General features: G+C 37.0%; 2 protein-coding genes and 1 pseudogene across 2 annotated transcripts; all 3 read left to right on the top strand.

Annotated features, from left to right (window-relative positions):
- The first annotated feature begins 31,523 nt into the window (after window positions 1-31,523).
- Window positions 31,524-61,380, top strand: Slc6a14 (solute carrier family 6 member 14). Its single transcript, XM_038317026.1, has 14 exons — window positions 31,524-31,571; window positions 32,632-32,797; window positions 35,229-35,360; window positions 38,024-38,185; window positions 38,963-39,098; window positions 40,290-40,422; window positions 41,937-42,077; window positions 46,027-46,255; window positions 49,010-49,135; window positions 51,949-52,067; window positions 52,565-52,664; window positions 53,052-53,161; window positions 58,066-58,233; window positions 61,234-61,380. The coding sequence occupies exons 1-14, from the start codon at window positions 31,524-31,526 to the stop codon at window positions 61,378-61,380; spliced, it is 1,917 nt and encodes a 638-aa protein (XP_038172954.1).
- Window positions 61,381-80,964: 19,584 nt separating this feature from the next.
- Window positions 80,965-81,842, top strand: LOC119804450 (annotated as a pseudogene).
- Window positions 81,843-131,996: 50,154 nt separating this feature from the next.
- Window positions 131,997-132,846, top strand: LOC119805180 (high mobility group protein B1-like). The gene has a single exon (XM_038317070.1). The coding sequence runs from the start codon at window positions 131,997-131,999 to the stop codon at window positions 132,642-132,644; it is 648 nt and encodes a 215-aa protein (XP_038172998.1). The 3' UTR covers window positions 132,645-132,846.
- The last annotated feature ends 11,333 nt before the right edge of the window (window positions 132,847-144,179 follow it).

Here is a 144,179-nt window from a genome sequence, read left to right as displayed (position 1 = left end):
GATCTCTGAGTTGGTACTGGGCTCTGTAGTAACAAAAGCTCCTCCAGGTGACAGGAATGTGCAGCCAGTTATTTGAGAACTTCTGTGACCCAAACTGCACTACTTTTGTCTTCTAAAGTGCATCTTGATTCTTTGCTCTTGCTTATGTTTTTGCCTAGGCAGATGCTCTCTATTAGCATATTATTTGGGAGATTAATTAACAGAGTATATAAAATGTATGATGAAGTAAATGAAGAGGCAGATATAGATTAATAAAGGGAAAGACTATTCATATGACTTTTAGGGATAATCATCTCTCTTTCTCTAACCATAGAAAAATTTAGAAACACCTAATTTCCTTCCAAGGGCATATATCAATAGAACATATTCAGTCCAAGGACATGTGATATCTTAAGCATGTCTTAAATTGGCATTTAAGTCTTTTCTCTGCTTAGAAATTTGGTAATATCTCTTTTTACCAATTTTCTTTTTCTTTTCCCAATAAGAATTTATTTAATTAACACACACTCGCATGTGCGTGCACACACACACACACACACACACACACACACATTTATTGTTCCTTCCAGGTATTGTCAGATCAATTGTTAACCTTTATGGCTCTAGATAGCATTATAATGAAGTTAAAGGTTGTTAGATGATCAGTGTGGCAGCCATTTTGGATCCAAAAAAGTTTGACTTTCTCATATGGAGAGGAACTTTTGGATTGAAGATATCTTCTCTAAAAGGTAGGATTAAGATAGGGTAGAAATCCAGTAATATCACCTAGAAAGTCCTCAGCACAACCTCCCTCTTTCTTATCTGCATTGCCCCTTTATGTTTTCTTTTTGCAATTGCATTACTTTTGGCAGGCTATGGAGAAGAATTCATTCTGTGGCCTTTCTATCCTCTAGAGCCTGTCTATCTCTCTTGTCAAGTCCACAAACATCTCATGTCTGTCTACACATCTGGTAATGGAAGGCTGAACACCTTTCTCTGCAGGATGACTTTGAACTCTTTATTTCCTTTCTTAACTTCCTAAGGGCTGTGTTTTTAGTCATGAGCCACATGTGGTTGCTTTGGTTCTTACTACTGTTTTTCAGTAAATGTACAAAACAATTAGTTCCGTTGTGACATTTTTATTCATGTATATACTATACTTTGTTTATATTTACCTCCTTTTTTTTTGGTTTTTCGAGACAGGGTTTCTCTGTGGCTTTGGAGCCTGTCCTGGAACTAGCTCTTGTAGACCAGGCTGTTCTCGAACTCACAGAGATCTGCCTGCCTCTGCCTCCCGAGTGCTGGGATTAAAGGCGTGCGCCACCACCGCCTGGTACCTCCTTATTTTTTTCTTGGCCATTCTCTCCTCTCCTACTAGTCTCCTTCCTGTTCCCAAATAGTCACCTTTAGCCGGGCGGTGGTGGCGCACGCCTTTAATCCCAGCACTCGGGAGGCAGAGGCAGGCGGATCTCTGTGAGTTCGAGAACAGCCTGGTCTACAAGAGCTAGTTCCAGGACAGGCTCTAGAAACTACAGGGAAACCCTGTCTCGAAAAAACAAAAAACAAAAACAAAAACAAAAAACAAAACCAAATAGTCACCTTTCTGTTTTCATGTCATATCTATCAGTCTGTCTGTCTACGTATCTATATCCATCTACCTGTTGAGAGGGATAGATAATTTAGATCATCAGACATGGTGGCAAGTACCTTTACCTACTGAGTCATCTCACAGCCTGACTTCTCTCCATATATACAAATGCATACACATTTCAGTCTGTTTTCTGCCTATGAGACAGAAAGTGTATTTTAAAGGATTTTTCTTACATTTATTTATTTTGTGTATGTGCCTGTGCCACTGTGTGTGTGTGTGTGTGTGTGTGTGTGTGTGTACAAATTGCAGGTGTTAGTTCTCTTCTACTCTATGGGTTCCTGGAACTAAACTCAGGTCATCAATCTTGGTGCCAAACACATTAACCTACTAAGCCATCTCATCTTTCTGAAACTTTGTATCCTTTGACTAATAGCTGTTGTTTCCATGCATATTTATGAAAAATATTGTTATTATGATTATTGTGTGTGTGATATGTGTACATGAGTGCAAGTGTGCATGTGCCATAGCACATCTGTGGAAGTCAGAAGAGAATTTTAGGAGTTGCTTCTATTTATTTACTGGATTCTTAGGTATCTGACTCAGGTTTCAGGCCTGTGTTGCAAGGACTTTTGCCTGCTGAACAACCTTATGGGTTCCAATGTATTTTCTCTTCCTTCTTTCTTTCTTTTTTTAAAATCTTTACATGGTTTATTTTTTTAATCTTTTTAATCTGACTGTCTATTTCTTTTTTATTATTATTATTTTTATTAAAAATTTCTGCCTCCTCCCTGCCTTCCCCCTCCTCCCATTTCCCTCCCCCTCCCCCCATCCCCCTCCCCTTCCCTCTAAAAAGAGGGAAGAGCAAAGAGCAGTCAGGGTTCCCTGCCCTGTGGGAAGTCCACAGTTCTCCCCGCTCCATCCAGGTCTAGGAAGGTGAGCATCCAAACAGGCTAGGCCCCCCCAAAGCCAGTACATGCAGTAGGATCAACACCCAGTGCCATTGTCCTTGGCTTCTCAGTCAACCCTCATTGTCCACCATGTTCACAGAGTCCGGTTTTATCCCATGCTTTTTCAGTCCCAGTCCAGCTGGCCTTGGTGAGCTCCCATTAGATCAGCCCCCACCATCTCAGTGGGTGGATGCACCCCTCGCGGTCCTGACTTCCTTGTTCATGTTCTCCCTCCTCATTTGGACCTTTGAAGCTCAGTCCAGTGCTCCAATGTGGGGCTCTGTCTCTAACTCCATCTGTCGCCAGATGAAGGTTCTATGGTGATATGCAAGATATTCATCATTATGGCTATAGGATCGGGCCAAAGTGTGGAATATATACATATTAGAGTACTACTCAGTGGTAAAAAATGACATCTTGAATTTTGCATGCAAATGGATGGAAATAGAAAACACTATCCTGAGTGAGGTACCCCAGACCCAAAAAGATGAACATGGGATGTACTCACTCATAGTTGTTTTCTAGCCATAACTAAAGGACATTGAGCCTACAATTTGTGATTCTAGAGAAGCTAAATAAGAAGGTGAACCCAAAGAAAAACATATAGTTATCCTCCTGGATATTGGAAGTAGACAAGATTGCTGGGCAAAAATTGGGAAATTGAAGGTGGGCTGAGATGGGGCTAAGGGGAGATGGGAAGAGAAAAGTATGAAGGGGAGGTTGGGGAGAGCTTGGGTGAATGGGATGGTTGGGATAAAGGAAGGGTGGATATGGGAGCAGGGAAGTATATATCTTAATTAAGGGAGCCATTTTAGGGTTGGCAAGAGACTTGACTCTAAAGGGGTTCCCAGGTGTCCAGGGAGATGTCCCCAGCTAGTTACTTGGGCAGCTGAGGAGAGGGAGTCTTCTTATTTCTTAATAATTCTTGAGATCAAACCCAGAACATTGCACATGCTAGGCAAGTGTTCTTCTGAGTCACACTCCAGTTATTCCTTCAACTCTTGTTCTTTTTTTTGTGTGTGATAGACTTTCTCTATAGCTTTGGATGTAACCCTTCACTCAACTCTTTTGTCCACCACCTCTACCACCATTTCACTCTCTGATTTTGTTTTTTTAGCATAACTTTCTTTTATTTGATATTCCCTATAATATACTTTTTTTGCATATGACTTTTGTCCTTTTTTCCTCTTTCCTTTCCTTTCCTTTCCTTTCCTTTCCTTTCCTTTCCTTTCCTTTCCTTTCCTTTCCTTTCCTTTCCTTTTCTTTTCTTTCTATTCCTTTCAACAGGTACTCACTATGCTATGCTGGCTAGCCTTAAATTCAAACATCCTCCTGCCACTGCCTCTCAAATGCTGGCATTAAAGTTTTGTACCACCATAACCAGTGATATTACTTTTTTTTTCACTTAGCACAAGGTTCATCAATTTTGGTACAACTGGATATTTTTTTTTAATCTTCTTCCTTTTCTTTTCTCCAGTCCCGAGGATTGAATCTAGGGCATTGAATGTACAAGGCAAACATTCTGCCACTCGGCTACAGCCTTAGCTCCTTTTTTAAATAAATGCTTGATAGGATTCTGTTGTGTATATGTAGCACATTTCTTTCAAATCTATTCATGTGGTGTTTGGTTGCTCAGTATAGTGATTATAGATAATGATAATGTACTGAATTTTTTTAGCCGAAAGAACGGATCCAGGGTGATTTTTTAATCATAAAGAAGTTATCAATATATTCAGATAGATTTTCCTCTGTTTTGAATATTAAACAATGTATATCTGTATTGAAATATTGTATGGTACCCCATAAATACCTACAATTTTATTCATCATTGAAAAAATAAAATGATAAAAAGATCCTTTTGTTACAATGAACAGAACTGCTATTATTTTTAAAATATCTCATATCTATTTTTGTTTCATTTCTTTTATTTATTTATGTGTTTGAGTGTGTGTGTGCATTCACATGTACATATGACATATGTTGTATGGCTTGTATGTGGACATCAGAGGCACACTTGTGAAAGTTGGTCCTCTCCTTCCACCATGTGGTGTTTGGGGATGTAACATAGGTCATCAGGCAAGGCAGTAATCACCTTTTACCAGCTGAGCCATCTCACAGCCTTGCTTCTTTCTCTTTCTACAAAGCAAATATTTGATGTTTATTCTTGTGAACCCCAGTCTACTTGAGGTAGTGGTATGCAAACTGTGATAACTGGTGCATTCCAAAGCCTCAAGAGGCTAACTCTGTGTGGAGCACAGTAGACCTAGTTTAATCTTCTGAAGAATTTAACACATCTCAATTTCACCCAAGATATTGAATGGGAAGAAATGTAGTGAGATTTATGTCAGCACAATTCTACCAAGAAATGGAAAACATATTCACCTTGGACTTTTGGGTAAAATTTAGTGAAGAAACTACTTATCCAAGTATGGGCAAGGATAAGAAAACCCAGAAGAGACTTGGTCTTAGCATAGAGTGGGGAACCCTGATGGCTCCTTGGCCTTGAGAGGGAGGGAGGGGAGGTATGGGTGGAGGGAAGGGGAGGGAAGGGGGAGAAGGAGGGGAGGAGGGAGGAGGAAGGGGAGGAAGGGGGGAGGAGGAGGGAAGGAGATGGAAATTTTTTAAATATAAAAAAAAATAAACCATGAGAAAAAAAAAAGAAAAAGAAAACCCAGAAGGCTTGGTGAAATAAACAGGGACTAACTAGGGACTGCAGGACACCCTGACACTTAGGCCTGGGAGAGCTGACTCTTTAGAAGAAAAGGGAACACTTGGCAGGGGGCCAGGGGATTATCTTTACAGAAAAACATTCCAACTGCTGGTGCACTTCCCTTCCAACCAAGGAGCAAAGAGGAGAGTCTAATGTATTTGGGAAGGAACTGCCAGAGGATAAGCAATGTGTTTGTAAATTGATTCTTGGAAAATCTTTTTTTTTCAATTATCTAGGCAAATTCAAGAAGGTAAGCATGTGTAATTTAACCTTGCAGCCTGGTTTGTCAGTTTGGGAGTTCAAAAACTCTACCCTTCCATATAGGAAATGAACTCCAGGGCACTTTGATGGAGAGTGGTAAAGATTAAGTTTCTTAGGAAGCATGTCTACTGTTTATCTGCCAACAAAACCCCTAAGCCTTGTCATGTCAGGTACATAAAGCTGTTGTAGTCCTCTATTTCAGTGGTTCTCAACCTTCTGTAATTTAACAGTAATTTTGCAACTGTTGTGAATTGTGATGTAAATATCTGTGCTTCTGATAGTCTCCGGGGACCCCTGTGAATGGGTCATTTGACACCCTGCCCTCAAAAGGTGTTGTGACCCACAGGTTGAGAGCTACTTCTCTATGGAGACACTAAACAGGTGGCCTTCTTTTCCAAGACCTGGATTTGTCTAGCCCAGTCTGGCTTTGTATACAGAAAAAAAAAATCTTGAGGTCCTGGTCTTTCTGCTTCTACTTCCAAAGTTCTGGGATTATAGGTCTATGCCACAGTACATGGATTTTCTCCCGTGTAAGGCAGTTGGACCTAGGGCCTGACCCATGCTAAGTGAATACTGTTACTGAATTAGATTCCCAGGCCTCTCTCTTAAATTATTATTATTACTATTATTATTATTTACATGAAGAAAGTTTTCAGAAACCCATGTGTACCCTCCCATATATGTTAGGTCATCTTTAGTTGTAAACTTTTTTTTAAGGAATTGTTACACTGAATTGTTTGGGAAATGATGGCAAAAAACATAAAGTGTGTAATGTTCCATACAGATAGAATGCTGTTTGTGCTGTCTTTGATTCATAAATGTGAAGCTAGAGCATACAGATATCTCTACTCCAACACCAATGGCTTCTTTAGAATTTTACTATAGTCTTAAACTGTTCATTTCTTTATAGAGAAGATTTTTAAAACACACAAAACTTCAAAGATGAGGTACCATGCTTTCTTTTTTTCCTAAACTGTTAGCTCAATACTTTGATGAGTCAAATATTTAGTAAAGCATCTCAAAATTTTATTAATATTTAAATGCTAATACCATACCAAAAGATATTAACAAATGGTCAATTTCATCCATTTTTGAAATTAAGATGGGTGTCATGGTTTGTGCCTATGATCTCAACATTGGGGAGACTGAAACAGAAAGATTGCAGTGAGTTTGAACCCAGCCTATGCTTCATAGTGATATCCAGGGCAGCCTGGGCAACAGAGTGCCTTTGTTGCTATAAGAAACAACAAACAGTGAGGGCACTAAGAGAGACTTACATAGATCTAATCTATATGGGAAGTAGAAAGTAGAAAAAGACAAGATCTCCTGAGTAAATTGGGAGCATGGGTACCTTGGGGGAAGATTGAAGGGGAAGGGGAGAGGCAGGGAGGGGAGCAGAAAAAATGTAGAGCTCAATAAAAAGCAAAAAAAGAAACAAAAAACAAAAACATCAAATTGAGCATTTGTTTCACAGTATTAACTTGGATTGTTTAATAAGCATGTGAGTGACCTTATACTTTAGGATCAGATATCATGAATTATTTCCTGAAAATATCCTACTCCTGAGGTTTGCAATAACCTTTTTTAAAATTAAGCACTTAGAAAACATTCATTTTCAGTAGTTGAAGGGTTGTCACATAAAGCTTTATACTAAGTCTTGTACCACTGTAGGATAGAACTAAAACCAGGCATACAGACCACAGAGATAGCACATTTGATTTTGTCACACAGACTCAGGGTTGCCCTGAAGCATAAGGCATCTCTGACCTAAGAGCCGGTAACTTTGAACAGCAAGGCAGTACACTATTTCCAAAGTGTTTTCTGCTCATTTCATGTTATAACTCCTATAAAAGTTGTAGCCTGAACACATGACTCAGTTATCTCCTAAGGGACACCTAGTCTGATCCCAATTAGTCACCTCTACCTGATGTGACTAAGTTCTACATGCTTTGTACCATGAGTGGAAAAGTCACACAGGGAACATATTTGCATAGACCTTCTGATGACAACGGAAAAGGAATGTCTCCTCTGTGTTATATATTCTACTGTGCCAGCAGTTTTCAGCATTGGAAGTCTATTTATTACTACCAGGGTCGATCCTGAGAGAGGACAAAATGGCTCAGCTTTTCTCTTTCTTCCTCCCCCTTCCCTCCCCTCCCCTCTCCTTTTCTCCTTTCTCCTCCCTTCCAACTTCTGTCAGACTCAACTAGAGAGAAATGAAAGAAGTTGCCATTTATTAGCTAACTCTGATTTATCCTGTCCTTCTAACAAGCCATGTAATAGTGATAGATTTCGATTTTGTTTATTTACTTTCCCCATTTTATTGGTGAAGAAACACGTGGTTACAGCAGGAAAGAACCTTATATTTCAACCATCGGCTGGTTTTGAAATCAGGTGCTTGTTATTACACTTGCCTTTTTCTTGTCATCTGAATTTGTCTGAGACAATCATTTATTTCAGGAACTCGGGAAGGATATTCTTAGGTTATTTTCTAGTTTAACATTCGTGTGTGTGTGTGTGTGTGTGTGTGTGTGTGTGTGTGTGTGTAACTTCTCACAGTCTATATTGTTTTTAATAGGTAGCACTCCTCAATCAGAACCATACTAACAAGCTCAAACTTATTTGGAGACCTTTGTGACATGGTGAAATAACCAGGACATCTGAGTTTCTATGCCTTGTCAGTTGATACTTAAATTACAGTTGGGTTGAAAGGACATGAAGAACACAATGATGACTAGTGCTCTGCCTAACATATACATGTGAGATAATTATGCAACTGAGAGTCAAACTTTTGAAAGGAACTTAAATATTCAATAATGAGCATAAATTGTGACACAACATTATGTAAAAAATTCTATCATTAACCTAGATAATGCAGATCCATGATTTATTGCCACAGTTAAGTTTTCACGTATTAAACATAAAACTTTTCAAAGGGATCAATAATGGGCAATCTGCACATGTTATCAAGTAAGCTCTTAGGTTATATTAAAAAGGGCAACATATACCATAAAAGGTTAGGAAAGGTTCATTTCAGAAATATAATTATAATTTATAATTTTGATTTTAAAAATCAATGGATCTAATTAATAGGGTGAAGGCAACATTAGTATCACTAGATGCCGAAAAATATTTGTGAAAATCTGATTTTCATTCAAAATTTAAAAAGATGTAGCATTTCACAAACTAGAAAGTTATTGTGACAATCAGATTCTTTAATCCAAAAGTTTACATGCTTAATGATAACTCTTTAAAGACCTTTCCCCTCAATACACGACAATAGAGGAAGAGCTAAAGGTTCTTCTTTTGTCATTGTGCCAGAGGTCCTAAGTAGTGCAATGAAGAAAGAAAAAATGCATGAGCTTGCAAAAACAGAAAACTGTTACTTGCATATGAGATTGTGTATAGAGAAAATCTAACAGAATCAACAGGCTACTGAAATAAAACAATTTAACTTTAAGGTTACATAAGACAAAACATATAATTTAATTTATGTATGGCAGAATCAGTCATAGAAGTCTGCGAGTGAGAGTATACCACTTCTTTTTATATCTGTTTTGCTTTTATGTATGTCTGTGTGTATATGTATGCTCAATGCCTGTGACAGTCAGAAGAGGGTTGTGGATTCCCTGGAACTGGAGTTATTACAGATAGTTGTAACCTGATATGTGGATGCTAGGAATCAAACGTGGGTTCACTGTCAAGTGTTCTTAACTACTGAGTCTTCTTTCTAGACTAGTACACATATTTAATCCCAACATTCAGGAGGCATAGTAGGTAGATCAAGGCCAAACTGGTTTACATAGAGAGTTGAGACCCTTTTCCCAACAACATATTAGCAGCAACACCTAACATTTATAATACCATAAAAATCAAATACCAACCAGGCAGTAGGAGGGCGCACACCTTTAATCCAGGCACTCAGGAGGCAGAGGCAGTCGGATCTCTGTGAGACCAGCCTTGTCTGTGAGACAAGAGCTAGTTCCCGAACAGCTAGGGCTGTTACACAGAGAAACACTACCTCAAAAAATAAAAAAATCAAATAACTAGAGAAAATTAAATATATGGCATTAATAGTAATATACATAATTATCTAAATAGAGCAATGAGGAAGAATAGAGAATTCAGAACAGATGGGCACATGTAGATACTTGACTTAAAAAAAATGTGGCACTTTAGTTCATGAGGAAGGAAAAGATGAGGTTTTCAATATGTTTCAAAATTTGCAGCAGATTGTTTAAAATTCAGAAAAAAGAAATCTTACTTCTAGACCATAATATATTAATAATTACAAATGGAGCAAAGATCTAAATGTGCAAGGTAAAAAATATTAAGACATAGGGTGTTGTTTTTTGAGCAATGTTTTAGAAATAAAATACAAAATCATTATTTTAAATGGTTTGTTTGTTTATTTATTTTATATTTTGCACATGTGTGGAGGTCAGAGGTCTTCTTGAAGGAATCAGTTCTTTCCTTGTACCATGTGGGCTCTGGGGATCAAACTCAGGTCACCACGCTTGGACACAAACACCTTTCATCCACTGAGCCACTTCACTGGCCAGCAAAGTCATTACTAATAAAAACTGATGATGTAAAACTGAGAGTTAAGAATTTGTTTTAATCAAACTATCATAGAGAGTAAAACAATAAGCTTCAAATGTTTACAAAAAGTGATGAGACTAGAATATCTAAAGAATCACAGATCAACAAAGACAGACAAATGACTAAATTACTTGATCAGGAACTCTTTGAGAGAAACTCTTGCTATGTAGTCCAGGATATTGGCAAATTCATGGACATCCTCTTGTTTTAGTCTTTTTAATTCTGGGATTACAGGTATGACTCACCCCAGCTAGCTGGATCAGATGCTCTCTTACAAATATTAAAATTATCAGTATAATTCCACATTGTTTTTAGTGGTGCTGAAGATTGGACCTGGAGTGTTGCAATCCAAGGGTCTGAACACTTTCAAACATTGGGCTGTATCCAATACTGGTCAGATCGTTTTGAGTCGCAAATAGTCAAATGGACATTGAAAGCATAAAACCCTTCTCAACATCACCAATTGGCAGGGAATTGCAAATTAAAGCACCTAGAGGGCCTGAAGAGGTGGCACAGTGGTTAAGAGTACTTGCTGCTCTTGCAGTGGACCAGAGTTTGACTCCCAGAACTATGTCACTTGGTTTATAACTGCCTTTAACTTCAGTTCTAGGGTATCCAATGCCCTCTTCTGGATTTTGTAGGTATCTCCTCTCACAATGCATACCAGCACACACATGCACATAATCAAACAAATTATTCAGAAAGCTATTGTGGGCATCTGTCATCATAACACATACCAACATATACATACACATAATTAAACAAATTATCCAATTATCCAGAAAGCTATTGTCAAAAGGCAGATAACAACTAGTGTTCGTGAGTATGCAAAGCAACAGGGACCTCCATGACCTCCTAGGAGGACAGGTATACATTTATATAATCACTCGGGCAAACTGCTGAATGTTATACTTAACCTAACATAGCTTAGCCACCCACTAATTTCTCTCTTGATTAGATGCAAGAGAAAATGAGAACATGAATGTACCAAAGGTACATAAAGGAATGCTCCTAACCTTGCTTCTAATAGCCAAGAATTGGAAGCAACACAAATACTCATCAAGCTTTTAATGAATAAATAATTTGTACATTCACACAATGGACTGCTATGCAATCACTCGGAAGAATCTTATAAATGCAATGACACATAAAAGGAGATTGGATAGAAAAACAAATGGGGATATTCTATAGTTCCATTTACTCAGAGTTTGGAAATGTAAGAGAAGTGGACAGTGAAAGAAGGAGAGGGAGCCGGAAAAGGCCAGTTCCTATAGCCATACTGATGAATTTCTTGCATATCACCATAGAACCTTCATCTGGCGATGGATGGAGATAGAGACAGAGCCCCACATTGGAGCACCGGACTGAGCTCCCAAGGTCCTGATGAGGAGCAGAAGGAGGGAGAACATGAGAAAGAAAGTCAGGACCATGAGGGGTGCGTTCACCCATGGAGACGGTGGGACAGAACTAACTGGAGATCACCAACTCCAGTTGGAATGGGACTGATGGAACATGCGACCAAACCGGACTCTCTGAATGTGGCCGACGGTGGAGGCTGACGGAGAAGCCAAGGACAAAGGCGCTGATCTTTGACTATTCTGCATGGACAGGCTCTGTGGGAGCCTTCTCAGCTTGGTTGCTCACCTTCCTGGACCTGGGGGGAGTTGGGAGGACCTTGGTCTTAACATAGAGTAGGGAACCCCGATGGCTCCTTGGCCTGGAGAGGGAGGGAGGGGTGGTATGGGTGGAGGGGAGGGGAGGGAAGGGGAAGGAGGAGGGGAGGAGATGGAAATTTTTAAATATAAAAATAAACCATGAAAAAAAAAGAAAAAAAAGAAGCCATGGTAGTGTTTTGCTCTGTGGGTAGAGAGCTGTGGAGAGAAGTACAAAGCACTAGGGTGCCATGGTGATTTATTTCATGATATTCTATTTCTTGATCTTAATGATAAGTACATGGGTGTGTGTTTACTTTGAGAAAATTCAGTGAGCAGTGTACTTAATCTGTGTTTCCCTGTAAATATCCTGAATTCCAAATCATATATATATATATATATATATATCATAAAGAAAATAATAACAATGCACACACATATATGAAAATATATGAAATGGTGGGAACTGGGGTTGAAACAGGGATGTTTTCTACAGTTCTGCCCGGCCTAGTACTTACTCTGTATTTTATACTGGCCTTAAACTCAGTTCAGTTTGCCTTGCCTTGGCCTCCTAAGTGATAACAAGAGGCATGTGTCGTTACTTCCAGTACAGATTATTTTGTATTAAACTTTACGGATTGAAAAATATTTTTATTGCCTTTATTTATTCTCTCTCTCATGTGTGTCATAGTATGAGTATGGAGGTCAGAGTACAACTTTTGGGAGTTGGTTCTTTCCTTCCACAGTGTGGGTGGCAGAGATCGAACTCAGGTCATTGGGCTTGTCAGCAGACACTACCTGATGGCCCCAGAGAGATATGTTTTAAAGATAGTTTCTGTTTATTTAAAATGGATGCCTACCCAGAAAATTCTTAAAATATTCACTTAATAAATCATTGTTTTGGTAGGTGAGATTCTTGGTAATTTTGATTTTCTGCTTTTACTTGTTGAGTGTAAGAGTAATGTGAAAAGTAATGCTTGAAAATTCTGAACTAATAGTATAGATTCCTGCAGGAAGCCTAGAACCTGGACTGATTGCAATCAGACCAGCAAGCTAGGCTAATAGCAGGGAAATAGCTCAGGTTTCCCTTGGGTTGTCATTGTTTAATCCATCATAAGGAATTTCTGGGTATATTTGATCTGTCCAGGGGCCAAAGGTACAGTATATGGTTTGTCCTCTGCCAGTACAGCATGTTTTTTTTTTTTTTCTGTAGCACTGTTGAGAAGAAATGGAGGCTTAGGGAAGCTGGGTCAGGAACAGAAAGTCCTCATTTTATTTTTAAAGTCCTGAAGAGTTTTTAGATGTAGGGCCATTATACAAGAGAATAAAAACAGGAGGGCCAAATAATATAGTGGATATTTATAACAAGGCTTGCCACTTCCAAAATAGTATACTGCTGAATCTGATGTTGTTCTCTCCTTTCCTTCAGATTTGTAACTGCCCACTTTGTAGTTGAACTTTGGATGGTAAATACATTGTAATTTGAAGAGGAGAGACATTAGCTTCAACTTTGATAGTTAAATTCATTTGGATTTTTCTCAGTGGTCCCCAAAAGGTCAACATAATTGTATGTTTTGTCACAAGCCAATTCAACCACACATGAATCAAACAGGTCGAACATGATTTTGCTGGCCAAAGGCCAGGTAGACTCAGCTATGCTGTATTTTACCTCACAAGATTTGAATAATCCTTGTAGTGGTTCCAAAGTGGTTGAGGCTTTCTACTTCCGGGTACACCAGAGTTTATGAAGTACTGGTTCTCAGGGCTGTATCTTCGGTGACTTATGCTGTCGACCTAACCTCAGTTGTTGATGTGCAAATTAATAATTCAGGTAACCCTTTCCCTGATGCAAACTTGAAAGTTAATTCCATCTGGACAGGGGGTGATTGTTAAAAAGGATATCAAAGAAAGCTCTTATTTCTGTGCCTTGCCTCATATAAATAGTCTTTGTGTCATGATTAATTTTTTCAAATCAAAACATCGAGTTGGGAAAAGATAGGTAAACAGACATTTTCTTTATTGTTGACATGACTTAAGGTATCTGACCTGATTTGTACTTTAGAAAGAGTTTTGTATGGAATCCTCCGAACAATCTGGTAAAACAAGTACCATGTCCTTGTTCTCACTTTACATACGAGAAAGCTGAGAGGCTTTATCATATGCAATTGGTCTGCACTAAATGTGCTGAGATTCCCACAAAGACTCACACTATTACAGAAAGTGAATTTGTGACTATTCCAATATAGTTCAGATATATTTATTATCTAATAACAGATATATTATGTATGTATGTATGTATGTATGCACGTTTTCATAAGAAAAGGTCTGTCTATTTGGCCCAAACTTCCCTTAAACTTTTGATCTTCCTGCCTCAGCCTATAGATTTCTGGGATTACAGGCATGTGTAACCACACAAGGAGAAATAGAATCTTTTTAAGAAAGTAATTTCATATCTATTTACAGAAGAAGAAATTGAGGACTAGAAAATTGTCCTAAATTGTTAACTTGAATATTCTTACACAAAGGAATACAGACAAAGGAAATAGCAACTAATCTGTTCATTGATATAGTATGAGGAACTTCCAATTGATTTAACTTGAAGGCAAGTCAGTCATATCAGTGTGCACTAGAGTTAAATATCTCATTTTAGTTTGTAAGACGTAATCCCTCTTTACCCTACCCACTTGAACCCTTCTTCCTGAATTATGGATTTCATTCTTTGCTGTCATTTTTCTCCTCATATTATATTCTCCTTTTTTTGACAGGGTCTCACTATAGAATTCTGGCTGTCCTTGAACTCACTGTGTAGACTAGGTGGACCTTGAACTCACAGAGATCTGCCTGCTTTTGCTTCTCCAGCGCTGGGATTAAAAGTATATGCCATCATGACAGGCTATTTTCTCTCTCTTTAACCCCAGTCTCAAACTTTAAATGAAGAGCAGATGCTGTTCCACCCTATCCTCTTAACCTTTTCTTCTCAAGTCATTAATTTTCTTCTTTGCCCTTACTTCTGTCTGTAGGTGTGTCTTCTATATATCTGATGATTTCATTGGTTAATTAATAAAGAAAATGCTTGGCATGATAGGTTAGAACATAGGTGGTAATGTTGTATGGTTGTATGGTTAATGGTGGAGTAGACAGAACAGGATGCTGGGAGTGAGGCAGATGCCTCAGACAATCGTCATGTCTCTCCTCTCTGCGACAGTCGCCATGAAGCCAGCCACCAGGTCATGCTGAATCTTTCCCGGTAAGACACCACTTTGTGGTACTACACAGATTATTAGAAATGGGTTAATCAAGATGTGAGAATTAGACAATAAGAGGCTGGAAATAAAGGGCCAGACAGCGTTTAAATGAATACACTTTGTGTGTTGTTATTTCTGGGCACAAGCTAGCCAGGCAGCCAGGAGCCAGGCGGCACGAAAAGCAGGCCTGCCTGCAGCCCCTCACTACATCTGTCCTCATGCCCAGTTTCAAGGAAATCCAGGGCAATACCTCATCATAAACACTGAAGACTCTGGGAAATTTTAAAGTTCATTGTTTCCTTCCTCCGGACATGTTTACAAATGTATAGAAAAAATTCCAATGCTCACAACTTGATAGTAATGTTGTATTATTGGTATCTTTTGAGAAGGAACCAGAAATGTAGCTGAATATCCTATGAATCACTTCCATAGAATAACCAGGGATGGTGTTAAAACCTTCTGAGAGACTAAAATACAACACCATTAATAAGGTTATATATTGCATACTGGAACTTTGCTGAAAGTGAATCTGAAGTATCCTTACTAAACACACACACACACACACACACACACACATACACACGCACAGAGAGAGAGAGAGAGAGAGAGAGAGAGAGAGAGAGAGAGAGAGAGCTATATGTGTTAGTTGTACTGTGGTATAATAAAATACTACAGATGGAGTAATTTTGCTTTATTTAAATTTTATTATAATTATTTGGATCAGATATTCTATAATGAACAGAAATCTGTAATTTATTCGTTCACTGCTATGGAGGTTGTAACATCCAAGATTAAGAGGAGTCAAAATCTTTTTTTTTTTTTCAAAATTTGAGATATGATTTTATTTTTAGAATGGGAGTCAAAATCTTGTGAGGGTCTTATTGATGGATCAGATGTATTGGAAGAAGAGGACAGAGGACTAAATTAATCTTTTGAAGAATTTAGTCCCACAAGAATGTCATTAATTAATTTATGAAGGCTGAGACTTCCTGATTCAACCTCTTAAAGGTCTGACTTAATTGCGTTAAAGATTATGTTCCCTACATGTACACTTTGGAAGCCATATTGAAACCATTGTATTCAACCATGACATTCTACTGCTGGATCTCTGTTACCTGCAGTTCTTGTCCAAAGGTCAATTCACTGAAAATAAAAATTCTGAGAGAATTTTTTGAATGGAATTATCCTGACTTGATGACCGCTTTAATTTTAATCTGTTAACATTGATAGTAAGGGGATTAAGTTTCCAAAGCATGAATTTTGAAGGGAATATTAAAAGTAGCATTATATAAGGTGCTGAATTTGTTAACTTGTGAAGTAATCATTTTACAGTGTTGTACACTTCAAATTGTGTGCCTATTTTCATCATATCTCAATAAAACTGAAAATTATTTTAAGCAATTAATGAAAAGAAAATGACCCAAATATCAAAAATGTCAGTATTGAAATAGTCTCTTGGAAGGATAATATGAATTACATGACAATAGTTTTATATGAACTTCTCTGAGACAACATCAGTTCTGTAACTACGCTGCTAACTTGTAAATTCCAAAAGCTTTAGTGCACCTAAGATGGCTCCTGTGAACAAAAAGAGCTGTCTCAAAGACTGTTTCACAAGCATTTATAGGGTTCTCAGACAAGTAGTTAGTAATTTATTCAAATAAACAAGAAGCAAACAGCTGAAGAGCAAACCACTCCTTACAAGGAAGGGGGAGGAGGAATGGAGATACTCTGTAGTGAGGTGATTCATGTATTACATTAGTTGTGACATCAACTTTACTACACTGTGCCATGACATACAGATAGACAAATTCTTCCTTCAGATACTTATGAGTGTAGATGGAAGTTTCTGTCCCACCCAGTCCTGTAGCCATTCAGTTCCAAAGAACACAGAGGCTTATATTAATTATAAACTATTTGGCCTATTAGCTTATTATTAACTAGCCCTTATAGCTTAAATTAACCCATAATTCTTGTCTATGTTTAGCCATATGGCTTGGTACCCTTTCTCAGCAAGATATTCTCATCTTGCTTCCTCTGCATCTGGCTGGTGACTCACTCTGCCTTTCCTCTTCCCAGAATTCTCTTAGTCTGGTAGCCCTGCCTGTACTTCCTAGCTGGCTACTGGCCAATCAGCGTTTTATTAAACCAATACAGATGACAAACCTTTACAGTGTACAAGAGCATTATCCCACAACATACAAGAACTCTTTAGACATCAGTGAATTGCAGCAAAGGTATCTGGAGAAATATTCTTACTTAATGCTATAAAATAAGAAAGTGTACATATAAAGATAGATCTAATATAAAACATGGATGTTAGAGCCACTGGATATAATTCATCCCATCCTTTCTAGAACAGCTTTAACATGCTTTGAATACGTGGACTGGGTCATTAGGTGTCTAGACTGCCAATGTGCTTAGTTCATCTTTAGACTATTTTTAGAGTATTACTGATTCAGGGAGGACAGGCTTTGACTGAATATCAAAAAAAAACATACTATGATATGTTAGAAGAGAAGTACAAATTTTCAATCATAGGATATAATATCTGTTTTACTTCTTTTATTATAAAATAGGTCTGACTGTCCTGAAACTCACTGTGTACAGCAGGCTGGCCTTGAACTCACAAAGATCCACCTGCCTCTGACTTCTGAGTGCTAGGATTAAAGGGGTCTGTCACCATGCCCTTCTTTCTGCTTTAACTTAGCTTTTCTATACAGAAGTCAAAAGAGTTTTTTGGTTTTTGTTTTTGGTATGGCTTGTCTTACCTGAATCTTAGCAGGGGCTCTGCACTTTTTATTGGAGTAGAGTTATTTGGCTTCGGTAAGAATTGGTTGCCCCATCAACTAATGAGTATACTGAGAATCCTTGGGGAGATTAAATAGGATTATGTAGGTGAATTGAGAAGCCCTGCTCGTTAGTATTTGTTACCACTCAAGCAAATTCACTTAATTTGCCAAACCTAATGCACAGAACTTAGGCCATTAACCTTTTCATATTTTTTGGCAGTCTGTCTCTCATTCTTAGGATCACAATAGCCATTTGTAAAGATTTAAATAGGAAAATTTTGCCTGTAATTGTTATTACATTTTCCTAGAATTTACTGCGTGGGTGGAGTTTTCCAATATGGTAACTAAGAGGCCTTAGGTAGAAATCTACTAATTAGAGTTTATGACCACAGCAAAAGCTTATTTTCCATAAACATATAGAGAGAGCTGCAGAAATGTTTATGGTCCTGACTAGTAAATTGCATTAAGTGTAGGATATCAACAAATTGATATAATACTTATAAATTTGAGATATGATCAAGATTTAGTCAAACTCTACTGAAAATATTGTTCCATAGCTTTGGCCCATATGCGACGAATAGACAATATTTGCTTTTCTGGTAGTGGGAATTTCCACAACTTGGGATGGTAATTGACCTTCATGTTTAAAATCTTAAAATAATCGTATACTTTGATAATTAGTTATATTTCTAAGAATGCATTGAAAAAATAATCAATGCTAATTTATAGAAAAGATACTGATCTATATATCAATGAGAAAATGAAAGAATTCTAGATTAGTAAAAATAAGTCAGATGAATTATGTTATACACATCTAATTAAATTCTTCAAACCCACTTTAAATAAATTAACATATCAAAATCTTCAAACTAGGACTCTCAGTCAGTCTAGATCTGTAATCTAAGCTACTAAAAAAGCTGAAGCAGGAGGATAACAAGTTCGAGGTTAGCCTGGGCAATTTAGAGAGATCTTTTTCTAAAGAAAAGGTAAAATGAAATTTTGGGGGCTATAGAACAGTGGTAGAGTTCTTGTCTAACATATACAAGGTTATAAATTATATTCTTACAACTACAAAAAAGCTCAAAGAATGATACTAAGTACAAAATGATTACTAAGATATTTTTGCAATAAAAATTTTGTTATAAGTATGCATATATATATATATATATATATATATATATATATATATATATACTAAACACTAGAAGGTATATATGGGTAAATAAGTTACAAAAGGTTTTGTTTTATTCTGAATTTTTACTTTATTTAAAATATAAAAAGACAACTACAAGAACTAGTTCCAGAACAGGCTCTAAAACTACAGCAAAACCCTATCTCAAAAAACCAATATATATATATATATACATATATATGTATATATATGTATATATTGTATATATATACATATATACATATATATGTATATATAACTTTAATAGTAGTAACTAATATGCATACTAATCCTATAAAGTTTTGGAGCACTTTTGAGAACAGCGTCTCAGTTTTTAGACTAAATTGTCCAACTGTGGCGTCAGACTCATAGCAATCTTCTGCCTTATCTAGGATTCCAGGCATGAGCTATCATGTCTGCCTTGAAGTATTTAGTAAAACCAAGATTTTCTTTAGTACTGAGGGATAGAATTGTTAGTCAATAGGAAAAGAAGAAGATAAAGGTGTGTCTAGCCTTGGAGAAAAATCTAAAGAACAGCTTCTTGAAAGGACAAATTAACAAGCAAGCTCTGTCTCACTTAATTAAATAATAAGTGTGTATACTATCAATTCACCTAATCAACATATAGTTTATATCCTGAACTTGCCACACTATAGTAGTTTCATGCTCCACCTAGCTGACACTATGTGTGAGCATAGAACAGGAGATGGAAGCAAGGGTAAAAGAAGGGGTACAGGCCATAGTGCCCACGGTTCACTAAAGAACCACTCTCCCTTCAACTTTCCAGTCATTATCAGGCATGATGTCCACAGAAAGTTAGCCAGCAGAGAAGTGATCCCTTGAGAATGATTCCCCCATCTCCTAATGATACTAATCACCAAGTTGAGAGAAGTACAGCAAATACTCAATACCCCTAAATACCAGTTCCCTGGATATGGAACCTCAAGTAGACAAAGCATAGAGTGTACAAGAGACTTTAGAGGACTCAGTCCAAAATGGGCTGTCTTCCTCAAGCCTCTCCCTTCAAGACTTAGTACTCTATGGGGAAGAGAAAGAACAGCAGAGGTGGTGGATGACTCCAAGGAAACAGTGTCCTCTAGACACAACATATGACCTGAAGAAGAGACTGAGACACTCTGCATAAGTCCTGCATATGTTCAAAATAGGAAAAAATCCAAGCACTAAGAAGAGAAAGTAGATATAAAGCCCCTCCCCTCAACCAAGAAGTTATTTGCAATTGATATTTGCAGTGAAAGGGAAAATCGGTTTTCTTTTTTCCATTGGAGTGTCACTGTGTGATTATCCACACTTCAAAGCAGGCTCTAAGCTCAGGAGTAGCCGACCAACACAAAATAGACTTTGTTCTTTGGGTCTTGGGCATGCATGTGTGTGTGAGCATGTGTGTGTGTGTGTAATTTTTGTTTTGCTTTGCTATTTTTTCATTATTGGTTTTTGTTTGTTTTGGTTTTTGGTTCTGAGAGAGGGAAAGATTATAAGTTGGGTGGTTAGGGATGTAAGGGAGACCTGGGAGGAGCTGGGATAGCAGCTATATGATCAAAATATATTATATGAAATCAAGTTTTAATACAACAATAATAAGTTTCCAGTCAACGTTATAGTGAGGAAACAGAAGAATAGACTAGGTAGATTTTAGGGTATTCTGTTGCTTAGAACATATCACCCTCATTCTTCATAGGGACATCAGAGAATTTGAATTTTTGTTTCTAATTGTTGCCCTCCCCCCCCCCCCGTGTTTACTTGCATAGATAGCTTTACAGGGACAAAAACATTAAATATATTAAGAACTACAAGATTATCCCAGGAATAGGCTCAAGAATATCCATGCCTAGATCATAGGTACCTACTCGTATATCCTTCCACTGCACACCATTAGTGATCATTTCTATGTTCCCTTTCACATTGTGCTTTTCCAGAACAAGCAAGAATGTAGGATAAAATACAGGTTCAAAATTAAATTATACAGTAAAGTTTTACATTTCAGATATATGTAAAATTGATAATCTAATCACCTGGAGAAAATTCATTCTCTACTATTTTGGCATAATAGCTTCTAGGTTTTTTTGTAGTGTATCTCTTGTACATGTTCCTAATTTTCTTTTCCTTTATTTAATGTCATTTTTGACATAATCTTTTGTATCCATATAGGCCTGTAACTTGGTATATAGCTGAGGCTTACCCCGAACTTCTGATCCTAATGTTTCCACCTCTATGTATGTTTCAAAACATAAAGGGGGATGGAAATATAGCCCAGTAGTTTATAAAGTTTCTCTTCTTTAATTTTTAAATAGTATTTAATTTTATATGTTTAATTTTTATATGTGTTTGTCTGCATGTATGTCTAAACAACAAGCTAAACAAGTGTGTGGTGCAAAAGGAAGCCAGAAGTGGGTGTTGGATCCCTTGGAACTGCAGTTACAGATGGCAATGAACTGCCACGTGGGTGTTGGGAATCTAACCCAGATCCTTCAGCTGAGCAACAAGTGCTTAACTGCTGAGCCATCTCTCCAGTCCTACAGTTTCTCTTTACTTTGAGATATTCTCAGACAGAGTAAGGTATAGAATGAACACTGCATACAAAATTGAATTTGCAATAGTGCTTGATGGTTAGGGTTAAGGTTTTGATGTCCCTTTCAAAATTCATGTTGAAATTTCCTTGCCATTGTAATGTTATTGGGGGGGGGGGGGACTAGCTCTGGAGTGTTCCGCTCTCATGAATAGATTAATGCTGTTATTATTGGGAGCATAGTACTGATTAAAAAGATTAGTTCTGCCTGATTTCTTCTCTGTCTTGTATAGCATTTCTTGTCTTTCAGCCATGTTAGGATGCAGCAAATTCCAGGGCAGTACTTCTGAACTTCTCAACTTCACCAGAACTCACAAGCTAAACAAAATACTATTTGGACTACAATTGATCTAGTTTGTGATATTCTGTTTTAGTTGAAGAAAATGAACAGAAATGGGTAACTTAGAAAATTTTCAGCAGATTCTTTTTCTAGATAAGAATTTTAAAGGTTACTTTTTAGCCACAGGGTAAAATATGAATTTAATCATCTATTCTCAAGTTCAGCAAAGTACAAGTTTTCTGAGATTTTCTTCAAGGCAATGGAGGGTATATCAGCCAATAAAACAAAATCCCTCATCAAACTAACTCTATGACAGTATCAGAACAATTTTTTTTATCTCTAACCCTATCCAAAAAATTTTAAGTATCTTTTGACTGACATTGTGCTATTTTATAAAAATTCTTGCCTGATTACAGTGATGTCTCCTAACTCCAGTGTTTTCTGTCCAAGCTTTTACTAAGTCTCCTGTGAAGTTCTTTATTCATTTGAACATTTAAATATGTATTACATTTTACAGCTTGATTATCCAGTGTCTTACTTGATATCTTCATCTTTCCCTAGAAAGACTACAAGTTCCTTGTAGATATAGCACCTAATATAATGAGTCTCTCAGAACTTTGCATTAGTACATGATGAAATTCTGCATGAAGTTTTTTTCTTCCTGTTTTGAATAAATCCTGTCCAAGGAGACTTTACCACAAAGGTTCAGAAAGTCTTCATGCTAGTCCATTTACAAGAGGAAGACAGAATTCCTGGAGGCAAAAGGCCCACAGAGACAAGAAATCTGTGTTTATTTTTGGCATTGCTACTCGGTATAAAGGACTTAAAATATTTATTTTATTTTAAATGACGTGTATATGTGTGTCTGGGTATAGGTATGTGTACGTGTGAGTGAAGGTGTCCTAGGAATGCAAAAGAGACTGCTGGATTCCCCTGAAGCTGAAGTTGTGCAACCTGACTTGGGGGCTAGGGACAAAACTCTGGTCCTCAGAAAAAACAGCAAGTAATCTCAATTATTGAGTAATCCATGTAGCACTTGAGGAGAGGACTTTTGAAATCACTATACCTCGTAGAATGCTAGACTCTTCGGGCTTTAGGTTCTCCCTATGCTGAAAGGAGACACTGACCACATTACTATTTCATGGTGTTATTAGGAAGAGAATGTGAGAATTTATATGGTAAAACACGTGTTATAGTCCCCCCCTTTCTTCTTAAAGAATTTCAAGCCAAGCTAGGGTAAAGGGGGCTGCAAGCTAACTGTTTCCTGGATAAAAGGAGATATTAATGTGGTTTTGTTTTAACTACTGCTTATCTTAAAGGACCTTTTTGTTCTCCCCTATGGCTAAAAAAAAACCCAAAGGAAAATATTAGATGGCAGAATATAGAATGGAGGTGTTGGTAGAACAGCCAGAAACTCGAGTTTGGCATCAAAAGCATACACATGGACTGCTAAAGGAGCCAGAATTCTGAGTCTTCTAACAAATATGTAACCCAAGAGGGATGCCAATCGATGAAAGTGTTCTCAGCAGCCAGAGGGTCTTTGGAAGACTATAAGAAGAGGGAACTGAAAGAAACGTCAAAGAGTTCACAGTATTTTCAAACACAAGTTTGTTTTGAGGTGTATCTCTAGTCCAATAGGTTGAAATTTGATGTCCTAGTACAATGCAGCAGAAGTTACATGCTTACAAAGCTCCAAAAACTTGCCTGCAACAATGGTTTAAATATTTGTCATGTAGTAGACATTGATGACCAGCCATTTGTAGCCACTGATTTGGTGACAGTTGAGCGCAGGTTGTACCAATAACTCTTCCCACCTCCGATCCTACAAAGGAGAAAGGAACTCTCAAAAGACAAGCAAGAAATCAAGGCATAATTTCTATTCCTTAACTTTGCTGAGCTACTTGAAGTGACGTGTGGCAGTACCAGTAGCATAGGAAGACACACAATGAACCACATCCATTTAAAATTTTAGCTTTGGATTTGACTATTTTGCATTAAAAATTAACATCACCACCATCATCATCATCATCATTATTATGTGTGTGTAATGTTAGTGTATGTGTTTAGATGAGACGACAGTCTCTGGGAGTTAGTTCTCTACTTCCACCATTGACCCAGGGATTGAACTTGAGTCCCCTCAAACTTGAGTAGCAGGTGCCTCTATCCTATGGCCTGAATATACATTTTAAAATAAGACAGTTTAAAATAAATATTTTAGAAATAATAGGCTAAACTTTTTCTGTTTTCTTTTTTCTTACACCTTTTTGTTGTTATTGTTGACATACTGTCTCAGCTACTAAGGAAAGTGGAAAGGTTGCAAGTGCAAGGCCAGCTTGGACTACATAACAAACTTGAGGCCATCCTGGGCAACATAGTGAGACCTTGTCTTAAACTAAAGTAATAAAAAGAGTTGAGGGTTTAGCTCAGCAGTGCATTCCCTGTATGTCTAAGCCTCTGCTTGGTTTCAAACCCTATGAACTCAAGTAATTGTACACAATCCATATGCATGCATATTGAAGACAGTAGTTACCTTATTCTGTTGTTGATAGCCAGACCTGGCAATCTCATGAAGCAGAGTAGAATAGTGGTCAATAGAGACTGGGATAAGTGGGAAGGAGCGGAGACAAAAAAAGGCTAGAAAGGTTGGGCTGGACTTTTCAATATATAAAGGGGAGAAGATGAGAAAGTTTTTAGATATTAGAGATGAGGTTTGATGCTGATGATGCAGCTCAATTCAGAGTGTGATTGCCTCGTATGCACAAAACTGTAGCACTGAATAAATAAGGCTTAATAGTTGTAATCCTGCACTGTGGAAGTGGGATCAGAAACTCAAGGTCGTCATCGCCTACCTGGTCAGTTGGGTTACATAAAACCTTGTCTCATGGGAAAAATGGAAATTGAATATACTCTGGTCAAGGAAGTCCTTAGAATAAAAGCACACATTTGTGCTGTTTCCTAGAGGCTATCTAGTTAGAATAAGCTATGTGTCAGAAAATTTACATTTTACCAATCTCTAGCTTTCTCTTCATAAGGAAGTTATATACTAGCAATATGAGTGGTTATTTCTTAACAATTTAGACAGATAGACCTAGTACACATGCTACCTATTTCACTCAGTACACATCATTGGAACGAGTGACTACAGTTGGTTAGCGAAGTATTAAGAAGGTGGCTGTCACTTAATTTTCTGTATTTTCAAGTAATATTTTCCTGTAAGTTTTAATCACACAGCTTCCTTCATTTCTAGACACAAAAGCACTAAACAAGTGAGTCACGCTGTAACCCACACCGAGGCATTAGCTGGTGTTGTGTAATTACAGGGCAGGTGTATCACAGCTCTTAGGCCTAAAAACAACAATATTCAAGTAACACAGGGTCATGGGCACCCAGAGCACTAGTAAATGATTGGTGCACTTGACTGTTACTAAGAACTGCACAAATGCCAGTTACAGAGCTTCCCTTCATTTGTAACATCTCTCATGGGTATCGGTATAGTTCCTGGTGGTACTTTAATAAACTTATCTCTGACTGTAGGCATCAAAACCTAGGAAATGGACCCAAAGGGCTTATACGTGGGATCATCCTTGTGCCCTTCAGCAGTTTCCCATGAAGGATGCCCTGACTTTAGCAGTGAGGCATCGGCAGCTGTTCAGGGGTTATCTACTGAGTCTGGTGGCGCATGCTAATTGCCATTTGTGTTTTAAGGGGAGACTGAAAGGGGAGGTGTAGAAGAGGAAAGCCTACCTGGAAAGGGAAAATAGTTTGAAACAAGGACTGGGTAGGCAAGTCTCGGTAGGACATGAAGAAGTAAACAGGAGGGAAGAATGTTGAGCAGCAGGAAAGAAGCCAGAGAATAATTTAAAAATGCCAAAATGGGAAGGAAACACATTCACACACCACAGTATAATTATTTGGGAACAGGTAAGGGTTTGCTACCTGATCAGGATGACAGCCTAACATTTTCCAGCTTTCACTATTTTAGACAGTTACCTCACTTCTCTGTGACGGTTTTGTTCATCTGTAAAAATAGGAACTATGTTGGGGGAGGTAAATTGGTCCGATGATTGAAAATAACACTTATATAGGGTGTGGTATATGGTAAGTATTCAAAAAAGGCTCATATTATGGTAGTGGTTATTGCTAGTTATTATTGTTACGGACTGTCACATTATTACTGTCAGGTGCAATGTTGTCTGACTGTGATAATGCACAAACAAATCAATTGCCATAACTTTAATTAAGAACATAAGGCACATTAATGAAGAATGCCTCAGATAGACTTCTGGGTGTCAATTTTAGCAAAAGAAGTTTGGATGTTTTGGGGCCATGGCAAACAAGGAATAAAGCCACGTTATTTTGCTCACACATTCACATTCTACTGCATGTCATTCTCACATTAGAGAGCTTCAGCGAAGCGAGAAAAATTAAAGCTCCACATGATTGCCTTGTAGCACTTCCTTTTACAATGCTTTAGAATATGTAGTGATACAGTTTAGCCCTACACGGAAAGGAAGATATTGAAAACAATTATGCATGAATGCAGTATTAGCAATTCATATTCTTCGGTTTATTTTCATCTCTTCATATTAATCTAGTAGTAGAAAGATTACAATTGAGTTCCATACTGAAATTTTCATATTTATTTTTTAAGTAGATCACAAGAGCCATCATTTTTTTCGAACATATGAAGTGAATGATTTTCTTAGGTGGGAAATCAAGAATGTCAGTCTCCTTCTTTCTTAGGGGCCTAGATTTAAAGTCACAGCACAATTTCTGCCAGAGTTAACTACTGTGTATGCAAACCCAAAACAAGCATCTCTTACAGCAACACATTTAAAAAGGGAAACACCCATGTTTCTGGGGTGCATTAAATGAATCATTACAATATTAAGAAACAACCAGGTCAAGACAAAATATTCCCTGGTACTAACAAGTTAAAGAGTGAGTCCAGTGTTTACTGATATTCAGTTTCAGTGTGAATGAAAGAATGAATATTGCTGTGTTGACAAAGGAGTTTTCTGAAGATTACTCCCAAAGCTGTGTCATCTCCATTGTCCAATTAATTTGAATATGCCACATTAAGGATTTAGTTTGTTGAAAGAGATTTAGGAAAATGGTGCTTTATGCCTAATTGTTATCTGCACATCTATGTGTTCCTTTAGGTACCAGACTCTGTGTGTCTGCAATACTTTAGAGAAAATTTGTCTGTATTTGAAACTAGGCTATAGTTGGTGAAATCTAGCTGTCTCAGGGCACTCAGCACTGCCTGTCCTCATATGCCTCAGCTGAATCTCAATTTCTCACAGTTGGTTCCTGTAAATTCTCAAAGTGACACACACATTGGATGGAGGCATAAGTGTGGACTAAGCTCTATCTTCTTCAATGACTACACACAGAGAAGAATATTAAGTCTTACTGAGAAAGAAGCTTAATATAATTTCACTCCTGTATAATTTTTGATATGGAAAATCAAATGATGCTTGATTATTTCGTGTTATCAATAACACCAATAAAATAGCAAGGTCAATGCCTCAGGGATGCCCAGAAAACTAAGATTTTGTAACACCAATAAAATAACAAGGTCAATGCCTCAGGGATGCCCAGAAAACTAAGATTTTGTTGCCTTTAGCTGCTTATTTAAGTAGAACATTTACTATGCTAACTGATCTGAAACTCTAGCTCGAGGGGGATTGAATGTCTATAGATACTGTATGTACCTGCACACACATGCACATACCTCCCTCTGTGCACAAACATATAATAAAGAGGACTGGAGAGATAGCTCAGTGGTTAAGAGCACTGTTCCTCTTTTAGAGGACCCAGGTTTATTTTCCAGCACCCACATGGCATCTCACAACTGTCTGTAACTCCTGTTTCAGGGGATCTGATGCTCTCATACAAACATACCTGCAGGCAAAACACCAATGTACATACATAATAAATCAAATAAAATATGTTTTAATAAAACAAAAATAAAAGATAAATCTTTCAAGAAGTCTATATATTATCATTTTTCATTTATAAGGCTCACAATTTGTCAAGAGCAATTTATAGTTTTAAAAGTCAAGATAGTGATTAAACTTGCACAGGTAATGTAGATTCTTATAATGTGTAGGTATTACTGCTTCGTGAACATGTTGCCAGTTGGGTGATATGATAGTGTAAGATTTGTGAAAATTCATCAAGCTGTAATCATAACTTGTGTACTTTTTCTATGTATGTCCATTTCAATCGAAAGTTAGTTTGAACTTTAAGAAAGGATTGTGGTATGCTATAGCCAAAGTAAAAATAAACATCGTGATCATTTATAGATTTACCTTATGAATTTAAAAAGAACAATTATGGAATTAGACATCACTAGCTACTGTTTTGTTTCAAGCTTTCTCTGGCATGCTAGCTTTCATATTCTGTGGGAGAGCATTGGGTGAATTCTCTGTCCTTGCTCCCTGAATTAGAAACTGATCTTTACTTGATTATGGTTACTTACTTCTAAATCAGTATTCCTATTTCTGACAATAAGACTTTTAGAAAGCCAATTATATTCTTGTCTGTGGTACATAGGTGTTAAGAAAGAGAAAGCCACTAGTTGAAAGTTCAACACTGCATAACCCATTGAATAGGGGCCATTACTTTTCATTTAGGGTTTTTATTCACAGCTAAAGCAGAGTTTGTCATGTGCTATTCCTACTTTATTATTGCCTATTAGACCATAGCTTATGCTTTCATTGCACACACCACACACATCTATTCTTTCCTCTACCTTATTCCTTGTTACTCCAACTGTCAACATAATACTGTTAAGAGCTCCTGCAACTGCTCGTTCAGATTCCTGTGAATGAGTTTCTATGGTTCTATGACTTTTGTTCACTCATTTTGTATACTTAACATATATTTGTGTGTGTGTTTATATATATGTGTGTGTGTGAGAGAGAGATCATATGCACATACGGAAGTTAGAAAACAGCTTTCAGGAGAATGTTCTTTCCTTACCATGATGCAGGTCCTGGGGATTGAGTTCAGGATGTCAGGTTGGTTAACGATCACCTTTGCCCTCTAATACATTTCATCAGTTCTTCTTTTATCTTTCTTCTAATTTTAAAAATGTGATTTGTTCATCAATTGATATGATAGACCCAAAAGGAGACAAAATATTCCCCTGCCATTACATGGTGTCTTGGAAGTGAACTCTTTAAATTATTTTTATTTTATGTGTGTGTATTGTCTGCCTGTCTGAATGTGTACCTTGTATGTGCATGTGCCCTAGGAGATGAGAATAAAGCATTGGATCTTCTGGAGTTGAAGTTACAGGGAGTTGTGAGCTGCCTAGTGTGGGTGTGGAGACCTGAACCTGTGTCATCTGTCAGATGCCGAGCTATCTTTCTAGTCCTGGAGAGTGAAGTCTTAACACCAGTTTTGCTTTCCTTTGCTTTGGTAGTAAAGTCATTAAACAGCATGCCTGAGTCACATTTTTGTTTGTTTTTAAATAGAGTGCCCTGTAACCCAGACAGGTCTTGAACTCATTGTAAAGCCAAGGATGACATTAAACTCCTGCTCCTCCTGCCTCAATTTCTCAAGTACTAGGATTACAGGCCCCATACTATCACACACAGCTCTTAGGCAAATGATATGCATTTGTTGCACTGCACTAGGCACTAGTGCTTAAAATACAAGGAGGTTTAAGACATGCTTCTTGCACTCAAAGGACACAATTTCCCATGAATGTAGAGTAGCATAAGAATACAGAGAGAAACATGCAAATATAGTGTGTTGTAATACAGAGGGAAACTCTGTGGAAATGTCCAGAGAAGATGACAGATAAGTACGAGTTTAAAGGATGACTGAGTAGTAGTTCACCAAGTATGGAGGAGGGTGGGAATTTCCAGAAGGAAAAAAAAAAAGCATGAGTAAATTCACATAGGTGAGAAACACCATGTAGAGAATAGGACATCCAAGCTTAAGAGTTAGTGACAAAGAATGGCCAGAGATGATATCATGCAAATATGTAGACATTAGCTGGGTCATGAAGTGCCATGTCTACTAATGGGGAAACTGTTCCTTCCCAATAAACCACAAAATGTATATATTCACTAGCATATCTTTTGCCACAAAGTTTTTGTCTTAGTTGCTTTAATCTCAGGAGTGACTAAAACTTCTCTACTGTGTATTGTTGCCTGTTCTATATACATTTTGCTCCCCACAATTTGCCTGTTAGTAGGGTCTTTCTTCTTCTTCTTCTCTTTCCTTAGTTAGTAGCTGTTTACACTGGTCTATGCTGGGTTACTTTCCTTCCTAAAAGACGTTGCTAGTTCCTTGAACACTGTTTGATTTGCTTTTCAGCTCTTTTATAAAGACCTTTTCTTCTATGGTTAAGATAGTCTAATATCTCCTGTATTAGGTCATATCAGTAGTCTAGAATACTGTCATTCTCTTTTTCTATTTCTCCACACACACTTATGTGTATGTGATGTAAGTATGTGTGTATGCAAAATCCCAAAGCAGTCTGTGTGATAGACACCACTAAGGTCAAGGCATTCATACATTCTGTTCACAACCTCTGGACATCCCACTCCACTTTACTCTATCCACCTGGACTCCTGAGGGCATATTTCTACTGCAAATGGAAAATTCTTGTCAGCCAGGGTAGAACAAAGAAACTATACATAAATGAAAATTTGAGTACCTGCTGGTTCCTCAGATTGCATGAATTTTTGCAATTAGGTGGAACTGCCACCCTCTCGGAATGGACAGGTTGAGTCCAGATTCTTTGAGTTTTTGATGAAGAGATGCTGGACCCGTGATCAGAATTGCAGTAAGGCTTTTCTCTGTGGTAAGCGGGGAAGTTTCCTTATAGTTTACTTTCTAGGCCTCACCTTTCTCGGCTGAGTGAAGTCCTTTGTTAAGGTTCAAATTTCCCATAAACCTGCTCAATAATTTGTTTGTGTTTGGCTTCTTTGCAATACCACACAAAGCAATCCTTGTAAAAGGCAAAACTGTCCCGAAGACAGAAAGGAGCTCAAGACATAGATTCTAAGTCGCTCTTTTCAGGTAGAGGCAGCTGGGTAATCTTATCTTAACTGGCCACATTTCAAGGTGCCCAATTAAGGGGCTCCCCCACCCCGGAGCAGTGTTTGCCCCACGTGATGAAGAGCTTTCTAGTGAGGGGCAAAACTTGGAGAAATCGGAAGCCCAGAAAAGTCTTCTGTTCACAAAATAAATCATAGCAAACAAAATGAGCCCCACGGGTTGGGTCTCTCCCACCTCCAGCACCAGGGGCGATCAGCACTTGGCCCCAGGACAGAAGCCTGACTGAGAAGGAAGGTTAGTAGGAAGCCAGGTATCCAGGAAAGCAAGCAAGATTGCTAAGGCACCTGCACTGCTCTGAGTCAAAAGTTGTCAGTCTTCTTTGACTCTGGCTGCGCAGCTCACTCGCTCACAGCCCAGCCCTTTCCTAGGGCTGGGACAGGGAATTGCTACATGCAGGATTACCTGGGGGAAACACCAGAGGCTCCCTTTGGTCCCTTCCAGTAATTGAAAGGACTGAGCGTCAGAAAGGGGGAGGAGAAAGCTTCCCTCCATAAATGGTCCCACCCCTGGGCAAGGTGGCTCACTTTGGCAGGTAGCAACGGGGGAGTGTGCACCTGCCACCAGTCGAGCTCAGCCAGACTGGGAGAAGAGGCGAGGCGGAGCAAACCAAGGGAGTGAGTGAACCATGGACAGATTGAAGTGCCCGAGCTTCTTCAAGTGCAGAGAGAAGCAGGTAGGGGTCTGGAAGCCTCTGGAGGTGTAGAGGTACAGAGAGGGAAAACAAGGGGCGGGGGAGTCTCAGGTTTTGCTTTCTGTAGCTGTTCCTTTTCGTATATTTCTTTCTCTTCAACTCTTTTCAAGTATGCCTGCTATGTTCCAACAAACTTTCCACGTCCCACAAACAATGTGAAAAACAACTTTTATGCTGGTAGTTAGACTTAGGAGCACCTCACCCTGTACCTTGGGAACCCTACAGAATGCTGTTCTTTGTCTTTCTCTACACTGTGCTCATATGCTGCAGGGGAATGCAAAAATGGACTGTCCTTATCTGACCCTAGGAGCATTCCATAATCAAGCAGCTAACAGGTTGGAAGAGAACCCCTCCCTAAAAGGAGAGAGAGAGAGAGAGAGAGAGAGAGAGAGAGAGAGAGAGAGAGAGAGAGAGAGAGAGAGAGAGAGAGAGAGAGAGAGAGAGAGAGATTCTCCACCTGGTGGGACAGGAAAATTTGTCTCTGCATATACTTTCGTGATTTTGAGAAAACACTGACTACGTGCTCTAATCAGAGCATAGAAAGTGTATGGACTGATTTTTATTTAATTAGAAGCTACATTTGATACTTCTGAATAACTTGCTATAATCTTAGGAATGTTGACTCGTCCTAATTTATACTGAAAATTTTTGTATTTGACACTTGACTTGTCTGCTTTCATTTGCACTTCATGTTGGTGTGACAATAAACTTCAGACGATGTTAGCTGAAAGGACAGTAAAAACATCTTATAAACTTCTTTCTTTAATTTGGAGAAGCAATTGCTAAATAAACATAGCTACCAGTAGAAATCTCCTTAGTTTTGTCTACTGCTGTACCACTCTGAGTGTTCCAAATCTGACCTTAGAGATTAAGCAGTGTTAGGCCTGGTTAATACTTGGATGGAGAAAATCTTCTTGATTTTGAGAAGAATTCCCTATGAGTTTTCACCCTTCTTTTCTATAACACTGTGAATTTATGAAATTATGCTTCTGTGGAATTCGTAACGGAAAGGGAAGATACTGATAAATTTTTCCTTTTTTAGAAAGTGACAGCTTCATCTGAGAACTTCCATATTGGTGAAAATGATGAAAATACAGACCGTGGTAACTGGTCCAAAAAATCGGATTATCTTCTGTCTATGGTTGGATATGCAGTGGGATTGGGAAATGTGTGGCGATTCCCATATCTAACTTATACCAATGGTGGAGGTAGGCTTTTTCTTCCATTCTTTTTCCTCTAGTGGGTTGCTGTATAACTTCTTTATGTATGTATGTTTGTATCCACATATAGAAAATTCTGGATACTTACGTAATGCAACACATATAAGTATATATAATATACACATATATAATACTTATATATATATAATGAAATATGAATTAAAGAGAGGTATATGATACTTTCAGTTAGTAAAGAGGATGAGAAACAAGCAAAACATTTACTAATGAACTGTAAGCTACTAGCTCACATTTGAAAACTGCTTCAGAAAACTCTGATATAAACTTGATAAGAGTGTTACATGCAGTACTTCTGAGTTGATTTAAGAGGCCATATGATCTTCAACTAGGACTTTTAAAAGAATAGTCATACTCAAGTTGAACTTAAAGTATGTAAAAGGAGAGACATCTAAATCTTTTTAAAAGCTCAAGGAAACTGCTTAGCTAGAGTAAGATGTTTTTATAATTTAAGTGTGAACAGAAATGGTTATTAATTAATATTTTGTTATACTATTAATTTACATATATTTAAATGCCACCAATCATATAGAATATAAATAAAATACAATAGAATTTAGTTCAAGGCTATGTAGTTTTATTGTTGCAAAATAATACTTTTTATAACTTGTAAATCAATATGTAGACCTAATAAGAACACAAAAATAACTAAGATAACACACAAAGGGAAAGAAAATGAGTTGTGCAATATTCTAGTAATGTGGAAATAACTTTTCAATCACAGCATTTTAACTTACTTGTGCTTATAGGCTCTGTTAGAAGTATAGAGGTGACATGTGCCTGTATTTCATAATTGGACACCTTTGGAATTTTGCCAGTATAATTATTTTTCTCTTGGCACAATAGGATTGTGTGTGGTGATGCGTCAACCACATTTCTTGTTAATTGAGTATTTAAAACATTCACACTGGCCACCAGAGACTCAAAAAAAAGGGAGCTCTGAGCTCTGTTTATTAAACACTTTAAGGGTGGGTAGCATAAATTCCCTCATCTAGGACTTAGGTCATCCAATAGTGGTTTTGATGTAAGTATTAGCAGGAAAACGAGTCAATAATCACAAACCTTTTGGTGTCTATGTCCTAAGGCTCTTTTGAGATTCTTACAATTGTGTTTACCATAAGATAGACCCTGTAACTTGACATCATAATTCACCTAATAATCAGCATAATTTTCCAGGAAATGAATAAAACTAATTTTAATAGAAAAATTTAAAAGATAATGCAAATGAAATAATTTTATTTTTTCCTATGCTATTGCCTCTTTTTTATGTATTTTCTAAAAGTTAATATGACACATTGGTACTCAACTTTTAAAGGTCACATCATTTGGGTAATAGATAATCTACATTCTCTAAGAGCTTTTTGAATTCGTGAGTAGCAAGGAAAATAATTAAGGATAATTGTGACAGAATAAATGAGGTATACATATCAGAAATCCTGTTTTCATTTGTCAAAATCTATCTTGCTTTTAATAACTATTGCCAAGACTTCTAGATTGTTTGGCTGGGATATTTAACATTATGTCTCTGTTTCAACTTGTAGTCAGGTAAATATTCTAGTGAGAAGTATCATAAACCAAATATGGGCAGAAAAAGTAAAACAAAAAGTTTAAAAGGAGGGGAGGAGTTGGATATTCTTATATGGGAGATTAGTTCCTGTGATAGTGGAAGTTAACTGAGTCTCAGATGGTCAGTCTTTAACAAAACCATTTCATATTAACATTGACTAAAGAGCCTTGTGACTATTCAAAGAATTATGAGCTTAATTGCAGTAATTTGCATTCTTAACTCTATTTACCATCTACATTCTAAGTTTTAAAAGTAATCCATGTATTGTTGAGAGAGAGAGGAGGAAGGGAGGGAGGAAGGAAAGAAAGAAGGAACAGAGGGAAGTGAACTAACATTGAATACATGTCATATGCTTGCAGTGTTGCCACTGTTTGATCAGTAAATTAGTAAATTTGATAATTTCTAGAGGCCCAGCATTTGAACTCGAGACAGGAAGTGTATGAGTTAGTACTATATCCCCCTTTTATAAGAAGGAAAAGTTCACAGGCTAGTAAAACATTCTAGGTTAAATAGTTGATAGATGATAGAGCCAGCATTTTAAGGTATATCTATTTGGCTCTATAGTCTGTGATCTCTCAACTTCACTGACTGACTTTTTATAAGCTATTATTTTTAGTAATTATAGTAACTTCACTAGGAAACATTCCCATTCCAGTTTGATTAATGGGAAACTCAGTTAATGCATTTAAGTTACTTTCTCACAAAAAGTAATAAATCTTGGACCTCAAGCCAAATCCCTCCAATTTCCACTGTATTATTACTCTTTAAAATGCTATGTTCCTTGTCAAAGTGCCACCAAGACTTTCAAATGTAATAATAAATTTATTTGCTTTTCAGGTGCTTTCTTGATACCATATGCAATTATGCTAGCATTGGCTGGTTTACCTTTGTTCTTCCTGGAATGTTCACTGGGACAATTTGCTAGCTTAGGTCCAGTTTCAGTTTGGAGGATTCTGCCATTGTTTCAAGGTTGGTATTTAAGACTTTTCAGCATTATGATTGTTGGTCTATATACACTGTTTTCACTTGGTGGAAGAAAAGAGAATTTAAAGCCTGATACATTTGATAACATAGAAGTTGAGCAGAAAATGCTCACAGAGGCCGAAGTGGACAGGAAGGAAGAAGCCAGTTTGTCAAAAAAAGATATAGTTGTAGTTAGAGAAATAAATTTGCTGGGCGTGATGGTTTATGCCTTTAATTCCAGCACTCAGGAGTCAGAGGCAGAGGCAGATCTTTGAGTTGGAGGCTATCCTAATCTACAGAGTAACTTCTAGGGCAGCCAGGGCTACACAGAGAAGCTGTGTCTCAGAAAAAGAAACAAATCTAAGAAAGCTACAATCTATAGGTCTATAAATTAGAGAATTGAAAAAAATAAAAATCACAGTATGGTTTCTATAGTTGAGAATAGACAATATATTATATTCATATATTATAATCTCATAAATAAAGACAGCGGTCATCAAGTATTCTTACCAATGAAGTGATAGTCACCTGGGGGTAATATGCTTGCCAATCAGAAGATTAATTCATTTCACAATATATATGCAATTCACGCATCACACAGTACATGAAAAATGTGGTTTTCTCTTTCAACTAAAAGTACAGAAAAAGGACATGCTAGGGCAAAGATGGCATTGCTTCATATATATATATATATATATATATAGTGCATACACATACATATATATATATTGTGCATACACATACACATATATATATATTGTGCATACACATACACATACACATACACATACATATACACATACACATACACACACACACACACACACACACACACACACACATATATATATATATATATTGTGCATACACATACACATACACATACACATGAGTGTGCACCTGGATATAGAGCATGAAAGTCAATGTCATACATCTTTCTTAATTCCTTTGAAATGGACTCTCAATAAACCTGGAGCTCATTCTTAGGCTGGACAGAATGGACTGCAAGCACTGGAGAGATGCTATCTCTACTTCCTCAGTGGTGGGATTTAAGTGCACTCTATTACAACAAGCTTTTTTTTAAAACACAGGTGCTAAGTTCAGGTACTTATTCCTCTATATCTATAGCAAACTGTTTACCTACAGAGCCATCTTTCCAGTCTTCAAATGTTAACTTTTACTTTTACCTGGATGCACATATAGGAAGGACACTAAAAGATGATTGTCATGGTGTAATTATTTGACAGTTTTCACCTTTTGAATTATTTTGTCATAGTCTTGTTGTGCATTAGCTTCAAGACAACAGCTTTAACAATGTACCATTTTTATTTTAATTTATGTATATGTGCACATGGGTATACGCCACATGTGTGTGATTGCCTGTAGAAGCCAGAAGAGGGCTTTGATCACCTGGAAGTTGGAGTTACAGGAAGTTGTGACACACCCAATATGGATGCTGAACTATTGTCCTCTGGTCCTCTGGATGAGCACCAAGTGATCTTAACCACACCGAGTAATCTCTCCACCCTCAAGGCTCTCTCTTTTAAGTTATTCCTTCAACAGATTTGTTTTACTGTCTTTGCATATCTTTTATAAAACATCACTGAGAAAAGTTGGATGGCAGACCACTATTTCCTCTTGGATATTCCTAAGAGGAGAAGAGTCTAGATGAAAAAAATGCCTTGATTTTATCTTTAAAGACTAAATATAATTTTAGCATTTACTAGTTACTGCAAACCATTTGTAAAAGCCTCAATGCAACACTAGAAATATATAATAAGGAGGTAAATAGAATGCTTTACTGGATGATTGGAGAAGCTATTTCAAATACTAGTCTTACTAATAGGAGTTATAATCATTATGCTAAACTGCCTTGTGAACCTACTGAGTAACAGAACTTTGGGGGTTTAAATTCAGTTTGTTTCTGAATTTGTACTCTTTCTGCGTACTTTTGTGTAGAAATACTGGATTGTGTTCTTTAAGGATGTTACATCAGAATATTCCTTTACTATCTGACAATTGTTTTACAGATAAAGATTTGAATTTTGGTGGATTTGTCCATAGGCTATGAGCATTGGAGCTTTTTAATACCGCATTTCCTGCTCTCAGAGGGATTTGAAGAATTAATAAGGAATAATTGAATAGGATTTTGTGAATTTTGTGGCTAAATCTAAGCCTTTCCCCTTTAGCCTCAATAGCCTTTTCTTAAGAATTGAAAAATTCTCCAAAATTCAGTCATCAAAATTGGTTTGCATTTGGGAAGAGGGAGCTGAAGAGATTGCTCAGCAGTTAAGAGCACTCACTGCTTTTCCAGAGAGCCCAAGTTTGATTACCAGCACCTACACTGGGCATTTCAGAGTCTCCTGTAACTCCAGTTTCTGGGCATCCAATGCCTCTGTCATCTGCAGGCACCTGCACTCAAGTGTGCACACTCACAGGTGTGCAGTGCACAGACACAGTTAAAATAATAACAATTGAGCCTTTTAAATTTTGGAAAAAACATATTGACAGGGTAACGCCTTTCCATCTCAGACACACGTTTTCTGAATTGCAACATAGACTTACGTGAAAGAGTCTTTTCATTTATTGTAGCTTTTGTGAAAATTGAACTCAGCTCTTCTTATGGATCAGCAAAATAAATTTCATATTTTAATGGTCTTGTTTTCCAGGTGTTGGAATAACGATGGTCCTGATATCCATTTTTGTGACAATCTATTACAACGTTATAATTGCCTACAGCCTTTATTACTTGTTTGCTTCTTTTCAAAGTGTACTACCATGGGCCAATTGTTCTTCTTGGGCAGATGATAACTGTAGCAGATCACCAATAGGTAAACTCCATTATATTAACTTTTAAAATATTACTAGCTTTATAATTCTGTCATATTGGCTAAATAAGTTCAAATGATTAAATAATTTTCTAACCAATTTAAGCACACTTTTATGGAAAGCCAAGCCACACCTAGAAGTAATGCTTGCAAGTCCATGTTCTAAGCAGGAGATAGTAAGAAAAAGAGAGTGGTTTTTTAAGTGCCATTGTTAACAGCCTTAAATGGTAGTAGTAAAGACTGGGTGCTGCCAATGGCAATATGAGATACTTATAATTAACACTGGAGGATATACAGTTGGGATTATCCACACCCATCAGATGAAGCTTTAATGTTTTGGAAGGGTTTAAAGGGGTAGAATATCTATACAGGCTAGCTGAAACTCCCTACTGGAAATTCTGCTAAACACAGTGTCAACTGCAATACCTCTTATTCTGTAGCAGTTATTCCTGTAAAAATGACCACAGTTTAAATGGATAGTTAGAATTATGGGCTTTTCCGATTGGTGGTGGAGAAGATTTGATATACTGAATGTTACATGCTCTATTCTATTTGTAATTTATTTATTCTACTTTTAACAATTTAAGTAGTAACTTAAGTATTTCCCATTAAAATCCCTTTTCCCCATGAAAATATTTTTCTACAATTAAGTCTATCTATCTATCTATCTGTCTGTCTGTCTGTCTGTCTGTCTGTCTGTCTGTCTGTCTATCTGTCTATCTGTCTGTCTGTCTGTCTGTCTGTCTGTTGATTTATTTATGTATCTATCATTTTTTTTAGTAACCGGCTGTAATGTGAGTATAGTGACAGGAGAGATGTTTATGAATATAAGCTGGGTAACTCTCAACAACCTGACCTGCTTGAATGGTAGTGAAGTTTTTCAGCCAGGACAACTTCCCAGTGAACAGTATTGGGAGTAAGTATTGACTGACTTTTTAAACAGGTGTTGTTGAAAGGCTTTTTGAACCACAGTGAAATATTGGTCAGCTTCTTTTATTTCCCATTTTATTTTGTAATTTTACTATAAGTATATGTCGTGAGTTGAGCACCATGTTGGGCACCTCTCTGTAGTAAAAGGAGCAGTGGGCCACTTCCTGCCGCTTAGCTCCCGGCCACCTGGTGAGCTTTACAACCAAAATAACAACACACAAATGGCATTCATTTAAACACTGCCTGGCCCATTAGCTCTAGCCTCTTACTGGCTAACTCTCACATCTTGGTTAACCCATTTCTATTAATGTGTATCACCACTTGACTGTGGCTTACCAACATGAGTCTAACCACAGTCCGTCTTGGGTAGGAGAAGCATGGCGTCTGCCTGACTCTGCTTACTTTCTCCCAGCATTCTGTTCTGTCTACTCCACCTATCTCAGCTGAGACAGTTTCTTTATTTAACCAATGAAATCAACACAAAACAGAAAACACTCCTACATCATGAGTGTGTGGATGCCTGAAAAGACCAGAGGAATCAGATCTCCCAGGATCTGGAGTTATAGGTAGTTGTGACCCACCTGATGTGAGTGCTGGGAAGCAAATTCAGGTCCACTGGAGGAGTGCAAAGTACTCTTAACTTTGCTTCATCTCTCTAGTTACAGAACTTGGATTATAGGTCCATGCATGTTACTGTGGGAAATAATGAAATTTTACAGAAACTCTTTGAAGATATGAAGAATCAGACTATTTCAGTATGACTATATATACAGGTTTTGAATAAGTCATTACATAATGCAAAGTTAAATGTCTTATTTATGTCATTTATTTTGAGAAAACACCAATAATGCGTCATAAGAAGGTATGAGATAGAAGTTTGCTTTCTTTATATATATATATATATAGGAAATTAAAACATTGAGAGAAAATCATGAGTAATGATATTTTTTTCTAGGTGCTTGAAATTAGGACTGCCTTGGGGACACTTGAAGTTCAAAGATTGACTTTCTAAGGAATAATATTTGTCCCTTCACACATTATCTATCAATAAAAATGTTACAAAACTAAGCTACAATACTGAAGTTTCCCTTTGGATGAAACCCATTACAAAGTCCATTAATTTTTTTAAAACAAAAACAATTAATTCTGTGCTTATAAAAGGTCTTCTGTATTTCAGCAAAGTGGCTCTTCAGCGGTCAAGTGGAATGGAAGAAACTGGAGTAATTGTGTGGTATTTAGCACTTTGTCTTCTTCTAGCTTGGCTCATAGTTGGAGCAGCATTGTTTAAAGGAATAAAGTCTTCTGGTAAGGTAAGTTGGAAGTCACATTAGTGAAGCAACTTCATTGTTGTTCCATCAGATATAAAATTATTAACAGTGTTTTGTATAATAGGAACATTTGAATCCTTGAAAGTCTTTCTACATAAGACATTCTTGTTTTATGCATAAACTTAGGGTAAGTGCTATTGTTAAAAACAAAGCAAAATGAATGCAATCCTTGTGCAACTGTTTAAAACTCAGACTCTACTAGCAAATACAGCATTCTGGGGCTTGAAAGTATGCTTTAAACGCTTTTGTCCCACAATAAGCAGCTTGAATTGGAGAACTGTAGAATGTTTTCTAGGATAACAGCACCAGTTGAAGATACAGAGAAAATAATATGCAACCATTCCTTTAAATTAATTAGTTCCAATGGAGTAAGACTTCTTTGTTTTTGAATGGGCCTCATCTGCAAAACATTTGTGTTTTCTCCCTTCATGCTTAAAAACAAACAAACAAACAAAAAAACTTCGGAAAGCTTAGGTGCAACTTAAAAGAAACGATTTTTTTGTGAAGAATTACATACTACCCAGAAAAGTGTATTTTTACATGTTTTTGGCCGATCAGAGTGATGCTTCTTAAAATTTCAAGGGTAGGAATAATTGTATGCACTTATTGTCATCTTCCTAGTACAATAGCCAGCATGTTGAATTCATGTGAATACAATGACACGTGATTTCTTGAAAAAAAATGCTACAAATATTTTGTAAAAATTCAGTGGCAACTTTCCTATATGCTTCATTTGCACATTTTAAACCCTTGGTTCCTTTATGATGCAGTAGTTTTCTTGCAAAAAGTCCATTAAAGGCAATTTAATTAAGCAATTGGAATTTATTAGTGTCTTGGGTGAGTTATTTAAGTCAACTCATTGGGAATATTATCAAACATAGGATATCTAAGGATAAAAAATTACATGTTATTATAGCCAGCCTCAAGGACAATCTATTAATCTGAAACCCTGTGGTATCTAAGAGTCATGGGCCTATGTGTATCTTATCAGCCTCTCTTAACGGTAGCTTTAAGTAGCAAGTATACAGTGTGCTCTGTATTTACTCTAGTGAAGCTTTTATGAGCTCTGGACATGTACTAGAAGATATTTTCCTTGTCCTTGGGGACTGAATGTACTCACCATTACCAGTTTTACATTTCTCATCCAAATTTACTGAAAAGAGACATTCAGTCCCCTCAGACATTTATAAGGATCCACATAGAATAGCATTTCATTTAGATCTCAAGTGATCACTGCTGTGTTTGTTTACAGTAGGAACCTTAGAAATTCTGCTCCCTACATCAAAGTACTTTCAAACTTGGATCTATTTTTGGAGTCGTGAGAATATAGAAAGGAAATTATCCTAAATTTGGTATTGGTATTATTGGACTTACTTACATTTTGAAACCTGAAGTAAATTATTTGACGAATTGCAACTGGTTGTTAATTTTGCTCATAGAAAATTATATGCCATAATTTTAAAGTGGCATTAACTTTTAGTTGTTCTGTTTGTTAGGTGGTATATTTTACAGCTCTTTTCCCATATGTGGTTCTCCTAATTCTGTTAATACGAGGTGCAACTTTGGAGGGTGCATCAAAAGGCATTTCATATTACATTGGAGCACAGTCAAATTTTACAAAGCTCAGAGAAGCTGAGGTAAGACTTAAGAACATTTAAAATTACCTGAGAAGTTAAAACTTAAAGTTAAATATAAGAAATTTTGTTACATATGTGTGTGTGTGTGTGTGTGTGTATGTGTGTTATTGTGTCAAAGATAAGGTTAAATTTTGTTCAGTTGATTATAGAATTAGAACACAGGCTTGACATGGGTTAAGTATTTCAGAAAAAAACCTATTCTACTAGAAATAGAAACACATATATTAAAAATAAATTTTAAAAAACTTTAAATTATTTATTTTGTGTGTTGGGGTATGCACATGACATGGTACACATATGACATGGTGTACACATGAAAGTCAGAGGGGAGTTTTTGGGAAATCATTTCCGTCCTTCCATTAGGTCAGTTCCAAAGAACTTGGGTGATCAGGCTTAGCCCCAAGTGTTTTTATTCACAGAGTTATGTCTAGAGCCCTTAATAATTCTCTTCTAAATGTAGTCTATTTCCAGATAAGGGCTGTGTATTGTGGACACATAAGATGTTTTACAATTTTAACTGTGCAAGAGCATTAATGATAAGCTTATATACAGCTACCATACTTCTGTTGATATTGCCCAAGGAGGCTTACACATTTTTAGAAGTTACATAAAATTCTTGTCATATATTAAGCTTACTCTTAATCTTATATTAAAATCAAGGGGGGAAACCTATGCTAATATTATCTGCCACATTAGTAGTGCTATTCAAAATGGATAGTTTTAGGTTTCTATTGTCTATTACATTAAAAACATGCTGACTTCCAGTCATTGACATTTTCTTTTTTAAATACTTAAAAACCAGATATGTATTTAATTGTAGAGTTTTTCTGTAACTAAGGTCAAGTTGATCAGTTTCTGTCATGGAAATCTATCACTTAACTTGAAAAGTTGAAATGCAAATTTCTGATCTTTGGTTTCTTTTGCGGTGCCCAATAATTTTCCCTCAATGATTAACCACAGCAGTTCTAATTATTTTAGAGCCATGGCACTTTATTAGTATAGTCTTGGAGATTAAAGCTCTTTGATGTGTCCTCAGGGCACCTTAAGGCATTTCTTAATTAGTCTTAGTCCTTACTCTTTTTAACCTTGTTTACTAATTCATTCCCAACTAGGTGAACATTTTTCATTAGGTTATTAAACATGATAAGTTAATAAACTGTGGAATTAGAAAACTCATGCAAATGTGAACTAGAGTACAATTATTTAACAATTGATGGTGCATTATAGTCTTGTTACTTCATTTTCCCTAAGAAGTGTGCATTTTACTTAAACTTCAAAGCTTTGGTCACAGACGAAAAGCCGCTTTGATACATTTATGTGGCTTTTTATATGTCTCAGACCCTTGAGTTTTATACTCCCTTGAAACTATCTTGTAGTTTTCATATGGATTTTGTCTCTGTTTCTGTGTCTCTGTTATTAAAAAAGAATCAGACCTGCATTTAAAGTTCCTTGTGAAACATGCAATTTAGTCCTCCACTCCCTACAGCAAATGACCACATTCCACATGTTTTGGGTTTGCTAGTGATAATAGCTTCCCTCAGATTAGCATTCTTTCTCAACACTGATCTGACTCATCCAGCTCAGGTCCTCTTAAATCATATATGCATGCATAACATATCAAGTACAGAGACTCAGAGATCAACATAAGCATGAAGTTCATCCCCTAAGATGGACAGCAACCAAATAAATAAGGATATTTTATTTCTATCTTTATTTATTAATATCTAAATGAAAATATCTTAGTCTATGTGTATCTCTCTGTATGTATCTATGTATTTACCCACCTATCTATCTTCCTTCTTACAGATTTGCTATAATCTAGCATGAAAAGTATATTCTATAGACCCAGTGAAATTTTATTCTCTAGGAAACTTGCTTCTATTGAATTATTTTCAAGTGAAAAAATTAATGTTTTTACGATCATTACAATATATTAAAATTACATTATGATTGTTTCTCATAATAACAACTATAATTACCATGGAGTATCTTTTAATCATCATTATTATTGCTTGTACCTACCAATGAGTTGAAGAGGTTAAATTAAAATGACACGCATGAATGGTTTGGGTGTAAATTTATTCCTTTTAATTCTAGAACCAGAATTGTTAGTCGCATATGGTCACATTATTCAGTCTACCTTCCACTGACCTCTGTGAGGCTATGAGGACTGAAAAGACACTTTTGGCCAAATATAAATTTGTCCTGTTGTTTGAAATCTACACAAGTCATTTTTTTCTCTTTTGGTTGATATTATATCCAAAGAATTCCAATTTTAAAATAAATGAACCTGAATAAATCTCTGAGTTAACTGTTGGCCTTTCACAAAGAGGAAGGAGGGGCAAATTCTGATGTCAGTAATGATAAAGGACTGGAATTAGACAAAGACACAGAGCCAGGTTGGGTTGTCTAGTAACATCCTTGCTAAGAATTAATGTGGTTTTAATATCACATTGACATATAGAATTAATAAAATCCCGATCTAATTCCCAGCACAGATAAGTATGGATAAATTCTCATGTCAGACAAAAGACAGCATTACAAAAAAACCCACAAATCATGAGGTTTTAGCATAGGAACAGGTATACAGAGATGGTACAGAATAGTAATCTCAAAAAATATATTTACCAAGAAACAAAGTTTGGTATTTAGCAGAGGTAACAATTCGTTTCAATCTGAAAAGGATGGATGATCCAATAGATGTTATTGATGTAATTTGTAGCATCAGGTATCCTTAAAAATTAAAAATAATGTGAAGTGGAAATATGTGTAGCATAAATTATGTATAACAGATGTATAATTAATATGTGTAAAATAAATTGGAGGGAAATTGAAAATTTGATATTGTAAACAAAAGGGTTTCATGTAGAGAATACAGAATAACATCCTTATAACCTTGAGCTAAGCTTTGTTTGCAGACAACACAGATTAAGAAACATACAGGTAAACACATCTGAATAATTTCAGCTATATTAAGTAGCAATAGCAAAAATACTTGAAAGTATTTTTCAATACTCATTGAAAGACACAAAGTAAAGAGGACAAAAAACAAGCAACACATTGGGAGGGGAAAAAGCCCTCTAGAAATACAACACACAAAAGACTAGAATTCAGTTTCAAAAATGAATTCCTGGGTGTGGTGTGGTATGTGTAACTTAAACTCCACCACATACTTTTAGAAGCAGAAGCAGACAGATCTCTGTGAGCTCTATGTATGGTGTTTCAGATCAGCGTGGTCTACATAAACACCAGAGAGAGAGAGAGAGAGAGAGAGAGAGAGAGAGAGAGAGAGGAGGGAGGGAGGGAGGGAGGGAGGGAGGGAGGGAGGGAGGGAGGGAGGGAGGGAGGGAGGGAGGGAGGAGAGATTGAAGCTGCCTCTCTGAGAGAGAGAAGGAAAGGAGAGAGAACTCAGGCTGGAAGCTGCAGATCAGCCTGTCTCAGCAGATGGGGAAGGGAGTGGGCATGGCTTGTCTCTTAAAGAGACAGAACAATCATTACACTGTGGAAAATGCTAATTTTGGTAAGTAATGAGTCTAATCAGAACTCTTGATTTAAAGCCTTTAGATTAGATCAAACAAGAAAAAAGTTGACAAAATGTTGCCAATGCTATAGAGCAATGGTTCTCAACTTTCCCTTTAATACAGTTCCTTATGTTGTGGTGATCATAAAATTATTTTTATTGCTACTTCACATCTGTAGTTTTGCTACTGTTATGAATCATAATGTAAATATCTGTTATGCAAGGGTTGCAGCCCACAGTTACTACTGAAGTATAAAAAACACACAAAAAATTAAAAAGCTCATACCATTATTTTCTTCCTCTTGATGGTTGACATTTAGGCATTCATTTTATTATTTTTAATGGGCATTTATATTTACTTATATACTCTTTTCTATGAGTTAAATTTTAAGAGTACATGTTTAAAAGTTTTTAAAATTTCTCTTACAGGTTTGGAAAGATGCTGCTACCCAGATATTTTATTCCCTTTCTGTCGCTTGGGGTGGCCTAGTCGCTTTATCATCTTACAACAAGTTTAACAACAACTGTTACTCTGATGCCATTGTAGTTTGCTTGACAAACTGCCTCACTAGTGTGTTTGCTGGGTTTGCGATTTTTTCTATATTGGGGCACATGGCTCATATATCTGGAAAGGAAGTCTCTCAAGTTGTGAAATCAGGTATACAATTCTGGATGCTCCTGAGGATTAATTGAATATAGCTCACTTGTGAAATTCTGGTCTAATTTACAGGCATCTATACTTATAATTAGAGTTATTGTATTTATTGGTCCATCTGACATAATGCATTTTAATGTAATAGTTCCTAAAAGATCTGGAAACACAAAAGCATTTTAGGGAGCAGTTATTCCAGAAGACATAATGTTGGGAACACAGTTCAATTGGGAGAGTTCTCATCAAGCAAGTACCATGCCCTGGGTTTTTTTACCTAGTACCTCAGAAACCCTGTGTTGTGTCATATGCATATAACCACAGCACTTAGGAAGTCGAGGTAGGAGGAATAGAAGTTGAAGACTAACCTCATCTACTAAGAGAAATCAAGGCCAGCTGAGGCTGCATGAGAGTACCTAAAAAATGAAATAAAGACACTTTTTCTTTATTTTTATTTATCCTTAATACAACCACTCAGCACAATTCTATGCTTTATGAGAGAAACAATTACGACAAAAATTTCCCATGTGAAAATACAGTATTAGGTTTGAACTTTTAACCTTATCAATGTAATAGGAATATTAAAGTGACTTGATGCATAATTAAGTCCAGCTTTCAAGGAATCTGATTGATGAGTTTTCTAACCTTGCAGACAATAGTTAAGGAATGCTTACTATCCAGCTAAAGTCTGGTGGAAAACGAGTCCTAGGATTCTTAAGCAGGAACCGCTCTGAAACTTTTATTATGTTTAGTTTAATATAACAGGAACACCAATGGATGGTAGTAGAAGCCCTGTATTAGAAGAGATTTTGGAGATCATTTTGTGTCCATTTCCTTATAGTTCAGTGGTACACATAAACACTATGTCTTGTACAAGTGCAAATATTTAGAAAGTGGTAGAGCCTACTTTAAAAGCCAATGCTATGAATTCTATTTCTGTCCTCTGGGAAGTCAGAGAAACTGAAATACATAAAACTGAGGGTCACATAGAAAAAAATGAACAAACTACAGTGTTTTTTAAAAGTAATATCAACTTGAAGATGAGATTCCATCTAGGACTTTATTATATTCAATTTTGTAGGTATCTGTAAACTGAAATGCTATTACTCATAATAATTAAACTGAAATTGTATTACTCATAATAATTCTGGGTAAACATTTGATAAGATGGCAGAAGACTTAGATTCATTCCAGCTAGACATGATGGTGCATATTTTTAATACTAGCACCAGGAAGGTAGAGGATGGCAGATTTCTGTTAATTTGAGGCCAGTTTGGTCTACATAATAAATTCCAGAACAACCAGGGTTACTTAGCCCCTGTCTCAAAAAGCAACAACAACCAAAAAATTTATTCTATATATTTATTTTTCTAGGTAGTTCAACTTCATTTTACTTTTTATAAATTTTAGAATAAGGTGAATTTAAGATTTTGTCATTTAAGAAATATGTTCTTCTCCTTCACCGATATCTTTGGTACTGTTTGAGATGTGGTCTCATGCAGCCAAGCCTGGTGTCAAACTCTGCCTCGGGTGGAGAATGACCTTGAACTCCTGATCCTCCTTTACCCCACACCCCAAGTCCTGGGATAACAGGTGTGTACTATCACACCTTTAATCAATCAGTTGATTAGGGACTGGATAAAATCAGTTGCTATCTAAGAATGGGGGTCTGAGTTCAAATCTCCCAAATCCATGTATGTGTAGTGTGCCTCTGTATAGTGTGGAAATCTGCAATACCAGAAATCCATAGGAGAGAAAAGAGGCAAAGATAAGAGAATCCTTGCTCACAGTTCAGCACCTAGGAATATCCAGCAGAAAAAAAAGAGACCACATTTTTACTAGACAGAAAGCAAAGATCAACATCCAAGGTTGGTCTTTGCACATATAAGCTATGGCACTTGAATTCATGAACTCATGTATGAGTGAACACACACACACAAACAGAGAGAGAGAGAGAGAGAGAGAGAGAGAGAGAGAGAGAGAGAGAGAGAGAGAGATTAAAACATTGAAATATTAAAAGATTTAAAATTTTTAAATGATTTTTATTGATCTCTACATTTTTGTTTGCTCCCCTCCCTGCCTCTCCCCTTCCCTTCAACCCTCTCCCATAATCCCCATGCTCCCAATTTATTCAGGAGATCTTGTCTTTTTCTACATCCCATGTAGATTAGATCTATGTCTGCCTCTCTTAGGGTCCTCATTGTGGCCTAGGTTCTCTGGGATTGTGATTTGTGGGCTGGTTTTCTTTGCTTTATGTTTAAAAGCCACTTATGAGTGAATACATGTGATAATATTCTAAAACAACTTTCATGAACAAAATTGTATTAGCTTAATTCATGTCACACATTCACATTAGCTTAACAATTCAAACATTTTGTATATTTATTATTACTGTGCATTAGAGAAAGGGAGGGATGGGTGAAGGGAGGGATAGTGAGGGGGGAGAGAAAGGAAGGGAGTAAGGGTATGGGCAGGTCACAGTGATTGTGTGGACAAAAGAGGACAAGTTTCAGAAATTTGCTTTCTTTTTCTACTGTGTATTTTAGAGATCGATCTCAGGTCAAGTTTTAATGACAAGTGTTTTTACTCAATAAGCCATCTCATCCAAATAAAACATTTTAAGAATTTAATTTGGTAAAGAGCATACGTTTATAAATTGTATTGCCAAATTATGATGGGATTTTAAAAGTATATTACTTTGAAAATGTTCAAATGTGTAAATTTACTTGGCAATTAATTTAAAATATTTCACATTTTTCTTAGGTTTTGATTTGGCATTCATTGCCTATCCAGAAGCTCTAGCCCAACTCCCAGCTGGTCCATTTTGGTCCATATTATTTTTTTTCATGCTTTTAACACTGGGTCTGGATTCTCAATTTGCTTCTATTGGTAAGTAATATTTTTGTGTTAAATAACTCTGATATTTTATTCCTGATTCCTTTATTTGAAAACATCCTGTTTTTTTTTTTAATTCTAGTATCTCTTTCAGTGCTATTAAGATCATCAAGGCACAAGCGAGGTTCAGTAATGCATTTTCAGAGTGCCACCTCCCCCAAAGGGTCTAAAGCCATATTTTAACTCGATTTTGCTTAGTGGCTAAGCAGGATGCTGAATTATTTTAATTTAAAATAAATTCATAGTGACGTAAAAAGATAAGAATGTTTATGAGTTATTTCAATTTAAAAATTAAATGCACAAAACATAGTATATTTACATACTTGACATTAAAAACCTCAAATATTAATGCTTTATTATATTTTCTCTAGATAAATATTTTAGAGGGAGTCAATTTTTGATCCCTTTAGACAGAATTTTGTATTTGTTTCTTAATTCAATGTATACTTTACAAAACAATGAAAAAATGGCTACCATTTTCTCGTTCCTGCCCTCTGTACCTGGGGACAGTTCCCTTGACAACTTTATTTCTCCCTGAAAACTGGGTTCTTGCTTGGAAGAGTTTTAACAAAACTCTCATTAACAATTTCTCCCTTTTGGATAGGCAATAAATTGGTTCATTTGTGTCTGCATGCACATGTGTATACACATATACATGAATGCCTCTCTCTCCATATATATATATATATACACACACACATATATATAATATGCTCATAAGTGACATAAATTATTTAAGCATTTCATTTGAGTATGGCATTTTATGGTATATATACTACTTTAAGAAGACATATGGATCTATTTAATTGATAACATACCCTATTGATGGATATTTTGATTCCTCTTTTTTGTTGTTTTTCGTTTTTGCTTTTTTCGAGACAGAGTTTCTCTGTGTAACATCCCTAGCTGTCTTGAAACTCGCTCTTGTAGACCAGGAGGTCCTGGAACTCACAGACATCTGCCTGCCTCTGCCTCCCAAATTTTATTTGTGATTAAAGGAGTGTGCCACCACCTGGCTTGATTCCTCTTTTAAAAACTCTGCACACTGCAGCTAGGGAGTTGTCCTAGTTGGAAAAGCAATTGCTATTCAGTTATCATGACCTTAGTGTGAGCTCCTGTATCCTTATAAAATATGGGCAATGTGGTTGCCTATATTCCTATAATCCTAATACTGGAAGGATGGGGTGAGTCATGGGATAGTCAGTAGAGTCCATTTGTGAGCTACGGGTTCAGTGACAAACTCTGTCTCAAAAAAAATGATGGAAAGCACTTGAGAAACAATAAACGAGATTGATCTCTGCTCACTTACATGGAACACACGTTTGTACATGCACCCCTACACACATGCACCCCTTGCATATGTTCACACACACAAATATCACAGATTTCACACAGTGAAGGCACTCTTCTTATGTATGGCTCTGTATATACAAAAGAAATTTCTTTAAGGTATACAACTAGAAAATTTGAAATAAATTTGAAAACTACTTTATTTTTATTAGTTCTCTGAGAATTTCATACAATGTATTTAGATCAAATTCACCCTGACTTTTTCCAGATCCACCCTCACCTCTATATCCTTCCAGACTGCATGTCTTCTTCTTTTTTCTTTAATAAGCCACTGAGTCCAGTTTTCCTGCCCATATACATAGTGGGTATGGGGCCATCTCCTAGAGCTTGTGTGATCTACCAACTGCCACACCTTTACAGAAAACTGACTCTCATTCTCAACTAAAAGTTCTCAACTGTCACTAACTTTCCAGTTAAGGGTGTGAACACATGACCCCTCCCACTCTAGTCTGGGTTATTGATTGACTTGATGTTTTGCAGACAGCCACAGCCGCTGTAGTTCAGGAGGGCATTGGTTCTGTCATGACCCGAAGAAAACACTTGCATCAGTCTTATTCTATGACCTCTGACTCTTCAAATCTTTTTGCCCTCTCTTCTTTGATGCTTCCTAAGCCTGGGGGTCTTGGTGCATGCCTGTGTGTGTGTGTGTGTGTGTGTGTGTGTGTGTGTCCCATTTGAGGCACACACTAATGGGATAACACTTCACAATATGATTCTATATACACAGACGAAATTTCTCTAAAGCATACAACTAAAAATTTTGAAACAATTTTTATATCATTGTCTTACATAACACATTTTCTTAGTTTATTATAGGACAAACTCAAGGTTCGTCTGGTTGATTTCCAAAGCCTTCAAAAATGTTAAATATATCTCTTGTGATCTTTTGGCTTATATATTTTTCTACTTTTAAAGAAGTTCCTGTTTAGAAGATATTATTCTTCCCTTCTTTCCTCCTTTTCCCACACATTTTTCTTCCTATCTCTATCTCTGCCCTTCTATCTCCCTGGCCTGCCTTCCTAACTCCCATAGTCCATTTCCTCCTCTTCTCTCCCCTGCCTCCTCCTCCTCTTCCATGTGCTGCACTCACTTCTCTCTCTTCCTTCCTTCCTTCTGTCTGCTGGGAACTAAATCCAGGCAGTAAGAGAAAAGACCTTGCCTGGCAGTGGTGGCACAGAGCTATTAAAACCTAGCACTCAGGAAGCAGAGGCAGGTGAATCTCTGAGTTCAAGGTCAGCCTGGTCTGCAGAGTCAGTTACAGGACAGCCAAAGATACACAGAGAAGCCCTGTCTTGAAAAACAAACAACAAAACAATGTGAGAACCTTCTTGACTTAGAAAAGAGCAGTGTCTAGAGAATACTCCCAGTTTATATGTATGAATTTGATTAATAGATATTGAATTCTGTATTAGTCTTACTCAGTTGAAATGTAATAACTCATTTTTCCCTTCCTCTAGAGACAATTACAACAACAATTCAAGATTTGTTTCCCAAAGCAATGAAACGCATGAGAGTTCCTATAACGATGGGTTGCTGCTTGGTTCTGTTTCTCCTTGGTCTTGTCTGTGTGACTCAGGTACAGTTTAGCTTTTAACTTCTATAGACAAGTATTAGTTGGACTATACTTTTAAATCTAAACAAATATGCTAAGATTCAAGTGGGTGTTTCATGCCAGGTCCAATTTCTATTTATGATGCCTTCTGCATTTCGACCATTTTCTTCTTTGTAACTTTGCTAGTACATATTTTTCAGAGGAGGAGGCCCAATAATGACAATTTCCTATGTAACAAGATTGTATTTTTCTTGGCTATTACAGAGCCCATAGATACTATATGCCATGTATATAATCATGTGTTTTAAATGCTTGCATTTTACCAGTGTCATAGTATATTATAAAAAATACCTGTTTGGCATTTTAAGCAATTAAACACATATTTGAGGTTATACACGAAACATACTTTAATATATTGTTTTAAAATGTATTCTATTTGAATACTTTACAAAAATAGTGAAAATATAGTTGTAAATAACTGGTGTGAGTTTGTTTTTCTGTTTTTGTTTTGTTTTCTGTAGGCTGGAATTTACTGGGTTCATTTGATTGATCACTTCTGTGCTGGATGGGGCATTTTGATTGCAGCTATCTTGGAAATTTTAGGAATCATCTGGATTTATGGTAAATGGTGATCACGGATTTGCTTATAAGTCTTATACAGTATCATTTGATTCCTTTTCATTAGGGACATTGGGGGAGGGTTGAAGGGAAGGGGAGGGGCAGGGAGGGGACCAGAGGAAAAATGTAGAGCTCAATAAAATCAATAAAATAAAAATAAAACAAAACATTAAAATACAAAAAAGAATATATAATCATCCCATTTTAATAGCACATATAATAGTAAAATGTTATCTGTTGAGCAAAATACATTATGAATAAGATGGGATTCCAGGTGTGTGTTTCACTGATGATTTTAGGAACATGCTTTAATGAATAAAGATAATATGTATGTCAATCTCCAAGGAACCGTGTAAGAAAGGGCTCATCATGTGGAATTGTTTTCTCTAGGAGGGAATAGATTCATTGAAGACATAGAAATGATGATTGGAGCAAAGAGATGGATATTTTGGCTCTGGTGGAGAGCTTGCTGGTTTGTCATCACACCTATCCTGTTGTCTGTAAGTAACAATATACAATGAATTTGGTGTCAATAAAATGACTCATACCTTTGAATGTTAGTAAGGAACTTGATGAACAATTCCCATTAGGGAAAATAAGTAAATAATTTGGGGGATGAATAGTTTTCAAGTTTGTAGTTTTTACTACCGGTGCCTTCACATTGTCTGAATTAAAATGCTCTTTGCAATATTATTTTTGATGCCATGGGTTTGAACATTGCATGTTTGAGACAAAAATAACTCTCTATAGAATTAAAGGTATCAACAACTTAAAATGACCAATAGGATGAAATCATCAGTAGGATAAAAAAGCAAATCATAAATTTACTCATTCTCTGAAAGATATGGTAAGCCATTTCTTAACTTAGATGCCAGAAAATACAAAGCCTGATGAGAAATAGATGATATCTTCATTTTCTTATTTTTTTTATTGGTTTGGGTTTTTGAGACATGTCTGTATTGTCCTGACTGTCCTGAAACTTATTCTGTAGAAAAGGTTGGCTTCAAACTGATACATATCTTCCTGTCTCTGCCTCCTGAGTGCTGAGATTAAAGGCATACTCCACCACTGTACAGCTAGATGATGCCTTTAAATAATTTTTTTAAAAAATAAAATTAAGATATTAATAACATTCAGTATACATTTTTAGTTGATGTATGAGGTATTTATTATCTTAAATTGCTAAAAGAAACTCACTTGCGTCAATATATGCAATGGTTTATATGATAAATTTAATGATAGACAATACTTAGGAGCTGAGGAAAAGTAAATGATGGTTTCTTTGATATATAGATACAAGATCATCAAAGAATGGTCCAGTAGATTAGGTTCCTGAGTGCTAAAATTGAACAGTTTTCAAGATGGAGAATTTTTGCTGCCCAGAGTTAATCACACAAGTGGAGAGTAGCATGGTTTTAATGATGTATTGTTGCTCTCACAACATTCAAAGAATTTCCTAGAGAACATCGTGGAATAGTTACATTTGATTCACTTCCATGGCATAATATTTCATTGTTGATACATGTATTAGATTTTGTGTTTTAATATTTGATATCACTTTTAAATAGTGAATAGGACTGTATTTGAAAAATCTAAACATTTGTATATATCTAGCCTTGCTAGATGTCTTTAAAGCTGTTGCTAAATATCATTGTCCTTATTTGAAAAGTCTTTTCAATAATATAAGAATCGTGTAAACTTAGACTTCTTAACCCTTTCTTTTCTAGTCCTACTGGTGATTGCAACTAGACTGTTTGTTATCTCAGGAAACAGTCTACCACTGAGTGGTATTCCCTCTGCATAATGGAAAATATATGATGATTTTTACCTGAGTCCAGCTTATTTTGCTTAGCATAATAATCTTCAATTCTACTTACTTTCTGCAAATATTGTATTTTCAATCTTCGTTATGATTTAATAAATTTCCATTGTTTATATTTTCCAAAAAAGATTACAATGTATTAGAACACCCTTTCTTTCCAGTTTTCTTTCATCTATAATCTGCTATCTAGAGGTGTGGATTCAATGGAGCCTCCTGTCTTTCTTACCTTGTAGACTTATCCTGAGTCATTTCAGCATCAAACATCCAGTAGTACTTATTTCTTTTCAGGAGTTTCCCTTTTGTGTATGCCAGGAACCTCTTTTAGCTACACTTAGCTTTGAAACCCATGGGCAGATTCAGCCATGGATCAAAATCTCTAGTTTTTATATGCAAGGTGGCTAATGTTCAAAACATAAGCTTGTCACTGAGTAATGTACTGAAGACTAACCTCAGTGTTTTGAAATCCTGCTAGATTTCAAACACCTTATGGGATTACCAGAAAGGGGTAGAAGATGAAAATTCAGCTTGGGCAGAGTCTCAGGAAGCTTTCAGCCTTGCCTGCAGTGACACATGAGACCTACAGACATTGGGTTGTCCACTGAACTTGGCTTGGGGCTGCAAGTGTCAGCAATTATTAAGTGGATGGGGTCTATTGCATGACACTGGAGGGGGCTATTGAATCTAGTTGGGCCTCAGTCATGCTCACTATAAGACTTGGGGAATAACAAAATGGATTTCCTCTCCAATGATGACACAGGATGAGTCTATGTTTCACCAAATGCTATAAACTGATTCAAGATTTGTGAGAACTCTTGGCTTGTGATATGATTAGGACTGTCAGGCTCTTTTATCAGGGGTTTGTGATTTGTCACCTACATTGGGCTTCTCTTTCTCTTCCCCACACTGGGTAGCTATGCATGGGCCATTCCATTTCACCATGTTGTCCTCTGCCTTTATATATTGTCAGCTGTTCTATCACTTCTTTTTTGACCTACAGAGAGAGGGTGGAGGGAAGGAGTGCTCTTTGTCAGAGGACAACCTGTGGGAGTCAGGTCTCTTTTTTCACCATGTAGTTTCCAGGGATTGAACTCCAGTCCTCCATCTTGTTGGCAGTCTGGTTTGCACACTAAGACACCTTGGTTGGAGTCATTTCTTTCTTTTTAAATTTTCTGATAACACTCCAATATCCCTCTCTTTGGAACAGAGTACACTCATTTATAATCTACTCTTTAATTACTATTCTAATCCACCACCTTATAGGATATTAAAAAGGCTTGCAATAGAGATTTCGCTCAGCTTCCCAAGTGATCTCCAAAAGCTGCACATATACTTCAAACTCATAAAAGTTAGACTTCAATCTCTTGGGGAGTATTCACAATGGAGGTGTCTCTGAAAGTTCAAGAACTGAGTCTTTACAGCATTGAGCACTTTTGGCAGACTGTGTCTCCTTGGATGAGACTTGAAATAGATTAAAGCAAAGAAAGAAAATATATTCCTAGTATCCCTTGAGTGCTGGTTGGTAACAGGCTTCTTTTTTTGGAGACAGGGTGTTACTATGTAGCCCTAACTAGTCTGTCATCCATTATGTAGACAGGCTGACCTTGAACTACCAAGGATCTACCTGCCATTGCCTCCTGAAGACAGGGATTAAAGACTTTTCCCCATGTAAGGCCTGATTGGTAGCTTTTGAAAATTTAAGTTTAAGTTAGTAAATACATGAACCTTCATATGTGGGTATAGATGTATGATTTTACTTTGTTCTCAATAATTCCCTCACTGACTCCACCTGGTTCTCTTCTTTTCACATACGTAAGTGTGTGTTACACATGTGTGTGTATGTGTATCAGTTAAACAATAAAATATATCTTTATTTTTGCAAAAGAATAATTTAAGTCAGAGATTAGCTTCCAGAACTTTCCCAAAATGTCTTATTTATTACTAGTTAATTTTGAAAAATATCTAAAAGTCATTTTAAAAAGTGGTTTTCAACTTTCCTAATGCTTTGACTATTTAATACTGTTCCTCATGCTGTGGTAACCAGCTAACTATAAAATTATTTTCATTATTACTTCATAACTGTAATTTTGCTACTGTTCAGAACTGTAATATAAATAATTGTGTTTTCCAATGGTCTTAGGTGACCACTGTGAAAGGGTTCTTGGACTCCTAAGGGTCGAGACCCACAGGTAGAGAAGTGATTATTGAATTTTATCCCCCTTTTGTGAGGGAGGGTCTTCTGTATTTCAGGGTGGCCTTGAAATCAGCACGTAGCTGAGCATTACCTTGAACTCCTAATCCTCCTTTTTACATCCTTTGAATGCTGAGATTTCAGATGAGTCTTACTTTTTTTGCCACATTACTTGAACTTACATCAAAATTCTGTTTTCCAGAGCCTAGGAGGGAATCATGCTTTTCTAAACATGTGCCAGTACCATGTGTTTAAATTTGAGTTATGGAGTGGGGGTAGAGAACTCTATTAAGCCAGATAATGAACAAATCTTTACAATTTTGACATGAATGGAAACGAAGAATGTTAAGTAGAATAAGCCAGGGAGAGTAAAAGAAATGCAGCAGAAACTTACACAGATGAGCAACCTAAATAAATATATAGCTGAAGTGAGACTAAAATGGCAATAGTCAGAGGTCATGAACAGTAGAGGGTGGGGCTGATGAGTAGACACTAAGTTGCAGTTCAGTTGGAGCAAGGAATTCTGCTATAAAATTGCATAGGAGGAAGAAAATGGAGAGTAGTATTCTATGTAATTATAAAATTTATTATAAGAGAAAGAATTATGTAAACAATTGCCATAAAGGGAAATGTTTTAGGCGGTAAGTATTTAGACTGGTATAGACATTACACAGTATACTCATATATGAAAACATAATTTGGCACTCAACTTATGTCAATTTTTATACTTTTGTTTACCTCTTAAAAAGGAAATGGTTGGGCACAGTGATAGACATGTTTAATCCCAGCACTCAAGTGCCAGAAAGCAGGAATATGATTCTGAATTCAAGGCCAACCTGTTCTACACCCAGGCCAGCCAGGAATATGTAGGCTGGAAAAATAGGCTAGAGAGACGACTCACTGGGTAAGAGAATTGGTCGCTCTCCCAAATGAACTAGGTTTCATTCCTAGCGTCTGCATAGCACCTTACAACTATAACTTAATCTTGAAGGCATCTGTTGTCTTCTTCTGGCATCCATTGGCACCAGGCAGGCACATGATCCACAGACAGACATGCAGGCAAAACATCCACACACACAAGAAATAATGTAAAAGAAAAGGCATCAAAGGCTTTATTTAGTAAAATAAATTTCAGATTTATTTTATGTATGATTAAGGGTCTTGATATTGAGTAAAAAGATCTTCTGTCGATAAGTGGTAGCTTTAAATTTTCAAAATTTCTCTAAGTAAAACTAAAAATTTGGTTCATGTTATTATCTTCTGATTTGTTATCCATTTATCTTAGTTCCTTAATTATAGCTTCATCTTATTGTTTGATAAACATCAAATTGTGACTCATTAATAGCACCAAGTCTAGTCTTTAACTTTGTCTTTTTAATGCTTTACTTTCTTAGGCCATTCTAGTCTGGTCACTGGTAAAATTTCACAGACCCGATTATGGTGATATTCCGTATCCTGACTGGGGAGTTGCCCTAGGCTGGTGTATGATTATTTTCTGCATTATTTGGATACCAATTATGGCAATCATAAAAATAATCCAGGCTGAAGGAAACGTTATTCAAGTAAGCACATTGAATTCTTATTTTATATAAGCACTTGTGATAAAAGGCAGATTAATTATATAGAAGAGATAACAGAGTACATGGGTTGAAAATAATCATTCTTCCATCCCTCTGATTATTTCTACATCCAGTATTATCATGCTTGAGATTATATTATATATATGTTATTAAAATATATGGTAATAAATAATACATATGGTAATATAATTTGTATAACTACTTGTATTATATTCTCAGTTTTTTGTAGACATTTGTTACTGTTTCCTCAGGCCCTATTGCACACCCCAGCATGTAACAATTGTGATCTCTTTATTTGTCCAATCATCCTGTAGATGTCAAAAAGCACGTGACTCGGTTGTTTCTTCTATATATAATCTCTTTTGAATCTTCATCTGGCTATACTATGAATACTAATAGTGTATTTAAACTGAAGGAGCTTAAATTGTATTGCATCTTTTATAACCCTTGAATCATCTTTCTTCCACAGAGGCCTAGAGTGAAAGAGTTAAGTCTCATACTAGAATAATGACAAGATAAGCTTAGGAGACTTAATTTCAATAAATTCCTATGCATGTCAAAGAACAGATTCCAATAAATAGACCTTATCTCAGTTTTTGAAACATATTCCAGTGCACATCTGACCCTCTGTGACAAGGACTGAAATGAATTTAGGAAAGCTGCCTAGAATGATAATGGGCTCATATACCTTTCTTCTTAAATCATTGTATTTTGGTTTAATAGAATAATTCTATTAAAAATTAGGAACAATATTTTTTCCTCATTTTTTTATTAAAGATTTCCATCTCCTTCCCTCCTTCTCTCCCTTCCCTCCCCTCCCTTCCACCCATACCCCCTCTCCACCCCTCTCCAAGACAAAGAGCCATCAGGGTTCCCTTCACTATGTTAAGTCCAAGGTCCTCCCAGCTCCCCCTATGTCCAGGAAGGTGAGCAACCAAACTGACAAGGCTCACAGTGAGCCCATCCATGCTGTAGAGTTCATGTTCATTGCCGTTGTCCTTGGTTTCTCAGTCCTCCTCCACCATCAGCCACATTCAGAGAGTCCGGTTTGGTCCCCTGTTCCATCAGTCCCATTCCAACTGGACTTGGTGGTCTCCCGTTAGATCTGTCCCACCGTCTCAATGGGTAAACACACTCCTCACGGTCCTGACTTCCTTGTTCATGATCTCCCTCCTTTTGCTCCTCATCGGGACCTTGGGAGCTCAGTCCGGTGCTCCTATGTGGGGCTCTGTCATTTTCTCCATCCAATGCCAGGTGAAGGTTCTATGGTGATATGCAAGATATTCATGAGTATGGCAATAGGATCTATACATTTCTGGCACCCTCTCCTCAGCTGCCCAAGGACCTAGCTGGGGGCGTCTTCCTGGACACCTGGGAACCCCTCTAGAGTCAAGTCTCTGCCAACCCTAGAATGGCTCCCTTAACTAAGATATATAATTCCTTGTTCCCATATCCGCCCTTCCTATATCCCAACCATCCTATTCCCCCAAGCTCTTCCCATCCTCGACTTAACACTTTTCTCTCCCCATCCCCCCCTCCCCCCATTCCACCCCACCCCTATGTTCCCATTTTTTGTCCTGCAATCTTGTCTACTTCCAGTATCCAGGAGGATAACTATATGTTTTTCTTTGGGTTCACCTTCTTATATAGCTTCTCTAGGGTTTTTTTTTTTTTTTTTTTTTTCGAATTATAGGCTCGATGTCCTTTATTTATGGCTAGAACCCAATTATGAGTGAGTACATCCCATGTTCATCTTTTTGGGCCTGGGTTACCTCACTCAGGATGGTGTTTTCTATTTCCCTCCATTTGCCTGCAAAATTCAAGATGCCATTGTTTTTTACCGCCGAGTAGTACTCTAATATGTATATATTCCACACTTTCTTCATCCATTCTTCCACTGAAGGGCATCTAGGTTGTTTCCAGGTTCTGGCTATTACAAATAATGCTGCTATAAACATAGTTGAACAGATGCTTTTGTAATATGATTGGGCATCTCTTGGGTAAATTCCCAAGAGAGGGATTGCTGGGTCCTGGGGTAGGTTGATCCCAAATTTTCTGAGAAACCTCCACACTGCTTTCCAAAGCAGTTGCACAAGTTTGCATTCCCACCAGCAATGGATGAGTGTACCCCTTACTCCACATCCTCTCCAGCAAAGGCTATCATTGGTGTTTTTGATTTTAGCCATTCTGACAGGTGTAAGATGGTATCTCAATGTTGTTTTGATTTGCATTTCCCTGATTGCTAAGGAGGTTGAGCATGCCCTTAAGTGTCTTTTGGCCATTCGAACTTCTTCTGTTGAGAATTCTCTCTTCAGTTCGGTGCCCCATTTTTTAATTGGGTTCATTAGCATTTTAAAGTCTAGTCTCTTGAGTTCCTTATATATTTTGGAGATCAGACCTTTGTCTGTTGCGGGGTTCCTGATTTTTGATAAAGGAGCTAAAAGCACAAAATGGAAGAAAGAAAGCATCTTCAACAAATGGTGCTGGCATAACTGGATGCCAACCTGTAGAAGAATGAAAGTAGATCTGTGTCTATCACCATGCACAAAACTCAAGTCCAAATGGATTAAAGACCTCAATATCAATCTGAACACACTGAACCTGTTAGAGGAGAAAGTGGGAAGTACTCTACAACATTTGGGCACAGGAGACCGCTTCCTACGTATAGCCCCAGCAGCACAGACATTAAGGGCAACATTGAATAAATGGGACCTCCTAAAGCTGAGCAGCTTCTGTAAAGCAAAGGACACTGTCACTAAGACAAAAAGGCAGCCTACTGACTGGGAAAAGATAGGAATAATATTTTTGTCTACAATTTCTTGTTCGGTGGTGTTTTAAGAATCTAGGCTGTCGCATTACTTTTCTTTGATTGCTATATCATTGGTGGTAGTAAAGGTACTTACAATAAAAGTGGTTTAATATTTGCTTTTTAAAACAGATGATAGCACTTAAATTCTAATAGATTTTGTTATTGTTTTTCAGCGTATCATAAGCTGCTGTAGACCAGCTTCTAACTGGGGCCCATACCTGGAAAAACATCGTGGGGAGAGATATAAAGATATGGCTGAACCTTCAAAGGAGACTGACCATGAAATCCCTACTATTAGTGGCAGTAGAAAACCAGAATAAGATGTCCCTTTTGAAAAATATCTGATTGTTATATAATGTGATTTTCTAGGGAAATGTTTTAATTTATTTGTGCATCAATCAAGCAGAGAAATGTACATGTCATGCTCAGTACAGAGTTGTAAGTACATTTTTCACCTAATCAATAATGAAATATAAAATGTGAATCTATGAATGTTGACTAATGTGCTTGTTTCACTTTAGAATTAGGTATTTGTTAACACATATAACCAGGTCTATTTTATAATGACATTTTGTAAACCCAGTTGTTTTACAATGACATTTTATAAATATTATTGTAATATTTCTTTCTTTTTTGTATACTGAAAGTTTCCTGTGAGATGATTACTTAGGAAGTAATCACACTTTGTATTTGGTGATTTTAAAGACTTTATTTGTATCTGCAGTCTTAATATGCACTTTTATTATTCATAGAATGGGGAAACAATAAGTCAGTGTAGTTAAAAGCAAGTGTTACACAAAGTCATCTCATGTACAAGTCACAATTGGGGCCTGGAGAGATCACTCAGTGGTTAAGAGCAATGGCTATGGCAGAGGACGTAGGTTCAAATCTCAGCATCCACATGATGACTAATACTGTCTGTAACTCCAGTCCCAGGAGATCCAGTGTCTTCTTCTGACTTCTATAACACTGCATACATATGGTGTGCATACATGCAGGCAAAACACCCATACACAAAAATACAAGCAAATAAATCTCTTTTAAAATGGAATGTCACAAGTATGTAGGGAGTGAACTATATATGATATGCACTATTTAATAACTATGATCCAAATATGTCCAAGCATGTCATCCATTTATTATGGTTCACATTCTCTATGTAAACTTTAAAGTTATTCTTAGAGTGAAATGAGACAAAAATGAGGAAGAGGTAGTTAGAAAAGGATAAGTCTAAAAAATGTAATATTGAAGTTTTGAGTTTATCTTACTATTCATAGTATCTTTCTTCTTCAGGTTGTATTTGGAATAAAACCATGGCTCATTTAATTTCTTTCTTTATATTTTATTTTTTATTCATTTCACATACCAACCACAGTTACCCCTCCTTCTCCTCCTTCCTCTCCCCTTCCCTACCAATGCCCACTCTGATCCACTCCACAGAAAAGGTAAAGCTTCCCATGGAGAGTCAACAAAGCCTGGCACATTCAGTTGAGGCAGGACCAAGCCTCTTCGTCCCCTGCTTCAAGGCTTAGCAAGGCATCCCACCAAAGGGAATGGGCTTCAAAAAGCCAGCTCATGACTCATAATAATGTAATACATAGTTAATTACATTCTCTGAATTCTGGATTTAACTACAGATAGAATTTGCATTAAATTGTTACTGATCTGGCATTTTTTATAATGATATATATCTAACAGATGAAGGGCAATATTCTTGTCTTTTATGTTTTTCTTTTGTCTAAGAGTAATAAAGTATTCATATATTAATTGATGCTAATTGTTAACCAGTTGTCATAATAAAATTTTAAATAAAGTATTCATATATTAATTGATAATTTCTAATTAGTTGTCACTAATAAAAATTTTGTACTCTAGTTTCCTCACAAATGATACCTTGTGCTTTATTATGTATTTTTGACATATGGTTTAAAATTCACAGCTCAGGATATTAAAATCTACTCTAAATAGATAGGGAACATTTCAAGAGTCATGCTAAGCTTTAGGATAATAGGACCAAATTTTTTTTTTTTAAATAGGACCAAAATTTTAAGCATTATTTTCTGGGGATGTGGATTTGCATTTGGTGAGAGAGTGAGTCCACTGCTTTCAAAATAAAGGCAAAGGAAACTGAGACCAAAAAAAAAAAGCAAGCAAACGAACAAACTTTTAAGAACCATATACTGCTAGGTAATTTGTACTTGGCAACTGAGTACCAAGAGGGAACAATTTTCTCATTCATCTTATCTCCTCCTTTCTTCTTTTGATTAAAGATCAAAGCACTAAAATGATTAAGGTGTCTCTTAATAAGTACAAATAAAAGATTCTGAAAAGAGGTGGCATGCAGGCATAGCAATAGACCTATAAATAATTAATCTCAATAATTCACATATAAGTTCAACTTGCCTTGATACTTGGAAGACTTTCTTTGTGGACAACCCAATTTCGTGAACACGCATAAAGAGATTTAGTCCCAGTTACACTTTAATTTATAGAATATTATGTGAGATAGATGACAAACCAAAGCTTAGAAATTTTTTTATCCATGCTGCTCAAATTGTATTAAAATATTCTCCCATTGTATTTTGGTGCTATTTGAAGGTGGTGTTTGCAGTAATTAAATATGTGCATGCAAACTTTAGGGGTGACATTTGGAATCTGTAGAGAAAATTTGGGCAGAGAGAGAATGTAATGGAATCAAATGTTTTATAAATCATAACCAAAAGGAGTAGTTAAAGCCTTGTATTGCTACCTTCAAGTATGAAGAAGTAGATTTTAATCATCATCTTAATTTATGCCAAGCATATATTCCATCTCTTCTTTTCATTATAAAAATTTGATGATAATAGCAAGTGGTCATGTGCATAATGGACAAAATAGTTCCATGTAATTTTTCTCACTCTAATTAAACCTTTGGACAAGTGAAGTAATAGACTACAATCCATTAAATAAAGACATTCAGGCTTAAATGAAGTTATCATTGTTTTTTGTCGGCTATGAAGATTTTTTGATTTGTTTATTTTTAATTTATTTTTAATTAAAAATTTCCCCCTTCTCCCATTCCCTCCCTCTCCCCCCTCCCCTACCCCCTCCCTCTCCACTCCAAAGAGCAGTCAAGGTTCCCTGCCCTGTGGGAAGTCCAAGGTCCTCCCCCCTCCATCCAGGTCTAGGAAGGTGAGCATCCAAACAGACTAGGCTCCCACAAAGCCAGTACATGCAGTACTGGATCAAAACCTAGTGTCATTGTCCTTGGCTTCTCAGTCAGCCCTCCTTGTCAGGAGGATGGGGAGAGCTTGGGGGAATGGGATGGCTGGGATGGAGGAAGGGTGGATGTGGGAGCAAGGAAGTATATATCTTAATTAAGGGAGCCATTTTAGGGTTGGCAAGAGTCTTGACTCTAGAGGTGTTCCCAGGTGTCCATGGAGATGTTCCCAGCTAGATCCTTGGGCAGCTGAGGAGAGGGAGCCTGAAATGGCCCTATCCTATAGCCATACTGATGAATATCTTGCATATCACCATAGAACCTTCATCTGGCGATGGATGAAGCTAGAGACAGAGACCCACATTGAAGCACTGGACTGAGCTCCCAAGGTCCAAATGAGGAACAGAGGAGGGAGAACATGAGCAAGGAAGTCAGGACCTCGAGGGGTGCACCCACCCACTGAGACGATGGGGCTGTTCTACTGGGAACTCATCAAGGCCAGCTAAACTGGGACTGATATAGCATGTGATCAATCCGGACTCTCTGAATGTGGCTGACAAGGAGGGCTATGAAGTTTTGAACTGTCTTTCCTTTTCTGTACTGTGTGCTTCTACACCCTTCCCCTATAATATAACAATCTATATTAGTCAATGCATGAAACTGATTCTTAAAACAAAATGCAAACAAACAGTAAGTGTCTGGAATTTGTATTGGACACGCCACTCCTTTAAGAAACACAATCAATTGAATCCCTTCCTGTCACATTTTAGATGCTGTTGTCACTATAATCATTTTCCACTGGCAAAGGGGGATTCTTGATTTTTATATAGCCATATAAGCCCTTGAAATGCATGAACTTCTCTGGTTTATCAATCTTGCATTGCAATGTCCTCATATTGAATGATGTTCTCGGGTAATTGGAAAATCTGTAAGTGGTGGCAGTTAACATTTTATAATTCAAACAATGAACCTGAATGTTTGCTTTTTTACAAGAAGACCGTTTTTTGCCTCGTCTTCGTTTGGATGGCCTTTTATATGAGATCATCTGCAAAAGAAATTATACCATTATGGTTTATCACAACCTGGTAATTTCTGGACTTCACCTCATACCAATTTAATTATAAAAGCCAACTGAGTCATCCTAAGAACTAGAGAATAGTTTTGAAGGGTGACCCTGATTCACAAGTATGTTTTGCTTACGTATAAACTGAGAGAAAAAAGCCACAGAAGTTGTTTTAGAATACTGAAATGCTGTATTTATCAATTTTCTGGAAAGCCCATTAGTAGCCTCTACCCATGACCTTGATTTTTATGTTGAAGTACTTCATTTGAAATTTGAAACACCGAAAGATTCACATTCAAATCTGAAATAACTGAAAGTGCCCACTTAGCATGCTAATAAAAATAAAATAAAATTGATCGTGATAGCCATTCATGCAGTTGTCTGAAAAGGTAATTACACTTATGCAGTTTAATGGAGCCCTGGCAGAAGAAAAACAAAACAGGACAAATAGGAACTTGGCTATGGATGGGTGGCTTAGAGTGCAATGGGAAAAATGAGATAAGAAGAGGAATGAGGAATTGATTCCTAAAATGAATTGTGGTTTTAAATTAAGATGCTTGGTCCACTTTGGATTGATTTTTGTGCATGGTAAAAGATATGGAATACACTTCAAGATATAGGTAGAGGCAGCAAACATCTGAAACGAGACTGCTATAGCACAGGGAAGAGCTCCAAACATTAACAAGTAGAACTATATTGTTTTTGCACAGAAAGTAAATTATCAGTGGAGTAAATAGCTTCAGACTGGGAGAAAATCTTTGCCAGCTGTATGTCAAAGAGGGAACTAATACCCAGATTTTGCAAAGAACTACAAAATTTAAACTGCTAAAGTCTTCTGTGAATGAATAAATGTGCTACTGAAATGAATAGTTTTCAAAAGAAGGAATACAAATGACTAGGAAACACTTTTAAAAGGTAGTTCATTTCCCTAACCGCTAGGGAATTGCAAGTTAAAACAACTTTGAGATTCCATCTCCTGTCAGTTAAAATGATGGCCATCAAGAAAACAAATGAGAACAGAATTACCAAAGATGTAAGGAAAGAGTAACCCATGTTCACTGCTGGTGGACATGCAACTTAGTAAATTAATTACATTAATCAATATTAAGAGTTCTCTAAAAATTAAAGTGCCATGTGACCTAGGTGTGCCATTCTTTAGCATACTTCCAAAGGAACTCTGTATCTTACCAAGATCACTGTACATCCATGAGTTTTGCTACTCTATCTACAATAGCTAAGAAATGCAACCAGCATAAATGTCTACAAAGAAATATAGTGAAAATTTAATGAATATATACAATGAAATTTCACTCAGATGTAAGGAAAAATAAAATTTCCATGGAAATATATATATTTAGAAGGCTTAATATTTAATACAAATAAAAAGAAGGTTTAATAATAACTAATGTGACCTAAATTCTGAAAGACAAAAATGGAATGTTCTTTCTTACAAGCAGACTTTAGTACGAATCTGTACATGTATACCTATAAATGGGTATAAACAGAGATAAAGTCAAAACATCTATTAAGAAGAACCAATAGGAAGAAAAAGTTTCTGCATGAAAGTAGAGGGGAGTAAAGAGAATACATATGACAGAAAAGCTAAAAGGGGGCAGGGAATACAAGGAGGTAGGCAGGCAAAGGAGGGAGATGGGGGTGATGAAGAGAGGAGAAACAAGGAGAACCAACTAACTGTAACATGTTTTGTTGGAAAATGCCATAATGATATCCAAATTTTGTGTGCTGATATAAAAAATAAAGTAAATGGGTTTGTGGTAGCTTGTATATGGTTATCTATTACAGATAAATCATTCATTTATTATACCTAAGTAGTTTACTGCAGTCAGGCAAGTTCCAAATCCTACCTCATGACAATCTAGTTAGACAAATTCACTGATTTCCATTAACACCAAGAGATTAGAAATCAGTTAGGATGACTACAGCTAACACTCTTAGCAATAGTAGAGAGGGTGCCTGAACTGGTCATCACCTGTTATTAGATTGGTGAGTACCCCAAACTGTCATCAAAGAGCCTTCCCCCAGTAACTGAGATGGAAACAGATGCAGAGACCCATAGCCAAACATTAGGCCAGCTCAGGGAATCCTGCTAAGAGATGGAGAAAAGACTGTATAGGAGCCAGATTTGTCAAGGAAACCAACAGAAACAAACAACCTAACTCAAAGGAACTCAAAGAGTCTGAACCAACAACCAGGGTATCTGCTTGGGAATGTACATGCTTGTCTCCTCATTCTTGTTTTGGGCCTCTAGGGGGCTACTTGTCTGTCTGACAGTGATTGACAGGTGCCCATGGCTTCCAGCCACCTGCACAGGCTCCACTCAGGCTGTGGCCACAGCAGATGAATGCCACAGGCATGTGACCCTAGACCTACCTAGGTCCTTTGCATATATGTGCCATTGTGACATCTGGTCTATGTGTGGGACTCCTGGCAATGGGAGCAGGGGCTGTGCCTGGTGCTTTAGTTGGATCTTGGGAACCTATTCCTCATGCTAGATTTCCTATCCCGGTCTGAATACAAGTGGAGGTGCTTAGTCTTACCACAACTTGATATGGTATGCTTTACTGATACCCATGAGAGGCCTGTCCCTTTTGGAACAGAAACAGAATAGTGGACTGAGGGGGGTGGGGGCAGAGGGGAGGTGGAGGGAGAGAATGAGAGCAGAGGAAGTAGGAGAAACTGTGGTCAGGTGTAAAATAAATAAATTAGATTAAAAATGTTGAAAGAAAACTGATTCACAAGTGTCTTGTGCAGGTATGGATTCAAGGAAAAATACAGAGGTCCCCTTGGAAAGCCAAAGTGCCTTGCTTTTTGCCTTGGGAAGTGTGGTAGCCTCTATACCTGTCACAAATCCTATGTAAAAATGCTTATGACTTTAAACACCAGAACACTAAAGTTTAAAGAAAAAATAATTGTCAGTACCCATAAAGCTCCCAAAGGGATAGCGTAGGGTTAAATGGGAGAAGTTATAGAAGAAAAGGGGCTACTTTTTAAAATGAGACATTGATGGTGGGGAACTGGTGCTTACAACTTTCCTGTTCTCTCGCAGTTAGAGGATCTCTGGGATCCCTGGAAAGTTGACCAAGTCGCTAGCAAGCTGAGTCCATCTCCTAACTCACCACAACTATTAAATACAGAAGTAAAAGCTTGGGAAGCTCATGTGGGAGAGACAACAAACGCCGGGGCTCTGTAGAGACGGCAAGTGGCAGCTGATGCCCTTCCCTTGGTTCCTTTCCTTTTACCGTGATCTTGCAGTCATATGCCCACTCACATATTCAGCTAGTTTAATCGTAGGACAGTCTAATCTTAGATGGCTTACCTTATGTAGTAATTTCAATAGGGAAAGAACAAAAGCGATGAAAACACTGACCACAAGAATGCTTATGATAGTCATTGTTGCTCCCTGGTGCCTGCCACCAGGCAGGGTGCAGTGGCAGCTGAATTAGGCAGGCAAGGTAGTGGGTAGTGTTGAGAGCTTTCTTTTATGTCCTGGTGATAACTGACCTGAGGAGCCTGCTGCCCCATTTTATATAGTGCAGATGAGGTCAGCACTCCTCATTGTGACCTCATAATCCGGCCCCCAGCAGAACCATCAAGGACAGCAGGAAGAGGGTAGTCCCTGAGCACTGCCTGACTGGGTGTAGGACCAGGTCATTAGAAAGAGAGAATGGGGGTGGGATTTCATGAGAACGATGCTGAGAAAAGCACAGATTATAGACAGACCCATCAAATGTGTGAAACCAAAAACATTCATTCCTCCTTTGTTCTTTAAAGATGTTTGCTGTTGCTGCAACTGCAACCTCCATCATTCACTTGAACAAGTTTTTTTTTTTTTTTTTTTTTTTTTGGCAGATACACTCCATGTTCAATGAGATGTATGGGTGTTGCCCTCGGCAATGGGGCCCCTACTGTCAATTTGTAGAGAGCAAGACACCGATTTAGCAACAGCCCGGGTTATGTTGGCAATTTTCATAGGATCCCCTCAGCCAACAACTCAATTGAACACAATCCAGACTGGCCACTGAAAGCCTTGCCTAGCTACAAGAGAAGGCCCATTGATACTCTATATCCCCCATTACTACGAGTCCTCATTAGGACCACCTTCACAGATTCAAGGAAGTTTCCACTGTGTGAGGTTTCCACACACCCCCAAGTGCTCCACCAATTCCAGTCCTCTCTCCCTGCACTCTCTCACTCTACCTACCTCCAATCTGATCCCCCATCCTGTCTCCATCTTGTCCTAGTCTGCTAGTAAAATTTATTCTATTTACCACTCCCAGGCAGATCAATGGGTGGGTCCCAATGGTGACTGAGAGCTTGTGGAAGTGTCGAACCAATGTTTTGTCCCACTTGAGGTCCCTGTCATGAGAGGGAGGTCATGTCCAACTCTGCCTGGATGGCCAGGAACCAGAAGCTGGATGTCCCAGAGACCTGGGATAGAAGAACCAAACATGACTGGCCAAAAAAAAAATCAACAAAATGATTCTTAATAATGTTGCTCTATACTCTTAGCTCAGGGCCTATTCCAGTCATCATCAGAGAGGCTTCTCCAGCAGCAGATGGAACCAGATGCAAATTCTCACACCCAAATATTAGGTGGACCTCAGAGAACCCCACAGAAGAGGGGGAGGAAGGATTGTAGGAGCCAGAGGGGCAGAGAACAGCAGGAGAACACTGCCCCCAGAACCAGCTTAGTAGGACTCATAGGAATGTACAGAGACTAAAGCAGCAGTCACAGGGCCTGCATGAGTCTGTGCACATATGGGTCCTCTGTACACATGCTGTGAATATTTAGCTTGGAGGTTTTGTGGGACTCCTGACAGTGGGAGTGGGGTGTCTCTGACACGTTTGCCTGCTCTTAGGACCCTTTACCTCTTGCTGGGTTGCCTTACCCAGCCTTAATGTGAGCGTTTATGCCTAGTCTTATTTATGTTGTTATGATGAACTTGGTTGGCATCAATGGGAGACCTGATCTTTTCTGAAGGGAAATGGAGAAGCAGTGGATCTGGGGGAGAGGGATATTTGAAGGAGTGGGGGATGTGATGTGGGAGTCCCCTCTGTGTGTTGCTTGTATTGGTTAATGAATAAAGAAACTGCCTTGGCCTGATAGGGCAGAACTTAGGTAGGCAGAGAACTGAATTTTGGGAGGAAGAAATCAGAGTCAGAAGACTCCATGGAGCTGACACCGGAGACAGACATGCTTTGCAGGTAAGCCACTACCACGTGAATATAGTTTCTGTGTCATTATTTTGGGGCTAAGGAGGCCGGGACAAGCAAGCAGGCCCTTCTCTTACAGGGATGGAGGGAGAGTAGCCAGTGGTCAAATTGTATGAGAGAAGAATAAAAAGAAAAAGCAGGATTTTTTTACTTTGTTAATTTTGTTAAACATTAGTCATAAGTTTCCTTCTTGGGACTAAGACCTTCCCAGATTTGGATTATTACCAGGGCTCACAGTACCGGATATGTGCTGCCTGTCCTGCTGTCCTACAGAGTAGGTCTCAAAGCCAGAGAGCAGTTAGTTACACCCACCACAGTCAAGCCTTTCACGCAGGTGGGCATATTTTGCCTAGCAGGTTGGAATTCTGGTTCAAAGGGTTCACGACTCAGCAAACCCTATGGTGTCTTTTTCCTCCACCTGCCCACTCAGTACCCTTAGGTGGTTTGACTGCTAGCCAACCTGGAGAAAGTTTACAGCTCAATGCCAGTGTGTTTTCTCTGTATCTTACAACCAAGATATGTGGTCTCTTCCATAACGTGATCTTATCCTTTAGTTCTGGTGGGCAGCCAAGAGGATTGACAAAAGCTTTATTGTTTGAGGGAATTTCTGTGGCTTCCTTGACAGTCCTGTGGAGGTATCTGATATCTGGGACTGGGAACTATGTTCAATAATCTGTATTATCTAGGAGCATTGCCATCAAGTCATGCTGGATAACTATCTTCAATTCCTTTTTTATATTTTTTTATTTGGGTTACAAGACAGTAGGCTTCCTCTTGGCTTCTTTATACTCCCTTCATCTATATTAATCGTCCCTCCCATTGCATACACTTTTCTTCTCAACCATATTTCATCTTTCTGCTTAAACCATACTGCCCACACTATTCTACCTCCTTTCTTTCTTTTTCCTTTTATTCTATTATAACCCTTTTTAAGGCAATCTCCTCATATGACTTTCCTATTTTTGTAACATATACTTTGTATTAAACAACCAGAATCTAAGGGTCAAAACTAGGATTGACATCTGAGATAGAACGTACAGCATTTGTCTTTAGGCATGTGTTACTTTGCTCAGCATTTTTTCTCTCAGTTTCACCCATTTCATAATTTTACTTTTAATTACAGCTGAATAAAATCTGATTATGTATAGTAAACATTTTTTGTTATCCATTCATGAACATGAAAATATGAATATGAAAATCTCTCATGCTTTCACTGCTTTTTAATTATTTTATACATAATATATATGCACACACACACATGACTGATTGTCTACACATATGTATGTGTAACATGTGCATGCTTAGTCCTTCAAGAATCATCAAGGGCCAGAACCCTGGAACTCTAGTATAGCCTGTTTTTAGTTTCCACATGGGTGCTGAGAATTGATATTAGACCCTTTATAAGTGAAATCAACGCTCCTAACTCACAAGCCATATTTCCAACTTCTAGATCTCTCTCCCCCAAATCTCTTTCTCTCTCTCTCTCTCTCTCTCTCTCTCTCTCTCTCTCTCTCTCTCTCTCTCTCTCTCTCTCTCTCTCTCTCTCTCTCTGTGTGTGTGTGTGTGTGTGTGTGCCCACAGAGGTGAGAGGAGGACACTGGATCTCTGGAGTTCAAGGTGATAGTGAACTGCCAAATGTGTTTGCTAGGAACCAAACTCCATTTTCCAAGATGAGGAATGAGCAAACACTGAGCAATATCTCCAACTTCATTATCTTACAACATAAATTGATTAATTTAGAAATCCTTTGACCTTATTTTATGTTGTTAATACTTTTAATACATACATATATAATATGCACACACACACATACACACACACACACACACACACACACACACACACATATATATATATATATATATATATATATATATATTCTTAATTATATATAGTCTTAATTAGGGTTTTCATTGCTGTGGAAAGACACCGTGACCATGCAAGCTATTATAAAGGAAGAATTTAATTGGGGTAACTTGCTTACAGTTTCAGAGGTTCAGTCCACTATCATCATGGCATGGAGCATGGTGGCATGAGGGCAGATATGGTGCTGGAGTAGTAGTTGAGAGTCCTGCGATTTGCAGGCATCAGGAAGTTGACTGAGACACTGTATGGTCTCCTGAGCACAGGAATCCTCAAAGCCTACCCACAGAGTAAAACACTTCCTCCAACAAGGCCATGCCTACTCAAACAAAGCCACACCTACTAATAGTGCACTCCCTATGAGATTATGGGGGTCAATTGCATTCAAACTAATATTTAACAAAAATATCATTTGTACTTGTTCTTTAAAAATATTGTGGTACAAGTTTGCATTCCCACCAGCAATGGATGAGGGTTCCCCTTACTCCACGTCCTATCTAGCATAAGCTATCATTAGTGTTTTGATCTTAGCCATTCTGACAGGTATAAGATGGTATCTCAGAGTTATTTTGATTTGCATTTCCCTGATAGCTAAGGAAATTGAATGTTTCCTTAAGTATCTTTGGCCATTTGAAATTTTTCTGTTGAAAATTCTGTTTAGTTCAGTACTCCATTTTTTTTAATTGGGTTATTTAGAATTTTAACATCTAATTTCTTGAGTTCTTTATATATTTTGGAGATCAGTCCTTTGTCTAATGTGGGGATGGTGAAAATCTTTTCCCATTCATTAGGCTGCCTTGTTGTCTGATTGACTGTATCCTTTGTTTTACTGAACCTTCTCAGTTTCAGGAGGTTCCGTGTATTTATTGTTGTTCTCAGTGTTTATGCTACTGGGGTTATATTTAGGAAGTGGTCTCCTGTGCCCATGCATTGAAGACTACTTCCCACTTTCTCTACTATCTGGTTCAGTATAGTAAGGTTTTTAGTGCATTTGGACTTGAGTTTTGTGTGTGGGGATAGATATGGATCTATTTTCATTCTTCTACATGTCAACATGCAGTTATGTTGCACCATTTGCTGAAGATACTTTCTTTTTTCCATTGTATAATTTTAGCTTCTTTGTCAAAATTCAGGTGTTCACAGGGTGTGTGTATTAATATCTGAATCTTTAATTCAATTCCATTTGTCAACCTCTCTGTTTTTATACCAGTGCCAAGCCATTTTCATTACTGTAGCTCTCTAATGGAGCTTGATGTCAGGGATGGTGATGCCTTCAGAAGTTCCTTTATTGTACAGGATTGTTTTGGCTATCCTGTTTTTTTTGTTTTTTTTTTTTCATACAAAGTTGATTATTATTCTTTAAAGGTCTGTGAAGAATTGTGTTGGGATTTTGATGGGGATTGAATTGAATCTATAGATTGCTTTTGGTAGGATTTCCATTTTTACTATGTTATTTGTCAATTTCGTTTTTCAAAGACTTAGAGTTCTTGTCAAATAGGTCTTTCACTTCATTGGTTAGTGTTACCCCAAAATATTTTATGTTATTTGTGGCTATTGTGAAAGGTGTTGTTTCTCTGGGATTTAATCTCTACTGCATGTACTGGTTTTTTGGATCCTATTCTCTTTGTATGTATACCTTGCTCAGCCTAGATGTAGAAGGAATGGCCTTGGACTTTCCATAAAGCAAAGTGTCTTACCCTGTCCTAGGATTTGAGGGGTATGGGGTAGAAGGGTGTGGAGGGAATGGGAAAAGGGGAGGGAGTGGGAATTTGGATTGGTATTTTTTTTTAAAAAAATCTAATAAAAAATAAAAATACTGTGGTACTAAGAAAATAAAAGAGTACAAACAAAATTTGTATATTTTTTACACTTGTTCATCAATTTACCTCTATCAAAGTACTTTATTGTTTTCATGCTGTAAATTGCTAATGGCCTTTCCTTTCAACTCAGAGTAGATCATGTGGGACAAGTCTGTTGGTAATAAAATTTTTGCCTTTTTTTAAACAAAAGTCTGAAAATGTTTTATTTTCTTTTTAAATTTTTTAAATTTCATTTTATTTTTGAGATTAAGTCTTACTATGTATCTCTAGTTAGTTTGGAACTTACTATGTAGACCAGACTGGCCTTGAACCCACAGAAAACTAGTCTGCCTCTGTTTCCCAAGTGCTGGGATTAAAGGCATGTGCCACCAGGTTTGGTACTCCTTAATCATAATACTATTTTTTTTCTGAGTGCCCAATTTTCAGTGGATATTGTCTTTTGCCACTTTAAATATAATACCTCAGTATCTTCTAGTCTTGAGGTACAACCTCAGAAGTCCACTAAAACTTACTGGGGAATTTTCATGTGATGCTTGCTACTTATACAATTCTCTGTATTTTGTTTTCAGAAATGTTTTATAATATATTTGGGTGTGTGTATTTTAGTTTTGTTCTACTTGATAGCCATTCAAGTTTGGGACTTGTTAATTTGTATATTTTCTTAGATCTGGGAAGTTTGCTGTCATCATTTCTTCAAATCATCTTCTTTCTGCTTGTGTTCCTGTCTTATTTTAACTCCCTTGAGGGTGTATCACAAATATATTAGGTTCTGTGTGTGGTTTTTGAAAAAAAAATTACTTCTCAGGCTTGATAATTTCAAGGACTGTCAACTTTACTAAAATATTTTTCCTTTGCCTGATAGTGACTTTTCCCATTTCTATGCACAGATAATTATCTTGCATGACCAAAAAGAAATAATGGTGCATTTCACTGTTCTTCTTTGGTGACCCTTCTCTGAGTTTCTAACAATGTGAGTTCAACTTGATAACTCCATGGAATGTGTGGTTTCCCAAATACCTATTCTTTAAGAAAGAATTTAGTGATGATCTCATTTTTCTCTCATGTTAAGATGATCTGCAAATGTTAGTAAGCTTGACAAATGTGAGATAGTTTTCATAGGTTGTATCGCATAAAACATAAAAGTATTACAGAGAATTTCATTAATCAAAAAAAACCCCTCAGTTGGGCAGTGCTGGCCTTTAATCCCAGCACTCAGGAGGCAGAGCCAGGTGGATCTCTCTAAGTTTGAGGTCAGCCTGGTCTACAAGAGCTAGTTCCAGGACAGGCCACAAAGCTACAGAGAAATCCTGTCTTGAAAAAACAAAAACAGAAAAAAAACAAAAAAAAAACAAAAACAAAACTAAAAAATACCTTAAAGGGCTGGCGGGATGGCTCAGTGGTTAAGAGCATTTGCTCCTCTTCTAGAGGTGGCAAATGCTAGAGGACTTAAGTCCCAGCATTCACACGGTGGTTCACAACCATCTGTAGCTCCATTTCTAGGGAATATGATTGCTTCTTCTGGCCTCTGTGAGTATGTAGCATGCAAATGGTGTACAAACATAGAAGCAGGCAAAACATCAATACATATAAATAATACAACATCTCAGAAAGAATGTGTTTGTCTTCTTCCCTGATGCCTAGATTTTACATTTCCAGAAAGTGCTATGAAGGCTACTGGGGAAGAAAAGATGTCAATGACCTTACCCAGTGCTGGAGTCTGTATACTACAACACATGACTATTATGGGTAACTAATTTCTGGTAGAATCTGAGGCTTGAAATACAGGAGGGAATTATTTGTGCTCAGTACTCTAATCCTGGTGAAGTGCCCATGGCTGTGGACGTCATTGGCCCTAGCATAGAAGCTGCTATCCTGTTTTGCTACCTGGTCATATTGTCTTCAAAAATATTCATGTTTATATCCATAGACCAACTCTCTCCCTTAGCCAGTGAAGCTCTTTGTAATGGGTAGCAGTCAGTGCTGAAATGCAAAACTGCTCAAGTGTAGAGAATAAGAGATTAAATGTTCAGTTTAAAACTTGACATATTCTTCACTCACACACCTGCATATTCCTATAGCAACGCCACATTGTTTTCAAACATGTTTCTTTGATACATTTTTCTGTAAGTAAGGATCTTTTCTTTTTCCCATCAAAAGCAAAAAAAAAAAAAAAAAAAAAAAAAAAAAAAAAAAAAAAAAAAAAAAAAAGAAAACGTTCTTGGCATTCTCACTTTTAAAAACTTCCAGATGAATGTTAAAATTTTTTTCTCGACTTTCAGAAATCCTGTAGGGATTTCAATCTGAATAATAATAAACTTGCCTCTGAGTTTGGGGAAATTTGGCATGTTTATTATTCTTAGTCTTCCAATCCAGAAACATTTTATTCTTCTACATAAATTGACATAAACCTTATCTCTGTACATCACCATTTATAATTATGTGCAGCTTGCTTTTATTGCTTGATTTTGAGTATTTTGTATATTATGTTGTCGTTGAAAGTAGGCCTTTTGTTTCCTTCCATATTTGCCAATTAAAGATTACCAATATGTAAGATTTTTATTTTTGTACTTGTAAGTTTATTAAAACTTTTCTCATTAACTCTAAGATAGTAATATTTGATCTTTCATGGTTTCTATGTGAATATTTTTACTGCATTCACAGTAATATTTGCAAATAGTATTAAACTAAGTACTGAAAGAAAATGAATTTTGATTTCTGATTATAGTATCTCTAGTATGTCATCATTAAAAATATTGGCTATTATTTTTATATGAATGTTATAATTTTAAGGATATAAGACTTTATTCTCAGGATTTTAAAAGCGCCGGGCGGTGGTGGCGCACGCCTTTAATCCCAGCACTCGGGAGGCAGAGGCAGGCGGATCTCTGTGATTTCGAGGCCAGCCTGGTCTACAAGAGCTAGTTCCAGGACAGGCTCCAAAAAAGCTGCAGAGAAACCCTGTCTCGAAAAACCAAAAAAAGAAAAAAGAAAAAAAAAAAGCATGTGCTGGGGCTGGAAAGATGGTGCAGCCAGCAGTTAAGAACATCTGTTTGTCTTGCTGAGGACCCTGGTTTGGTTCCTAACACGTATACCCATATAGTAGCTCACAACCAACCCTTAAATATCTAGCAGTTCTGATGTCTTCTTCTGACCTTAACAGGCAATAGGACCATATGTTATGTGCATACATTCATGGAAACAAAACACAGATACACACAAAATAAGATAAATCAATGTCAAATTTGTTTAATTTTTTTTAAAAAAATATGCTTTATGTCGTTAATCAAAAATATTGTTGAAATTCAAAAAATTATCTTGTGAAAATTGGCATAGTATAATAATACAAATTTCATTTGATCAGATTTTCATGTTAATAGTGTCTTTTAAGAGATTTCCACTGATATTTTATTTTGAAATGTCATTCTCATTTTAAACACACTTGTTTTTTATCTCTTTGTGTCATATTTGACAAGATTTATAACAAAAATTTTCTTTTTTATTTAATTTATTTTTAATAAAGAAAACAAACTATCCTTATTTTTCATTTTACATACAAATCCCAGTTTCCTCTCTCTCTCCTCCTCTCATTCCCTCTACCTATCCTTCCCACCCCCCATTAATTACTCAGAGAGAGGAAGGCACATTGCTTTGAGGAAGGTCCAAAAATGTTGCTATTAAAGACAATCTCATATTTCTTGAAATTACCAGATATTTATATATTCCACATGAATATAAAAATAGAATAAACAATACCAGTTTGGAATTTATATTTTTTTCTTTAGAATACTACTACTAGTGGGATAATTTTTGCATATTTTATTTACTGCTATAAGCATATTATCTCACATAGTACTTGGACAAAGTAGAAATTTAGTAAATGCTCATTAAGAGCATGTGGAATAACGAGAGTCTACCCAGAACATTTATTTTGGGGTGTGTTTGGAAGTGTTTTTCAATTTATATCTCATGTATCTTTATAGAAATCTTTTTTTTTTTTTTTTTTGGTTTTTCGAGACAGGGTTTCTCTGTAGCTTTAGAGCCTGTCCTGGAACTAGCTCTTGTAGACCAGGCTGGTCTCGAACTCACAGAGATTCGCCTGCCTCTGCCTCCCGAGTGCTGGGATTAAAGGCGTGCGCCACCGCCGCCCGGCTTATAGAAATCTTTTAGAGCAACACACAGACAAGTAAATATCAAATAATTTTTTAAATTAAAATTGGGTTGTAACATGTTGCTTATTTCCTTAGTGAACACTATAAAAACAACTCCTTCTTCAAGTGCCTTAATACGCCCAGGATCAAAAGGTCACTAACAGTGAATTTTAAATGTCACTCATAATAAAACAACAAAACTTAAAATGAAACATTCATTGTATTAGGCCTCCTCCTTAGCTCATATAAACTTTTCACGTTAATCCTATAGTTAACTATATTACAACATCAAGATCAAGGTGCAGGTAGAGACTCAAAAAATTTGCGTTGTGTTTAACTTGTTCACATCATACATATATTTACCCATTTTTAAATAGAAAACAAAATGACACTAATAATTTTTACTTATAAATGACTAATTTGAATTATTCATCTTGTTTATTTGTGTATATATGCACATGCCTTTGTGAGTTTATTTGCACCACAAGCATGCAGTTGCCACAGAAGTCAGAAAAAGACACTAAATAACCAGAACTGGAGTTAAAGATGGCTTTAAACTACATGATTGTGGAATTTGGGAAGTGAACCCAGATTCATTACAAGAGCAGCAAGGGCTTTAAACCACTGAGCCATCTCTCCGGCTCCATATGACTAATTTTAAGCATCTCTAACACACACTACTATTGTAATTTATATACGGGGATTTATGATTATGGTGTTGGAGATTAGTAGAATATTTACTATTATTCTACTTGTTTACTTGACTGAATAATATGATGCACCTCCAACTATAAAAGATTGCATAGATTAAATAAATAGAGCAACAGAAAAGAATCTAAAAATGAAATATATCTTCAATGCCCTCTCTTGATAGAATGAGTGATGAGAGAATAAGTAATCAGAAAGAAATGCTTGTCAACATGAACATTTCCTAGTTTATTTTTATTTTAATTAAGATCAACTTCTAAAAGAAAAAAGAAAGAAATCAGTTTTTTGTGTAGTTCAGAATTTAGTTTTGCTGGATGCACTTGGTAGGCCTTGCTTTTCTCAGTCAGCATAAAGTTATGCTAGTTAATAAAAACATGTCAAATTATAAAGTGTCAATGTAGGACATTCCAGTGGATGGCCATGAGCAATCATGATCTAGCTTGGTTCCAGGAGAATAAAAGAGGAAAAGAAGAACTAGCTTTTGACAATTTTAATTAAGTTACGGTTGAAGGGGTAAATTGGTGATATTCTAAAAAAACTAAGAGAACAGTGCTCCTTTTCTCTAAACTTCAAATGTCGATGGAAAACTTCGCCAATGGGTGGCCTCATTTGTGGTTAATTAGCACAAGATTAGCTTGTATCTGAGAAAAAATCTACATCTCCTCCTGCAAAAGGCATTACATTTTGATAGCTAGCCTAGGGATAATTCTTTACTATTCTACCTTTAGTAACATAATCATAAATTTTCCATGGTTGTACTGGTCAAACATTTCTTAGCTTCATTTGCAGCAAGCTTTACCTACAAACGTACATCTGACTAATGAAATGAAGGCGGCACCATACACAACTTCAGAAAAATATCCATACAAGATAGCAAGCATGCCATTCCTTAGCTTTTAAATGAGAGCAATTCAGAAACCATCTTGGACTGTGAAATAAATATATGAGAACAAGGTCAAGGATTCAGGATCCCAGATAGTTTTGTAAATCAATCCTCTTTATGTCAGATTTATGCCTACTAATCAACTGTTATTGTTTATTAGATTTATTTATTGTATTTTAAGTTCGAGGGTAAAGCTTAGTTAGTAGAGTGTTTGTCTAGCATGCATGAGAGCCAATACTACATAACCAGGCATGGTGAGCACACATAAGTAATCTTAACATTCAGGAGATGAAGATAGGAGGATAAAAACTTCAAGGTCATCCACAGCTTGGTAACAAGTTCGAGGCCAATCTTAGATACTTGAACCCTTGTAACAAGAATATAGATAAAGATAGATAGATATAGTATTTGAGAGAGATCTCTACTACAGCTAAATCTAAACCTAAATGAAGGAAAAGAACAATTTTCTTTTCTTGTGGGCTCAATGCTTTACCGTTTTATAATAGAACTCCCCAGCAATTTTAAAACATATATATATATATATATATATATAAGAGAAATATATATATATATATATATTTCTCTTCTTATCTTTATACATTATAAGACAAATATACACAGTGATTTTTGGCAGACCCAGAAGTCATTATGTAGCTGAGGATGGCTCCAAATTTGCAGCAAATCTTCCTGCCTCATCCTCTGGAGTTGCGGAATTACAGATGTGAGCTACCATGGCCTCTGTATACACAGTCACTTTAAACAACTCTCTATGCCAAGATTTAAGCAGTGGCATCCAAGGAGACAACACTTGGCCACAAGGTAACTTCTGGAGACCGTCTCTTTCTTGTTAATTTCTCTGATTTCTTTAGCATACATAGTAGTGGCTTCTCACATTTTCTTACTGAGCCAAGTATCATGAAGGACCAAATCCACTTTCATTTTCTCCACTGGGCAAACTTAAGGATCTGCTCTACCACTGCAGCCAATGGTGCATGGACACTCTCGTCGCTCAGACTCTGCATATAATGCACAACCTCCTCATCTGAAAGGTCCATTGCCATTAGAGACACAGGAGAAAATGAGAGGAATCCTCCCAGAGACAGCCACACTGTTTAAGAGTGGTCTTATGCCTGCACAACTATTCTTTAAGACAGAAGACAGAGGCAAATACCCAGTTATCTTCAAGCATGGCTACGACTTGCTTCAAGACCAGCTGATTCTGCAGATCATTTCCCTGATGGACAAGCTGCCATGGAAGGAGAATCTGGATCTGAAGTTGACACCTTATAAGGTGTTAACCAAACATGTACAAAACATGGTTTCATGAAGTTCATCCAGTCAGTTCCTATTGCTGAAGTACTTGACACATAGGGAAGCATTCAGAACTATTTTAGGAAGTATGCCCCAAGTGAGACTGGACCAAATGGCATCATTAGTGCCAAGGTCATGGACACTTACATCAAAAGCTGTGCTGGCTAATGTGTGATTATGTACATTCTTGGAGTTGGAGATTGGCACCTGGATAACCTTCTGTTAACAAAAACAGGCAAACTCTCCCACATAGATTTTGAGTATATCTTGAACCAAGATTCAAAGCCTCTTCCCCCTCCAATGAAGCTGAATAAAGAGATGGTGGGAGGAATGGGTGGCATGCAGAGTGAGCAGTACCAAGGGTTCCAAAAGCAATGTTGCACGGCCTTTCTCCACCTGCGAAGGTATTCAAATCTGATTTTGAACTTGTTATCCTTGCTGGTTGATGCAAACATTCCAGATATTGTTTTTGAACCAGATAAAATTGCAAAAAAGTTTCAGTATAAGTTCTGTTTCAATCTTTCAGAAGAACAATTTTCAAAGAAAACATGATCATGTTACTTTTAATATTCATCATATAAGGACCAAGTAAAGCATCTAACCAAGAACTTTTATCTGTTTCAATACCTGAAAAATTCAGAAGCACACAAAAAGTAAACAATGATACCACTATAGATTGGTATCTTCTGAAGTAGCCACATGTGTGTTAAAGACCTTTTGAATGATTGACTACAGCTTCTTGTTTGTTATTTTTGGTTTTTCGAGACTGAGTTTCTCTGTAGCTTTGGGGCCTCTCCTGGAACTAGCTCTTGTATACCAGGCTTTCCTTAAACTCACAGAGATCCACCTACCTCTGTCTCTCGAGTGCTGGGATTAAAGGTGTGCAACAACACCACCCGGCTCATATTTATATTTCTTAATAACTTTTATTGATCAACTCTATATCATGTCTAATACCTTTGTGACTAGTAAGTGTTTTGAAATGTACTGTTTGACAAAATACCACTAATCTATGCTAATCCTAAAGCTAAAATTTCTTGTAATATATTATCTGAAAAGTATTGAAAATATTCTCCTGCTCTGCTGTAGGCCATCTACCTGGTACCTCACCAATGTGTGTATGAATTTTATTATTTAAATTTCTGTTTTGTTTTGTGACATTGAGTTCATGTAACCTCTTCCTGTATGTACTATGACAGAGTATGTTCCATTGGTTAAGATGCCTATTTACCTCACCTAGCAACTCTTCCTTTAGGCTATGTTTTGACCATTCTAATTTACTTTGAGGTTTAATACTACAACTCTATGTCATATATAAATGTCATATAGGATACAGAGGGAGAAAAATACAGTCCTGGAGCTTGTTGGTTAACAATACCAATATAATACAGATCAAGGGATATCGTCTTTAAGGGCTTTAGTTATTATTTCTCCCCAGAGGACCACTTTCCTGAAAATGCAGTCTCCTCTTTATGAGATCATATGAATGATCCTTCCATATACACCACTTGGCTCCCACAAGCACAAAACATGATGCTCAGAGATGGAGAGTTGGCTCTGTGATTTAGAGTTCTTGTTGCTCTTTCAGAGAATCTGGGATCACTTCCCAGCATCCACATGGTGGCTCATATGCATCCTGTATCTACAGCTCAAAGGAATTTGATAAAGCATAAGTTATTCTGAACAATGGAAAAGTAACTAAGATACGCATGAAAGCTATAAAAGGTATTTCTTCTCTCCACTGCAGCCAACCTACCTGAATCCTCACAATGTATTTGGTAAATGCATTGATTTGTGATTTTTTTCTTGTTCTGTGGCAAAGTTTTCCAGAGTGAAACATGATTGGTTTCTCTGTTGGGCCACACTCACTCATATTTGACTCAGAAGAAACTATCTCTTATTATCTCTGGAGCAAGACCTGTGTTCTACATTGAAAATTCTAAAGATTAAAATTTGATATTCTTAAATTATTTCTTTTGCGCACTAAGTTAGAGATCCTCGGCAATAACCCAGAAAAAGACTAAAATAAAGTATACTTCAGTTGAAATTTGAGAGCATCTAAGAAAATGAATAGAAATGTTAACTAATACAAACTGAGAGTTTTGAAGATTATTAAAATTTTATAAAAATGTTAAAACTAGAAAATTGCTTTTAAAAATTGAGAGGCTGCATTCAAGCTAAAGTTAAATACTAATTTTTCTCAAATCCTTGCTCCTCTCTATCCTCTGTGCTTTCTTCTCCACCAAAACAATTAGAGTTTCCTCCTCCATCACAATCCCAACCCACTCTCCTCTCAAAGATTCACCAAAGGCAAAGTTTCATATAAAAGAAAAATTTTGTTATGACCTTACTTAAAATAAAACCTAAAGGGCTGAATGATTATTATACTAGCTATGTTCTCTAAACAAAAGAGTAGCCTAGAAATGTTGTTTATGGGGATTTCTGATCTGTACAGGGTGCTCTTAAGTTCTGTTTGTGTGTGTGTGTGTGTGTGTGTGTGTGTGTGTGTGTGTGTATGTATGTGTGTGTGTATGTTTGTGTGTATGTGAAAATGGTACAGATACATCCCTTTTGAGTTCCTCCTACCTTGTTCTTTCTAATATCAACAATATCAGAGATAGCATATTATTTATTTTTAAAAGATATATTTTATGTGTATGAGTATTTGCTTGCATGTATATATGTGCACCAACTGGGTACCTGGTGATCACGGAGGCCAGAAGAAAATGTGAAAGCCTCTGGAATTGGAGTTAAAAGTAGTTGTAGCCACCACGTGGGTGATAAGAACTGTATCCAGGCTATGCAGCATAGCCAGTACTCTTTACCACTGAGCCATCTCTCCAATTTTTTGGAATTTCATGCATGCATACGATGAAACACATTCTCACCCCAATTTCTCCCTCCAACTCCCTAGTTCCTCCAAGACAGGCCCCTGCCAACTTCATGCCCTCTCTTTATAATCCATTAAGTACAATTAGCGCCCATATGTTCTCATCCGTATATGCAGTGGTGTGTAACCACCCACTAGAGCAGTGGTTCTCAACTTTCTTAATGCTGAGTCCATTTAATATAATTCCTTGTGTTGTGGTAACCCACAACCATAAACTTATTTTCATTGCTACTTCATAACTGTAATTTTGCTATTGTTATAAATGGTAATGTAAATATCTGATATGCAGGTTATCTGTTGGGTGACCTCTGTCAAAGAATCATTCAACTGCTAAAGGGTCATGGCCCACTGTTGAGAACCACTGCAGTAGAGCATGAGAAAGCTATCAGTAGTCATATGTTTTGTTTTGGTTTTAAGAATGATTTTCCCACACCTACCACCTTCAACTGTCAACAGTTCCTTAGTAAGGGAGAGGTTCCACAGAGCTCCTCCCTCATAGCAGCTTTAACAGCCAACAGCTTTTCAGTAAGTAATAGAGCCCAGAGAACTCCTTCTCCATTGGCAGTTTCCACTGCCAGTAGTAACTTGGTAAAGAATAGAGCCCAGAGAACTCTTCCGCCATATTTTCTGGAATTTTGGCTAGACTAATGTGCATAGTTCTTAAGAGTTCATGAATGCAACATCCATGTCATGTGCAGCAATTTACATTTGATAGTACTCCTCAGTTTCCAGCTCCTGCATTCTTTGTCTTCTCTTCCTTTATACCCCCTTTATACTATATCCTAGTAGAAAACCATTAAGCACATGAAAGAAGAAATATACTTGAGAAAACACTATAGTAACGTACCTAATCAGCAATAAAAGGTAAATTGAAGTATATATACAAACATATATTTGCCCTTAAGATTCCTAATACAAGCTTACTTAGTAATATTTATCTGCCCCCTTCATTCCTAATACAAGCTTACTTAGTAATATTTATCTGCCGCCTTTTTACTTTGTTGTCTAAGAACCTGAAATAAGAAAAAGATACTTTTAAATGAAACTGTTATTGACTGTTAGCACACACAAAACCAAGCACATTTATGATCTTTATCCTAACTTGAGTCTCCTTAATAAAACTAAAATTATTCTGTCATTTAATGTTTTGGAATGTTTCATGTATGATACTCTGTCATCTGTGGCGAAGACTTGCTAACTTCTCACTAGATTGCAGCAGGAAAGAAATATGTATATAATATCTCTATCTATCTATCTATCTATCTATCTATCTATCTATCTATCTATCTATCTATCTATCTATCGTCTGTCATCTATCTATTCCCCAATCAGTTACTCAGACAGGGTATCTCTATGCAGTCCTAACTGTCCTGGAACTTGTTATAGATAAGGCTAGTCTCAAACTCACAGAGACATGCCTTCATTTGCCTCCCAAATACTAGGATTAAAGGCATGTGTAATCACATGTGATCCTCATTACCTTTTTTTCCTGAAACTCAGGAAAAAACGAGGATTTCATATATGCTAAGAAATTGCTCTACCAATGAACCATATCCCAGTCCTTTCTGTCTTAAAAAATTACATTCTACATTTAAGATAAGATAATTCATCTGTCTGAGTTTGACATAATTCACTTAACAATTTCTAGTTTCATGTATTTTTTTAGCATTTCACACAGTGATCTGGGCATTACCACACAAATCTTCAATTTAAAAATGCACCTAGGAGTTGGCTTCAAGCCATTCTTTAGAAGGCATTTTCTGAAATGAGTTTTCTTCATCTCAAATGACTAGCTTGTGTCAAGTGGACAGAAAACAAAAGCTAAGCAGAACAACAGGCACAAACTCTATCCCTCATTGTAGCACTGTAGGCAGTTGAAGCTGGCATGAAGGATGTGTTCTCAACCCTATCGCTCACTGAGCAGCTACTGACAGTTGAAGCTGCCATAGAGGAGGAGCAGTCCAGCCAATATGCTTTACTGAGGAGCTACCAACAGTTAACGCAGCCAAGGAGGAGGTGCTGTCTAGTCACTTTCTGTGATGTCTGTTCTTGCTTGTCAACTTACCTGCACCGGAATTAACTAAAAGCCAAATGTCTGGGCACACCTGTGAGGGATTTTTTCTTGATTAAATCATTTGAGGTAGGAAGATCCACTTTTAATCCAGATCTTTGGAGTTTGGAAGATTCACCTTTAATATGGGCCACACCTTCAGTCTATATAGAGGACAAGGAAGAAGGAAGCTTGCTTTCTCTACCTGCTTGCACTCACCCTCACTGACAAATCCATTCCTTCACTGGCATTAAACCCTACTATTTTGGGATTCTGATATATACTGAAACCAGCTGAGACATTCAGTCTCATAGACTGAACAACTACTGGATTCCTGGACCTTCCATTGGTAGACAGCCATTGTAGAACTAGCTGGGCTACAGCCTGTAAGCCATTCTAATAAATCCCCTTACTATAGATAAAGACCCATTCTGTAAGTTATATTCCTCTAGAAAAAAAATATTAATAAACTATCGCTTACTGAGAAGTTTGTTACTGGTAGTAGACTCTACTGCAGGAAAGTGCTCTCCAGGATCTATTATCCTTACTTATATGTTATTGGCAGTTGAAGTGAGCATGGAGAATGTGCTTTCCTGAAGATACACTCTACTAAGTAGCTCCTAATAGGTGAAGCTCTCATGAGACAGGCGTACTGGTGGGCTCTCATCTCCTTGGGGGACTGTGGCAGTTGAGGCTGCCAGGAAGAAAGTTATCTTTGGTCCCTCTCCCGTAATGGGAAACATCACAGGTGACACTGTCATGGGAGGTGTTTAATTTGCCTTGGTTGGGGTGCTCTCCAGGCCCAGGAACTTGCTGAGGAGCTACTGACAGTTGAAGCAGCCTTGGAAGAGGTGCTCTTCAGGCCTCATCACTTACTGAGGAGTTAGAGCTGGTTGAAGATGTCCTGGGGGGAGGTGCATATCCCTTACTGAGGAGATGTTACTAGTAGAATCGGCTAGGGGAAATGCTCTCCAAATTCCATCCCTGACAGAGGAGCTACTAGTATATGAATCTTCCATGGGGAAAGGTGACCTTCACACCCTGTCTTAGAAGTTGAATTTCTTGGATAAACACCAAGAGCAAAATCAACTTGTAGAAGAAGGGATTTATTTTTTTTCTTATAGCCTGTATGCATCATCCGTTGAAGTCCCAATAGGAATTCAAGACTAGAACCTAGGCAAAAAATGAGGCAGGGATTGTGGAAGAATAATGTTCTCATGCTTGTGATTGGCTTGCTTAGCTTGCTTTGTTAATCCACGCAGGATAAAATGCACAAAGTGACACCTTCATAATGATCTGGACTGAGACTCTCGCATTAATTTACATTCAAGAAATGGCCCCATGGGTTGCCTACAGACCAATCATATAGAGGTATTTTCTGAATCGCGTTTCCTTGTTCTCAGACAAATCACACTAGCACTACAGGCCTGATCCTTTCCTGTGGATAGTTTTACAGTTGAAGTTGCTATGGGTAATGTGTCATCCAGGCACTACCCCTTATTGGAGAACCATTAGCAATAGAAATTGCCATCAAATGTGCTCTCTGGGCCCTATGCCTTACTGAGATGCTTTGATAATTGACGCTGTCATAGGTGAGGTGCTTTACGAGCATGTTCCCTTACTGAGTTGCTACTGGCAACTGAAGCTATGATAGGGTGCTCTCTCTCCACAGGCCTTACCCCTTACTGAATTATAGGCAGTTAAAGCTGTTATGGGAGTGGTACTCAACAGGTATTTTTCCTTACTGAGAAGTTATAGGCAGTTAAAACTGCCATGGGGGAGGTACTCAACAGGGTTTACTGTTTACTGAAGTGTTACAGATAGTTGATGACAGCATGGGGCAGGGGTCTACAATGCAAGTTGATGCTGCTATAGGGAGATGTTCTCTAATTCCAGCTCTGAATAAGGAGCTACTAGCAAATAAAGCTTTCCTCAGAGGACTACAGCTTGTAGTCTGTTATCCATGGAAGTCAGTGCAGGAACTCAAGACAGGTATCTGGGGGCAAGAACTGGTGCAGAGTCAGTGGACAGACATTGCTTATGACTTTCTGCCCAATGCTTGTTCAGCTTTCTTTCATCTTTTTAAAAATGTTTTTTTTCAATTCATTATCTTAACCATTATTTTGCTTTATAAATAATACCATTCAAAATTTCCACCTCTTCTCCCCCTCCCATTTCCCTCCAACTCCCCCACTCACCCCACCCCCTCCCTCTCCAGTCCTAAGAGAGGGCAGGGTACCCTGCCCTGTGGGAAATACAAGGCCCTCCCCTCTCCATCCAGGCCTACGAAGGTGTGCATCCAAACAGACTAGGATCCCAAAAAGCCAGTACATGCAATAGAATCAAAACCCAGTGCCATTGTCCTTGGCTTTTCAGTCAGCCCCCATTGTCAGCCACATTCAGAGAGTCCAGTCTGATCACATTCTCTTTCAGTCCCAGTCCAGCTGGCCTTGGTGAGCTCCCCTTAGATCAGTCCCATTGTCTCAGTGGGTGGACGCACCCCTCGCAGTCCTGACTTCCTTGCTCATCTTCTCCCTCTTTCTGCTCTTCAACTGGACCTTGGGAGCTCAGTCCAGTGCTCCGATATGGGAATCTGTCTCTATCTTTATCTGTTGCCAGATGAAGGTTCTATGGTGATATTCAAGATATTCATCAGTGTGGCTATGGGACAAGGCCAGTTCAAGCACCCTCTCCTCTGCTGCCCAAGGACCTAGCTGGGGACATCCCCTTGGACACCTGTGAACCCTTCTAGAGCCAAGTCTCTTGCCAACCCTAAAATGTCTCCCTTAATTAAGATATCTTCTTCCCTGCTCCCATATCTGCCCTTCCTCCATCTCAAGCTTCCCACTCACCCAAGCTCTCCCCAATCCGCCCCTTCTCCCTTCTCTCTCCCCCTCTCCCCTTCTCCCTACTCCCCCATCCCCATGCTCCCAATTTTTGCCCTGTGATTTTGTGTGTTTCCAATTTCCAGGAGGATCTATATATGTTTTTCTTGGGTTCACCTTATTGTTTAGCTTCTCTAGGATCACGAACTATATGCTCAATGTATAATGAATTGAAAAAAAATTTAAAAATTAAAACAAAATTATAGAAGAAAACCAAAATACCGCTTATAAGTTCAAAATTCTTATTATCTTTTGTCTTATATATAATTAATCTTTCCTCCCCTACAGCATAGCGTAATGCTTTTTCCTCTGCTGTGATACTGAATAAAGTTTTCTTTCTTTCAAAAAAATTGTGGTTTACACATTTCTTTCCTTTCATTGAAAATAGATTTTTTTAATAGAATATATCTCAATTATGGATTCCCTTCCTTCTACTCCTCCCAGCTCCTCTCCATTTTCCTATGTAGTTCTCTCTCCTTTCTGTCTTTCATTAGGGAGCAAACATGCTTCCAAAGGAAAAAATAATAAAATAAAATAAAGACAAACACATCAAAATTGGTCTAAAGAAATAAACAGAAGGAACAGAGCTCAATAAAAGGCATAAGAAAGAGATATAGTTTCAGAGACCCACTTATTCACACACTCTGGAATCCCATAAAAACAAAATGCATAATATATATGCAAGGGACCTATTGAGTAAAGATAGAGAAAAGTACATAATAAAAATAATAAAAAGCTAAAAGAACAAAGAAAAAGAAACAAGCAAAAAGGGGAATAAATGCCATAACATGACACTATGAGGCAGGGAACTTTCAAAGAAGTCATGAAGTTTGTTTTCTGTTGCCCCTCTACTGCTGCATATGCAGTCTACAATTAGGAGAAGTTTGTTTCCCTAGTATGTCTCCCTTGGAAAACATTAAAGTTTCATTTGCAAGTGGTTATCAACTGGAGATTGCTTCTGGGCTAGGGATCAGGCATTGAGTTCACTTCTTTCAGCTCTAGGACCCCATCAGATGCAGACCCCTGTAGGCTTCCTCAGTCTCTCTGATTTCATATCTGCTTTGATCCTATTGATTTAAAGTGCCTTGTTTTCTTAGTATTCTCCATCCCCTCCAGCTCCTACACCATTTTTGTCTCTTCTTTAACAGGGTTCCCTGTGCATTGAGGAAAGGAATTTGATGGAAACATCCCAGTTAAAATCGAGTGCTCCCAGGTCTCTCACTCTCTGTATGTATATCATCTGGTTGTGGATGTTTGTATTTGTTCCTATATGCGGCGGCAGGAAATTTTCGTGATGATGGCTGAGGCACTGACCTATAACTATATCAGAATTTCATTACGAGTCATTTTATTTTTATGCTCTATAATAGGACAGTAGTATTTGGTTTACCCCTAGGTCCTTGGGCTATATAGTTTCAAGTTCATGATCACCCAAGAAGTGTCTAGTATGGATTCCATGTTATGGAGTGGGTCTTACATTAAATCAGTTATTGGTTAGTTACTCCAAGTTTTAGGCCACCATTGCACTAGCATATTTTGCAGGCAGAAAAGGATGTGTGACTTGGATGACATTTATATTTTTCATTTGGTATCATGCAAAGTAGTTTCTTGTACAAGATTACCAGCCCATAGGAGTGAAGGCTGTATGTAGTCAGCAGCTTGAATTTTTATGTTCAATTAGTTTTCAAATATTGTCTTCAGCAGCAGGGCCTTGATGTCAGTTTGTGGAGAGGAACTTGGGCATAGCCTGGGTTGTTTAGGGGATTCCAATGGGACTCCCTTGACCAACAATGTGATTAGATGTGATCCATTCCTGATACTCGAAGATTCATTGGTGACAAGAGATGTCTAGTTGTGGCTCTGTCTTCCCAATTACTTGAAGATTTCATTTATATTGCCTTCATACATGTAGATATTTTGGAAGATTCTAATGCATTGCTACCCTTTAAACTACCCTTAAATTCAGGTAACTCTTCTCGTATTTCCTCTCTTATCCCTCTTTACCTTGCCTATTACTGCTTGATACTCTCATTCTAGTCCTCTTTCTTTATCCATCTACAATTATCTATTCCATTTTCCTTTCCTAAAAATATCTATCTGATCTCCCCTTCCCCAGTCCCTCACTCTATACCATGCCTCTGTGATTCTATGGATTGATTGTAGCTTGGTTATCATCACCTTAACAGCTAATATCTGCATATAAAAATACATAACATATTTCTCTCTCTGGATCTGGGATACCTCACTCAGGATGATATTTTTTTCTAGTTCTATCCATTTGCCTGAAAACTTCATAGTTTCATTTTATAAATGACTGAGTAATATTATGTTGTGTGGATGTACCTCAGCTTCTTTATCCATTCTTTGGTTGAGGGGCATCAAGGTTGTTTCCAATTTCTGGCTATTATAAACAGAGCAGAAATGAACATGTTTGAGCAAGTGTCTCTGTGGTAAGATGAAGCATTGCTTGCGTATATACCAAACAGTGATTTAGCTGGATCTTGAGGTATGTCAATTTCCATATTCTTTTGAAACCACCATGATGATTCTCATAGTAGTTATATAAGTTTGTAAATGGATAAGTGGTCCCCTCACTCCACATTTTTGCCAAAATGAGCTGTCATTTTTTGAATTGACCTTTTTTGAATTGGCATTTTAAAATTGGCTATTCTGTCCGGTGTAAGATGAAATCTCAAAGTAGTTTTTACTTGCATTTCCTTGATGGCTAAGGATATAGAACATCTCTTTAATCATCCTATTGCTCCAGCTAAGACTTCAAGTACTGTATTGAATAGGTATGAAGAGAAACTTAAATTCCACTAATGTTAGGAACAAGATAAAGTTTTCCAGTTGCTTCATAACTACCCAACGTAGTACTTGAGGAATTTTCTTAATTGGTGTAAATGAGATAGGAAGATACACCCTGAATATGGTCAGCATCATTTTGTGGACTGTTAGCTTGGACTAAATGAAAGTGAGATCAAGCTGATCAGTACCTTGATTATATTTATTTATTGCTTAGGGATGCTGTTTCAATTTTTTGCCACTTTGATGCTGTCTTAGTTATATTCTATTGCCATGATAAGATAATGTGCCCAAGGCAGCTTATAGAAGACAGAGCTTGTTTAGGCTTATGGTTCAGAGTAGTAGAGTCCATGACCATCATGGAAGGAATCACAACAGCAGGTGGGCAGGCCTGGTGCTGGAGCAGTAACTGGGAGCTCGCATTTGATTCACAATCACCAGACAGAGTAAGAAAATTAACTGAGAATGGTGTGGGCTTTTGAGGTGATACACCTTTTCCAACAGGGCCACACCCGTTAATCCTTCCAAATCAGTTGTACCAACTGGGGACCTAACACTCAATTATATAAGCCTGTAGGGCCATTATCATTTAAATAATTACAGGTGCCTTCTCATCCCCATAATGATGAATTGTAACCTGGAATTGTGAGTCAAATGAACCCTTCGTATGCTAACTTGCTTGCTACAGCAGCAAGAAATGAACCTAAGATAGTATTATTCTGATAAATTGTTTTATAGCTTTTCTTTCTATTGTACTAATATCTGGTTTTGCTACCAGACTAATATTGGCTTTATAGCATGAGTGTACTAGCATTAGTTACTTCCCTAACTATTTTTGAAATACTTTATGAATTATTGACACAGTTCTATAAAAGTCAACATTGAATACATTATGTCCTGGACAATTTAGTTGGGATATTATTGCTATTTCAATTTCTTTATATGTTCTTAATTTTAGTAAGTCATACACATAGAGAAATTTACTCACTTCTTCTAAGTTTTCTAATTTATTGCAATATAAATTTTCAAATTATTATTGTATTAAAATTCTTTTGATGTTTTATGTATAATGATTTAAAAAATAAAATAGGGTGCTCCAATTATGTGCACATAGACTAATACTTGTTATATATCTTTTATTAATTGATATCTTTATCATTATATAGTGACCTTCATCAACCGTTATAACTTTTTGTTTTGATTTTTGTTTTGTCAGGTATACCTGTAGCTACTCCTGCTTGCTTTAGGTGTCCATTTGTTTGAAAATCTTTTGTTTATCTTTTCATTTTCAGTCTGTGTGTGTCTTTGCTGATGAGGTGAATTTCTGTAGCTAGCATATGTAATTAGATAACTAAATCCATTTACATTTAGAATTGTTATTGAAAGATACAGATGTATTATTTTCAGCTAATTTGATTTATTTAAAAGTTAAAATATTTTTTATTTGGTATTTCATCCGAAATTTGTGGTTTAACAGTTTCATATTGATAATATTTGATTCACTTCTGTTTATGATTTTGTTTGGGTAAACCCTCTAGTGAGATTTTTTATTCTACTAAATACAATGCTATAATAATGGTGCTCATATTTCTTTCACTTATGGATACAGGGCTCTTTGAGTAGCCTTTTAAAAGATAGTTTGCTCATACTTTTCTTCAGTTTCTGGTTATCTGAGGCTTTAATTTCTCATTAATTTCTGAACACCAGTTTTGCTGAGCATGGCGCTCTTGAGTGGGATTTACCTGCTTTCAGGGTTTGGAGGATGACATTCAGCCACTTTCTGGACTATAGTATTGCTCCTGAGAAATCTGTTGTTAAGAATTATAAGATTGCTTTTAAATGTAATAGCACTTTTCTATTAAAGATTCAAAATAATTTCTTTTTCTTGTGTTTCTGACAGTTTGATTATAGTATGCCATTGTAAAATCTTTTCTGATCGTTACTATTCAGAATTTTAAAAGTCTCCATTAAATATATATATACACGATTTCCCCAAGATTAGGGAAGCTTGATTTTTCTAATTATGAATTATAATTATAAATAGTAATGGGGTTCATTATGACATGTTCATACACGTAATATATTTTGATCATATTGACCTCCCATTATCTTTGTCCCCTTCCTACTCCAACTGATCCACTTTCTCTTTCTAGCCCCATCTACTTTCATTTATTTTCTTTTTGGTGAGTCAGTGAGTTTACTTAAGGTTTCCTATAGGAAGTTGGGAGAGGGACTATTGATGGGAGCATAAGCAACTTCTCACTATCCCTTAGCAAACATTAACTATATGAATCCTTAGGGAAGTGCTGTACCTCATTGACCTCTCTAACTCCCCATAATAGAATGCTGACAGGCCAAATCATGCCCATATCTTGTGTAGGTAATCACAGATGCTCTTTAAGTTCCTGGGTGTAAGGGCCACATTGTACATCCCACAGTCCAATAACTTACTCCTTCCTGTCTCGTATATTCTTTCATCCTCATCTTTTGTAATATTCACTAGGCCTTGGAGGGGGGTGAGATTGATGCGCTATTCATGGCTTAGCTTTCAACTGTCATTTGTACTCAGCACTTAAATCACTTGTGATTTAAATCTGCTGTAACTACCACCAACTATGAAAATAGTTTTTCTAACCAAACTGACAACTGTAGCAATCTTATGGTATTAAACATCAATATGTAGAAGGCAGTTTTAAGTGTAGAACATGTCCATTAGAAAAACAAAATTAGTAACTACTATTAGTAATAACAGGTAGAGTTGACTGAAATTTTTGTTCTGCCCGGTCCTGCAGCTGTTCCAAAGAAACACACAGCGGTCTACATTAATTATAAACTGATTGGCTTACTATTCCAGGCTTCTTATTAACTCTTACATCTTAAATTAGTCATAATTCTTGCTTAAATTAGTTCATAATTCTTGTCTATGTTAGCCACATGGCTAGGTACCTTCATCATCTTGCTTCCTCTGTGTCTGGATGACAACTGCAGACTGAGCCTTTGCTCTTCCTAGAATTCTCCTATTCTGGTTGCCCTGTCTATACTTCCTGCCTGGCTACTCATCAATCAGCATTTTATTAAACCAATACAAATGACAAATCTTTACAGGGTACAAGACCATTGTCCCACAGCACCTCCCCCCTTTTCTGAAACAAAATCTCTGAATCTAATCTCCTTTGTTTAGCTTTATTCCTTACCATTATCCATAACAACTTATAGCCAACACTGAAAACAAAGACAAGCATTCATAATTAATTTTGTGGGATATATGGGCATAGTTTTCTAGGCTACTTCCTGCTCATTGTGGGTACTGATAATCTTATGGGGAACTAAAGAAAATTTATAATTATGGTCAAGTCCTGGCTGGAATATTCTGTGAGGCTTGATCATCTCAGCCAGCAGTTTTGAGGCTGTTCTGGAATGCAGAACTCAGAGGAAACTCCAACAGAGGTCCTCTGAAATGTTGGATCACCTTGACCATCTGTTCCTATTGAAGATTTTTCAGGAGGTCTTCCTTGATCAAACCTGATTTTTCTTAACCCAGAATGAATCCACAGCCTCCCATTTCCTGTGGAAACAAAAGCAAAACTTCTTCTCCAAAGTTACATATATTTTGACTTAAATTTTGAAGTCAAGGCATTTTCAAAATACATATTTTGGATTAATCAAGCAGCAATTATAATCAAATGTCTTTTGGCAGCTGTTGTTCCTTCCTCAGTCATTAAACAATTCAAAAGCAACCCATAACATTCAGTATCCAGATTCTTTGTGTATATTTATGTGGCTTTATTTTAAACTCTATTTCTTTTAATTTTATTTTTTACTGTTTTTGAAACAGGGTTTCCCTGTGTAACTTTGGCTGTCCTGGACATCACTCTGTAGACCAGACAGTCCTCTAATTCACAGAGATATGCCTGCCTCTGCATCCCCAAGTGCTGGGTTTAAAGTTGTGCACCACCACTGCCTGGCTACTCTCCTTTTCTTTCTTTCTTTCTTTCTTTCTTTCTTTCTTTCTTTCTTTCTTTCTTTCTTTCTTCCTTCCTTCCTTCCTTCCTTCCTTCCTTCCTTTCTTTCTTTCTTAAAGGACTTTATCCTTTTTCTTTTCTTTCTCAAGCCTACATATATTTTAAACACAATGTAAACTGTTTAGAATTTTTATCTGAATCTCTCTTTATTGTATATCTCAGTTTTTCTGATCACATGAGTCTTTAATTTGCTAAGTGATATGGCTGATATTAAAGCCCTGGCTTTGATGGAAGGATCTGCCCCATTCCTTAGCTTTCTGGGAGTCTAGATTCATGCCAAAGGTACTATCAGGAACTATGTTTATTACCACAACTCTATGGGGTTCTAAGGTTCCTGCCACCACCAAGAAGCATACTATTGGCTCTTCATAAACACCATTTAAGTGCTTTGTAGGATAGACTCTTAAAAGGGCTACAAGGTATTTGCAGCTAAAGCTGGGTCAGGAAGCCTCTCTTAAATGAGATGCTCTTGCTTCTAGCAAACAGAGCCCACCTGAGAAAATGCTGCTATCATGAAGCCATGTTCTTTTCTGTTTAGAATGTCTTCCCAAACTCTCTCAGATTTAATGTGGATGTAGTTGTTCACATTGGCACCATTTGTTGGCTGACCTTTCTTTCCAGCCCAGTCCTGCAGCCATCAGTTTCAAAGAAACACACAAAGGTCTACATTAATTATACACTTGTTGGCCTATTAGCTCAGGCTTCTTGTTTACTCTGACATCTTAAATTAGCACATAATTCTTGTCTATGTTAGTCACATTGCTTGGTACCTTTTATCAGTGAGGCATTCTCATCTTGCTTCCTCTGTGTCTGGATGACAACTGCAGACTGATCCTTTCCTCTTTCCATAATTCTCTTGTTCTGGTAGCCTGCTTATACTTCCAGCCTGGCTACTGGCCAATCAACATGTAATTAAACCAGTACAACTAACAAATATTTACAGGGTACAAGACTATTTTCTCACAGCAAGGTAGTGGTGATAGTTGTATTAGAAATTGTTGTTCTTCACTACTAGAGACTATGGCTTTACAAACCATGAGATTTTCACCAGTTTCATAGTACCAGGTATGAATTCTTTCCCATACAGCAGGTCACAATTCTAATTAAAATGTGGTTCATTACTCCATAGCACTTATGCCACTAGTACTCCAATGGTTACATCTTGTGTGGCAGGTCAAAAAGAATGTTGATAACTTTTCTTTCTCACAATATTTCAAAGCATCTTCTGGCCCTATGAAAGATTACCATCTGGGCACCCAGGTCAGTTCCAGTTTCAATTCTTGATGTCCTGCAACCAAACTTCAGTATTTTTTTAAATAGGGTGTTACCATCTAGTTCTGGTGGAGCACCAAAAACAGTGGCAATAGTTTGCATCCTTTTGGAAGCCTCAGGGGCCTTCCTAACAACTTATAAGGAGGTTTTTCAATGCCTTCATTAGAATTTCATTTATTAACCTATAACTTCTGGGATCAATTTTATTCAGCTATTCTTGGTGTAATAAATATGACTTTATCACTCATCTTTATATTCAAGTGACCCTCTTTCAGTCCCCTCCCCCTTTATCTCCCTGCCAACTATCTTTGCTTAAACCTTTCCTTCTATCCACAGCATTTGCCCTTTGGCTTTCATATCACATTTGTTCCCAAGTTCTCCTGCCACTTAAAGTCTCCTTTTATCACGTCAGAGGATCCTTTCTAGTTCTTTGGCTTCTAAACACATTTAGTCCCATATAAACACACAAATAGAAAATTTAGAAGCCAGAATGTAAATATGAGAAACAAGTGGTTTTGTCTTTCTGCACTTCAGTTATCTCACATAATAAAATACTTTCTTGTTCCATTTATTTCTTATATATTTATTTTTAAGTTATTCTTTGACAAATTCATACATGCATAGAATGTATTGTGATAAAATCCCCTACCATTTCTTAGGTTTCCTCACAATCATGCCGACCCCACTCTTCCTTAACACTTCCATTTCTTTATTAAATTAAATTCATTTATTCATTCTACATCCCATCACAGTTTCCCATTCTTCCTCTTTTCTCATTCCATCCTTCCCCTTCCTTCTACACATTCCTCAATCCATTCCTCATGTGCTTCTGTTTAGGACAGACCTCCTGTGGCTATGAACAATGCATGACATATCAAGTTGAGGTAGGACCAAGCACCTCTCCCTTTCTTTAGACTGGGTAAGGCAACCCAATATGAAAAATAGGTTCCTACTCCCATATCCACCCTTTCTTTATCCCAACCATCTCATTCCTCCAAGCTCTCTCCATCCTCCCCTTCTCACTTTTCTCTCCCCATCTCCCCTTACTCCCATCCCACTCCACCCCCAAGTTCCCAATTTTTGCCTGGCAATCTTGTCTACTTCCAATATCCAGAAGGATAACTATATATTTTTCTTTGGGTTCATCTTCTTAATTAGCCTCTCTAGGATCATGAATTATAGGCTCAATGCTCTTTATTTATAGCTAGAAACCAATTATGAGTAAGTACATCCCATACTCATCTTTTTGGGTCTGGGTTACCTCACTCAGGATAATGTTTTCTATTTCCATCCATTTGCATGCAAAATTTAAGATGTCATTGTTTTTTTTTTTCCGCTGAGTAGTACTCTAATATGTATATATTCCACATTTTCTTCATCCATTCTTCAATTGAAGGGCAACTAGGTTGTTTCCAGAATCTGGCTATTACAAATGATGCTGCTATGAACATCGTTGAACAAATGCTTTTGTAATATGATAGGGCGTCTCTTGGGTATATTCCCCAAAGTGGTATTGCTGGATCCTGGGGTAGGTTGATCCCCAATTTACGGAGAAACCACCACACTGCTTTCCAAAGTGGTTGCACAAGTTTACATTCCCACCAGCAATGGATAAGTGTACCCCTTACTCCACAATCTCTCCAGCAAATGCTATCTATCATTGGTGTTTTTGATTTTAGCCATTCTAAAAGGTGTAAGATGGTATCTCAAAGTTGTTTTGATTTGCATTTCCATGATTGCTAAGGAGGTTGAGCATGACCTTAAGTGTCCTTTGGCCATTTGAACTTCTTCTGTTGAGAATTCTCTGTTCAGTTCAGTGCCCCATTTTTTTAATTGGGTTAATTAGCATTTTATAGTCTAGTTTATTGAGTTCTTTATATATTTTAGAGATCAGACCTTTGTCTGTTGCGGGGTTGGTGAAGATCTTCTCCCAGTTAGTAGGTTGCCTTTTTGTCTTAGTGACAGTGTCCTTTGCTTTACAGAAGCTTCTCAGTTTCAGGAGGTCCCATTTATTCAATGTTGCCCTTAATGTATGGCTGCTGGGGTTATACGTAGGAAGTGGTCTCCTATGCCCATATGCTGTAGAGTACTTCCCACTTTCTCTTCTATAAGGTTCAGTGTGTTCAGATTGATATTGCGGCCTTTAATCCATTTGGACTTGAGTATTGTGCATGGTAATAGATATGGGAGCAGGGAAGTTTATATCTTAATTAAGGGAGCCATTTGAGGGTTGGCAAGAAACTTGAACTTAGAGGGATTCCCAGGTGTCCAGGGAGATGTCCACAGCTAGTTCCTTGGACAGCTGAGGAGAGGGAATCTGAAATGGCCTGATCCAATAGTCATATTGATGAATATCTTGCACATCACCATAGAACCTTCATCTGGCGATGGATGGAGATAAGAGACAGTGACCCACATTGGAGCACTGGACTGAGCTCCCAAGGTCCTAATGAGGAGTAGAAGGAGGGAGAATATGAACAAGGAAGTCAGGACCGGGAGTGGTGCACCCACCCACTGAGACGATGGGGCTGATCTAATGGGAGCTCACCAAGGCCTGCTGGACTGGGTCTGAAAAAGCATGGGATAAAACCGGACTCTCTGAACAAGGCAGACAATGAGGGCTGCTGAGAAGCCAAGGACAATGGCACTGGGTTTTGATTCTACTGCCTGTACTGGCTTTGTGGGAGCCTAGCCTGTTTGGATGCTCATCTTCCTAGACCTGGATGGAGGGGGGAGGACCCTGGAATCCCAACAGGGCAGGGAACCCTGACTGCTCTTTGGACTGGAGAGGGAGGGGGAGGGGTGTGGGGGGAGGGTGAAGGAAATGGGAGGCGAGGAGGTGGAAATTTTTTAATAAAAAATAAAATAAAATAAAATAAATTAATATTAAGCGAAAAAAGAAAAATAGTTTCCTAAAAGCCAGCGAAAGCATTAATGACAGTCCCTGCTCCCACGGTTAGGAGTCCTACAGTAGGCAAAGTTCCACAACTATCACATATATGTAGAAGGCCTAGGCTGGGTCCATGCAGGCTCCCTGGTTGTTGGTTCAGACTCTGTGAGTTCTTATGAACAAGGTTAGTTGTTTCTATGGGTTTTCTTGTGACGTCCTTGATCCCTTGGCTTCTATATCTGTCCTTCCTCTCTTCAGAAGAATTCCTTGAGCTTGGCCTAATGTTTGGCTGTAGGTATCTGTATCTGTTTCTATCAGTTACTCAATGGTGTCTTTCTGATGACAGTTGGGATAGTCACCAATTTGTGAGTACAGCAAAATATTGTTAGGTATTATTATATTGTCATTTTTTCTCCAGTTTTGTTTGTTTCTATCCTAGGTATCTGGCTCAATCAGCTGCTGAGTCCTAGTACTTCATGCAATGTCAGGGTTGGGCTCACTCTCATGGCATGGGTCTCAGGCTGGACCAGTTATCAGCTGGCCACTCCTATAATTTCTGTACCACCCTTACCCCCAGCACATTCCATAGGCAGGAGAGACTGTAGGTCAAAGCTTGTATGAGTGGTTGATGTCCCAATCGTTCCACTGGAAATCTTGCCTGGTCACAGGAAATGGCCAGTTCAGGCTACATATCTACTGTTGCTCGAGTCATCCTTGTATATTCCTGGGGGTTCTCTTGCACCAGGTTTCTATCTGCCCCCCCCAAAGCCCTCCCTTTCTAGTCATTTCTTTAAGTATTCTCCCCCTCCATCCACCCTTTCAACCTGATCCCTCATGCTCACATCCCCATCTGCCCTTAGTCTACCCAGGAAGTCTCTTCTATTTCCCCTTCTCAGGGAGATCCATTCATCCGTCTTGGGCCCACCTTGTTAACTAACCTTTCTGGGTCTATGGATTGTAGTAGTGATCTTTTACTTTATAGCTAATATCCATTTATGAGTGAGTACATATCATGTTTGTCTTTCTGGGTCTGGGTTACTTCACTCAGGATGACTTTTTCTAGTTCTATCCATTTGCCTTCAGATTTCATGGTGTCACTTTTTTAACAGCTGAGAAATAATCCATTGTGTAAATAAACCACATTTTCTTTACCATTCTTTAGTTGAGGGACATCTAGGTCCCTCAATTCATACATGCATATAATGCTTTGTGTTCAGATCCCTTACCCTTTCTTAATCTCCCTCATAATCATGCCAACCTTTTTCTTCCTTACACTTTCATTTTTTTTGTTATGTTTTTCTTTTTTTCTGTAATTTGCTGAATTTAACCAGGGCTGGCCTCATGGGCATGGGTTGAAACTATCCACTGAAGAATATACAACTCACAAGTGCCTGTAGCACTGAAGACTATGATACCCCTCCCATATCCAGGAGTTCCTTTCCCATCAATGACTGGTTGTCATGTGCAGTCTTATGTAGGCCGTGTGTAGGCAACTGCAGCTACTGTGGGTTCATATGATGGTCATGGTCATGCCATGCCCAGAAGACAGCAGTTCTCAGCCCTCTTCCCTATCATTCAGTTCTTACTTTCTGCTTCCACCTCCTCTGCTGTGTTCCATGAGTTGTGGAAGGGATAAAATTGATATTCCACTTATAGATGACCTCTTAACAGTTACATATTTTCAATACTTTTGAAGAGATAGGATTCTCAAGACTAACCATCATTTAATACAAAATGAAGCTTCTCTAACAAAGGCTGAGAGTGGTACTGGACTATAAGCTTAAACAAAAACACTTACAGGAAACAGTTTGACAGCATTCCCAGTAAGAATGTGAAAAGTGCAGTCACTGTAACATCTGTGAGGTCTGTAGCCATGGGTCTTTGATTAATCTCCAATACGAGGGAGCCTTGTGTACACTCAGGAAATAGATGGTTAACCCCATAACAGTGATGATACTGTTTCCCCAGTGAACACATTGCGTCTGTGCAGGTTGGCATTTTTCTATGCAAAGTCTACAGCTAAGTAAAATTACTGATGACTTTTCTCTCCTAGAGACCTCCATCACAATTTCTATACTTTTGCCTGTAAGAAGCAAGCTTCAAGCTCAGTTCCAGCTTGAGTTATCTATGATTTATAATTACAGTGTGTGATGTCTTCAGCAATAAAAAATTGTTTAATAACCTCTGATTTCTGAGATCAACATTATCCACCTATGCAGGAAACCTCTGTTTACTTTGTAAAAGCAGGTCCTTTTAAATTAACTTATAAAGTAGTAGGTTTCCACTTGGCTTTTTCATAATGCTTAGTTTTTGTTAACCCTTTCCTCACCTCCTTTTATCTCTTGTTTTCTTACCTCATCCTTGCATAAATTTTGCCAGCCCTTGTATTCCCTTCACACTCCTTTATATTCCATATTTTCTATTGTTCCCACCAAGGCATCATTTTCCCACCCACATGGCTTCTTTCTAGTCTCCAGGATTCTGCAGACATTCCAAGTTAAACATACAATCTCTGGATTGAAGTAAACTTGACATTGGCATTAATTATTAACAGTGAATTCACTTAGGTATTTATTTCCAGTGGGAGATCTTAAAAAATACTCCTCTTTGGGAATTTCATATGTATTTGCAATATGTATTGATCATATCAAACCTTCATTCTACTTTCCAACTCCTCCCAGATCCCTCCCCAGCCACATTCCCCTTCCAATTTCATTTCCTCTTTTCACAGCTTGCTTTTTTATAAATCAATATATATATAGATATATTGATATATCTATATATATTTGTTGGCTTAAATTTGATAAGTTATAAATATTCAAAATTCAAACATTTCTTTTAGATCTCCCAATTTAGTAAAAAATATATTTTAAATCATGCCTTATTTATTTTCTGAATTTCACCGGTGTCTCTTGTAATGTGTTTTTATTTCATCTCTGATTTTATTCATTTGGTTTTTCTTTTCTTTCTTGGATTCATTTGGCTAAGAGTTAGCTAATCTTATTCATCTTTTCAAAGAAGTCTTTGTTTCATTGATTTTTTTGTATTCTCTCTGTTTTTAATTTCCATTTTATTAATTTCTCCTCTTATCTTAATTATTTCCCTCTGTCAAGTGATTTTGGCTTGGGCTTGTTTTTTGTTTCTTTCCAAGGCATTGAGTTGTAACAGTAAGGTCTTTATTTGAGATCCCTTTATTATTTGTAATACAGGTACCCCCTCTTAATATTGCTTTCATTGTATTTTACAGGCTTTTTTCTGATGTATGCTATTTTTTTAAATCTAGGAATGGTTTTATATCTTACTTGATTTCTTCCATGACTCATTCATCATTTCATAGGATATTATTTAATAACCACGAGTTTCTGTATATTCTATAGTTTTCCTTACTATTGACTTGTAATTTTTGTCAATTATGGTTGAGGCAGAATACAAGGAATTGTTACAGTTTTATGTATTCATTAAAATTTGATTTGTGTTCAAACATATGATCTACATTATAGCATGTACAGCAGACTCCTGAGATATCTGTTAAATCCATTTATTGGCATTTAAGTCAGAAGTTTCTCTGCTCATTTTTTTGTTGGGATGTCCTGTTAATTGGTGAGTGTGGGATATTGAAGACATTCAGTATTATTGTTCTATTGTTAATCTGTAGCTTTATATCTCATAATATTTATTTTATGAAATTAGGTGTGCTTCTCTTCAGTGAGTATATTTATAATTATAATGTTCTCTTAATGGGCTGTCCCTTTAATCATTATGAAGTCACCTTATTTATCTCTCCTAACCAGTGTCAGTATAAAATCTGCTCTATCAGATACTGCAATGTGACATCTGTTTGTTGCCTTGGTCTGTTATTGCATTCTTTTACTCTAAAGCAGTGTCTGTCCTAAGGCTGATGCCCATTTCTCAAAAGAAGCACACATATTCATTTCTCCTTTTAATCCATTCTACTTTTCTGGGTCTTTTTTTCTAGGGAATTCAGACATTTTACTCAAAGTTATTATTGAAAAGTGTGTGTATTGATGCCTTTCATTATTTTTCTTTTAGTTATGTGATTTACTTGGGTATTGTTTTGTTTGGTGAGTTGGTTTTGTTTGGTTTTTTTTTGTTACTTTTGTTTCTTGAGACAGGGTCTCTCTACACAGTTTTGATTGTCTTTGAATTCACTATATAAACCCATCTCAAACTCACACAGATCTTCCTGACATTTCCTCTCGAGGTTTTGTAATGTTTTGTGCTTCTAATACCCCTCTTCTTAACCATTTTTTCAAGCATAGCTTATTCTTTTCTATGACCTCATGGGTGTGTTTATCTTCTTGTTCAGTCTGAAGGATTTCTTCAAGCACTTTCTGTAGAGCTGTATCAGTGGCTCTGGATTCCTTTAACTTTTTCTTTTTTATTAAACAATTAAAATATTTCTTTATCTACAATGACAAATAGCTTTGCTAGGATAGAAGTCTGGGCTGTCAGTTATTGTCTTTCAGAACTTAAAATACATCATTCCAAGCTCTCCTGGCTTTTAAAATTTCTGTTGAGAAATCTGAAGATATTCTGATTGGCCTAACTTTGTATGTGAACTTGTATTTCTTTTTGATGCTTTCGGTGTACTGTATATATTCTGTGGTTTAGTTAATGCAATGAGGGAGGTTCTTTTCTAGTCTTGTCTGTATGCCTTCTGGGTCTAGACTGGCATCTCTTTCATTAATTTTGGGAAATTTTCTACTGTGAATTTGTTGAGAATATTTTCTATGCTGTCAGAGATTTTCTGAAGATTCTTAGACTATGTATTTTCACAAAGTACTTAATATCTTAAACATCTCATTCATTATTTATTATTTTGCCTCTCTGATGCAATGTTCTGACTTGTCCCTCATGTGTTCAAGCTCAGATATTGTCTTCTTCTTGATTCATTATATTAGTGAGACTTTCCACAGAACTCTTTATTTGACTTGTGGTGTTTTTCCTTTCCAATATTTTAGTTTGATTTTTCTTTACTATGTCTACTTCTTTGCTGAATTCCTCTTTAATATCTTGTTTTGACTCTTATTTCATTTTTAGTGTTGTTTATGTTCTCTCAGGATTCATTCATGAGTTTATTTTCCTCTCTGAATATACTTATAATCATTCTTTTGCGGTCTTTGGGATTTTATCTAATTCACTTTCACTGAAGCTGTTACGATGGGATTAGGAATTTTTGAAGGACTTGTGGTCCCTTGGATTTTAATTTTTTTTTTACATTACTGTGTTGAGATTTATACATCTGTGCTTGTCGTCTTTATCTGCTGTATTCTTTCAATTGAAATGTTTTCAGTGTTCAAGTAGGTCTAGGTTATGGTAGGGTAGAGGTACATATATTAGAAGTTATATTCTCAGTCCAGGAGCTCAGGGTGCCTGGAGCAGCTCCTATATTACTTCCATGGTAGAGTAGTAACTTTGGAAGAAACCATGGTTGCTGGGTAGAGCCATTATGCAAACATCATATTAGCCAATTAACAACAGTGGTCCCCTTAAGTTCAATAATTTTTGGAGAGAGTTTCTGACAAACCTGCACTGAGTTAGTCAGTGTGGTTCCCAGCTCTTTTGTTAGTACTCTCTTGGTTTGCCTTGTCGTGTTTTGGTGGCGTGGCACTGAGTGGGGAAGTGGTGAGTGGGAGTCTTTGGCTACAGTTTCCATCTCAGTGTTCTCTGGTGCTGATATATGGGGAACAAGAGGTTCTAAGATTTTGCCTGGTAGTGACTATGGACCTCAGTAGGTCCCTGTAGTTTGCTTCAACCTTTTCTGTTCTGGTAGTGTTTGGATGGGAGAGGAAAATGTACTTCCCTGGCAGTTTCCAGCACAGCTGCAAGTGCAGCTTGCTTTATCGGTTTCAGTGGAACATAGAGAGGCTGTTTAGTTCTTTTTTCAAAATATGTATTTCTTTACTGAATTTCTTATTAATATCTTATATGTTGTATTTTCTTGTATATTTCATTGAGATTTCTAAAACTTGTTTGTTTTTATTTGTTTGTTTGTTTTTATTTTGATGTGTTTGGAATTTGTTAGCAGAAATGTTTTATTTTGTAGCTTTCATATATCTGTGTCCTTTCATATTTCTTGTTTTCCTATGTTGACATTTGTGTATCTGGTATAACAGATATTGCTACGATTTTTGTGGAATGATGTTTTTGGTAAGTAGCTTTCTTTTGAAGATATATCTTGTAGTATCAGTGCTTTGGACAATGCTGAATTTATTTCTGGATGGACACTTTACTGTTTTCTCCCTTTATCTTTAATTTTTGCATGTATTTTTCCATGTGTAAATGTGTATGGGTGTACACCTGTTACTGTAACACAAGGGTATCTGAAGACAATCTGAGAAAGTTAGCTGTCTTCCTCAACTATATGAGATTCTGGTATTGAACTCAAGTCATCAGGCTTGGAGGGAAACCCTTTACCCCCTGAGTCAACTTCTTGCTCTCTTTCTTTTTCTTGACTATGATTATTGAGTTTGGGAACAGTACAAGTAGTATCAGTTTGGGAAAGAACAATTGACTCTGTAGGTCACATGACAGGGGACACTAGCAATAGAGGTAGGTATGTTGTATACAATAGACTGTGTCAGTTGCAACATTCCTAGATACTCCCCCAGTGGGAGTGGTGACCTCTATCAGATGATGGGAATTCCCTAATGCATGTTAATGTTGTCTGTGCTGTTTGAAAAAGTCTCAGTACCAGATACTCTAGAAATTGTGAGGGACCTGAACACTTACTTACCCTCTGTCCAGACACTGGTGTAGACTGTGCTACTTCAGGGTAAAAGGTGGTGTCATGAATTGCAGCGATCCTTATGTGGTGTTAAAACCTAGTCTTGCCTGCAGTGTGTGATTAGACAAGTATGAGAAGCAACGAACTATGGGATAGTGTAGGTGTGAGTTCCACAGTAAATGCTGTGTTCTTTTCTGCAATGGTGAATGGACATGCCTTCCCAGAAAAGTGTCTCAACACTCTCTCTACCATCTATGTGTATCTAAGTGACTTTCAGTAATCTTCAATCCCAGCAGTAATCAACAGAAGTGGGTCACAGTTGAGCTGGGAAAATTCCACCCAGCTGAAGTGCTTGAGGGAACTAGAGAGAGTGGAAGGTGCCTGAAAACAGGTAAAGTTTGCCTCTTGACCTTCATAGCTGCAGCCCCAGGGGTAGGGCAGGGCAATAAGCAAAGTGGAGGCCTTGCTCAATACTGTCTCAGCACGCCTGTGGTACAAGAGGAGGTGGTAACAAAGAATTCTTTCCTTGATGGTGTGACAGACACTTCAGTCAAGTGGTGGGGGGAAGGGGTGGTGGATATTATGTGGGTAACTGCCTTGAACCTGGAGTGAAGCTATGCTTGGCTGACCATGCCCCTAGTCTCAGAGAGCAAGAGTGACTGAAGTGCTCTAGGGTCCCAGTTGTCTGGTAACCCACACCCACCACAGGGAAGCTCTCGGGCAGCTTGTGTCACTCACTATCTTGAGTCAATTTTGGTTCCTGAAGTAGCAACCTACTGAGCCAGTACTGTGGAATGTTTATTGGCTCTCAGAGACTGGAATATGCAGGTGGGGTTTCTGTCATGTGATACAGTTCAAATGCAAGGGACAGGGGACTTGATCAAGCAGGCTTCTGGCTCCAGCCCCCTGAGGGTTTGGTTAGAGCTGTGAATTCCTTCTAAGCCTGGCGAGCACATTTTCGGTTATTTATTTATCCAGGCTACAAACCTGTAACAGTTGCACAACTTTTCAATAGTTAGGACTGCACATACTCACACGGACTGAATTGACTAAGATTTTACATTAGTGGTGCCAAGATACTTCATTTCTTACACTTTACTTTTTTTTTTTTTTTGTTTTGAGGTCTCCATTTCCCTACTGTCAATTTCCAGGGTCCTCCCAGAACCACACACCTCAACTTTCACTGTTCTTTCTCTTGCTTTGCTTCTTTGTGACTGATCAGAGAAGGGCTGATTGCCTGAATTCAGCCATCTTACTATTCAGCAAATACTCTTAAAATCAATTCAGGAAGATGTAAGTAAAGAGTTTTGAAATATTCATATCCTAGCAATTCTAAACTGGGAATTTATCCTACAAAAATACTGAGAGGTTAAGCTAAAGGTGCATATTGGAACGCACAATTTCCTGTTCATTTAAGCTGGGCAACACTGGCAGGTATTGACGTGAGTACATATTGTTACTAAGAAAAGGTCATCTAAACACTGCACATTGTATTGTAGAAGTTATTTAACAAACATTCAAATGCTTACTGAATGTTATGTGGGAATTTAGTATATGAACTCTAGGAGACAGATTTACATAACATACAAACACACACAGTACACATGTTTTGAAGGAAGCTGCTTGTTTGTTCCAGCCACCCAGAACTGAAATAATCACACAGAAATTGTATTAATTAAATCACTGCTTGTCCCATTAGCTTTAGCTTCTTATTGGCTAACACTTACATATTAATTTAACCCATCTCCATCTCCATTAATCTGTGCACTGACACATGGCTGTGGCTTACCAGGAAAAGTTCTGGCATCTGTGTTCAGTGGGGCTACATGGTTTCTCTCTGACTCCGTCTCCCTTCTCCCAGCATACCATTTGGTTTTCCCTGCTTAGCTCTGTTCCCCTATAACTCTGCTCTAGGCCCATAGTACTTCTTTTATTAACCAGTGATATTCACACCATACAGAGGGGAACCCACATCACCTCCCTTTTCTGTTTAAATAAAAAGGAAGGTTTTAGCTTTAACATAGTAAAATTACATATAATAAAACAGGTATCAAGCAAGAATTACAGTTAAAATATTTTATCTACTTTTCTTTTACCATGACTAAGAAAAACTATAACTATAAATTCTTCAACTCCATCAAATACACCAGAAGGATATAATATTACCTAAGTAAATGGGAAGTACATTCTAAGCAACTTCCAAAATTCTAGAAGTGACAGAGACACTCGCTACTTAGACAGTGACCCAAAGTTCTTCTGCACCATTGTGGTATCCATCTTCAGCAGTCAAGCCGGCTCATAACAACTAGCAGACATATCAATGAAGCAGGAAATTTCAAAGACAGTTACACCTATATTGGCAGTTTGTCAGTCACTTTCTTCTGTGTCCTGCAGCTTTCATGGAGCAGGCACCCCAATGGACCATCTCACCTTTAGGCAAGTTCAGCAATCATTTCTCTGTGGGTCCTGCATTTTCAGTTCACACAGTATACCATCAAACAGTCCAGGCAAGAGTAGTTTCTTTCCCAAATGGCTAACCATATCCATAAGGAGCCTCTTCAATGCCCATCTTCCTCTTGAAGTAGCCTGGTGTTGCCAGGAGCAGATATGTCTCATGTCATGAAAAGTCCTAAGGTCTTAAAACACTTTAAATCCTGTATTCTGAAAGTCTGTGAAAGATTTAAAGAATATTTATCTAACTGAAATATATCTCTATATATCTAGCAAATCTAACTAACATGACTATAAGTTTGACTAATATAGATGACTATTAACCTATGTTTCTTAATTATACATTATATTTTTATATTTTAAATGAGCTACACACAATACCTTAATCAAGAGCATATATATATATATATATATATATATATATATATATATATATATTTACCTTAAATTTGTATCAGTAAACCAAGATCCACACAAATGCAAATCTCTGTAGCATATCTGGCTTTAAATGTAAATTAACATTTATAAACAATATTTGGGAATTTGGGCATAGTTCTCTAGACTACTACCTGCTGATTGGGGGTGCTATTAAGCAGGTTTTTTCATGTTGTATCCTGTGTGTTGGTATATCTCTGTCAGCAGCTGGGTGAAGTAATAATTTGGGGGTGTTCACAGCAACCTTTCAGGGGATCTTGGTTCATCAAACTATATTAGTCTGGAAACAATCCACAGGTTCTCATCCTCTGGAAACAAAAGAAGAACCTCGTTTCCAAGCAATATATCCTTAGATCCATATTTTGAAATTAGGATAACTTTAAAGTAAATATGTTGGTTTAGCTTAGCAGCCCATATAATGAAATGTCTCTCTCTAGTTAGCTCCTTCACAGTCAAAAACTTCAAAGAAAACACAATAATATTAATAATTCAGACTCTCTGCATATATTCAACATTTACACAGCTTATTTTTATTACTTTATTATTCTTCTACAAGTTTAATATTTATTTTATTATCTTTACTCTTTTAATCTATGATCGTTTATAATCTGTCTCTATTAGGACTTCGTTTTATATTATTTTACTTTTTTTCTTTTCTCCTCCATGCCTACAAACATTTATCCAACACTGACCCATTTAGTGATTTTTTATGTCTGAATCTGTCCTATTGTGTATCTGTAATTCTTTACTGTCCAGGAGCGCTCCTTAAAATACTAAGCCCTTCTTATGAACTTCTGGTGTGGCATTACTAGGTCAAATACGGCCTTGTCTGCTTGCTTTGCCAGTCCAACATGGTGGAAGAGGTCCTTTCACATTGCCCCTGTTCCAAGTATGCACCAGGTCTAGTCTATGTGGAGCCATTAAGCAGTTGTAGTACTCTACTAAAAAAAAAACCCATTTAAATTCTTGATAGCCAGACCTCATCAGAGTTTCCACTGGCAGCAAGGCTCAGAAAGCCGACATTTCAAAACCGCACTTTTTTTTTTCTGCTACAGCTGAATCAGGAAAATCTCTCTTAAAGGAGCTGCAGCATGCCACCAGCAAGCAAAGCCAATTTGGGGGAAAAAATGCAGCTAAACTTTGTTTTTTAGTGTCTAGAATTCCTTTGCAAGTGCTCTCAGGTTTTAAGTGGAATTTAGTTAGCCTCCTGGGTGTCAATTTGCTCCTAACAGAGACTACAGACATAAAGGGAGAAGCAGACAAAGAGGAAATTCCACTGAGGTTCAGAATGGTAAATTTTGGATGATATTGGCAGAAAGAATTTTATGTTCCAGTTAGTAATTTACTCTCTGAAACAAGTCACTCACTTTAGAGATTTTAAGATTTTCCTATATTTGCTTTATTTGTCCTTTTTTTAGTTCCTTAACACCGTGGTTTTAAGATAGGGTATCTCACTGGGTCAGGGGCTGGCTAGCGACCTCCAGGAATTGATTCCTGTCTGCCTCCTCTGCAGTGACATTACAAGTGAGGGCCACTATTCCCATATTTTTATGTGGGTGCTAAGGGGCTTGTGCAGCAGGCTATGTTCCATTGTTTTGTTTTGTTTTTTAAGATACAAATAAGAAATTGAAGAAATTTACCCTGAATTTACTTAAATATTCTTATTACTGAGGTAATTATTAAGAACAGGTATGCTGTTTTCAGATTTATATTACAGTGCTTCAGTAACTATACACACCCATTTGCCTTTGCACACAAGTCAGTCGTTGTCTAGGGTATGAACTAAGAAGTAGAATTGTTAGGTCATAGAACAGACATAGTTTTAGGTTTAAATGGCATGCTATAGTGCTGTCCAGCTTCACTCCAGGCCACAACATTTGAGAGAAATTGTTTTTCCACATTTTTGGCAATTTGAAGGATATAAAATGTATTTTGTTTAAATTTATATTTATACTATAATTAGAAAACATACTTTTTGTGCTCATTGATCATTTCAGATTCCTCATCAATGAATTATTTACCTGTATCATTTATACAACCTTTAACTATTGTTTTAAACAAATATGTAAGCTCATTATGAATTCTTGATCGCCAAATCTGTTCATTCATATATGTGATATCTTATAATTTCAACTTGCTTTTTAACAATTTTATTACAACAATTTATTATTTATTCAGTGTGTGCATGTGTGTGTGTAAGAGAGAGACACATGGGGAAATCAGAGAATACGTTTTGGACATCAGTTTGTTACTACCATGTGAGACCAAGGGATTATTGAATTTAAATCTTCAGGGCTGCTGGGTACTTGTGAACCCATCTCACTAGCCCTCACATGTGTTTTTATTTGTTTCTGTTGAATCAGGATATCACCATATAACCTTGGCTGGTCTTGCAGAGTATGTTGGCCTGGTACTCAAGAAAGATTGACAGGCCTCCTGAGTACTGATATTAAAGGTGTGTGCCATCACACCTGGCTCTCTCAAATCGCATTTATTCACAAAATTATTTAAATAAATACTGTTAAGACCTGCATCATTGCCAGGTTGTGGTGGTGCATACCTTTAATCCCATAATTCGGGAGGCAGAGGCAGGTGGATTCCTGTGAGTTTGAGGCTAGTCTGTTCTACAGAGAGAGTACCAGAACAGGTTCCAAAGATTGACAGAGAAACCCTGTCTCAAAAAAAGAACAAACAAACAAACAAACAAAAACAAAAAACAACCCTGCATCATTCATTTTTATATTAGCTTCCTGTTTTTGTATTTCAAAGCCAATGACACTCATTAGGCATATTATCTGAATTTCACTTAGAATTTGAAGTCTACCTGGTATTGAACTTTTGCTCCCATATTTTGATTCCAAGTTTATTTTCTTTGTACCTATTCAATTGTTCCAACTCAATTCAGTCCAAAGTGTTTACTCTCTTCCTTAATTTTAATGTCATTTTCATCATATATAAAGTTGCAATACATGTTCTATTCTATTTCTAGTCTTCATTCAGCCTCATGAGTCTAATCATTCCTTTGGACAATGTCATGCTGTTTTAGGTATGTGTACTAGATATTCTTATATATATTACTTTTATTTAATTACAAATATGCAACTATTTGCTTGTTAATCTGTTAAATCACCAATAAAGAAAAAGTTGTTACCATTTGCATTTTGTCTTTTTTTTTTTTTTGGTTTTTCGAGACAGGGTTTCCCTGTAGTTTCTAGAGCCTGTCCTGGAACTAGCTCTTGTAGACCAGGCTGGTCTCGAATTCAGAGATCCTCCTGCCTCTGCCTCCCCAGTGCTGGGATTAAAGGCGTGCGCCACCACCTCCCGGCTGCATTTTGTCATTTTAATAAATTTTTCTTTGAAATATTATAATTTTGTGTAAAAATTATGTTTTTGATTCATTTTTATAATTTCTGAAATTGTTATAACTTTTTTATATTGTTGTACTGCTGTTTTTGCTCAATAATTAGAATGAATTAAGTGAATTGTTTAACGAATAACATCTTTGTAATTTAACAAGTTTTAAGTAAATCTATTATTTTAGAATAGTCTATTTACAGAGATATTACAAGTATAGTAAAGACAATTCTAATATATTCCACATTTAGATTGCCTTAATAAAAATCTATAATAGTTGGTGCTTTCATAGGAGAGAATTTGAGCGTGTTATTGTCAAATTTAAAATAAATATATTTAAGCTCAGTCTAGCACTTTTATTATTTATTTTTATTATTACAAATTTATCTATTTTTTCATTTTATTATCTTTTTAAAAATTTCACATGGATATTGTATTTGAATCATTTCCCTTCCTTCTCCTCTCCTCATCCTCTCCTACATATCCTTTCCAGTCCTCCTGTACCCTCTCGAATTCATGGCCTCCTCTTTGCTATTGTTACATATGTGTATATATATTTATATTAATGAATATTCATGTTTAAGATATTTATATCAGGGATGACCAGTTGTTACTGGGTAACCAGTTAGGGAACTTATCTCTGAAGTAATTATCTGAGGTAATCTCTTTCAGTAGTCATTAATTGTCTCTAGCTCCTCATGTAGGTGTGGGGCTGTTGTACAATACACCCATCCATGTTGGCATATCAACTGCTATTATCAGTGTTCAGATCTTATTTAGCCAGTCATATTGTTCAGTTTTTTGGGGGGTGTACTTCCTCTTTTATATATAGAAAATGCATAGGTCTGATACCCTAGACCTTGAAAACTTTCTTGCTCCTATTGTACAGTGTTCTCTGAGCTTTATGTGTAGGAGTGGTGTGGTAGACGTATCAATTGGAGTTATATAAAAGATAGTGGGATATAGTTAAGAGAGGATATGGATTCAAACTCACAACAAAATGAAATTCTGGAAAATAAATTATACTCAGATTATTTATGTACTCTGATCATTTACCTTGAGGCACAAGGGATGGACTTTGGACGTCTGTGTGACTCATGCGCCACATCTACCACTAAGCATAGTTGGTGTGTAATGTCTTGAAAGTAAGGTTATGATGGAGACAATTCTTTGTGGCAGCATCCATCAGTAGCTAATAGATAATATTGCAGCAAATAATAAATCCATACAAAATGGATATAGTGGACTGATAAATCTCATCAGAGAATGTACATCGTTGATTAAAATCCCAGTAATGCTCATTGCTTTACAGCTTGATTTTATGTCAATATGGTTTTATTTGCTCTACATTAGTATTTTTCTGAAACAACTTAAAGCTATTGATTTTAAGTCTTCAGTGTCATTGTTACTTAAAGAAACAGGGCAGTATTTTGAGGTTTTCTAATCTGAAATCTACTGTAATGAGAAAGTTAAATCGAATAATGTTTAGTGGAAATGGAACATATTTGGAATTATCATACAATAATTCTCTAGGTTTACCATGATTTATAAACACTCCATTCATTTAGTGCTGTCTCTTCAAATTAAAATATGAATGTTTGGGATAAATTTCACAACTGAAATTACCATTCTTAGGATACTGGATGTCTTGTGAACCAGTATTTTAGTTCCACTCTTTCCAACCTGTGTTGTTATTTTTTAGATTGCATGTTACTGATAAAATCGCAAATTTATATGCAGCTCTATGAAATAATACAGTTGATAAATGTATTTTTAACTCACCTTCTTCAAACTATAGGATGCTATTACAACCAGAATGTGACCTTGATACATAGAAGTCATGATGTTTATTCTTTCCATCACTCCAAGGAATTTCCTGCTAACTCAATCTGTTTTCCTTTTCCACAATCCTTTTAATCTGTTCATCATTTCTATACTTCTATTATTTCAAAAATAGCTCATAAGGAGATACTGTGTATCACTTAGGGATGGGCTATTTCACTCAGTATACTTTAAATCTAGGTAAGAGGAAATAGTATTAATGTATTGGATATTATTAGGCCCATGGTGAATACTCTAAGTACTTAGTTAAAATTTCCAAATTTCCACAGAAGTATAATTCTTAGCGAATTGTTACTTTCAGGCACGGTGCATTACTTTTGATTCCTAAGCAGTACTCCATTGCATGGATATGCTAGTTTATCTAATCATAGTCAATGAAGAATATTTGGGTTGTTTCACAGTGCATTGTTGTTTTTATTTTGTCATACTTAGTGAATTAAAATAAACTTATTAGTTTAGATTCCTTTACAATAGTATCACCCTTACACAATATTATTACCTTAAATATTTCTTTTTACATTTAGAAACATACCATTCTTAGACTTTTTGATCAATCACAAAACATAATTAAGATCCCTTGTAGGGAAATAAAAGCTCATAGTATTTATCCGTACTTTTTCTTACTAAATTTTATCTTCCTTCTTGATAGTCCATCATCATTTCATAGTTTCCTTTCTGTTTACAGAACCTGCTTTACTCATTATTTAAGTTTTCTGACAACAAATTGTCTTTCCTTTCAGCAGAGGCATCTTTTTCATTCATCGTTAAAGCTTACTTTTGCTGAATATACAGTGGTGAGTTTAAAACAAAAACCTTATGGCACCTCTTCTTGTCCTCCATGGAAGAGAAATTCTCATTCCAATGGTTTCCAATTTAAGATAATTTCTCAAAAATTTAGATGTACACTGGTACATATATCTTTGAATCTATTGAGATGCACTGAAATTTAGACAACTGTACAAATGAACTGAAAACTTTCCTCTCTTATCCTTCTACTTTCTCCTGGTAATCCCTTCCCTTTACTCAACTGTCTTACTTATATCTTGCTGTATTCAGTCTTTCCTCTAGATTCCATATATGGAAGAACATGGGAAATTCTTAAATTTCTGAGTCCAACTTTTTGGCATAACTTGATGATCAGCAATTGCACAAATTTTCTACAAGTGAATTCAGTCTTCATGGCTAAATACTACTCCTCCTGTATTTGTATGCATATGTATGTGCATAATGTTCTCTTGATTCCTTCACCTTTTAATATTTAGGATTATTCCAAACCTCAGATACCAGGAATTCAATAGACTTATTGAATATGTAGCTTAATGCTTTGAAAGGAGTTTTGAGAAACTTGCAAACTTGATTTCCTTGAGTGCTTTTTCACCCACAAACTTTTCTCTGATGGCACAATAAGCAGTTGATGCTTCCAGTATACTTCTGAAGCCCTCGGGTCTCAGCTTTTTCTTAATTTTTTTAAAAATGGTTTTTATTTTACTTTTGAATTCTGTCTGTGCAGGTGCAGGTGCACATATTGTCCAGAAGAGGGACTCAATTCCCTTGAAATGGGAACAACAGGTGGTTGCCAGCCACTTGACATAGGCGTTAGAGACTAATCATCTGTAAGAACACTACATTACACACTGCTGAACCATCTTTCTATTCCCTTGATTCTTTTTTCTCACTAGAAATAATTCTTAGTTTCTAATTGAAAGTTAGCTTTTTCATATAGTATATTCTGATTATGGTTTCTCCTCCCCCAGATCTCCCAGCTCCTGACAGCAGTTCCTCCCCACTTCTCCACCCACCCAAATCCCCCCCCCCTCTCTCTCCTCTCTCTCATGTTAAAATACAAATAGACATAGGAAATAATAACAGGATAAAACAAGATAAAGCAAAAGTAAACAAGCCAGAATATGACAAACCTAACAAACAGGTGAGGAAAAAAGAGCCAAAGAGAAAATACCATTGTGTTTCTTTTATATTGGCCCTCTACTGATGGGCATGGGGTCTTCCCTTAAGTGTAGTTTTTATACCCAGTGAGGCACCATTGGAGAAAACTAATTTTTCCTTTGTGGGCAGATATTAGTTGGAGAGAGCTTCTAGCTTAGGCATGGAACCCATGTCTACTTTCTCTCTCAGCACTCAGACCCCATCTGTCTTAGATTTGTGCAGGCCCTGTGCAAGCTTTCACAGTCTCTGTAAGTTCACAAGTGTGTCAGTCCTTTTGTATCTAGAAGGTCTTGTTTCCTTGGTTTCTTTTATTCTTACTGGTTCTTACAATATAGCCCCTGAATTCCTAAATATGTTGTTCAGATTGTATAATTTCTAGTTTGTTTTTCAGTTCACTGATTCTTTGTTCTGTTCATATTGTGAAACCCATTCATGGATGGAGTCTTTTAAGTAAGTTTTTGTAATTCTAAGTTTTCAAATTTCCAACTTATTTTATAAAATGTTTTTAGACACATTTATTTTATTTTATGTGTTTGGATGTTTTGTTATGTATATGTTTCACGTGTGTGCCTGGTACCCAGGGACCTGAGAAGACAGTTTTGGATCCTTTACAACTGGGGTTATGAATGGTGGTGATCTACTATGTGGGTGCTTGGAACTGAACTTGGATTCTCTGCTGGAATGGCAAGTGTGGCTTAACTGCTGAACCACCTCTCTATCACCACATCTTATTCTTTATGTGTCTTTCTCTGCTAATAATTTCTAATCCATATTCTCCATGGAGTCTTCACTTCTAATCTTCTACCAGGGACCACAAAAGCCACCTCAGATGATAGAGATGTTTGAAGTATCTGATAGATTTTAAAGCATCCATGTTTTTAAAAAGGTGATTAGAAACACTTATTCAATACTTCAATAAGTGTTTATAGGAGCTAACCCCAGACTCTCCTATGTGGCAGCCACTGACCCTGTGTAGATAACGATTGTTACTAGGTGTTGAGGATGAAAAGTTCTGCTTTATAGCTGGCTGTCTCTGAAACCCTGCAACTTCAGTTGTAGGAGAACATTACTATGGTTTTGTGAACGTGGATGGCAGGCTTCCCACTGGTTCTTTACTCTCTTGTTGCAGGGGTCAAATCACAGTTCATTTTCTGTGTTACCAAGTTCTCATTTCACGGTCCTTCAGCTAATGGGAATAGTTTTCTTTAAAAATAAACTTATGTATGATTAATCAGCATTTTCAGGTATGTTTGGCAGAGGGCAGAAGGAATAAGGAAATGTTTCTACTATCCTTGTCAGGAATGAAACACCCAGGTCAGTTTACAGTACATACAAAATATTTTTCAAAACAGTCATAATCAACCTTACTCATTATCACCCATTTCTTTGCTTTGGATTTAGCCCATGATTGTACTATCATATACCTTCATTCTTGAAATAATAAGTTCCTTCAGGGTTTGAAAAATATCTTTACTCACACTTACACTTGAATACTTATCTGAGTACAGAATCCTAGATGAGCAGTTATTTTTCTGTTAACTGTTAGATGTTGGGTTGTTTCTTTTAACCTCTATTATTCTTAAGTTTTATTATTATTTGTTTTGTATGTATATGTGCAGGCACATATGTGACATGATGTGCATGTGGAAGTCAAAGAACAATTTGTGGGATTTGGTTTTCTCCTTCCATCATGTAAGTTCCAACCATCTGAACTGAGCCATCTCACTGGCCTTTGTCTTGTATTATTGATCTTAAACCCATTGTTAATATGATTCTCATTTCATCTTCCTTAAACTGTGGAAAATCATTTCTTTTGTGGTGCTTTGAAAGAAAATGGCCCACAAAGGGAGTGGCACTATTAGGAGCAACAACCTTTTGGGTAGGTGTGGTTTTGTTGGAGGAAGTATGTCACTGTGGAGGAGAAATTTGATGTCTTTTATATGCTCAAACACCTAGTTAGTCAGTTCATTTCCTGTTGCCTGTCTATCAAGATGTAGGACTTTCTTTTTTCCCGTATTATGCCAAAAAAAGGGGGCACAGGCACTCGGGATGGATGGCCGAAAGCCGCCATTTTGCAGCCGGGAATCAAACTCGGGACCTCTGGACACACAGGTGCCACGCTTAGCTGCTGAGCCACTGCTCAGCTCAAAATGTTGGACTTTCAACTCAAGCACCATGTCTGCCTGCATGCCACCATGACCCACCATGATGCTAATGGACTAAACTTCTGAAACTGTAAGCCAGACCAATTAAAGGTTTTCCTTTTTAAGACTTGTGTTCATGGTGTCTCTTCACAGCAACAGAAACAGACAATTTTCAATATTTTTTCTTTGCATTTTTGTAGTCTTCATTAGGTATGATTGCTACATGTATGTTACAACTTCTCTCATTTGCAATTCCATTTTTAAATCTCTCCATACTCTTTTATAGCTTAACCCTTCATCAAATGTTTTTTTTTATTTGATGAATATTTTCACTCCTGAATGATTTGTGAAATAGTTTTTAAATTACTAAGTATCTTTAGAATCTCTTTAGTGTGGGTTACATTTGAGTGACCTTTATTCTATATTTATTATTTGAGCGTACGTATGCAGTTTAGTTGTTGTTTTTGTTCTCCCTTTTGTTTTGGTCTTTTCTTTTTCCTCTTGGAAGTCTCTGGTATTCTGTTCTGTACATTATCCTTATAGAGTGATTTCTGTAAAGACTTGTGCTAGAGGCAACTGGGATTTACTCCACCAGAAAACAGCTTTCAATGTTAATTTTATTTAGTATGTGTTCATACCATATGTAATATAAGTTCAGACTTCATGAGGGCAATTTATCATAAGATGGAAACTTTCGTTAGACTTTTTTGTTTGTTTACCACCCAGCAAGCAGGTCAGAAATGTTTCCTTGAGGTATCCCTGAGCTACCAAACAGAGTATTTTTTCTCCTAGTTCTTTATTCTCAGGATATAGCTTATCGTACTTATGGTTCCATTTACAGCTCTCTTTCTTACACAGGTACAAGGTCATGAGCCATTTCCCTGAAAAGGCTTTTGACAGCATAGCCCATTCCTGTCAATTACTACAAACAATTAGATCTGCCCTTAGACTACCGGAGTACTTGCTAATGTGCTTATCACTCTGGGTTCAAGTTCCTTGTATATTATGGCTACTGGGAATTTTGCTTTCATGATTTATCACGATTATTTAAATTGCCACAATTCATTCATCACTTCTATGTCCTTATAGTAGTGTTCGGCTCTAGACAAGTTTGTCATGTTGATGGAACTTTTATAGAAATTATTTTGAATAGTGTAAAAATGTGGTGGATAAGTTTTTCTGTGTGTTTTATGGTCATCATCCTTTAAATGTATTTTCATGGGAGAAAATGCCCTCTATGACTCAGTCTCAAACAAATAAATATACAGGTGTGTGACCAATTATAAACTTTCTACCTTATAAGGACCTGATAGTCTTAGTGTAGGGTGTGTTAGAGGATACTTGTCTTTAATGGAAGCATGTTTACTGTTGTTTGGTTGAAATCCCCAAATTTAGGTAATATATTTTCTATGTCTATCCATATTTAGCTACCAGTATGCCTGATAATTTCTGAGGTTGTCTACCTCCATTATAACTCTCTAAGTATTTTTTTCATAATTATAGGTTTATTTATGCATACATAGAGTTCATGTTTTTACCCCAGTCTAATTACATTTTTTTGATGATTGAATCAAATATTTAATTTCTACAATTTGAGAAATATTAAAATACAACACTGCTTTAATGGCATGTAAAATATTTGAAGTGTAACATTACTAAACAATCACCAGATGAATGGTATTTTGACCACTAATTTCTCCCAGTATTCTGACTTAGAGAAAATTTGACTCATTCAAATAGGAATCATTTCAATAAAAACTTCCTGTTTATTATGTTTACTGAATTTTTCATATTTTAAGATGCTAGTTTTTATGTTTTATTGTATTCATTTACCTTTAGAATAATGACTGTAACATAATAGGAGATAGACATTTCTCTTCTCATTACATAGCATTTATTTTTTTATCTCTTTTGGTACTAAAACTGATACTGATGACTAGTAGTTTAAACTATAGTTTAACATCATTGTATAGTAGCCTGCACATGAAATCATGCTGTTATTATGTTTCCTTGAATTTTTCACTAAATTATATAAGAAAACAATACAATGTATATTAAAAGTTTACTTGTAAAACAGTCAAGACGTAAAAAGTAAACAATGAAGTCTTACCAAGTGCTAAGAACTTTTAGAGGCATGAGATGATAGATAAAAATCCAGAGAATTCCTCAAGTAGTAATAAGAATAATTTACTTACTTACATTTACTGATGCATTTTGAATTTACATTGCTATCTTTAAAAAATTATTTTGCCTAATTTTTAAAATGTTTCTATTGAGGTATATATTTTTCTCTGCTCCCTCCCTTTTTCTCCCCTCCCCTTCTGCCCTCTCCATTGATTCCCATGCTCCCTATTTACTCAGGAGATCTTGTCTTTTTCTACTTCCAATGTAGATTAGATTCATGTATGTCTCTCTTAGGATCCTCTTTGTTGTCTAGGTTCTCTGGAATTATGCATTGTAGGCAGGTTTTCTTTGCTTTATGTCTAAAAACCACTTATGAGTGAGTGCATATTATATTTGTCTTTCTGGGTCTAGGTTACCTCACTCAATATTATGCTTTCTAGATCCATCCATTTGTCCACAAATTTCAAGATGTTGTTATTTTCTTCTGCTGTGTAGTACTCCATTGTGTAAATGTACCACATTTTCCTTATCCATTCTTCAGTCAAAGGGCATTTAGGTTGTTTCCAGGTTCTGGCTATGACAAGCAATGCTGCTATGAACATAGTTGAACACATGTCCTTGTGGCATGATTGAGCATCCTTTAGATATATACCCAAAAGTGGTATTATTAGGAAGGTTGTTTCCTAATTTTCTGAGAAATTGCCATACTGGCAGCTGGACCAGTGTGCACTTCCACCAGCAATGCAGAAGTGTTCCGTTTTCTTCACAACCTCTCCAGCATAAGTTGTCATTAGTGTTTTTTATCTTGGCCATTCTTAAAGGTGTAAGATGGAATCTTATGTTGTTTAATTTTCATTTCTCTGATGACTAAGGATGTTGAGCATTTCCTTAAGTGTCTTTCAGCCATTTTAGATTCCTCTGTTGAGAGTTCTGTGTTTAGGTCTGTACCCCATTTTTATTGGATTATTTGTTCCTTTGATGAACAATTTCTTGAGTTCTTTGTATATTTTGGAGATCAGTCCTCTGTCCAGTATGGGGTTGGTGACGATCTTTTCCCACTCTGTAGGCTGCCATTTTATGTTATTGCTGGTGTACTTTGCTTTACAGAAGCTTCTCAGTTTCAGGAGGTCCCATTTATTGTTTCTCTCAGTGTCTGTGGTACTGGGGTTGTATTTAGGATGTGGTCTCCTGTGCCAATGCATTCAAAGTGTACTTCCTACTCAATTACATGTAATAGGAATCACACAGCATTCACACTCACACACATGCACGCACGCACACACACACACACACACACACACACACAGATTTTAACTTACTCATTTCATGGTTTTTGCATATATGTTTTCAGGGTTGACCATTTGGTGTTGAATAAGCTATTGGTATGCTTTTCTCTGGTGAAGACTGTCTCATGTTGTCAACATTCTTTAATTAACTGTAATTACTTTTATAGGGTTGAAGCCTCATGGGCTTTTCCCTCATCCACTTCGGAATGTCTATTGTTGTCATCCACATGTTTGAGCAGTCACATTGTTGAGACTTTATAGGTGTAACTTCTGTTGTTACTACTAGCAGACAAAGTTTCAGAAAAAAATGCCCTCATCCCCTGGCTTTTACAGTCTTTCTGCCCCCTCTTCCACATTGTTTCCTGATTCTTGGGTATGGGAGTGCTTTGTAAATGTATCCTTTGTGACAAGGATCCACAACTCTGCGTTTTGATTGGTGGTAGTTTCTGCAATGGTCTCTGTCTGATCAAAAGAGAAGTTTCCTTAATGCTGTGAAGTTTGCTTGATTGGAAAGGACTTGTGTGTGTGTGTGTGTGTGTGTGTGTGTGTGTGTGTGAGAGAGAGAGAGAGAGAGAGAGAGAGAGAGAGAGAGAGAGAGAGAGAGAGAGAGATAAAATGATTCTACAGTGGTGCTTTCTCTTGACTTTTCCAAAATTATTCAACATTAGTTATCTCTTCCCATAACCCCTCATTTATCCTGCTTTCCCATCCCCACCTCAAAAACACTTCTTGCTCCATTGTAGAGGCCCATGTGGGCTCCAACATAGATAACTATTTTCCCTAACTAGACTGGAACGAAGTCACAAGGAATAATCGGACACAACTTACATGGTCATCCTTGAAGGGCAAGATCCCACGTTTATTCTCCAGTTTATATATCATCCCATCAATTGAGCTGGAAAATCCATTAGGCTGTCTCCTAGGTAACCAAGTGAATGGTCTTTTGTCACATCCACATCTACCTGTTTGGAGTATGCTAGCTGTCACTTAGGCCATGAATTAGCATCTCTATAAGACATCCTCCAAATTACAAAAGGAAGGAGCACCAAACATCCTGATCAGCTTCAGTCAACACCTCTCCTCAGGCGATCTACATTAATAACAAAAGAAAATAGGAGCAGCACATCCAGGCTGTTGTTAGGCTGAGGCAGCTTGTCTATAAAGTTACGTGACCACCTCAGACTGAGCCTATGGCTCTTGTGCCATACGGAAATATGGGCCTACACTCCATAATTAGTCATTCTTCCTTTATACTACTGCCATTCTATTTCCCCTCTTCTACAAGCCTTCTGTCTTACTATTTTCCTGAGGTACATTTTAAATACATATATTTAAAATTAAAATCTAACACCCACATATGAATCAGAACTTGTGACTTTGTCTTTCTTGTCTTGGTCAATTCACTCGGAGTGTTTATTTCCAGTTTCATTGTTGACCTCTGTGTTTTATAACTTCATTTTTCTTAACAAGTGAATAATATTCCATTGTGTAAACTAGTCACATGTTCCTTATGCATTCATTAACTGATGAGCATTTAAGCTATTTTCATTTTTCTGGCTATTATGAATAATGAAGCAATTAATATGGATGAGCAAGACTTTCTACAGTAGAATATAGAGTCCTTTGGGTACATGTCCCAGAGAGCTATGGTTAGAGCATTTGGGAGATCAATTTTTAGATTTTTGAGGAACCTTCACACTGATTTATATTCTAGCCGCACCAGCTTTCACTCAAACCAGTAGTGAATAAGTGTTCCCCCTTTTCCATACCCATACCAGTATTTGTTTTCATTTGATTTTTTTTATCCTAACCATTCTGAGAGAAGCAATATGAAAAGTTGTTTTAATTTAAGTTTCCCTGAAGGCTAAAAAAAAGAATATTGAAAATATATATCTAAAACATATAAATTTCTTTTTTTTGAGAACTATGTTAGGCTCCATGCCCACGTTGTTAACTGGATTTCTTTCTTGTTGTTTTGTTTATTGAGTTCTTTGTATACCTAACACTTTGTCAGATGTGTATCTGGTAAAAATATGGCTCCTATTCTGAATTCTGCCTCTTCAATTGAATTATGATGTCTTTTGCTTAATGTCTGTGCTACTGGGATCCTCTTCAAAAAGTCCTTTTCTATACTTATATAAGTTGGAGTATATCCCCTACTTTCTCCTCTAACTCAACTGGGACTTTAGGTATCGTGTTGAGGTCCTTAATCCATTTGGACTTGAGTTTTGTAAACAGTGAAAGAAGATTTTCTATTGTATTCTTCTACATGTAGTTTTCCAGTTTGAACAGCAACATTTGTTGAAGATGCTGTCTTATCTTCCATGTCTTCTTTGCCAAAATTCAAGTGATTGTAGGTACATTGGCTTATATCCACAACTTTAATTCTACTCAGTTGACCACAGTGTCCATTTTTTCTATTAATGTCATATGGTTTTCATTGCTATACCTCTATAGAATAACTTGAAATAAGGAATGATGTTAACTCTTTCAGTGTTTTTTATGGTTCAGGAAAGTTTTGAGTATCCTGGTTGTGTGTGTTTTTAAGTTGCTTTTTTAATTTCTGTGAATAATTGTGTTAGATTTTTGATTGGGATTGCAATGAATTTGAATCTTCTCTGTGCGATGGCCATTTTTATATTGATACCAATATATTAACATGGAGGTCATTTTATCTTCTAGTCTCTTCTTCAATTGGTTTCATCAGGGTCTTAAAGTAATTGCTTGTAAAAGTCTTTCATTTCCTTATTTAGATTTATTTCAAGATACTTTATTTTTGTACGAATGGAATTGTTTCCATGATTTCTTTCTTAGTATATAAGAAGGCTACTTATATTTTCTATTAATTTCATATCTTTGATGAATGTGTTTATCAATTGTAGGAAATTTTCTTATGGAGTCTTTTGGGTCTTTTAGGTATATAATCATATCTTCACATAAGGATTCTTTGACATTTTACTTTTCTATTTGTATCCCTTTGTCTCTTTCACTAGTCTTGTTGTTATAGCTAAGTCTTCAAGGACTATATTGAAAAGGAGTAAAAAGAGCTGACATTCCTGTCTTATTCCCGACTTTAGCAGAAATGCTTTGACTTTCTCTCCATTTAGCATAAGGTAGGCTTTGGGTTTCTTTTATTATTATTATTATTATTATTATTAATATTATTATTTATTTTTCCATTAATGTAACCCCACTTGGCGGGTCAGCTATTCAGGGTCCTCTGAAGGGGCGCTACCTGAAAGACATGGGCTGGAGAGAGAAAGGAGACCAAGCAAGATTCTATTTGTCAAGGTCGCGTTTATTAGGGTGAAGGTTACAGCTTATATAGCCCTTGAATGAAGTGGGGGTAGGAAGGAACTTTTGCCGGGATAGTGAAGGTCATCAGTCAGCACCCCTGGTGTAAGCTGAAACATGTGATTCCATTAACATTTTTCAAGATAGTTGGAATAAGGGGCGGGTTCCATTAACAGATAGGTCTCAAGAGAGTTCAGATGTGGGGCGGGTTCTCTGCAAACATCCTTAGAGCAATGACCTCTGCTATCCTTTAAGACAATGGTCCCTGACACATTAAAAAATTTATACTTCCTTGCCTCCTCCAATTCCCCCCGCCCTGCTCCCCCACTCACCCTCCTCCTTCACCTTCCCTCCTAAAGAGAGGGCAGGGGACCCTGTCCTGTGGGAAGTCCAAGCCCTCCCCACATCCAGGCCTAGGAAGCTTTGCATCCAATAGACTAGGGTCCCAAAAAGCCAATCCATGCAGTAGAAACAAGTCCCAGTGCCTTTATCAAAGGCTTCTCAGTCCGCCCCCATTTTCAGCTACATTCAGAGAGTCTGGTTTGATCTCATGCTCATTCAGTCCTGGTCCAGCTGGATTTGGTGAGCTCCCATTAGAACAGGCACACTATCTCAGTGGGTGGACCAACCCCTCACAGTACAGACTTCCTTGCTCATCTTCTCCCTCCTTCTGCTTTTCAACTGGACTTTGGGGGCTCAGTCCGTTGTTCTGATGAGGGACTTTGTCTCTATCTCCATCCATAGCCTGATAAAGACTCTAAGATCTATTTCACAAAAACTTTAAAACTTTGAAGAAAAAAATTGAAGAGGACACCAGAAAATGAAATGATCTCCCATGCTCTTGGATGGGTAGGATCAACATAGTAAAAATGGCAGTTCCACCAAAGGCAATCTATAAATTCAATGAAATTCCTATCAAAATCCCAACAAAATTCTTCACAGAACTTGAGTTAATAATAATCAACTTTATATGGAAAAACAAAAAACCCAGGATAACCAAAACAATCCTACACAATAAAGGAACTTCAGGAGGCATTACCATCCCTGACTTCAAACTCTATTACAGAGCTACAGTAATGAAAACCGCTTGGTATTGGCATAAAAACCGAGACATTGGCCAATGGAATCGAATTGAAGACCCGGATATTAACCCACAAACCTATGAATACCTGATTTTTGACAAGGGAGCTAAAAGTATACAATGGAAGAAAGAAAGCATCTTCAACAAATGGTGCTGGCATAACTGGATGTCAACCTGTAGAAGAATGAAAATAGATTCATATCCATCACCATGCACAAAACTCAAGTCCAAATGCATTAAAGACCTCAATATAAATCTGACCACACTGAACCTGATAGAAGAGAAAGTGGAAAGAAGTCTACAACACATGTGCACAGGAGACCACTTCCTACATAGAACCCCATTAACACAGACAAGAGCAACAATGAATAAATGGGACCTCCTAAAACCGAGAAGCTTCTGTAAAGCAAAGGACACTGTCATTAAGACAAAAAGGCATCCTACTGAATAAGAGAAGATCTTCACCAACCCACAACAGACAAAGGTCTGATCTCCAAAATATATAAAGAACTCAAGAAACTACACATTAAAACTCTAATTAACCCAATTTAAAAATGGGATACTGAACTGAACAGAGAATTCTTAACAGACAAAGTTAAAATGGCCAAAAGACACTTAAAGTCATGTTCAACCTCCTTAGCGATCAGGGAAATGAAAATCAAAACAACTTTGAGATACCATCTTACACCTGTCAGAATGGCTAAAATCAAAAACACCAATGATAGCCTATGCTGGAGAGGATGTGGAGCAACAGGAACACTCATCTATTGCTGGTGGGAATGCAAACTAGTACGAACACTTTGGAAATCAGTGGGCAGTTTCTCAGGAAATTAGGAATCAACCTACCTCAGGATCCAGCAATACCACTCTTGGGAATATACCTAAGAGATCCTCTATCATATTACAAAAGCATTTGTTCAACTATGTTCATAGAAGCATTGTTTGTAATTGCCAGATCTGATTTCATTTATTATTACAAAAATATATTAGCAAATGATTTTCCTCTACCCCAGAATCTAGTTGCATTTGTCTCGTAGTTTAGCTTTACACTATTTAAAACTGTGGCCTAGCAGTTCAAACCACATGTTGATTTTTTTAGAAGACTGGATTCAATTCCCAGCATTCAAATGGTGGCTTACATTCATCCAAAGCACCAAGTCCAGGTGATCTAACTCCACCTTCTAGCTTGAAATGGCACCAAACACACATTAAATGCACATACATTTATGTAGGCAACACACATAAATAAACACACACACACACACACAAATAAATAAATAAATAAACCCACTAAAAATTTTAAGACATCCAGAGGATTTTTAGACTGTCTACAATGCCAATATATTTCTATAGCTATGAGAGAGGCAGGAACATTGTTTAAAAACCTAGATTTTATTATTGCAAGCATTGTATTCACATAATTCTTGCTTAAATTTTAATTTTGACCTCTTACCAGGTATTTATTTCCATAAAAATTCAGATTTCTTCCCCACAAGGGACAATAATTCATATCTACTTCTACTTTCTCTAAACTTGGACATTTTTATAAGTAAAAAAACCATCTTCTTTTTTTGCATGATTGAATGACTCGGCACTAATCATTCTTTAATAATTTCTTACCTGGATATTATTATAGCGTTTAGTATTTTCATATTATTTATCTAAATGAGTTATTGAACATATACTTTCTGAAATTAAAAGAATTATTTTTTATGAAGCCCTTACCATATAATAAAACTTAAGTTTAATGAATTTGTTCTTCTATCCTCTAAAACTTGCTATCAACAGTGCAGGCCCCCAAACTAGCAGAACTGAATATACTTGAGGAGCTGATTATAAATGTAGAATTATAAGACCAATACACCCTTATTGAGTGAGAATATTTAGTTTTAGTAAGATGCCAAAACGGTCATATGTACATTAAAGTGCAAAACACATTCATGTAAGTGACTATGGAAGGACAAAGATTTTTTTGGATATCAGAATGTGGTTCAACTCTGGATAGGCAAGATTACTATAGTTCAAGGATGTCACAAATTGAGATGGCAGCAGAAAAACAGAGTATCCAGAAGAAGGATTCTAATAGAGACATGAAATGCATCTCATAATTTTGAGGAATTATGTCCTGTATGGCAGACAGAATTGATAATCTAAAGAAATAAATAAAAGAAGACAAACAGATAGTAAATGGGCAGTCTAGCATCACATGGGGACTATTTTTCATTTTTAGCTAAAACATTCTGTTTTTAAAAACAATCTCTTCTCAGCTAGTGAAACTTCCCAGAGGCCCTATAATTATGAATAAGTTGGTCCATTGTTAAACCAAACATGAAACACATTAAACACATTATCATTTGTAGTACACAAATCTAGGATGCATTTTTCTACAAAAGCCCCATTCCTAAAACAAATTAACTTCGAGGATACATTTATTAAAAAAAAATTTGATCAAACTCATTCCCAGAACTGTAGTCTTCATTTCACAATGAGGGATGTCTAGATGAGGCTCTGTCTCCTATATTATTAAGATTAGGGCAGCAATGAACATGGATGAGCAAGTGTCTCTGTAGTAGGATATAGAGCATTTGGGGTATATGTACAAGAGTAGTATAGCTTAACCTTTGGGTATATCAATTCTCAGTTTTCTGAGGAACTGCCATAGTGATTTTCATAGTGGCTGTACAATTTCGCATTCCATCCAGCAATGGATGAGTGTTCCCCTTACTATGCCTCTTTGCCAGCAGGAGTTGTCATTCATTTTAGTGATCTTGGCAATTCTGAAGTAGTATAAAATGAATTCTCAAAGTAATTTTGAATTTCTCTGATGACTAAGAATGTTTAACATTTTAAAGTGCTTCTTAGCCATTCATATTTCCTTTTTGGAGAAGTCTCTATTTAGATCTGTACCCTATTTTTAATTGGGCTATGTCCTCGATATCAAGATTTTTTTTTAGTGTTCATGCATTTTATAAATTAGCCCTCTATCAGATGGGCAGTTCATAAAAATCTTTGCCTATTCTATAGCCTGCTACTTTGCCTAAAGGATGATGTCCTTTGTCATACTGAATCTTTTTAGTGTCATGGGCTCCTATTAATTGTTGTTCTTAATGCCTGTGCTATCAGTGTTCTGTACAGAAAGTCCTTTCTTATGGCAATTAATTCAAGACTATTCCTCACTTTTTATTCTATAATAATCAATGCATCCATTCTTATGCTAAAGTATTTGATCCATTTGGAGTTGTGTTTTGTGCAGGATGAGAAGTATGGATCTATTTGCCTTCTTATACATGAAGTCATGAAGTCATTCTGTTTTACCACAATCACCATTTGTTGAACATTTACTGTCCATACTGTCCATAGTTATGCAGATTTACGTTTGAGTCTTAAATTCAATTTCAATGAACATGTTTGTTTTTATGCCAATATAATTCTGTTTTTATTATAACTCTGTAGTACAGCTTGAAATCAGGGGTGGTGGTATCTCCAGACGTACTTCTATTGTATAGGACTGTTTTAACTATTGTGTGTGTGTGTGTGTGTATGTGTGTGTGTGTGTTTCCATATGAAGCTGAAATTTGTCCTTTTAAGTTCTGTGAAGAATTGTGTTAAAATTTTTGTTGGGATTGCATTGAATTTGTATATTGCTTTTTGTAATGGAGACCCTCAAACAACCCAGGCTATTGACAAGGCTATTGGTTGCTCTCTACAAACTGATGTGAAGGCCCTGCTTGAAGCCAAAACCCACACTATTCATTGAATTTGTAAATGTTGAGCTGATGCTTACCTAGAGCCTTCATCCCTAATGACTATACTATTCAGGCCACTATAAGGTACTTTGCATGCTACCAAAGAAGAAAGGTAAACACATATCCAAGCTACAATCCTATGTACAATGGTGACCTGCATGCAAAATGAACTAGTGCAATAGTGGCACAAAACTTGTGAGATTAACTAACCACTGTCTGATTAGATTTAAACACAGTTCATTAGATGGTGCCATTCCCCATCACTGCTCATGTGGTCAAGAACCAGGGGAAAACAAAATTACTACTAAAGAAATGTAGCAACAAAATGACTCCTAATGACTTTCTGTTATGCTCATATATTAGTATCTTGTTTAGCTATCACCAGAAATTTTCCTCCTTCAGTAGATGAGAAAAAATACAAAGACTTGTAGCCAGAAAATGTGCAGAGAGTGAGAGACCTTAGAACATTCTGTCCTAAGTAAGATATCTTTATTAATTCATGCCCTCTCATGGCTAAAGGAACCCTGTGTCAAAGGAGGAGGGAAGATTGTAAAAGCCAGAGGGAATACAGAACACTAGGAAAGCAAAGCCTTCTAAACACACTAGCAGTACAGACACACATAGGAACTCACAGAGACTATGGCAGCATGGACAGAGCATGCACAAGTCTGAGCCTAATGTAGTCTCAGTGCTGAGAGTAGAAACAGAGAAAATTCCACTTCCCTAACCCAGACGCTATCTCCAATTGCCAACTTCAGACAAACAAAATTTAGTTTTCTTCAAGGAGCTTTTGCTAGGTATACAAATCACTCTTTTTTTGTCATAATGAATTCCATTATTATATACAGTTAGTATGTACTAGTAAAACATTTCAAATAGCATAATAGATACATTAAATATAATAGTTTTCCATAGGTCCATTTGCATGCATATATATGTACATATATATGGTAACTATATTATTATATTTGTCCATAGTGATAGATGATAAGAAATTTTATTTTATTTCTCCCTTTTTTAAATTAACTAATTTTTAACCTATCAATTCCAGTTCCCCCTCCCCTCTCTCCCCCCAGTCCCCCTTCTTCTCCCTACTCCTCCTTCCATCTGCTTCTCAGAGAGGTTAAGATCTCCCCTGGGAGGTCAACTATGACTGGCCCTTATAGACACAGTGGAAATCAGTATGGCAATTTGTCAAAAAATTAGAAATCAATCTACCTCAAAACCCAGCAATAGAAATCACTCTTAAGGCACATCCCCTTGCCAATGTGGATGGCCAATACAAATACAAAATGAATTGAAAATACAAAATGAATTCAATGGTAGTTTTAAAGATTTTTATTTGTGGCAGTACATTGAGCTCCATAGAGACAGCGCCGGGGCAAGCGAGAGCCGGACGGGCACTGTGCGACTCTGAGCCTTGCCGACCAAAATCAACCAAACATGGGCAAAGGAGATCCTAAGAAGCCGAGAGGCAAAATGTCCTCGTATGCATTCTTTGTGCAAACTTCCCAGGAGGCACACAAGAAGAAGCACCCGGATGCTTCTGTCAACTTCTCAGAGTTCTCCAAGAAGTGTTCAGAAAGGTGGAAGACCATGTCTGCTAAAGAAAAGGGGAAATTTGAAGACATGGCCAAGGCTGACAAGGCTCGTTATGAAAGAGAAATGAAAACCTACATCCCCCCCAAAGGGGAGACCAAAAAGAAGTTCAAGGACCCCAATGCACCCAAGAGACCTCTTTCGGCCTTCTTCTTGTTCTGTTCTGAGTATCGCCCCCAAATCAAAGGAGAGCACCCTGGCTTATCCATTGGTGATGTTGCAAAGAACCTGGGAGAGATGTGGAACAACACCGCTGCAGATGACAAGCAGCCCTACGGAAAGACGGCTGCCAACCTGAAGGAGGAGTACGAACAGGATATCGCTGCCTACAGAGCTAAAGGAAAACCCGATGCAGCGAAGAAGGGGGCGGTCAAGGCAGAAAAGAGCAAGAAAAAGAAGGAAGAGGAAGATGATGAGGAGGACGAAGAGGATGAGGAGGAGGAGGAAGAAGAGGAAGACCAAGATGAGGAAGAAGATGATGATGATGAATAAGTTGGTTCTAGCGCAGTTTTTTTCTTGTCTATAAAGAATTTAACCCCCCTGTACACAACTCACTCCTTTTAAAGAAAAAAATTGAAATGTAAGGCTGTGTAAGATTTGTTTTTAAACTGTACAGTGTCTTTTTTGTATAGTTATCACACTACCGAATGTGTCTTTAGATAGCCCTGTCCTGGTGGTATTTTCAATAGCCACTAACCTTGCCTGGTTCCTTCTGGGGGTTGCAAATTGGCATGGAAATTTAAAGCGGGTTCTTGTTGGTGCACAGCACAAATTAGTTATATATGGGGACGATAGGTTTTTTTTGTTTTGTTTTTTTGTTGTTTTTGTTTTTGGTTTTGGTTTTTTTTTTCATCTTCAGTTATCTCTGATGCAGCTAATACGAAGAACTCTGTAATTGCAAAAAAAAATTGCAGCTGTTTTGTCGACATTCTGAATGCTTCTAAGTAAATACAATTTTTTATTTCAAAAAGATTTTTATTTGTGTGTCTGTGTGCATTTGTTTTGTTTTATTATATTTTATTATTAAATTTATTCACTTATTTTACATCTTTATAGCAGTTTCCCTTCCTCCTCTCCTTCCATTTCCTCCCTCTACCTCTCCTCTACCCCTATCTTTTGTAGAGTTATGCTTGTTCATTTCCCGACTGCCCAGACTCCTAAAATAATCACACAGAAACTATATTATTTAAATCACTGCTTAGCCAATCACTTTAGCATTTTGCTAGCTAGCTCTTACAGCTAGAATTAACCCATCTCTACTAATCTCCACATTGCCATGTGGCTGTGGCTTACTGGCAAGTTTCCTGATTCTCTGTTCCTGGTCATGGCTACATGGTGTCTCCTGTGTCTACCTTCTTTCTCCCAGCATTCAGTTTCGTTTTCCCTGCCTAACTCCACTCTGCCAAGCCATTGGCCGAAAGCAGATTCTTTATTCATTAACCAATAAAAGCACCACATATACAGAAGGACTTCCCACACCACCCATCCAGTCCTCTACTGGATCAGGCCTCCTCAAAGTATAACACGTCAAGTTGAGGGAGGCCTAAGCTCTTCCCCTTGTATTAAGGTTAGGCAAGGGAAGCCAGTATGAGGAATAGTTTTCCAAGAGTCAGCCAAATCATTAGGGACAGCCCTGCCCCCACTGCTAGGAGTCCTACAAGCTATACAACTGTCACATGTATGTAGAGAGCTTAGGTCAGTCCCAGGCACGTTTCCTGATTCTTACTTCAGATTATGTGAGTTCCTATCATCCAGGTTAGTTGTTTCTGTGGGTTTTCTTGTGATGTCCTTGACCTCTCTGGTTTCTACAACCCTTCCCCTCTCTCTTCAGCAAGATTCCCTGAGCTCAGATTAACGTTTGGCTGTGAGTCTCTGCATTTGTTTCCCTCAGTTACTGGTTGAAGGTTCTCTGATGTCAATTATGGTAGTCACCAATCTCATCACAGGAGAGGACCAGTTCAGGTTATGTATCCCCTATTGCTAGGAGTCTTAGCTGAGGTCATCTTTGTAGATCCATGGAAATTTCCCCTGTACCAGGTTTCTACCTGACCCCCAAATGCCCCCCCATATCAAGACATCACTTTCAGTACTTTCCTTATCCATCCACCCCAAGCAAATTCCTCATGTTCCCATCCTCACCTCTTCCCAGTCTTCCCAGGAGACCTCTTCTACTCACCCCCCTCCCAGAGAAATCCATGCATTTTCCCCATTAGGCCCTCCTTGTTATCTTGCCTCTCTAGATCCATGGATTGTAGCATGGTTATTCTTTACAGTTAATATCCACTTATGAGTAAGTACAAACCATGTTTGTCTTTCTGACTCTGGGTTACCTCACTGAGGAAGATTTTTCTAGTTCCATCCATTTGCCTTCATATTTTCTGATGTCATTTATATTAACAGTTGACTACTACACCATCCTGTAAATGTACCACATTTTCTATATCCATTATTCAGTTGAGGGGTATCTAGGTTGTTTCCAGGTTCTGGCTATTGTGAATGATGCTGCTATGAACATAGTTGAACAAGTGTCTTTGTGATATGATTAAGCATCCTTTGGGTATATGCCCGAGTGGTATAGGTTGGTCTTAAGGTATATTCATTTCCAGTTGTTTTGAGAAACCACCGTATTGATTTACAAAGTGACTATGTATGTTTACACTCCCACAAGCAGTGGAGGAGTGTTCCCTTTGCTCCACATCCTCTCCAGCATAAGCTGTCATTTGTGTTTTTGATCTTAGCCATTCTGACCAGCATAAGCTGGGATCTCAGGGTTGTTTTGATTGCTTTTCCCCAATGGTTAAGAATGTTGACCATTTTTAACTGTATCTTGGCCATTTGAGATTCTTCAGTTGAGAGTTCTCTGTTTAGATCTGTACCCCATTTTTAATTGGATTATTTGGTTTGTTTATGTATAGTTTCTTGAGTTCTTTATATATTTTGGAGGTCACTCCTCTGTCAGATGTGATGTTGATGAAGATATTTTCTCGTTCTCTAGGCTGCTTTATTGTCCTAGTGATCGTGTCCTTTTCCTTATATAAGCTTTTTTTTTTTTTTGGTTCATGAAGTCCCATCTATTAATTGTTAGCCACAGTGTCTCTGTTATTGTTGTTCTATTCATGACGTTGTCTCCTGTGCCAATGCATTGCGTTATAAAAGAGAAATTGCCTTGAACACATTGAAATTTTCTTTTGTCTCATAATACTTTGTGGGGTTTTTTTTTTTGCTTTTTTTATTTATTACTATATGGGACTTTTCACATATAATACAGTTTCTGCTTTTGTGTTTTATAGAATTTATTTGATTTTTATAACCATTGAATGAGAAGAAGATTTCAAATGTAGACAAAAGAGAGATAGGGCAAATAATTACCAAATATGCCTCAATAAATAACATATGGCAATATCTTAAGTATATCTATGTTGAAATGTGCTAAGAATCTCTCTGTGATAGGTGCTACCCCATTATTTTGTTGACAAAAATATTGAGGCTCATAATGAAGTGCTGAACTATTTGGTTGAAATTCTTAGACTCTTTAATTATAGTGAATTTTATCATAGTTGACTTAATTTCCATTATAGTGTTCCATACTGAACACCATTTTAAGAAATACAGACTATTTTAAGAAAGGTAATTTATAATCCAAATTGTGTGTATGCTCCATTGGTATGATTATTGAAAAGATATAGGAGATGATCAAGTTATACTTGAAGGATATGCAGCACTCCCCTTTTAAAATAGATATTAAAAAGGAGGCTTTTTAAAAAACTGTCCTGGAGTTATTTCTTAAAAGGAGGCTTTTTATAGACCAAGTAAAATCACTTTATATCTGAGAAGAGACTTAGACTTGACATGAGGATAAGAAAGGGGCATTTAGAGACCACCAAAGAAAACTTGACATGATTTGTAATTTGTTTCTCTCTCCCCATGGTCTTCCTATATACTACTGAATATGCATAACAAGAATTTCACCATTGTAATTATTTTAAATTATATAATCCAAGAAAATTTAATTTAACTACAAAATTACTCAGCAATCATCCTGCCCTGTCCCAAAGAAAAATCCAAAACTGTTAATTTTATTTTAAAATATAGATTAGAGAATAATTTACTCTGGGATTAAAGACTAATTATAAAAAAAGATAGCATCCTGTTGAAAACTATCCAGGCTATCTCCAAAGTTTCGAATTACTTGATTTCTCTTCTCTGGACAATTTTTTAAAATGCAGGCCACATATCAAAAGCATATATCAGAGACACCATTTCTACAGTCTGTTCATAAACATAGAGTGACAGTTGGCTGCAATTTATCAGATAAATTTGCTTAAACATCCACTCTTCATAGAAAAGTGGAGAATCCTATTCAGAACACAATATAAGACTCCATTAAGATAATGTTTTTGTTATGGAATAATCTTTTTGTACACTGTGAAAATATGTCTTTGCCAAGGTGCCTTCTGATCGATTTACTAAAAGAGTTGACTCTTCAATAGCTAGGCAGAAAGAGGTTAAGTGAGAAAGCAGAGTCACAGGAGATGAACATGCCATGTGGAAAAAAGGTACTGCTACATGGCAGACTGTAGATTAAAAATAAGGATTCATTTAAGATGCTAGGGCTAGTTAGTAACAAGCCTAAGCTATTGGCCCAGCATTTTTAATTAATAATAGGTCTCTGTTTGGTTATTTAGGAGCCAGTTGGCAGGACATAGCTGACTGTCAGGGCAGGAAACACTACCTAAAAATTAAAACCTTACTTTTTAATTAGACAAAAGGGGGAAATATTGTGGAATAATCTTTTTGTACACTGTGAAGATGTGTCTTTGACAAGGCACATTCTGATTGGTTTAACAAAAGAGCTGACTGGTCAACAGCTAGGTACAAAGAAGTAAGATGGGAGAGCCAGAGTGAGAGGAGCCTAGGAAGAAGAAGCACAGAGTGGTAAAGAGCTGCCAACCAGACTCAGAGGAAGAAGGAATAAATATGCCATGCTGAGAAAAGGTACCACCATGTGATAGAGTGTAGATAAAAAACCATGGGTTAATTTAAGTTATAAGAGCTAGTGAGTAATAAGCATAACTTATTGGCTGAGCATTTAAAATTAATAATTAATTCCTTTTGTGGTTACTTGGGAGCCAGTGGTAGGAGAGAGCTGGCTGGCAGTCTGGACAAAAAACTCCACCTACAGTACTTTGGTCATTGAAACTCATATGCATAAGAAATCAGAGCAAAGACTAGGTGTGTGGAAATAGAAAGATATTTCTGTAGTTATTGATTTAAGGGAGAGTAAAGAAGTTTGTGATAAAATGTTACACATTTTATTGGAGTAGACAGGTAGGTAATATATAGGGTGAGGAAGGAACAAAGGATAAATAATATTAAATATTTGAAAGATCATTGGAAAATACATTATTTTATGTCTACTTAAAATATATGTGTGCATGCACATAGAACATACATGTGACTAAATGGAGTTATGTCATATGGGGTGATAAAGCTCCCCCTAAGATCCATAAACTACATAATACAAAGCCTAGTGCCTGCTATGGGAATCCTTTCCACTGAGCTATTGATCAATGGGTCCAAGGCATTCTCCAACACCTAGTTGCAGTCTCCTAGGACTTGAAGATAAGATTCAATCCTGAAGACACCACACACTTAGACATGACATAAGACTTGGAGGAATCAAGGTGGAACTAGACCTGAAAGCCTCCACACTGAGGAGTAGCTTTTATAACATTAGAGGTACAATTCAGTCTCCTAAGGAAAAAAAAAAAAAACGTGATGAGTAATCCCAGCCAGATAAAAAGCCTATGAAACACAGCAAGGACTGGTGGCTGGACAAGTTATCTCTAATGTACAGTAGTGGCACTTTTAATCCTGGGGGTAGCCAACAGCTGCATATTAGATCTAAATCTTTTTTAATAAAGAGGTATTCATGATCATTACTGTAAACCTAGTCAACTACTTGGGGATGAAGAGTGTCATCTTCCTAAACTAACTAGTTCTTAACTGCATTCTAAATGTTTATCCTTAAATCTTCATATAATTGTAGTTCTTACTCCACATTAAAGAAGATTCTTTTTTTTTTTGCAGGAGATGGTAACCATTACAGAGATTCACAACTCTTCAAAACACAGAGAACAAGTGATAGGGGGTGCATGACTCCAATTGATACATTTACAATCTGCACCTTAAAGCTAAGGATCAGGGAAACTCACAGGAAATGCGCAGAAGGATTGCACTATTCAGACAATCACGAAGTGTGCTGTGAGACACTGTCTGCTAGACATGACAAGGAAACTGCACCCATGCAATCTTAACAGTACGGTTGCTTAAATAAAAGCTGCAGAAGTACAACTTCTATTTATATGCCAATGTGGATGGGGAAATTTCACAAGCTCCATCCTTAGGTAGAAAGCTATAGGCAATGAATGGCTTCTGCGAATTAGTTTTTCTAAGGATAAATTCTCTGATAAATTACTCAATCCCAAATAGTCAGTCTTAAACACATGTACATAAAATACTAAATGAGCTCAGTAGGTTGTGTGTGTGCATAGTAATTGTAATTAAAGAAAAAGAGATTACTGATATGAGACGGAGTAGGGAGAACATAAGGACAATTGGGGAGATGAGGAAGAGAGGTGGAAATAAGATATAGTATTAACACTAGAAATTCTGAAAAAGAACTGTTATCCTAGAATTTAGTACTTCCTGACCAAAAAAAAAGTGTCATCCAAATTTCTAAAGAAATATTACACATCAGTATACAGAAGGAACAAAAGAGATCAATAGAACAGGAAGTGGCTGTGGTGTTATGGTTTAAGACAGAAAAAGTTTAATGTATTGGAGGATACAATACCTTACAATGGATCTTTTCTTCTATGGTGCAGAGCAGTCTTGACTGCAATAGAAAGAGAAAAGGGAACTGATAATTGATTTTCTTTCCCACAAGGCAATTCTCCTTCCACAGTCACTGTGCAGGGAATTGTCAGCAGAAACCTACCAGATGGTCTGAGTGAGGAGAGAAAATAAAGCATGATGATACAAGAGAATACAAATCAGTCATTTTTATTGCGGACTGGCTTATAATTTGATTGGAATGGCAAGCAGCATGGGGTCTCTTTAGTATGCGCTTGCTATTGTTCTTTTGGGAACCAATTTATTTTTGCTATTTTACCTCAGACCTCAAAAATTATACACAGAACCAAAGACTCTCAGCAGAACGTTCTTAGCTTGTTGTCCTCAGAATGAGGTCAGATTCCATCTCTGGGTCAAGCTATAACTCATTAGAAACAATAACAAGACCAAGGCTTTGAAACAAGAGGAGCAGATGTTTAAAGAGAATATCCCTGCAGTGCAGACAAACTGTTTGGGAAGTTGCAGTAGGCAGAAACTATAACTGTTTTACTGGAATGTGGCTTTCCACCATTTTTACAGGTAAACTAATCCAAAATGTTCACCTTCCTGATGGCAATGATAGGTATATTTACTCGTTCTCAGAACAGATCAGGACAAAGGGACTAAGGTAATCTTCAATCTGAGAATATATGTGTGCTCCAACCTTTCTTTGTAATTGAATAGCTTAGAATTTGTAATGCATTTTCAAAGCAAGGGCTCACACAGACCAACTTTTTAATGCTAGAAAACACTGATAAATTTAGCCTAGGGTCTTGGTTCATGGTTATGAAATCAAAGAGTGGGGAAATAGAGAATTTTCATTCTCTATACAAGGTAAGAATTTTTTTAAATTTTCCAAGATTTCAAGTAAGATATTGTATTTAAATAATTTCGTGTTTCTTTCTCTTCCATTCAATTCCTCTCATGTCATCCATCAACTACCTCTTAAATTCATGAACACTTATTTTCTAATTATCATTACATACACACACACACACACAAACACACACACGAGTCTCTACAGTGTTACTTGTATGCACATGTAGCTTGTGCTATCGGCTTAGATAACCTAAAGGCAAGCTCATCCCTAAAGACTGAATCTCTTTCTTTCAGCAGTCATTAGTTTTCACTACCTCTTTAAGTAGGGTTGGGGCACTGTGGCATTTCCCACATCCACTCTGTTCTGTCAACTTGTGCTGTAATTGTGCAATATTGTTGTGGTTTCATGGGTTTATAAACTTTCCTTCTTTTGTATTGTTCCCTGAATCTTAGTTGTAGGGGATGTGTTGAGGATCAGCGGCCAGCAGTCAGTTGTTCTCTGCATTTGGACGAGTTGTGAATTCTGTAGTATCCTCTATCTGTTGCAAAGAGAAGCTTCTTTGATGATGAATGAGAGCTTATCTGTGGATGTAAGGATAAGTTTTTCCAATGCAGTTTTATATTAGGCTGGTTGTGGAAAGTGGCAGGTTTTCCTCTAGGGTCCATGCTTTCACAAGCCACAATTAGCGGGCAATGTTTACAGTTCAGGAAAGGAAGCCTTTATTTGTGCGCCTATTCCATCACTTTTTCTCAAAGCTACAAAAATGCCATGCCCTTAGAATTCCTAATATTCCCCCTACCCATCACCATGGCATTCTAAGCAGGCAATACCAATTTGTTAGCATGTTGGAGGATCCAAATTGATTAGTTCCATTTCTCTTCAATATAATTGTCATGCTTTCTTCTCTGACAAATCATTTTACAACCCAGGGTTAAACGGAAAGCAATTTGCTTTAAGAATTTCTCATGAACACAGCAATCATCCCTAACTTTTGGCATAGATGGCTAAATTGTTTAAACACAATTCTTCTTTATATTATACGAGCATTTGTTTATCTATTTTATAAAGAAAACAGTCTGTTTTCATTGTACATACCAATCCCAGTTCCCACTCCCTCCCCCTCTTCCCTTCCATCCACCTAAACCCCCACTCCATCCCCCATCCACTCCTCAGAGATAGTAAGGCACATTTCTTTGAGGAAGGTCTAAAACCCTCCATACAATATCTAGGCTGAGCAAGGTATTCATCCAAAGATAATAGATTCCAAAAAAGGCCAGTACAAGCAATAGCAATAAATCTTGGTGTCACTGCCAGTGGTCCTGCAGTCAGCCCCAGCCATGCAACTGTCACCCACATTCAGAGGGACTAGTTTAGACCTATGCTGTTTTCTTCCCTGTCTTGCCTGGAGTTGTTGAGCTCCCATTAGCTCAGGTAAGCTGTTTCAGTGGGTGTACCCATCATGGTCTTGACCTCTTTGCTCTTATTCCCACTCTCTCTCCTCTCACTCTTCAACTGAACTTTGATAACTCAGTCCAATGTTCTGATGAGGGTCTCTGCCTCTGTTTCCATCAGTTTTTGGATGAAGGTTCTATGTTAATATTTAAGATATTCATCAGTTCTGACTACAGTGCAAGGCAAGTTTGGGCACCATCTCCTCTATTGCTTAGGGTCTTAGCTGGGGTCATCCTTGTGGATTCCTGGGAATTTCTCTAGTGTCAAATTTCTTGTTACCTCCATGTATGTTTTTCTTAGGGTTCACCTTGTTACTTAGCTTCTCTAGGATTATGACTATAGGCAGAATATTGTTTGTTTTATATACAAAACTATCACCAACAATCAGGTTTTATTTTGTTAACATATAAGAACATATTTAAACCAATTGTGGAAAAATGTAGCTGAAGACTAATAGTCTAGTGTTACAATGAGAGAACAGGCTATTGTTCTATCTCTGTCACCCAGATAGCTTACACCCGAAATAACCACACAGAAATTGTTTTAATTATATTACTGCCTAGCCTCTTATTGGCTAACTCTCACATCTTGATTTAACTCACTTCTAATAATCTGTATATCACCACAAGGTAGTGGCTTACCGGAAAAGATTCTGCATGTCTGACCTAGTGGCTCCATGGCGGCTCTCTGGCTCTGCTTTCTTCCTTCCAGAATTCAATTCTGTCTTCTCTGCCTACCTAAGTTCTACCATATCAGGACAAGCAGTTTTTTTTTATTGATTAACCAATGAAAGCAACACATAAACAGCAGGACTTCCTACACCATTTCCCCCTTCCTATTTAAACAAAAAGGAAAGTTTTAACATAGTAAAATTACATATAACACGTATCAAGCAAGAATTACAGTTATAATATTTATATCTATTTTATCTTTTATCATAACTAAGGAAAACTATAAGTATAAATTCTTCAACTCCATCAAAGACTCCAGAAGGATATATTACCTATGTAAACTGAAAGTGCATTATAAACAACTTCTAAAACTCTAGAATTGACAGAGACTTCTTGCTGCCTGGACATTTACCCAAAGTTCTTCTCTACCATTGGGGCATCCATCTTCAGCCTACAGGCCCATAGTATCCAGTAGACTTTTCCATGAAACAGGAAATTTCAAAGACAGTTCAGTCACTTTCTTCTGTATGCTGCAGAATGTCTTGCAGATTCTTTCATGAAGCAGGAACCCTGAAGGATCATCTCAACTTTAGGCAAGTTCAGCGGTCATCTCTCTGTGGGTACTGCATGTCCAGTGAACCAGTCCAGGCAAGAGCAGTTTCATGCCCAAACGGCTAAGGAGCCTCTTTGATGCCCATCTTGCTCTTGAAGTAGCTTGGTGCTGCCAGGAGCAGATATGTCTCATTGTCATGAAAAGTCCTAAATTATAAATGTTATATTCTGTAGTCTTTGAAAGATATGAAGAATGGCTATCCATCTGACATGCACACATAGAAAATCTAACTAACACGACTACAAACTTGACTACTATAGAGATTATCAATTAACCTATATTTCTTAATTATGCATTACATTTTTAAATGAATTATTCAATCACAATACCTTAATCAATATCATAAATATACATATCACAAGATTTACCTTAAATTTATATCAATAAAGCAAGATTCATACCAATGCAAATTATTCATATCTATATCATATCCACCTTTAAATGTAAACAAAGATTTATAAACAATATTTGGGAATATAGACATAGTTATTTCTCTCCAAACTTCTTCCTGCTCTATAAGGGCACTGCTGTGCTAGGTTCATCTCAGTCAGCAGTTGGGTGAAGCATTTTCTTTGTGGGGGTGTCCAGTCCTGCCCAGACATAGAAGAAGGAAGATGTGGTCTACCCCACCGAAAAAAGTACCGAGACATGTGGCTAGTTTATACTGGAATAATCGGCTAATATAAGTTATAAGAATTAAGAAGAATCCTGAGCTAATGGGGCAATCAGTTTTATAACTTATGTAGCCCTTCTGTGTGATTTTCTTTTAGGCCAAATGGCTGTGGGACCTGGCGGCAGGACAGAAACCCCAATAAGCAAGACCTCATGTTACAGTCTAGTTATTCCTAAATGTTTTTCATCCTAAAATGCTTCTGGTTTTAGTTTATTCTTCTTTAGTTTTTCATGTTACACACATATGTGTGTGTGAAACAAATCTTTGCTATAAGGCATAATGTATAGAAGAAGAAGAGAAGAAGAAGAAGAAGAAGAAGAAGAAGAAGAAAAAGAAGAAGAAGAAGAAGAAGAAGAAGAAGAAGAAGAAGAAGAAGAAGAAGAAGAAGAAGAAGAAGAAGAAGATTAAGCAAGAAAGTATGAATTGATTTCTCTGAGATGTACAAGCCAGGCAATACACAAGTGAGAGAGACACTTTTGCTAGAAAATCAAAATGTAAAGAAAATACTCTCCCAAAGGACCAATAAATTTATTCACCATGAACTCATTTATTCCTTAAACATAACTTGTTTGGGTAAGAACCCCAGGGCATATTCCCAACTGGCTATCTTCTGAGGACTAACCTACATATCATAGAGTTGGTATTCTCCCCATCTCATTTTATGTATATGGCTATGCAATGCTTGCAGAGGACAGGTGAGAGTGTCAGATGCTCTGATACTGGAGTTATAGACAGTTGTGAGTTGTCATGTAGGAGCTGAAAATTGAACCTAATTCCTCTGGGAGAGAAGACCATGTTTTTAATCACTGAGTAACCTCTTCAGCCCCCTTTTCTCCTTTTTCAATTACAGTTTAAAATTTCACACAAACTCTAGATTTTGGAGACCTTAGTAGTAGGAATTCTG

This window comes from Arvicola amphibius, chromosome X (genome assembly GCF_903992535.2).
Source record: "Arvicola amphibius chromosome X, mArvAmp1.2, whole genome shotgun sequence".
Lineage (NCBI taxonomy): Eukaryota > Metazoa > Chordata > Mammalia > Rodentia > Cricetidae > Arvicola > Arvicola amphibius.
Note: the sequence above shows the minus strand (reverse complement) of the source record. Positions and strands in the feature narration are given on the sequence as shown.

Bases quoted from the DNA above. Each gene is read 5' to 3' on its own strand.
- Slc6a14 (XM_038317026.1), top strand. From the start codon at position 31,524: ATGGACAGATTGAAGTGCCCGAGCTTCTTCAAGTGCAGAGAGAAGCAG. The intron at 31,572-32,631 runs GTAGGGGTCTGG...TTCCTTTTTTAG, and splicing joins TCAAGTGCAGAGAGAAGCAG to AAAGTGACAGCTTCATCTGA. The intron at 38,186-38,962 runs GTAAACTCCATT...CATTTTTTTTAG, and splicing joins CTGTAGCAGATCACCAATAG to TAACCGGCTGTAATGTGAGT.
- LOC119805180 (XM_038317070.1), top strand. From the start codon at position 131,997: ATGGGCAAAGGAGATCCTAAGAAGCCGAGAGGCAAAATGTCCTCGTAT.